At 34.7% G+C, this 121,896-nt stretch overlaps 2 protein-coding genes across 2 annotated transcripts; both read right to left on the bottom strand.

The window, feature by feature from the left end:
• Positions 1-478: 478 nt before the first annotated feature.
• On the bottom strand, positions 479-55,569 carry LOC145241338 (uncharacterized). Its single transcript, XM_080104183.1, has 7 exons — positions 55,020-55,569; positions 30,959-31,019; positions 25,618-25,746; positions 18,702-18,845; positions 13,095-13,226; positions 8,918-8,977; positions 479-6,066 (listed from the first exon to the last, which is right to left on the bottom strand). Exons 2-7 carry the CDS (start codon positions 31,014-31,016, stop codon positions 662-664), a joined length of 5,928 nt encoding a protein of 1,975 aa, XP_079960309.1. The 5' UTR covers positions 31,017-31,019; positions 55,020-55,569; the 3' UTR covers positions 479-661.
• A 59,538-nt stretch (positions 55,570-115,107) lies between these two features.
• LOC145241337 (A disintegrin and metalloproteinase with thrombospondin motifs 1-like) lies at positions 115,108-117,668 on the bottom strand. The gene has a single exon (XM_080104182.1). The coding sequence runs from the start codon at positions 117,592-117,594 to the stop codon at positions 115,639-115,641; it is 1,956 nt and encodes a 651-aa protein (XP_079960308.1). The 5' UTR covers positions 117,595-117,668; the 3' UTR covers positions 115,108-115,638.
• Positions 117,669-121,896: the final 4,228 nt, after the last annotated feature.

Raw genomic sequence — 121,896 nt, 5'->3', positions numbered from 1 at the left:
GTAGCCTTCCCAAGACGAGAACCATTCATTTCAATTAATGACAGCTGAGCATCAGAGCATTGATGATGTAAAGATAGAAGCTTGGTTTTAGATGCATTAAAAGTAACCAGCCACTTTTCAATATGATTGGATGTCCAGGGGCCTCTGCCCTATCATCCCTTTTTTCCATGCATGCCACTTTTCTTTTTAATTATTATTATTTTTTTTTTTTTTATTACAGAGGAGTCACCACTTATCAAGGCCCAGAGACCACTCAAGGATAAAAGTTAATGAGTCTAAGGTGATTGGTGATGGACAGCTCAGTGATTGTTTTTGGTAGAAACTTGGCAGAATTGGACTATTTACAGAGACGGGATAGCAAGAACTTGTTCTCATTGAACTTGAAGACGACCATGTTGTAGTCAGATGAGAAGCAGGTCACTAGAACAGAATCGCCCAAATAAAAAGATGGTGATACTAAAGACAAGCAACAAAGATGAATTTTTCAACCAATTTATTCGGACAAAGTTTCATGTACATCAGTGCTTTTTTTTTTTGTGAAAAATATCAAGGCTTATTATATTTTAAGAAACAGGATGTTTTATTTATTCATATAGAGACAAAGTAGTTACTCGATAAAGTAAATTGAATACTCTTTTTGTAGTTATTGTAGAAAAATTCATTAATGCTCCCCATTTTTAGTAAATAGTTTGTTTTTAAAGAGAGGCTTGGTGGTATGAGGTGGCACCGTGAGAGATTTTGGTGATCTAGCAGTGGGGATGACTTGATTCAAAAGAGAGTTTTCGCTTTTATTGGTCAAACTAAACACGTTCGATAATTCCGAAAAACCGTCAGTTTTGTTGGTCATGTCGGTACTCAACATTTTTTTTCTCAAATAATTTGTGTCGGAAGCATTTTTATTCGTTTGAGATTCTGCCGCATCTGTGATGTTCAGATTTTGACGGGTCAAATTTATAGAGTCTGCCTGGTTTATTCTGTTTTCTAACGGCAACTGGGCAGTAGTGACAGAGCGTTTCTCAGTTTTATTGTAATTTGGGGAATTTTGGTTTGAATACGCACTTCTATGTAATGAAAATATAAGACTTAATTGGTTTTGAAAATAATTTTGCTGTGAAACGGCATCATCTGAACGCGTTATTGGTTTTAGTTTAAATTGGTTCTTTATTTGAATATTAGAATTAGAATTTGGTTGTGTTTTTAAAGGTTTTTGCTGTCCATCTAAATCTTTTGTTCGGTTGAATACAAATGCATTTTTTAACCCTGCCAACCGGTAAATTACCGTAACTCCGACAACTTTGGATTCTGTGTCAGTTACTTTATTCATCATTAATTCTTCAAAAATATTACTCTTTGGTTTATTAGAATCCTTAGCAATTTCAGAAATGAACAATCGTGGAGAAGGACGAGGAACATGTGTATTTTGAGGTAAATTTGTCTGTAGATTTGCATTCTCTTGCTGTTTTGTGGCATTTTCTTCTGTTGTGTTTCCTGATGTTACAGGTTTTGCTGTAATGCAATCTTCACACGAGTTGGTTACATGTTTTACAACAGGTTGCACGATCACTTCCTGTCCTGTTAGAGCGTTTACTTGAGAACCGTCCCTAGAAATAGATCTTTTACTTACTTTCTTGATTCTTTCTTGTGTTATGCCAAACGTAGGTATAATGAAATCATTTTCACTAACGTAATTACCATCTATTTCCGTTGTCGTTTTCTTTGTTTCCCCAGGTTCTGCTATAACAGCGTCTCTCTTATTGTAACTAGTGTCTCGAGCTGTCACGGACTTTTGTGTGACATTATCACTATGACTGTAGATAATGAGCCTTTCAGATATTTCCTTAATTCTGCTCTGTTTTGTTACATTCACTTTTGCATCACCAACACGACTATTAAGAGTAACACGACTATTGGGAGTAACATCTCTTTTTGGGTGCTTATTAAACAATTGTTGTTCTGGTACAAGCTCGTTTAAAGTTTTGTTTACAATAGTGTCGGCAAAATGATTTTTAGAAAATTTATTTGCATCTTGTGGCGTGACACTATTGTTAATAGAATAAGTAACGTGGATTTTAGCAAGGTTTTTATATCTTTGTCCTCCACTCACTGCTTCAGATGTGATGCTGTTGCCGTTCGTGTAGTTAATGGTTCTTATATTTTCTTCCTTTAATTTTTGTGGTCCGATGAATCCAGCTGTTAAATTATCTTCTCTAAAATGTGATTCTGTTAAAGGTCCATCTAAAATAAAGTGTGTGACATGCCTGCTTGTTAGTTTGCCTGTTACATATCCAGCTGTAACATCATCCACAAGATCCGTGACATCTCGTTTGACTAATTGCTTTAGTGTTTCATTTTCTCCTAAAAGGCCTAACGTATCATTATTTAATGTAGAATGTGTAGCAGCTTGTCTTTTTGTATCGTTTGTTGTAACAGGTTCTGCTGTGACATAATACTGAGGATGAGTGACATCTCGTTTGACTAATTGCTTTAGTGTTCCATTTTCTCCTAAAAGGCCTAACGTATCATTATTTAATGTAGAATGTGTAGCGGGTTGTCTTTTTGTATCATTTGTTGTAACAGGTTCTGCTGTGACATAATACTGACGATGAGTGACATCTCGTTTGACTAATTGCTTTAGTGTTTCGTTTTCTCCTAAAAGGCTTAACGTATCATTATTTAATGTAGAATGTGTAGCGGCTTGTCTTTTTGTATCGTTTGTTGTAACAGGTTCTGCTGTGACATAATACTGAAGATGAGTGACATCCCGTTTGACTAATTGCTTTAGTGTTTCATTTTCTCCTAAAAGGCCTAACGTATCATTATTTAATGTAGAATGTGTAGCAGCTTGTCTTTTTGTATCGTTTGTTGTAACAGGTTCTGCTGTGACATAATACTGAGGATGAGTGACATCTCGTTTGACTAATTGCTTTAGTGTTTCGTTTTCTCCTAAAAGGCCTAACATATCATTATTTAATGTAGAATGTGTAGCGGCTTGTCTTTTTGTATCGTTTGTTGTAACAGGTTCTGCTGTGACATAATACTGAGGATGAGTGACATCTCGTTTGACTAATTGCTTTAGTGTTTCATTTTCTCCTAAAAGGCCTAACGTATCATTATTTAATGTAGAATGTGTAGCGGCTTGTCTTTTTGTATCGTTTGTTGTAACAGGTTCTGCTGTGACATAATACTGAGGATGAGTGACATCTCGTTTGACTAATTGCTTTAGTGTTTCATTTTCTCCTAAAAGGCCTAATGTATCATTATTTAATGTAGAATGTGTAGCGGGTTGTCTTTTTGTATCGTTTGTTGTAACAGGTTCTGCTGTGACATAATACTGAGGTTTAGTGACATCCCGTTTGACTAATTGCTTTAGTGTTTTGTTTTCTTCTAAAAGGCCTAATGTATCATTATTTAATGTAGAATGTGTAACGGCTTGACTTTTTGTATCGTTTGTTGTAACAGGTTCTGCTGTGACATAATACTGAGGATGAGTGACATCTCGTTTGACTAATTGCTTTAGTGTTTCGTTTTCTCCTAAAAGGCCTAATGTATCATTATTTAATGTAGAATGTGTAGCGGGTTGTCTTTTTGTATCGTTTGTTGTAACAGGTTCTGCTGTGACATAATATTGAGGATGAGTGACATCTCGTTTAACTAATTGCTTTAGTGTTTCATTTTCTCCTAAAAAGCCTAATGTATCATTATTTAATGTAGAATGTGTAACGGCTTGTCTTTTTGTATCGTTTGTTGTAACAGGTTCTGCTGTGACATAATACTGAGGATGAGTGACATCTCGTTTGACTAATTGCTTTAGTGTTTCGTTTTCTCCTAAAAAGCCTAATGTATCATTATTTAATGTAGAATGTGTAGCGGGTTGTCTTTTTGTATCGTTTGTTGTAACAGGTTCTGGTCTGACATAATACTGAGGATGAGTGACATCTCGTTTGACTAATTGCTTTAGTGTTTCATTTTCTCTAACAGATTCTAATGTCTCGTTATTTACACTAGACTGGGTCACTTGTCCCTTTGTTTGTCCAGATATTACAGTTCCATCTGTTACATCATTTTCCGGATTACTGACAGATCTTTTTATTAATTTCTCAAGTGCTTCTCTTTCCTCTATAGATTCCACTGTAGCATTATTTGTCCTAGATTGGATAACTTCTGTAATAATTTCTTTTATTTTTACAGGTTCTGCTGTGACATTATTCTCAGGATAATTAACATTTCTTTCTTGCAATTTCTTCAATGTTTCATTTCGTCCTGCAGATTCTACTCTATCATTATCTAAGCTTGTAACATTATTTTGAGAATAGATCGTATATCTTTCTACAAATTGCCTTAATGTTTCCTGCTCTCTTAAAAATTCTAATGTATCATTATTTACACTAGACTGAGCAACTTGGCCTCTGACTTGTTTTGCTCTTGCAGGTCCGGCTGTGACGTAATTCTCAGGTCGAGTAACATCTCGTTTGGCTAAGTTATTTAATGTTTTGTTTTCTCGTGCAATTTCTGATGAAAAATTACCGACACTAGACTTGGTAACTTGTGTGTTTGCTTCTTTTCCTGTTACAGGTCCTGCTGTGACATAATTCTCAGGTTGAGTGACATCTCGTTTGGCTAAGTTATTTAATGTTTTGTTTTCTCGTGCAGTTTCTGATGAAAAATTACCGACACTAGACTTGGTAACTTGTGTGTTTGCTTCTTTTCCTGTTACAGGTCCTGCTGTGACGTAATTCTCAGGTCGAGTAACATCTCGTTTGGCTAAGTTATTTAATGTTTTGTTTTCTCGTGCAGTTTCTGATGAAAAATTACCGACACTAGACTTGGTAACTTGTGTGTTTGCTTCTTTTCCTGTTACAGGTCCTGCTGTGACATAATTCTCAGGTTGAGTGACATCTCGTTTGACCAATTCATTTAGTGTTTCGTTTCCTTGCACAGGTTCTAATGCAGAATTATTTACACTAGGCTGAGTAACATGTCCCTCTGTTTCGTTTCCTGTTACAGATACTGTGGTGCGATCATTCCGAGAATGAGTGACGTATCTTTTTACTAATTTCCTTGATGTTTCTTTTTCTCCTAGAGATTCTATTGTTGCATTATTTACACCAGATTGGATAACGTCTGTAATTGTTTCTGTTGCTGTTACAGGTTTTGCTGTGACATTATTCTCCGGATAATTGACATCTCTCTCTAGCAATTTCTTTAGTGTTTCGTTTTCTCCTGCAGATTCTAATACATCATTTTCTAAGCTTAACTGGTTAACACGTATCCTTGTTTCATTTGCTGTTACAGGCCTTGGTGTGACATAATTCTGAGGATGTGTGACATCTCGTTTGCCCAATTCAGTTAATGTTTCGTTTCCTTCTACGGGTTCTAATATAGAATTACCCTTTGTTTCTTCTGCTGTTACAGGTTCCACTGTGACATTATTTGGAGGATTAGTGACAGCTCTTTTTACCAATTTCTTTAGTGTTTCGTTTTCTTGTACAAGTTTTAATGTATCATTATTTAAACCAGATTGGATAACCTGTATCTTATTTTGTTTTGCCGTGAAAGGTCCTACTGTGACATTATTCGCAAGATGAGTGACATCCCGTTTAGCCAATTTATTAAATGTTTCATTTTTTCCCACAGGTTCTAATGGAACCTTATTTAAACCAAATTGCGTAACCTGTCGCCCTGTTTCTTTTACTGTTATAGATCTGGCCGTGACATTATTCGCAAGATGAGTGATATCCTGTTTGACTAATTCATTTAGTTTTTCGTTTTGTGACGCGTTTTCAGTTATAACGCTATCTGTATTGTTATTAGATACGTTCTTGATTACACCCTGTGTTCTTTCAAGTTGTACTGCAGTGGAGTTCACTTTTATAAAGAGCATACTGAAGTCTTGAGGCTGATTTTCGGTAGCATTTGTCATGTTCTCTTTTCCAATGCTGTTAATGTTCGCCGTGTTGTGTGCACTTATCTGTTCAATGTAATCAATGTTTCTTTCTGAATTTCCTTCCTTTGATATTTCTGTTGGCAATTCAATGTCTTCAAAAGACGCTTCCGTGACTGGTGGAACTGAAAATAATCAAAGATGTTACTTTTTGTAAAAAAAGCTATTAAATATCTGCAGTTTTTAACAGGAGATAGAAAGAGCAATAGAAACAGACAGACAGACAGAGGTAATACTATATGCTTTCAAACCCTTAGGAAATAAACTTCCCAATTTAGAATTAAAATTTTTTTTAAAAAACAATGAAGAAATACGAGGTGCCTTCAATAAATTTCCAGACCTTTTTTGTACAGGCATTTAAAATTCAATATGTTACTGCTGTACATCTTATGAGATGACTGACCAATTTTTATGATTTCAGGTTCAAATAGCAGGAATTAGAATGCACCCTACTAAAGCCAGATTGTCACAGCTGGTGAATTTCAAAAACACAATCTGGTTGTAAGGACACACCCATCCCATTAACTTCGTTCCCGGAACCGACGACCACTCCCAGATCCCAACCACGACCTGCTCATCCACCTCGCCGGCAGGTATGCTAGCAGTTGACACGGATTCGGGATTGTACTATTGTAATGTAAAGAACACGCAGAAAGGGTTGCAATCAATTGAATTCCTTCTAGTACACTGACAAAAAAGCTTAAACAGATATAAATAAAAATAAAAAGGTTATGTAAATGTTTTTAAAAAGACACGTCATCACGTGAGCAGAATTTTTTCCTTCTTTTGACACGATAACAAGTAACGCTCTTATTTTTAATTAGTTATATATTCATCTATTTTCGAAAGAGTGCCACGTGCAAGTGGAGAAGGACAAAAACAGTTATGCAAAATTTGTGTCGAGAATTGTCTAAAGTTCCGACTTTTTTTGGGGGGGGGCTTTCACTTTAATAAGAATGTGAATTTATGAGGTGAATTTATTTGACACAATATGATTCAACTCAAAAAAATAAATAAAAGCTAACGTGAATTAAGATTAAAGTTAAGGTATTATTATGGACCCTCACCCCTTTTAAAAAATCTTGTTAAACTTTGTGACATATTTCCATTCTATGGAGGTCAGGTGCGAACGAACACTCCATAATTTTATTATACCATATTTCTTTAAACTGAAACATAATTATCAAAGTATACTTACGCAAATAGATATGAAAAGTCTTTGTTAAATTTGTGGCATATTTCCATGGAGTACAAGCGCGAACGCAGACCCCATAATTTTATTATACCATCCCTATTTAAGTTGAAACATACTTATCAAAGTATTTTTATGTACCTCTATATCAAAAACACTTGTAAACGTTTTTTCTTTTCATTTTTTATTTCCATACTTTCGGGGCCAGGCGCGAACGCAGACCCCACAATTTTTATGAACCACCGTTCTGTCAGATCAAACATACCCATTCCTGATCCTCGATACATCTTCTATCATTATATGTAATCAGTTTTTTTAAAGTAGTCAACCATATAGGAGTCTATTCGTGACCACACACACACACACACACACGCAGAGTTTTATATATATATATATATATACTAGCGGGGGTACCCGGCGTTGGCCGAGTGTTTGTTTCCGGGACGGGGGGGGGAGTTTTAAAAAATGTTATGGTAGGTAAGTAGGAAGGATCAAACCCGGAGTCATGAGTAAAAGTAGGAAAATAAAGTGTGAAAAAAAACAAAAAAAACATCTGCAACGTTAACAGTTCGGCCACCAAGAAAAGTCCATTCCAGTTGTTTAGGAAAAAAAAAACAAAAAAAAAAAACGACTACGGTAGGTCGGCGCGAACGTGAAAATATAATGTGAATTGTCCAGCACGCTAACCACTACGCCACAGAGCACTGCAGCTTAGTTTAGTGATTTTAAATAACTTCACGTGCAAGAACTACAAAGCCAAACCGGTGTTCTCTTCTCAACTGTTCCTTGTGAACGATCCCCAAACGGTGTTAAGTGGTGGCAGGGGGAGGAGGAATTTATTAGAGAGAAAATATTTTACCACTTCCATTGATCTTAACCGATTTTGGCCGTGAATTCTCAGCAGAAAAAGTATAGAAATCTAAGAGTATCGAGGAATTTGAGAAATAATAAGCCTATAACACACCTCAGATATTGTTCTGCCGTTTGTGCATATTATATTTGCATGAAATATCTTGATTTTTAATCCTATTAATGTCAAAATCAGACGGGAAAAAATGAGTTAATTTTATTTATATAGAGAAGAGATAATCAATACAGCGGAAATTAAATTTTTACCCAATATAATCAAAGATAATCTTCAGTGTAATATAAATATTAATATTTATATATTAATGAGTTAATCCCAACCAAATAAAAAAGTTGAGATAGAGAGTAGAGTTTATTATCATCATCCATGTCTTTTATTCATTTCCCATATTTTCCATTTTTTTTTCGTGTATATATATATCTTTTTTAACTGATATTTTTGCAATTTATGACTAAATATAATGAATTGTTGTTTCATCTAATGCATCAACCCGCAAATTCTAGCTTTGCTAAAATTATAATTTGCTAATTTTTTACTCTCCTCTGATGAGAAGAATAGCAAGAGTGACATTCTTTGAAACTCTGCGGAAAAAGGATTTTGAAAATTGTTTTTGGAGTATTCTGTCGAATAATAAATTAATCGTAAATTTTTATTTACAGTTTTAAATTCTTTTCTTTTCTCTTATATATTAGGTATACCATTTTCTTATATGAACATTATTTGGCTACACATTTGTAGATATGTTTCAGTCAAAGCTATAAAATAGCCAGATCTATTTGGGGCAAAAATATTTTATTACACTGCAAGGAATGATTAATCACTGGGTAATTCTAAAAGACAATTCATCTAAAATTCATCTGAAATACTACCGTTTTTTTTTTGTTTTGTTTTTTTTCTGATTAAGAATTTGCTTTACCTTTTATTGATTCCAGATATTCCAATGGTTTCTTCTCAAAATATGGCTGCTTCCCTAACTCTGAAAATCCAAAGGCAAATATATGAAATCTTTGTTAGGAAAAATATCACAATTTTGTTCAATTGTCAGATTGGGTCTAAAAATATTGGTTGCTAAGGTGTAACTAGGCCTGTGCACACCCATAATATTATCATTTAATTAATAAGTAACTTAAAAAAAAAGCCCGACTCTACATCTTTCCACTACCTTACTGTTTTTTTTTTATGGAAACCACTTAAGACAAAGCATATATTTAATGTGAAGAGCTAACAAGAAGAACAGATGATTATCGCAAAAACTTGAGATGCCTATTGACCTTAACTTTGAAAAAAAAAAAAAACAGTAGAAGGAAAACAGTCAACAGGGAGCGAGTTCCACAACCTTGCATTTCTTAGAAAGAAGCTACTGAAGCAAGAAGCTGAATTACAATGAAATATCAAAACAGTGAATTGATGTAGACCACTAAACCATTGAGTCAAACGAGCTGGAACAAAGGAAGCAGGGGAATAGATCAAATAATCCTGAAGAACACGTACCATAATAGTATTTATAAAACTAATGTCCCGTTGACCTGTCAAGGTATTGAACAAAGGACATGGCTAATAGATATAAAAAAGAAAGTAAGGCTTAATCACGTTGAAACACAGGTTCTTGCTAAATCATCAAAGTTAAGCAACGTTGAACCCGGTCAGATTATTTTTTTTCGTTTCTTTGTAATCGAAAATGAAAATAAAATCATCACTAAAACAACAAAGAAACAGATTCGTGCGCACTCATTGGCTACAATAAAAAGAGTGTGTGAGTAACTAAGAATCTGTATTGCTGACTAGCAAACACAATACCACGGGGATATATAAACGCACGTGGCAACATCAATTCCATGCAATAGCCTGACTAATCCTTGAAGTAAATACTGAAAATATTTACATAAAATTTTATGTAGATACATAAAATAATTATATATATATATATATATATATATATATATATATATATAATTATTTACTATAATAATTGTTAATTATTAAATACCTATAGGCACTAGTGTTTCATCTTTTTGGGAATCATCAGTGCAGGTTGACGCAATTATTGCCAGTCAGGAGATTCCAACCTGGCAACGAAGTCATCTCTGACTCCATTAACAAGAAAAAAATCGTCTCAGCCAAACCTTAACTGCGAGAAATATCGTTGAAATTTAAACATTTATTTTTAAATGTCTTAATGTCTGTCAATGATCTAATGATTAATAACATCATGATCTGCGCATGAAGTGACCGACTTTATTTCACTTTAAATAAATTCGAACCTGGCAACAGAAGCCATCTCTGGCTTCATTAACAAGGACCGTATCCATTCGGCTACCGTTAAGCGCGTGAAATAACATTGAAATTAAAACATTTTATTTTTAAATGTATTTTTTTACGTCATTCAGAGTGATCTAATCATTATGTGATGATCTGCGCATAAGAGCTAAATTGACCGATTTAGTTCAACTGAAAGTGCTGAATGATAAAAAACGAGTTTCTTAAAGGGGCTGACATAATTATTTACTATAATAATTATTAAATACCTACAGACACTAGTGTTTCATCTTTATATATATATATAGAATTGTTGAATTAAAAAAAATATTTTTTATTAGCGATTCCGTACTAATTTCTTTCTTTTTTCGCTCCCTGAGCGTTTATTATAAGAAAGGAGTTATTTGCCCTTTGTTTATATTTTTTTCGTCCACATTTTAGGAAGTATTACTTGTTTTATTTCTTTATTAAATATTATTTATTAATTTAAATGACTTACTTTTATGCACGTAGTAATTATTAATTAATAATTAATAAATAATATATATATATATATATATATATATATATACACACATCTCTTTTTCTCTCTCTCTCTCTCTCTTTCTCTCTCTCTCTCTATACACACACACACACACACACACACACACACACACACACACACACACACACACACACACACATATATATAATCAAGAAGGAAAAATTAATTTTACAAGCTAAAAGCTTCTGTAAACTTAAAGCGAATATAAATATAAATATTTATATAGTAATACCAACCAAATAAAAAAGCTCAATACAACCATACTAGGAAATAGAGTTTGTCATCTTAATTTGGATCTATTTGTCAGCGTTATAAATCCGACTACTTTATATGAGAACATTGACTTTTATGATCATTTCGCCCTTGGAAATGCCTAACCACTGCATATCCTTTCATCTGGATTTTTCTATTTTTAATTTTTAATTTACATTTTTCATTTTTTATGTCTTTTCTTCATTTCATAAACTTTTTGCACAAAAACTTTTTTTTTGCATATATTTATATATAATGCAGTTAAATTTATTCATAGTTTCGCTATAATATGCATTTGCTAATATCTTTCCTCTAATTAAAAGAATGCATTCTTTGAAACTCTGCGGATTACGGAAACTGTAATATTTCTTTTTTGAGTGGGTTATCGAATAATAAATTCCTGTAAATTATAATTTACAGTCCTTAATTGCTAATATATATATATAATAGGTCAGTTACTTAGAGATCTACTCTTCTCATGAAAAACACACACAAAGAAAGGGGTGAACCTAAGGTCAACTGCACCTTTGCCCTGAAAGTGCCCACCCATTGGCTGATTAGGATGGGCGTGGTGAAAACTAGGAAACTGATTGGCTAACTAAAAATTCAACGCGCATATATAAAAACACGAGGTAACCACAACTCTTTGCATAAGCCTGACAAATTCTTACGAGAATGAAACGCAAAATATTCTGTGTAGCTTAATTGCCATATATATTTTTATAACTTTCTACCTAGCTCTACCTATGTATTGAGCATTGTTGAAGTAAATATTGAAAATTTACGCATAAAATTATATTTTTGTATATTAATTTATGTGATTACATGAAGTAGTCACACACACACACACACACACACACACACACACACACACACATATATATATATATATATATATATATATATATATATACTAGCAAAAGTACCCGACGTTGACTGGGTTCAAAAACAGCCTACAGAAAATGGACTCTGGTTTATGAAAGTACGATAGGTTATGAAAAGGAAGGGTTGTAAAGAGATAGCTTTGAATTTGGAGGTATCAAAACCAAAGCAAAATATGATGACAGTAAAAATAAAATAGATAAACTCCATAATTTATTATACCATACTTGTTCACACTGAAACACTTATCACAATACTCTGTGGATCTATATTAAAAAACCTTGTTAAACTTTGTGACATATTTCCATTCTATGGAGGTCAGGTGCAAACGAACACCCCATAATTTTATTATACCATATTTCTTCAAACTGAAACATAATTATCAAAGTATACTTACGCAGATAGATATGAAAAGTCTTTATTAAAGTTTGTGCCTATTTCCATTCTATGGAGGTCAGGCGCGAACGCAGACCCCACAATTTTATTATAACCATCCCTATTTAAGTTGAAACATACTTATCAAAGTATTCTTATGTACATCTATATCAAAAACACTTGTAAACGTTTTTTTTTAATTTTTAAATTTTTTATTTCCATACTTTGTGGACCAGGCGCGAACGCAGACCCCACAATTTTAATGAACCACCGTTCTGCCAGATTAAACATACCCATTCCTGTGTCTCGATATATCTTCTATCATTATATGTAATCATTTTTTTTAAATAGTCAACCATATAGGAGCCTATTCGTGACCACAAACACACACACACACACACATTCAGCTTTATATTATAGATGTTAGAAAAAATTAAAACTTATATAAGTATTATTTTCGACCAATCTTCTACTGCTTAATTTTTTTCACACACTTATTTGTGTCCTAGTCTCTCTCTCTCTCTCTCTCTCTCTCTCTCTCTCTCTCTCTCTCTCTCTCTCTCTTTAAATTCATTTAATTACTAAAACAGATGTCTGTGTTTTTTCTTTATTGGATTTGGATTTGACATAAGTTTGATCCCTTGACTAGGGGTCTACTTGTCATGATTCCAAACCACAATTTAAAATCAACAATAAGTTTTAATCAAAAATGTGGGTGAAATATTCAAAGGAACCCTATGCTACGGTTGAACCAATTTTCATTTTTATCTTGAAAGCAACTTACGATAATTATGGTAGATATCCTGGCAGACGAGTTTTCTTTGAGTGCAGACGCAGGGTAAATAATGGTGTAGCGTCTCCACGTTGACCTTTTGACCTTCAGGTAAACACAATTTATTATAGAAACATCCATCACCTATAAGTAAAAAAAGGGCATTATTCAGCTTAGAGACTGCATAAGAAAAGCACTTCTAAATCAAGACCCCCCCCCAAAAAAAAAAAAATAATGAAGTGGCTTGTTAAGAAAAGGTACTTTGGAACTTTCTAGGCTGCAGCAATTTCGTTTCAGTTAATTTGGGTTAATTTAATTCATTATTATTTGTAGATCTGTTTTATGACATGTATCCTTCTTGAAGTTTACATTTTTTTGCTATCCACTTTAGAGTAGACTCTATTGTACGTTATGAGTTTTGATAAGTCTTCACCTGTAGACAAAGATCTTAGGGGAATGCTTTCATTGTCCTAATTACCGCCTCCCCACAAGGACAGGATCGATGTAATGTGGGGATATACTGTTTTCCCAAATGAACAATGAAAGAACAGATGCTATTATAGTTATCTGATATCGGATATGCGAGTTATTAATCAAGAAGACTGTTTCACTAGAAATTAAACTAACATGTTAAAAGAAAGTGACGTTATAAGAAGTCTCGAGTGAAACGTGACAAAGAAGTATGGCCACATGCCTTTTTGATTTACCGTGCGTTTACTCATACCGTACATATGCAGGCACACACACAGACACACAGACACACACACACACACACACACACACACCTTCAATATGCACCTGTTATCTGCCCTTGTCGTAATTTCTCGTTCCGGCCGACAGGTGGCATTGTATACTTCTTGTTACATCCTCTATTTCTCTTTCTCCTCTGACAGTTCATGCGAACGCTCGCTTATTTTTCATGCCTTGACCGGACGTCTACCTTTCTCAAGGTAAGGATGAACACATGCGTTAACTCTTGCATAGAGTATCAACTCTTGTGATCACGCATACAAACATCCAGAAACACGTATGCACAAAGAACATTCTAACTCCGAACGTATATACACGATGAACTTACAACGAACATTTTACAACATGCATGCTGGTTACATACACAAGAACTCTCATACACACACGCTCGCGCGTATACACAAACACATTTTGTAATGTCCAATACTTCTGTGTGTAAATAAATATTTTCTGTATATATATATGTATATATGTAAACCTGCTTTAGCGTACTTCATTCAATGTCTTCGTAAATGTTCTCATAACACGTTTTATAAAAACGATTTTATTTTCTCAAAAAAAAAAAAAAAAAACAGAACAAAAAGCCCTGTGAACTAAATCTGAAAAATGAACGAATAAAAAAAAAAAAGAAAAATATTGAATTCGAAAACACAACACAAAATAGTGACATAGTAGCGAGATTATATGGTGGGATAGTACATTTATTTTGTATTGAATTTTGTCGGGGCCGAACAAAAGTGGTATAATAGCGAGAGTTGCAAAGTAGCAAGATTTGACTGTATTCACAATACATGAAACTGTTATTTGCAGTTGGGGATATAGAGTACTGGGTGATAGCTCTGTGGTTAGAAGCAGTGGCGGCTCGTGCCTGAGATTAGTGGGGGTGCTGCTTCAAAAATTTTACGTATTTTTTTAATATCATGTAAAGGAATTCGAATATATAAATAAATATTTAATCAAATAATAAACAAACATTCAAATAAATATTCAAATATATAACAAAGACAAATAATCAATCAGAAATGGATAATACGCAAAAACTTTTTTATTAAAAAGATTTTTTAAAATTATGTACACTTTACAGAATAAAAATAATATATATTTATTCCTTTTAAACTTTTCAGATTAAATAAAGTTTGCGTTTTTTTTTGTTTTTGTTTTTTGCAAACAAACGAAAAACATGTTTAAAAATAACTTATTTTTTATAAAAACAAAAAAAAAAAACTTTGAAATTTACCTGCCTCCCTACGAGGGTTAATTTAGGAGTTTACTATTTGAAAATAGCGTTTTATTTAATAACAGTTTTATTTACAAAATTTATTTTTAAAGATGTATTTATAACAAAACGTATTTGTAAATAAAATGCAAAATAAAAAAGTTTACATTTTTATATAGTGAGCAAACAAACAAAAATATTTAAAGGTACAAAATTTTATTTACAAATCTTTTAACAACTTGCTTTTTATATAAAAAGAACAAACTTGGCTATTTACTGACCTTCCCATGCCGCTAAAGATCGACATAAAGTGGAGATTTATTATCAGAAAATAAGATGTCATATATAAGCGTTATAAAACATCGAATTTTAATGTAGCTTTCTTCCCCAAAAAACAAAAAATTAAAATTGTCTCAGTCCAGAAGGATTTCTAATTACTTTTTTAATGCGTATTATCTGACCCAAATACTAACAAATTCAATGTAAAGTTTAAAAATGCATAATTATAAAAAAAACTGTGTTTTTTTTTTACTTACAAACACATTTTAATTAAAAAATCTTGTGTAAAAAATCCATTTTTCAAAGTGTAAAACTTCTAACATTGTCCTTGTCGGAGGCAAATAAATGTTAATTTTTTTTATATTTAAAACATACACGTTAAAAAGATTTCTAACTAAAATGTATTTTCAACATAAACTGTTTCTTCGCTTTTTTGCTTCTAGGAAAAAATATAAACAGTTTTTTTTGTAAAGTTTAGTTGTTGCAAAATAAATAGCATTTAAAACTACTTTAAAGAAACAAACAAAAAGGCAGGTGGATTTATTGTATATTTGGTTTTTACCCTTGGCCGCGTGTTAGCTTCACTGCTAAATTCCCGAATACTTTTAATAAATAAAAATAAACAGTTTCTGCATATTATATATTTCCGTCTGCTACCGACTTAAATCGCAACGCTAAAAGTGTGCGTATTTAAAAAAAAATAGCACAATATTTTATATACAAGAACACGTTATGTGCAGATTTTAATAACAATTTTAAAAAATATAAGTAAACCTCCTTTTTTTTTTTTCAATAACAATGTTATCATATCTATACAGGCGCACACTCTAAGCAAACAATGAATTTCACGACACGGAGCTGCGCCAAGCGACAGTTCTTCACGAGGCTTTCATCGGCTGTCTAAAGCGTCCAATCCGCGCATGCGTACAAGAGAATTTCATTAAGAAAGTGTAACTGTGAATTTCACAGCTCCAAGCAAGTTTTATTTTTGTTATTATATGAATTTGGAGATACCGACATTAAAGTTAATGATTTTATAATGTACACATAAAAAAAAATAAAAATAATAATAATAATAATAATAATAATAATAATAATAATAAACAAACGTATTATTTTTAATTTTATCATTAATATTGTGTAGAAATAACTTGGGGGTGCTGCAGTCCCACAGCTCCATGCACGAGTCGCCACTGGTCAGAAGCTAAGAAAAACAGAAGTCTTACCGTGGGTGTGGAGTGAGATTCCAGATCTGGCAGGAGAGTAGGTGCAATGGGAGTGGAGATTCTCCTTCCGTAACCAGGCCGCATCTTCTGCAACCACTCCTCCAACTTCCAAGACGACCCCTGTTGTAATGCTGCTTGCATCACACCACACGACTCCATCTAATGTTCGCAGTACGTTCCAGGTTCCCCGGACTGGGTCTTGCCGTTCTGCTTCTTTCAGGACCTCTTCCATCATGGCGACCGTTCTTCCTTCGGCATGCCTCTTTATGTAGCTGCATGCTCGTCTAAGCCAGCCAGCAACGGGGTAATGTCCGATCAAAGATCAGGACTTCCGAGCCGAATTCGACAGAGAGCCGTGGACTGTGGAGTGGGCATGGAAACATCAAACTATTTCAGTGATGGTCAACGCTGGCTTTTAATGGCGACAGTGATGTGGTGGCGTGGCTTAAAAAAGTGGACCTTGTGGCAAAGATTCAAAAGTTGGACGATGTGGCCGCAGTAATACCACTGTTTCTAGAAGGGGACGTGCTGGCCCTCTATTTGGAGCTCAGCAAGCGAAATCAGGGTGACACAGACGCCATCGTCCAACTTTTGAATTCTTGCCACAAGGTCCACTTTTTTAAGCTACGCCACCACATCACCGTCGCCATTAAAAGGCTTAATCATGTTGCTTAAGCCAGCGTTGGCCATCACTGAAATAGCTTGAAAATACTATCTTAAAAAAAAAGGGGGCACGGTCCCAAAACTGCAGTGCGCCTCCCGAGGAGGGGGGGGATTCACCTCAAACACACAAAAGGGAATAAATCCGAGAAAGAAGAATCTCCACTCCCATTGCACCTACTCTCCTGCCAGATCTGGAATCTCGCTCCATACCCACGGTAAGACTTCAGTTTTTCTTAGCTTCTGACCGCAAGCTCAAACACACTCTATCATATAAAATAATTCTCCTGATACAGTTGTTATGCAAATTACTCTGGATGTAGAAGAGGGGAGACTATTAATGAAAATCCATGTTACCTACACCCTTGCAGTTGCACTGAATTTGCATCTAACATCTGCTCTCAGCGGCTGTTAAAAACATGAATTAACATTCAGCACCCTCGCCCCCCAAAAAACCCTGGTAAACCAGAATCAAACAATGATTCTTTAAGAAGAAAGCTGTTAACCACACAAATTTGAGAAACAGACTCGTTTTAATTTATATAATAGATAACTTGATAACTATGTTTGCATCTTCCACTTTAATAAATGACCATTTTTTTCTTTCTTCCTTTTGTATATCCAATGCGGAAATATTTTTAAAGGTGTCCTAAGCAAGAAAAATTACTGTATACTTACTCTGAATCCACTTCTGACACCATGTTATGCTATAATATTTATGCATATATAACAAAAACATAAATGAGTCATGAAACTGCATGCTGCCGCCTAACAATGCAAGCCTTGCCTGGGCTTTACTTCTCCATATTGTATGAAATATTCCTAAAGTTTTTCCATGGAAATATTGATAACTCGAAAACTATCGATATAATAAGGCTGAAATTTTGCAGTGTTTACTGTTATCAAACGGCAGCAGATCCATACACCAAATTCGGAAAAATCCAAAGTTGAAATTCCATAAAAAAGTCAGCAGAGAATGAACTTTACAAAATCAAGGTCGAAAGTCATTGAAGATTGGCTACAATACAGGCTAATTAGACGGTCTTTATGATGAACAGAACCAAAGTTATCACCAAAAGTGTTATTTTTATCTTTTCCTTGACAATGACGTTAACATTTGATCTATATATCCCAAAATTAAACCAATTCTGAATTAGACCAGGACCTATGTTTTTAACAAGTTTGATGACAGTTGGTCTAGCAATCTGAACTTTTGTCTGTAAATAAACATAATGATAAATTCGACTGAAAACACAATCTTCTTGGCTAAGATAATAAGTAATTATACTATACAACAAAATTAAAACATTTTCTGTGAGGTTCACTTACAAGAACATATATGCAGTAGTTGTCTCCTCCTCACCCTGAAAAGTATTTCCTCCCTATTGGGAATAAGCAGAATTATCCCAGAAGACATTACCATAGATATTCCAGAGATTAAATCTCTCTTGAAAAAAAAAAAAAAATGAATTAAAGAATTATACTTACATGTTTCTGTAACACTTGTAGTTTCACATTGGAACTGATTTAATAAGGAATTACAGGTGCATTGGTATCCTGTACCGAAGAATGTGTCCGTCACAGTTTCATCGTTTTGTAGACACGTGTCGTTATTATAAGTACAACCATTACCTGTGAATGGATCCAAGCCAAACTGTTTACTTCAAGTATCATAAAAAAAGTAGAGTCGCTTCAATTGAATTCAATTAAACATATTGAGTATTATTTTTATATTTAAGTCATTTCAGTTCTCTCCCAACCCCCAAGTGTCCAGAATTAGAAGGGAGGAGAAAAAGACGTATGACAAAAGAAAAGAGAATTGGGTTTATCAGCAGAACAATGGCAATAAAGTTGTTCACAAAGGCATACAAAGGAAAGCAAAAATAGTGGTGTTAATCAAGGTGTGGCAGTTTTTTTTGGGGGGGGAGGGGAACAAAAGATCTGTAACGTTACCCAACATGTTGTAGTCTCAGTCGTAAAGGAGACAAAGAATAAGAAAGAACTTCAGCTCACTTATTTTTTGGTTATACGACATTTATTTCCTCATTACTTTGTTATTGCTGTGACAACTTTCATGTGGTCGTCTTCGCAAATGTGCTCTCAAACGTCATCCACGCCTTTAACGTGATCTCGAACGTCATCCACGTCTCCAACGTGATCATCTTATCCAATGTGCTCTTTCTCCTTTTTATACTTTTTCTTTACCAGTGACGTCATTTCATATGCGTTTGCATCTGCATATCCACGCTCTGTTATAGATTGAACATAGGTAGATATATATTTAAAGTTAGTTTAGATTTTTTTAGGTGTGGCCATAGGTTTTTGCGACAGTTCACAACGGTTAAAGACGGTTGCAGACATTCCTGGGTTTGCTACACTTGACAGCAGTCAAGATCAGAACATGTTGCCAATTGGACATGAAGAGTTTTACAAGTTTGACGCAGTCAAAGGCAGGTTGTAGCTTGGAGCAGATGAGGAAATCAATTGATCAACTGACGGGCAAACAGCCTCAACAGTAGATATAGATATGGACCTTGGCATTCAGAAGGTCAATGGTGTCACACACACACCTAGAGTGCAATCGATATTTTCAGAATGTGTCAGGATTTGTATTTTTTGCATTTTGTTTTATTTTATTTTTATATTTGTGAGCCACTATTTTCCTCCTTCAGCAGCCGGCAATGTAAGAGACGACGACACGGCCAGAAGAGAAAATGAAGAAGAAGAAATCCACGTCACATAACGTTGGAGTCGGTGGTTGTCGAGCAAGAGGAAGACCATGTGGTCTTACATAATGATCAAATAGAACAAAAGATGATTAAGTTTCATAAGAAAAAAAAAAGCGAAAAAAGGTAGAATTACTTCAAAACAAGCTGACTTTTCTAACTGACGGTGATGCATTTAGAAGCAAAACAATCGAGTTTAAAGCATAGCAGTGATGGACCAACTCATCTACGCCAGAAATACCTCAAGGGATAAACTCCTATGCGCAGCATGGCACTTGAAAATATCCTAACATTTAACGAGTGCTGATAGAAATGTTTGCCTGTGAATTCGGGATAGCGTCGACAAGAAAAGCACTAGGAGTTTGCATTCTACCAAGGATACCTAACTACCTTTATTACCCTACAGTTTTATCCGGTAAACAAACCCTGAAAGACACCCCACCACCAGCGTTTAATTTCCTGGACTCCAATTATTAGGATAATGCAATGAATGTTCTTAATTTTTTTTTTTTTTTTTTTTACTAATATTAGATATTGATATTGATATTGGAAGAATACCCGTCCCAGGACGGATACAATCAATTCTCCACACTGAACAGTTTTGCACCATTTTTATGTCCCTTTATAATGATTAAAAATCAACATATAATGCTACTAAACCTTATGTCTAGAATACTTATGAACTTTTTATCAAAATCCATTACACGATTTTAATTCCAGAAAATGTTTAAAATTGAAGCTTAGGCTTAAGTGGTGTTAAGAAGAAATTGAAATTCAAAGAATCTTGCATAATTGATCAAATTCAATGTAAATTCAAAAATGATAAAATTGAAAAAAGACAAAAGTTCAAATGCAATTCTCTAGATCAAATTCCATGTACACCTGAGAGTACCCTGTACCTCTACAAGGCCACCATTATTCACTTGCTTGGAGTATTGGTGCCACATCTGGGCTGGCGCATACCATTAGTCTCTCCCTCTTGGATAAGGTACAAAAAAGATTCTTCACTCTAATAGAATTTGTCAACTAAGCTCTAACCCCTGTCCCATCGCCGTAATGTTGCATCTCTGTGCGTGTTTTACAAGTCAAAAAACGACATTATTTTTTCACCAACCTAATACAACAGTTTTATCGCCTCTCTCTTTTTTTCTCTCTCTATCTCTTTTCTCTCTCCTTCTGTATATATTCTTCCCAACTCTCCTTCTCTCTCATAAAAAAATTAATAATTATCTTTTATTTTAGTAAGAAAGATAACGAAATAGTAATTCGTTTTTACTAAAATATTAATAGGGATGCACGAGAGAAAAAAGTTCGTTTCGTTTTGTTTTCGATTTTCCGATTCGATTTTTAAGTTTTGAAGTTTGTTTATATTAGAAATGTTACACTACTTGGCCCTCCGGCCAAGATCAAAGTGTAGTATCTGTTCTATACATGATATACTTCAATTTACGTTCTCTATCGAATTTTAAGTTTTGAAGTTGGTTTATATTAGAAATGTTTCACAAACTTGAAATGGGTAAAATTTAATCACGCTATTATTTCACATGTGAGGGTGTGATTAAAAAAAATAATGCGAGATGAAGTTTTAAAATGAGTAAATGTGCTTTATTTTATAATTTAGAATTAAAAGCGTTGAACAATACAAAGTGCAATTTTGGTTACTTATATATTTTTGATACTGTGCTGAAATAATGTTGTTGCTTTTTTTTTTTCAAAGCCATTTTTAGCTTGGGAAGGGACAGTGTTTTGTAAATATTCTTCCACCTTACGATTGAATAAAAACAATAATTAGCGTGAAACTTGAATTTAACATGAAAACAATATTTACAATTGCGCGGTATCAAAAATGCATAAACAACAAATTTTAAAGTAGATATTGATCCCGGATGCATATGATGGTGGAGCGCGATACCATCTGCCATCATATGCATCTAAGAACTATATCTACTGTAATATTAAACCTAAACTTGATGCTAATGCATTTTTGGTATCGCGCTATTTGTAAATAGTATTCCTGTGTTAAATTCAAGTTTAACGATATCTTTTTTTTCTTACATTTTAAGGCTGAAGCACAGATTAGTTACAAAACACCCTCCCCATGTAAAGAACGGCTTTTAAAATAATAACATTATTATTGCAGCACGGAACAAAAAATATATAAGTACCCAACGATTAAAAATTTTGGATTCTTTCTTTTTTTTTTTTTTTTCGTGTATAGTTTACATTAAAATATAATCGCATTTTGTATTACAATATAGCCAACATTTTCCGACCAGCATTAAAATATAACCAACATTTTCAATAATAACGTGATTAAATTTAACTCATTTAAAGTTTACTAGGCAGATTCAATTAAACCAAAGTTTAGTGCTTATGTATTTTTGATATCGCGCTTTGTTCATTTTTTTTTATAGGTTATAATCGAGTTTCACGATATTTTTTTTTCCTATTCAATTGTAAAGTGGAAACACAGATTAATTACAACCCCCCCCCCACGTACACATCTACGATAGCGTGATGCATGTTTTGGGTTTAGCTACAGCGTGCATAATGTTTACACACACAGGCTGAGAGCCATTATTTATTCCTTTTCGATTAAACATTATTATACACTTATTAAAAAAAATAAACAACATTAGGTTATTTTTGCAGTCCAAACACGTTTCGACCTCAGTACATTTAATATTTAACACATTGATTATTAACAATAACGTACGTTTACTTTTAACATAGATATCGTTCTCGAAAACAAATATTGCAGCTGCTGTCTATTATAATTAATTTTTATAAACATTGTCCAACAAACTAAGCTGTTGGTTTAATTCTGCAGTATGTTGCGGATCTGGATATAATAATACCCTAACTCGCCACAAGAAAATAATGAAACGAATGGAATTGAAGGAAACAAAAACTCAATTGATGGATAAGATAAACGTCGTTTATTTACTGTTGAAAGGATGAATCTTTTAAGTATAACACGTGTTCATGTCCGCGCGGGTGTAACCATCGTTTGTTGCGGGATTGGTATTATAGAAGGAAAAAGGAAATGTGTTTTCATCTCACGTTCGGGTCACTATCGTTTGTTCGCGCGTGGGAAAAGAAGTGAGTAATGTAGTAGAAATGAGAATGATAATTCAGCGTGTAGACAAAGACAAAGGATAGAGGGTTGACATCAGTTAAACTGTGCGCCATATTAGCCGTCAGCTACGCGGTGGTGTTCTCTGGCACAAGTAGTAGATAGAGAGAGAAAGAGTGTACGTACTGTCTGTTGGCCTTTTGGCCCACATAGTAGTAAGTGGTGTGAGGTACGCGCGTGCGCGCGCCTGCCGAAACGGCGGTGGCTGGTGCGCAGACCAACCACCTCGAAAGGCAGGTTTGAAAAGGATTGGAAACAGCTTGTCTCTTCCTTTTATAGGTGTTTCCGGTGTGTCTTTTGCGCATATGTGGATTTCCTTTGAAAGGAAGTGACGTCGTCCATCTGTGTGCGTACGTGTGCGCGTGTGTGAGTACGTGTGTACGTTAGCGTGTGTGTATATACACGTGAATGTGAGTGTATGTACGCGAACGTGAATATATGTACATGTGTGGACGTGGCGCGTATGTTTGTGTGCGCGTATGTATATGACAAGTAATATAGCTTGAAATGTGAATGTGTGTTTTTGTGTGAGACTAGAAAAGGCTCGCGCAAGTAGATAAACTTCCGTTGATATTACGCGATTTATCGATCTCCCTCCCCCGAATGAGTCACTTTCAGTGATTGTTTATTTAAAGAAATCATGTCGTAGGTTAGTCGTGGAATTGTAGGTTAAAGCGTTTCCCTTCTTCGCTACTTCTTTTACAACTTTCGTTGTACGTTCGATCCTGACGTCTGCGGATTTTTTTCTTTTTTTTTCACATAAAAGGCTTGGATTACTTTTTTTTCCATGAGTTTTTTTGGGAACCGCAAAAAGGTCTAAAACAAAAAATATATTGTTCCTTCCTATTTCACATTGTTTGTTATTTAAATAAACCGTTTCTGTTTATAATGTTTACTTTTACAGCTTACATAAAATCGTCAACTTCTTAAATACCGTTTACATTTATACTTGGTAACGTACAGATAACTATAAGGGTTCGATAGTATTTTGTCTTGCCAAAAAAAATTATGTTGTCTCGAACTTCCCTCCGAACCATACCCCGACAAATACCCTGAACCTCCCAGCAAATTTTGTGACAACCCACCCCCAGGCAAAAAATGGGGTGTCTATTTCGAAAGCCATTTTTAACATGAGGAGGTTGGGAGTTAGCCAACAACAAAATCAACAACAGCTGTATTTTAAATTTTTCCGGAGGGATGCATGCTACCACCTGGCAACGCCGGTTAACGGGTCCTGCTGGTATAATAATAATAATAATAATAATAATAATAATAATAATAATAATAATAATAGAGAAAAGCATACCAATAAGAGTATAGAGAAACGTAACAACTGCAATAAGAGCATAGAAAGGTATAAATATAAGAATACATAGAAGCTTAACAATAAAGAAAAGCATAAAAAGAAAAGTAGTATAGAAAAAAGTTTGGACCCTATCTTTGTCACGTTGTATTTTTTTTATTCTAAAGTCAAGTGTATAGAAAAGCATTACATTAAGAGTAAAGAGAAACGTAACAATTACAGTATAGAAAAGCATAACAATTAAAGTAATACATAAAAGCATAGCAATAAGAGTAAAGAGAAAAGTAGCAATTACAGTATAGAAACGCATAACAATTAAAGTAATACATAAAAGCATAACAATAAGAGTAAAGAAAAACGTAACAATTACAGTATAGAAACGCTTAACAATTAAAGTAATATATAAAAGCATAACAATAAGAGTAAAGAGAAACGTAACAATTACAGTATAAAAACGCATAACAATAAAAGTAATATATAAAAGCATAACAATAAGAGTAAAGAGAAACGTAACAATTACAGTATAAAAACGCATAACAATTAAAGTAATATATAAAAGCATAACAATAAGAGTAACTATTACAATAAAAAAAGCATAACAATTGAAGTAGTATATAAAAGCATAACAATAAGAGTATAGAGAAATATAACAATTACAATAAAGAAAAGCATAACAATTAAAGTAGTACATAAAAGCATAATAATAAGAGTATAGAGAAATATAACAAGTGCAATAAAGAAAAGCATAACAATTAAAGTAATACATAAAAGCATAACAATAAGAGTATAGAGAAGCCTAACAATTACAATAAAGAAAAGCATAACAATTAAAGTAATACATAAAAGCATAACAATAAGAGTATAGAGAAATATAACAATTACAATAAAGAAAAGCATAACAATAAAAGTAGTACATAAAACCAAAACAATAAGAGTATAGAGAAATATAACAATTACAATAAAGAAAAGCATAACAATTAAAGTAGTACATGAAAGCATAACAATAAGAGTATAGAGAAATATAACAATTACAATAAAGAAAAGCATAACAATTAAAGTAGTACATAAAAGCATAACAATAAGAGTAAAGAGAAACGTAACAATTACAGTATAGAAACGCATAACAATTAAAGTAATACATAAAAGCATAACAATAAGAGTGCTAAGAAGCATAACAATAAAAGTATGAATAATAATAATAATAATAATAATAATAATAATAGAAAAACATTTACTCACAATCATTGGTGCAAATTATGTTTGGAGAAGCCGAACCATCCGCCAGACATTTACACGTATATGAAACATTTCCAAGTTTAAACGTCTTCACATCCAAATTGTTCAACTCTATCTCTTCATGCTTACAAACTAAACAAAAATGATTTGTTTTAAAATCAACATGAAAGAAACAAATGAATAAAACAAAAATGTTTCATGGCTGAAGAAAATGAAACATGAAACAATTAAATTTTGTTAATAAAACTTCATGTAATGTTGTGAGTGGAAATTTTTTTTAATGAAGCAAATATTTTTTTTTGATGAACGTGTTGGGATATTCCCTATTAGTGAGTCACACTGCAAAAGCGACTCTATCTCTGCTAACCCATCGCACAACCATAACAGTCACGACAAAACTCGTCTATCAGCAACCATTGTAAAGAAATTTCCTTCCTTCGTCTGTTATTGAATTGCAACCAACATCTACTGTGACTGTGCAAACCTATCCTGAATCGGCAGGCTCTGTTGCAGATGCCATAGATGTATGAGTATGTGGTGTCTGGTTGCAAGAGCCCTGTTGCAGGCCTCTGCCATCTGTGCTCTCTCTTCTTCCTCCACTGCTGTTCTCTCATCTCCTCACTTCTCTTGGAGCATGGTCCTGGATATGACCTTAAACTATATCCAGTGGTGAGACCCCAGCTTGTGGGCTTTGGGAAGTGTGGAGCCACCCTTTAATTACCATTGCTCCCAGGTCCACTCTGACCCGGAGTGGTAGTACCTGTTAGGGTCCCAACTATGGGTTAAATAGAAACTGACTTGAAAACAACAAATATATTCTATTAAAAATTTTTTCTTAAATCTTTGGATTCGGCATCGAAAAGGGTTGATATGCCGTAAAACATAAACAACCAACCAACCAATCTCTTGGAGCATGCCTTTACAGCGCTTCTCCAGGCAAACTATCATGAACAAATTTTTTTCTGTGGAATACGATATGGCAGAGCTGCTATCCTACTGAGTACAACATAGACGTTTTTAATGTATAATAAAAAAATGTTTAAAAAATTATTGTGAAGCTGAAATAATTAAATCTTAACCATTTAACCCATCATTCCTAATCCTCTCAAATCACCAACAGACAATATCTTTAACTTTTATCCTCGAATAGTCTTTGGACCTTAATAAACATTGGTTCGTTAGTATATAAAAAGAAGCATGACAATAAGAGTATAGATGGACCACATTAGGAGTATGAAAAATCATGCTAGACAATCACCCTCTCTTCATATTGTGACCGTAATTTTCACATTCTGTCGGCGATGTTTCTGACAAAGGAGGAAGAATTAGTATCTATTAGCTCGGTTGTAGATTTTAGTAGGTGACATGTAAACATTTTAAATTCTCTCATAGTATTCATCATCATTTAACTGCCAATTTATTCATCTCATAAACCACTATTCTCGAGTGTTTTTTAACCTTGATAAGCAGTGACTCATTAATCTATTCTCTCTATATATCTATACAAGTGAACGTGTCTGTGTGTCTGTCTGTCTGTGTGTCTGTGTACATTTTCCTTCGCAATAACTCTGTCAATTTTCAGTCTACAGACTCGAAATTTGATATACATGGTACTGAGATTTGGGAAAATCTATATGATCAGTTTTCGTTCAGAAATTTGGCTGTTAAGGGGTCAAAGTTCAACGATTTGACCTTTGAGAACTCTAACAAACTCTTCCGCCAATTTTGGGTCTAAACACTTGAAATTTTAGATATAGGTTCCTTGGACATGGATCTAACTTAATAACTTGATTTGAGCCCAAAACAATAAATGTTAAGGGGTCATAATAGGGTTCAAAGTTAAAAAAATTGACCCTTTTTTTTTTTTTTTGCTCAACATACACCTCCAAACACCCGGGCAACGCCGGGCTGAAATGCTAGTATATATATAAAATAAGGAGCTTCGCAAGAAGAATATAGCAGAACAACAATAGGAGTATAGAAAAGCATTCCAGCCAATCACCCAAAGGAACATCCAGCCAATCACCCAAAGGAACATCCAGCCAATCACCCAAAGGAACATCCAGCCAATCACCCAAAGGAACACTATTGAACAAAGATCAACAACCACAGAAGTTTACACTGTCATTGGAGTAGAAAATAAATCTCTCCATAAGAAAAGAATGAATGTTTATGTTTTCATCTCTGTCTCTTGAGCAACAAACCTCGGTAAAATTGTGGATTTGACGAAATTGTCTTTAGAATATTTACCGTCATTTTTGAAGGTGAAACTCAGAACTTACTTAAATGAGATCACTCTCATATTTTTGTCTAGGTGTAACGTTGTAAGAGGAACCAACATGTTGTAGCCTCAATCGCAAAGTGGACCAAGAACAGAAAAGACCATCAACTGGCTTCTTCTTTGTAACAACGACATTTATTTTCTCTTTGTGACGACCGTGACGTCACCTGCGTGTTTGTCTTCTCGAACGTCATCCACGTCTCTAACATGATCTTCCTTTTTAAAGTCTTTATATTTCCTTACCAGTGACGTCATTTCACATGCATTCGCACGCGTGCAGCTATGCTATGTAGCACAGGTTTGCTAGATTGCTTTTTAAAAGCCAAATTTCGCAAATTTGATCGTTTTTGAAGCAGTTTGACCTTTAAAATTTGTATTTGCTTTGCCAAATTACACGAATTTTATCCCCTTTTTTTTTAAGCAGTTTGGCCTTCAAAAATTGCATTTTGCCTTTTTTTTACAAGATATTTTCAACTGCTTCACATTTAGCGATTCTAATTAAACGTTTAACAATTTACTTTTTACCCTATAGTGTGGTTCCTGGAAACATTACCAGTTATTATCAATGAGTAATCTCTGATCTTAGCCTGTGAGAAAACTCCAAGTGAGTCCAAATAATAAATAAAAGTAAAAATAAATAAATTGTCTTACTATAACCAATTATTTAAGTATAAAACGCTATTGCTGGTTAGACCAGATTGCTAACAGACATGAATATTCTCATGACAGTTTTCTACGCCTCACTACTTTCGTGCTGGCTTATGACAAATTGCAAGTGGGTGTTTTGCCTTACAGTGCTAACTCTTTACTCTTTTTATCCAGTTTTCATTTTCTATCGAAGTTGCTTTCTCCTAGGTAGATTGCCTTCACTATAGCTGAGAAGCTTTATTTATCACCTATATGGTAACCCTCTGGAATATCAGAAGGAGGCCAACACATACCACACCTTGCCCAAGGAGGATGACCTGAATCTAAACAAGGCAGGAACGTTCAGCTTCCTGAAGTATTATACATACACACATACTTAAATACATACAACACTTAGTATTCCCAAATGGTCACTCATCTGGTACTGGCCAAAGTCAACGTTGCTTAACTTTGGTGACCTAGCGAGAACCTATGTGTCAACGTGATCATGCAATATTATATAGGTAAATACACGTCATTTTGAAAACATGTTATTCTCGTGTCAATTGGTGTACTGTGGCGGCCGAATCGTAAAATGTCCAACGAATGCTAAAATGCAAGTGACTTTAATTACTACCCTTTTTCTTTCTTCGCTGTATTGAGATTCACTCTCTTCAATAGGTCGGTTTTCACAGACATGTGTGAACTCAAAATATTGCCCAACTAATTAAAATCGTTTCAAACTCCAAGAAATTACAAGTCTGTGTGAAAATTAAGTCGACGACGTGAAGTTAAAACGCCTATAAAACAAATAGCCAAAAGGCGGACTTTGCCACTTGGCCGCTGGAAGGACTCCAGAACGTCCACTCAACACCCCCTTGTGCTTTTGGGCCGAGGGAGACAAATCACAAAAGAAAAGGTTTTAATAATTCAGGTACCAGTTTTCATCAACTTGTACACATCTACACAAGCACTAAAAAGAACAGGGCAAACCAACGAACAGACATACACAATGCCACGCTTCCAAATACTAATATACGTATATTATTTATATGCGAATATTCACACTGTCAATATATTGATTTACACATTTACTATTTACTGAACTTTTTCTACCAAACAAGTGTTGCACTATGAAAATTTACTAGCATGAAAATAACTTATATTCTTATCTCTTATATAAAAAATGCTTTGTTATAAAATAAATTTCGTTTTTCTCAATTCTTCATTCATAAAACTCTCTGGATGAGTTAGATAGCACTTGTCACCTGGTGACCTTTCCATAGTTCCATCTATTTCCATTATATGTATGTATGGCCATATATATATATATATATATATATATATATATATATATATATATATATATATATATATTCAGTGTAGCTTAATCACTATATATATTTTATAAATTACTATATATATATATATATATATATATATATATATATATATATATATATATATATATATATATATATATACATATATATAATGTAACCCTGATATAAGAAACCCGAATATAAGAAAAACGGATATAAAAGAGATTTTCTCTGGTCCCAAATTAGAGCGGGAGCATACTTGTGATGTACGCATAGCCGTGTTCGTCGCTCCCAGCTCGCAGGACCATAGATGCAACCCAGCAGGGCTACATTCTTAATTGTCTAGTGGTGGACCCCTCAGGGTGACCAGACTCTCACTGGTCACTGGAAAATACCGCTCTGCTGCTCAGGGCACGCGAAACATTAGCTTGAATTGAAACCGAAATAAAACTTATGAATATATATATAACTTGAGTTCCCTCAGTCATAATCGAAACCGAAACCAAAACTTATGAAGAATTCTTGATAACATTATTTATAAAAAATAAAATGGATGACTTAAGTGCCATCAGCTATAATCGTAATCGAAACCGAAACCAAGACTTATGAAGAATTCTTGGTAAAATTATTTATAACAAGAAATGGAAGTACATAACAATTAAACGACCCGGATGTAAGCGTGACACAGAAAATAAGACACACGCACACACACACACACACACACACACACACACACACACACACACACACACACACACACACACACACACACTATCGTATTGATATATAGATTATAAAGTGTAAAATTAATGTTTCCTGGCGCATTAATATTTAGAAATGTTTAATTATTGGTTGATGTTATAAATTCACATGGAACAATTTTATTTTTTATTTTTTTAAAGTTTCAAACACAAAATCGCGTCTGTTGTAACATATAGGCACCACTCATTAAGGCCCGGAGGCCACTCAAGCATAAGGGTTATGGGTATTGCGATAGTGGAAATAAGGGTTATGGGTATTGCGATGGTGGAAATTATTTTAGAGAACGGCTCATCAAGAACCTGTTCACGTTAAACTTGAATATTTGGGAAAGAAAAAAAAATACGAAACTTACCATCAGAACAAGCAAAGCCAATAAATAAAAGGAAGAAACCAACAATCAAATTCATCATATTCTGAAAAATAACGCAAATGTAATGTATTATCATCAACTTCGCAATGAAAACGTATTACTTAAAGGAATGAAACTAAGAGTAGTAGTAGTAGTAGTAGTAGTAGTAGTAGTAGTAGTAATAATAATAATAATAATAATAATAATAATAATAATAATAATAATACGTCCAAACTCTTTCTTGTCAACTCACGACTTCAACTGAAATCTTCACCGTCCGTTCTCATTCTTTTTTTTTTTTTAATTACATTTTCACCTCAAGCAAGGCACATTGCCACTTTGATGTAGGGGGCTACTAGCAGGGACATAAGCTACAGGGGTACTATGTAGGGAGTTGGGCAGCTAGATGTGGGTTCATGTTACACTTGAACTTCTGCATGTCAGTATCGTTGGGGAAGCAGGGACCGGGAAGGGAATTACAAAGTCTAGCGGTTCTGGGGAAGAAACTACTGGAGTAGAAGGCTTTCTTACACCTAGGGATCTACTGTGGGTGGGATTTAGCTGCTTGTCGGGTTTGCCGCGGGTATTTACGTCGAGGGGGTACAAGTGCTTGCAGTTCGTCGGAGCATTCTCTCTCTCTCTTTCTCTCTCTCTCTCTCTCTCTTAACTGTCCAAAAAAGAAGCATGCTCTGTGCTTTCCCCTTCCTTCCTTTTCACAGAATTGTCCTCAAATGCAAATTAATGCCATATGTATATCAATAAACCGTCTATAGACGAAAGTTTTTCTTTTCTCTTTCCTTTCTTGATTCCATCACCCGACAGGATAGACAGAGGCGCCGTCGCTTATGTAAGTCATGTTTTCCATTACTTTCGCCTCATATATATTCTATATAAAAATGTATATATAAGGGGCGTGCAATAAGTAATACCCCTGACCCATTTCCCATAGTAGTAGAGCAACGAAATTTGGAACAGTTATTTGTCTTTCTCTACATAGGAACCACCCAGAGTTATGCATTTTTCCCATCATTTGATGCAGCTCTGGAGACCGTTTTTGTAGAACACCCCAGGTTTGTCCTCCAACCATGACGTGACTTCAGAAATCAAGGCTGTATCATCTGGAAAACGCCTTCCTTTCAAAATCAATTTCATGGCTGGGAAGAGGTGAAAGTCAGAGGGTGAAAGGTCAAGAGAGTAGGGAGGATGGGAGAGAATTTCATAACCACACGCCCTTGCTTCTGATCTGGCGACATGCGAGCTGTGGACCGGAGCGTTGTCCTGCAGGAGGAGAGTACCTTTTCTGATCTTGCCCCACCTCTTGATTTTGATAGCTTCCCTTAATTTCCTCAAAAGTGAAGGATAATAGGCTCCTGTAATTGTTGTAGCCTTTGCCAGAAAATCTGTCATCACTACTCCGTCCTGGTCCCAGAATACTGTGAGCATGACCTTGCCAGCGGAGGGCTGCACCCTTGCCTTCTTTGGAGCTGGTGAGTCCAAGTGCTTCCACTGCATTGACTGGGCTTTGGTTTCTGGATCATAGTGATGGACCCAGGTTTCATCCTGTGCAATCAGTCTTTTGAAAAATTTTGACTCATCTTATTGGCACATCTTCAAATTCATCCTCGACCACTTGACATGTTCTCTCTTCTGGAATGGTGTGAGCAACCTGGGAATCCATCTGGTAGACACTTATACATATGCAAATGGTCATGAATGATAGTTTCCACAGACCCTGTACTAATCTTGACATCTTGGGCTATTTGACGAATAGTAATGCGCTGATCTTCCAAAATGGCAGCCTCAACTTGATGGACAGATGTCTCATCAATGGCAGAAGGGGGACGACCAGGTCTAGGAGCTGTTTCCCCAGACTTCCGGCCATATTTGAATTCACAATGCCAGCGTTTTACAAGGTCATATGATGGGGCATTATCACTATAAGTGTCTTTCATTTCATCAAAACTCTCCTGTGGTGTGCGTCCTTTCAAATACAAAAACCGGATCACTGTTTGACATTCAACAAGCTCCATTTCACACCTAACTCAGTTCAAACACCTGTAAAACAGAAACCACAATTAGTTCAGAGCTGTAATTTGCCACATAACCCGTAGAGATATAAATCATTGCACATGCAAAATTTCACCTAGATCAGACAACTGGAAGTGCGTCAGGGGCATTACTTATTGCACGCCCCTCGTAGATAAGATGAAATACGTATGTTATATGTTCATAAACCAAATTACAATGCAATAATTTTGTAAAATAAACAAACATTCATTTGTTTAAAATCAATATTTCGACATAATCCTCGGAACATATTTTGTCTTTTTCCTTTCTGTGCCATGATATTAAAACGAAAATAATTTAGCAATAAAATACGTGTTTTTCTTAAATTTTACACCAAAGGAAAAGTATTGTAAAACAATATATCTAGCAATTCAACAATTATCTGTTGTAATCAGCAGTGAAGCAGTCCCATGAAAGTCTGTTCTACAGACAGAAAGTCCTTGCAAAGAAACTTAGTCTATGAAAATGCCTTTTGGTTTGTTAAACCCACAAAGGAAGAAAGGAAAGTCTTTTTTCGATGAGGTAGAAAACAAGTTTTAAGAATGTCTTACGAGAAGGAACCAAAGATTGCAGCTCAGTCGAGCGCCTTCCATGTTAATAACGATATATATAAATCAAAAATCGTGTAAATGGCATAAAACACAATCGTAACTAATCTTCCATTATTTTTTGGATTTATGTGTTCATGCCACAATTCTTTTTATTTTCTTTTAAAGTTAAATTTTCTATTCTTCTGATGAGTCAGGGTGGAAAATATTAACAAATTAACACAATAATTAAATGATTGTTTCCGCACTACGAAACAGGTGCTATCAAGAATTGAACATTTTAACATACCGAAAGAAATAAACGGTAAGATGAACAACACCTTGGAATTTGGAACATAGACATTTTGTTATTAATTTGTACATGCTTTCTAATTATATTTAACGTACACCGTGTTCCATAAATAAAAGGATTGAAATACAATTGAATATGCATATTTTCCCCATATATATATATATATATATATATAGACATACATATATATATACATATATATATATATATATATATATATATATATATATATATATATATATTAAGGTAGTTGCATGTCTAGCCGCAAATAAAAAATTTCCGTTTTAGTCTTTAAATATTCCTATCTATCAAATATATCAATCTACCTACACATCCATATCCTGCATGTATATTTACTTATATTTTATTATATGCGTTTACTTACATACTTGCTTTATCCGGAATTTGCAGATACCGGCCATCCTCTCCCCTTAAAAAAACTTTTATTTTTTATTTTATATTTTATTTTTTATTTATTTATTAATTAATTAATTAATTAATTTTTTCCATATAGTGTCTTTTAATAAGTCTTGCTGACATTTTCTTAAGTAATAACCTGTACATTTCAGTTGACCTCTTTTTTGCCCCTATATTTTTCGCGCATTTAACATCATCTTGTCTGGGTCATTTTGACATTTGCTTTTCTATTCTATATTTAATTCTATCACCATTTAATATATATATATATATATATATATATATATATATATATATATATATATATATATATATATATATATATATTCCGCTTCTTCTTCACTGATTTTTCTTAATTACACTGTGTCTCGGCAGCCATGTTAAACGCATATCTTATTCTTCTCTTACTAATATTATTGGAATTTTTTCCCCTTTTCCTTGTACATATTTGTGAATTATTCCACGGATTTTGGCCTTTTGGATTATTTTGGACCATCTTCCAATTACACAATTTCCTTGGATTTTACTTGTGCGAATGGAAATTTAATTAACTTTCTTTGATTTACATTTTTGGATTTTACCGTCATTGGATTATTTACCTTTCACGAGACTATCCATTCACGTGAAATCACCTTTTTCTTCATCATATTCCCTCTGCTTCACTTTTTGTTGTCAAGTAAGATCTTTGACTTACTTGCAGTTTCATCAAATACTTTTGTATGCAAAATCCGATCCCGCATTTTGCTAATTCCTACCCTCTGATGAGAAGGAAAGTATTTCTTCGAAACTCCGCGGATTAAGGACTATCCACTTATTAAGTGTTTCCTTTACAGATTAAATATGTTTTTAACTCTTTTCCAAAGTGTTTTTTTTAACATGTTTTATTAACTATTTTCTCTGACATATATATATATTCTCTGACATATATATATATATATATATATATATATATATATATATATATATATATATATATATAATTATTTTTAAAATATAATTATCCACTGACACATGTTTTGTCATCTACGACTCATCTAGCGAGATTCGAAATCGGGACCCCACGGTAATGAACCTAAACCCCTTACCGCTGATCCATATTGCACGACTATCTGGATATATTGCGATTTACTTTTGTGGTTTGTTTTGGTTTTAGTGATATGTTTTGAATGAATTCAATTATTTATGAAAGTGCATTTTTACCTAAATGAGAGTTGGGAATAATTTTCCCTTTAACCAACTTGGTACCCCCACATGGGGAGTGGTATATATATTATTTTTAAAATATAATTATCCGCTGACACGTGTTTCGTCGTCTACGACTCATCAAAGTGGCTGAATCTAGAAAGAGAGAGAGAGAGAGAGAGAGAGAGAGAGAGAGAGAGAGAGAGAGAGAGAGAGAGAGAGTGACTACCAACAACAATAACAGGGTGTTCTGTGGAGTTCCTACTCAAATGATTTTTTTTATTCGTGTTTTTATGGAAATTGCTTCAGACAAGGCATGAAGCCACTTGATGTAAGTAGCTAACAAGAGCAAGAAATGATTATTGTAATGACAGGAGATGCCTATTGGTCTTAGTCTTGAAAAAATCAAGGCTATAGGTAGAAGAAAAACAGTCAGTAGGAAGGGGGGTTCATAAGTCTGCAATTCTTGGAGAGAAGTTACTGGAATAGGAAGCTGTATTATAACGAGGTATGAAAACAATAAACTGTACTCTTATTACTGCACACAGTGGTTAAATTTTTTAGAAAAAATCAATTATAAAAGTAATATTCTCCTGAAGGTTGAAGGTTGAAGGTTCAATTCTCAGTGTGGGCGACCGAAAAATACAATTGTGAATTACTTATGACCTCTATCCAGTCATGGCTGACAGAACGAGAGCATTCTACCTCCACAAAATAAATAAAGGGTTTCGTTCGAAATTTGGCTCAAATTCCCGAGTTCGACAGAAGGTTAGAGATTACATTGACCGAAACGTTGTGAAAGTGACATCAAGATGAGAACAATAGTCCGATGAATCCAAATAATATGAATAACCAATCCTCATCTCAAAAATTCAGAAATGCAACATCACGTGGGGAAGGGTGCAGGGAAAAAGACTATTTCATCGTGGGAAATGTCTAACTCTTATGTTGATAGAGCATCTCATCCTATTAGAGTTAGTTATTTTATGGAGCAGAGTAGGGTGATCCAACCTTTTCTAGTAACTTAAGGAACAGGATGGAAATACGTCTTCCATTTCAGATTTAGATTTTCCTGTAAGTATTTATGCGTTTGTTCATTCGTCGTAAGACAATACGTCCAAACATTATGTACTCCTTTCATGAGACCATCCTCCCAGGCATTATTTTCTTTTTTCCTTTGAGGTGGGTGGGTGGGGGTGGGGTAAGTCTTTGACTATTTAAGGTTAGGGATTAGAAGCAGTGTAGAAACAAATTTGTTTTATTACTGACAAGCATGAAACGAAAATATCCCACCTCTTTATTGAGAATTCCAGGGACGTTCTTCTTGTTAATTAACACTAAAGAAAGAAAATCGTAAAACTATAAAATTGCCATTCAACTGTCAAACGAATAAAACCTGTTACATTGGAAGGCAGTATTTATTCAAAGAGTATCGTACACTTTCAAACACTACAAAAAAAGTATGCTTCGCCAGTGTTCACATTCCTTAATCATCACCATCATCAATATATATATATATATATATATATATATATATATATATATATATATATATATATATATATAGTCTTGGAAGTTTGTAACCTTTAAAGCTATAAAAACAAACTATTTAATTTTTATTTCTTATCATTCGTTAGAAAATTATTTAGTCAGTAAGTCATTTAATAACGTGCAATCACTGCATCAATTTGCTCTCTCGAATTCACTATAGTTCTAATGGTAATTTAAGGGATCATCAGTTGTTTACCATAAAACACTGTTTCGGGGATATATATATATATATATATATATATATATATATATATATATATATATATATATATATATAGCTTATATATATGTATATATATATGTATATATAGCTTAATGTAAAAGGAAAAGAGAAAGATCAATTCCACAAAAGGAGACTTATCCGGATTAAGCCAAGCTCAATGGAGCTTATACAATAGGACAACAAGAGTATGAAATGAAGACACAAAACTATATATTGGTAAATATAGAATGGATCATTTATTGAATAATGGAATGCAGGCAAAATTTGAGGGATAGAAGGGACTCTTTATGCCAGGGCATTTCGAAACCTATTGCTTCTAATCAGAAGAGTAGAGAAGGTGCTAGGTAGCATGGGGGAGATGCGGCGTCTAGCGTAAGATTCATTAGGGATGAAAAAGATTAAGAGGAATTATAGAATGTTGGGGGAAGCTTTATTGAATTCTAAATAAATAAGGAGAAGCTTATTATATATAGTATGATATATAAGAATATATATGGTCTTTAACATAGTATTGAGATTAAGGGGTATATGTATTATGGTTAAATAGGGGGTGTATTGTTGCTGTATGGTAATTTATTTTAACGGTTTGTGGGGTGTCTATTTTCTATGGAGTGGGTAATTTTGATTAATTGGGGGGGGGTTATGTAAGGTTGTAAAACTGAAAGGTAATATGCGGCAATATATTTATAAGTTTCTACTGTTTTGATATAGATCATAAGGGGGCGGTCAGAGATTAGGGTGGCAATGACTATGAGTGCGTATAACTTGATGTAAAAGGTTAAGTATACATATTGATGTTAAAGTGGGGGAGTAAGAAAACCATAGCTACTTCTGAGAGTGGTAAAAATATACCAAATAATAGTAGGGTAATTATAATAGTACGAAAGATAATAGTAATGACAATTATAATAATAGTAGTAATAATAAAACTGAAAATAAATTAGATGTAAAATTGAATACAAATCTTTGTTGAAATTCAAAGACTTACATTTTTTTTCTTTTTTATAACTTTTGTTTATTTCATCTTGGATTTCTTCATTACAGCCGTTTCGTTAAGGGATGACAATTTTATGATTTTATGTTTTCATAAAAATCTCCTTTTCCTCATCAACTCGTCAGATGTTATTTCCATTCGATGTTACCAACGAGTTAGAGAGGAAAAGGAGATTTTTATGAACACATAAAATCAGTGGGAAGAACTGTGTTATAACTGAGGAGACACCGTTGAAGGAGCACGTGGTTAGAAGTGAGGAGTGTATGTTCAAGGTTATGGCCAATGAAGTGGAAGTATGTGAGACCAAGGCTGAGTATGTGAAACGTATGGACAAAGAAAGGGCAGAGGAATTGGCTGGGAAGAAAATGCACGGAAATTTCTTCCAGGATGTTACAGATGTGGCTGATAAAAGATCATGGATATCTGGCTAAGAGTACTGGAGCTGTTTAAAAAAGTGGTTCTAAGAGAGAATGTTGCTGCAGAATTCCAGATTTATAGAAAGTTTTCAGAGTCAATTGCGAACCTTGCAGCAGGGTGTAGCGGATTGGTTCAGAAAGAGAGTACCGCAAAAGACATAATCACATAGGGCTTGGGATATACTGGGAAATTTGTAAGAATTTTGGGGTGAAGCGTGCTAGAAAGTCGTTCGAGGAGGTGCCTCATGAAGTTAGAACAAGTGAGGATGGCAATGTAGAGGTATAGGGGGACAAAAGTGTCATGACGACCAAGCAATTAGAACATAATCGTCTGGAGTTAGAGAGGAAAAGGAGATTTTTATGAACACATAAAATCAGTGGGAAGGACTGTGTTATAGGTTTCAAAAAACTGGAACAGGAATGTGAGAGAGAAGGAGAGCAAGAAGTGGAGCAATTATGCTCCATTGGCCTTAGAGATCAAGTGTAAACGCGGGGTTAAAACGCAAATAATCTTGGTCATGGTTGGTACGCTGGGTGTAGTATCAAGTCGTTTGGGAGGACATTTAAAAAAACTACAAATCCCCAATGTTTTGGAGAGCCCTCAAACATCTGCTATTGTAGGTACCACCAACATCCTTCGGAAAACCCTTGATCTTTGAAGCTCCTGGTTTGAAGCCGGGATTGAAGGAAAGTCCTCTGAGAATGAATCCCATCTCTCTTCAGGGAGACGTTGGTAAACGAAATCAGAATTATTATTATTATTATTATTATTATTATTATTATTATTATGTTCGTGATTATTATGTTCAGTGTTGAGATGTTTAGCATCATTTTTTTTTTCACTCAACGCGGCCTTTTACACCAAAGCTAGTAAGCATAATGAAAGAACCAATTAGATGGAAAGCACCTGGCGTAGGATGTTTGCTGTGCCAAGCAGAACTGACTTCTGGGGTGCGTTGATGTTGTATCTGATTTCCAAGGAGTTCAACTGTTTTCTTGTTCCACAATCTAGCAATGCCAACCTCTTTTTCTGATAGTTTCATAGATTCTCATTTTATTTTTCTTGCTAAGTTGATGTCGTTTTGGCAAGTGACATCAATAATTTGGCATTCATTGGTCTTTTTGTTCACAACTACAATATCCGGTTTCCTGTGAGTTATCTCTCGATCACACTGAATCATGAAATCCCAGATGATGATGATGATGATGATGGTAATAATAATAATAATTATTATTATTATCATCATCATTATTATTATTTTACTTACTAGGAGTTTTCACACAGGCCATCATCAAAGATTTCTCTTTGAGAACAACCTATGATGCTCCCTGGAGTCTGAGTGACAACAAGTCTCCTCAGATTTCCAGTACTTTCCAACTCTTTTACTAACCTTTGCAAATCTATCTGTGTTATTGCGACAGCTGCCCAACATTGATATATCGTTTGCAGCAGCCATTAGTCTTCACTGGAATTAGGGTGGCAATAAGCCTCCCCAAGATCCCAGTCCTCCTAATACTCATCCAGTAGAAGTCTTTCCCTCCTTGATCTTTCCATCCTCCTTGACCCTCCTCAGTTATTTGGTGTGGCGTCAGTTTAAACGATGCTAGATTTTTTTTTTTTTTGGTGGGGTGGGGGTACAATTATATAGTTTCAGTTTTTATGATTTCATGTGTTTTTTTTTTGTGTTTTACCTCTGTGGCATTTTCTATATTTCCATCATCTGTGCTTTAGTCTCCACATTCAAGAGTTTTCCCTGATATATCAGCCATTTTCATTATTGTTATGTGTTGTAGCTTCCCAGCCATCCCTCTGATTCTAATCTTTCGCATTTTTTTTTCAAAATTTTTCGAGATTATTCCTAGTGCTCCAACTATTATTGGTATTATCTTGACTTTCTTCATCTTCCATATTATTATTATTATCATTGGCTTACAAGGAACTTTCACACAGGTCATCAAAGATCTCTCCTTGAAAACAACCTGTAGTGTTCCCTGGAAGCTGAGTGACAACAAGTCTCCCCAGATTTCCAGTACTCTCCACCTCTTTCGATAACATTCACAAATGAATTTCTGTTACTGCAACAGCCGCTTACCATTGATTTCTTGCTGGCAGCAGCCATTGGTCTCCACTGGAATTTGAGCGGCAATAAGCCTCCCCAAGGTCTAAGTTCTTTTTGCACTTGTCCAGCGGAGGTCTGGTCAGTGCTCTCTCCTCAGTCTTTCCATCCTCTTTGACCCTCCTCGAATATTTGGCATCACTCTTTTGGGAGGGCAGTGATGAGGAAATGGTGGGGATGAGGGAGAGGATAAAGAACTTAGATATGCAGCTTCAATGTTCTTGGTTCCATATAACACTTCTCCATGTTTTGCCTCTGCAGCAGTTTTGTCTGGCCCACACATGTGGTTCATGGGTATTAGTCTCTGCATTCAAGAGTTTGCCTTAATATTTCAGTTGTTTTCATTATTGTTATTCCTTGTATCTTTCCAGCCATTCCTCTGATTCCAATTTCTCCCATTCTTTTTTCAAAGTTTTTCGGAATTGTTTCTAGTGCTCCTAGTATTGTAGGTATTATCTTGATTTTCTTGATCATCCATAACCCTTTTAGCTCTCTGGTTAGCTCTGTGCATTTGCTCCGTTTCTCCGTTTCTTTAATATTCACCCTGTGGTCAGCTAGAACAGCAAAGTCTATGATTTGACAAAATCTTTCTTTCTTATTAATTATTACAACATCCGATTTTCTTGTTTGGATGGGTTTACCTATTTGTATGTCCATATCCCATAGGATTTTGTGATTCTCGTTTTCAAATACTGTTGCCGGCTTATGCTTGTACCATTTGTCTGTGTGTCTGAGATGCAGTTGTTTGCATAATTCCCAGTGTACTGACCTCAGATTTCCAGAGCTTTCCAACTCTCTCAACTCTTAGTCGTGCCTGTTCTTGTATTCCAGTTTGCTGCATTCGCTCACTATATGGTTTACCATTTCATCTCTTTGTCCACAGAGTCTGCATTTGCTGTTTTCTTGTATTTTGTCGATTTTTGCTTTTATGGGGTTCGTTCTTATCGAATGATCTTGTTCTGCAGATATTAAGGATTCAGTTTCTCGGTTTGCATGTCCTTTTCGCATCCATGTCCAAGTGTTTTCGTTATTCTCATATTTTGTCATCCTGATGAATCTTCCATGTAGTTGGTTCTCTTCCCATTTTTCTTTTCTCTGTTTCCTGTTTTGTTGATTTTTCAGTGTCTCTCGCTTTTCCTTTCAATGTTCGGCATTAAGTATTTTTCTTTTTTTGTGTCATTTACACACTCTTCCATACAAACCAGTCCTCTCCTGCCGTTTTTCCTTTTCATTTAGAGTCGGTCAACATCGTCCTTTGGATGTAGTGCATTGTGCATGGTCATGAGTTTCCTGGTCTTCTGATCGAATTGTCTCAGTTCTTCTTTACTCCACCCCCTATAAACGGTCCAGAGTATCTTACTAGTGATACTGCCCATATATTTATGCCTTTTATTAGGTTTCTGCTATTTAATTTAGTTTCCAGGAGTTTTCTTGTTCTCTTTCAAATTCTCTCTTTCATTTCTGTTGCTTTGATGGTGTTTGATTTCAGAACTCCCAGGTATTTATAAGCGTCTGATTCCCAAATGCTCTCATCTTCGTTTGGTTGGATAATTGAATGCCTTCTGTCGTGTCCAGTTTTCCCTTTCTTATAACTAATAGTGCGCACTTTTCCATACTAAATTCTATTTGGATATGCTGGCTGAAGATCCTGGAAGTGTTTATTAGTGTCTCTAGTTAATTTTCTATCCTTGCAATAGTTTCAGATCAACCATGATTATCAGGTGGTTCATTTTTTTCTCTGTATTCGAGAACTTGTATCCGTCTGAGCACTTTCTCAGTATATTGTTCAGGGGCAACATGGCTGTGATGAACAGTAATGGTGATAGTGAGTCTCTTTAGAAGATACCTCTTTGTATGCTAATTTCTGTTATGTGTTGTCCATCAGCTGTCAGTTCCAGTCTTTCTGTTTTCATTGCATTTTCAATCACGTTGATGATCCTGTTTGATATTTTATACATTTTTAGTCATTGTATTATCCATGCTTGGGGGATCCTGTCGTACGCTTTTTTGTAGTCTATCCATGCTATGGCTAAATTCTTCTCCTTTTTTTACCTCCTTCAGGATCTTTTGATCTATATATAGCAGATCATGTATTCCTTTTTTCCCCTTTTTGGCATCTTTTCTGTTCCTCGGGAAGAAGTCCACGATTATTCAGTGGTAGATTTGTTCCCTCAGTTGTGCTGTTAGTATTTTCCACATCGTGGGTAAGCAGGTGGTAAGCTTATAATTGCTGGGGCGGTTCCTTTCTCTGTGTCCTTCTGTATCAGTTATTATTATTATTATTATTATTATTATTATTATTATTATATTTTTTTAGCATTATTATCATCATCATCATCATCATCATCATCATCATCATCATCATCATCATCACCACCACCACCACCACCACCACCACCACCACCACCACCACCATCATCATCATCATCATCATCATCATCATCATCATTATTATTATGGATATAGCAGAAGTGGCTGAGAAAGATCATGGCAATGGCTTAGAGCTGGGTATATGGCTAATAGTACTGAAGCTTTTGTTTGTGCAGCACAAGAGCAGGCATTAGGAACACGATTGTTCAAAAAAGTGGTTATAGGAGAGGAAATTGCTGCAGAATGCCGGATTTGTGGTAAGACCTCAGAGTCAATTGCGCACCTTGCAGCAGGGTGTAGTGGACTGGCCCAGAGAGAGTACCGCAAAAGACACGATCGCATGCAACTCCGGATATATTGGGAGGTGTATAAGAGGGTTGGGGTGAAGTGTGCTGGAAAATGGTTGTAGGAGGTGCCTGATGAAGTGAGAACAAGTGAGGATGGCAAGGTAGAGGTATGGTGGGACAAAAGTGTCATAACGACCAAGCAATTGGAACATAATCGTCCGGATTTGGTCGCCATTGACAGGTCTCAAAAAAGTGGCAGATTGTAGACTTCTCAGTACCCTGGGACAGGAATGTGAGAGAGAAGGAGAATGAGAAGTGGAGCAATTATGCTCCATTGGCCTTGGAGATAAGGCGTATACACGGGGTTAAAATACAAATAATCCCGGTTGTAGTTGGTACACTAGGAGTAGTATCAAGTCGTTCGGAAGGAAAATTGAAAAAACTACAAATCCCCAATGTTTTAGGCGGCCTTCAAACCTCTGCCATTATAGGTGCCACCAACATCCTTAGGAAAACCTTTGATCTTTGAAGCTCCTGGTTTGAAGCCGGGATTAAGGGAAATCCTATGGACATGAATCCCATCCCTTTCCAGGGAGACATTCATAAGTGAAATCAGAATTATTATTATTATTATTATCTTTTTGTTTTCAGTATACATCTTCTCAGGTTTTGAATTAGTCTTTTGTGGAATTTTTAAACCAGTATGCATCGTATCCTGTCGTGCCCTGGTGCTCTCCAGTTTGCCATTTTTCCTATGGCTTGCTTTAGGGTCTCCTTGCTGATTTCATTCACTGTTCCTTTTTCAATTTGTTGTAACTCTTCTTTCATGTCTTTCAGCCATTCGGCATTTCTATTGTGATCCCGTCGTTCTTCCCATATCTTACTTCAGTAGAGTTTTGTTGCCGTCAGGTTTGGTCGTTCTATTTTTATTTTTCTTCCGTTCATACTTTGGTGCAATTGGTTTTCATTGTTTTCAAATGTCCTGTTTTGCTTGACCCGTTTAGACTTATATCTATATCGTCTCAATCTCACTTCTTTTGCTTCTATTTTTTTGGTCCAGTTTTTCATGTTTCTTGTTTAACCTGCCCCTGCTAGTCACATTTCCAATTTTCCATCTTCTCCACGTCGCTTTCTTCCTGTTTATCGTTTTGCCGTTCTGTAGATGTTCAGTGTAAATGGAGACGCTCTGATATTATTGTAGTTTTTTGTTAAAACTGCAAAAGTATTTATCTAAGCAAGCACAAACGCCCGGCAAAGCCCAGTCGTAAAGTATGCATACATATAATATTTTAATCCTTGCAGATTTCGTATATATTATTATAAAGTTAATGTTTTATCGATTTTTATATATTATGAAGTTGCGATTTCAAAAATAAAAGAATATATCCATATATGCGTTAGCTTGAATTGAAACCGAAATAAAAACTTCTGATTAGGGTTTGTGTGTTTCTGTCTGTGTGTACAGCTCTCCATCATCAACGAAATATAAAGGAGGTAAGAGGGTAGATCTCTCCTGGTAGAGAAACATTAGAACCCATTTTAGGATGTTTCTGTTATAGGAGACATAAGAATCTAGGCCTAATTTCTTTATATACTAGTCTACAAACCACCCCCATATCGAATGACTTATGCTCATTTGCATATCACATTATATTAAATCTCTTTAACTAATTACCTCGACCTTATTACATATTGGAAATATTCTAATCATTTCAACTGTACTATTTACAAAATGTATTTAACATTTAATTATTTAATATATTTTCATTTAATTTTATATTCGATTTATTTCACTTTACGTATATTATCAAAACAATTCATTGGCGAGCAAAGCTTTATGTTTTGGGATTGTATTGAAAATGTAATGGAAATTTCAATTTCGTTCCGTTTTAATCTTTTATATTTTACTTGCCAATATAATTGAAAGAATACAATTCAACTATCGTAATTTTATATAAATAAACAAAAACAAATATTTTAAAATAAAACTTTATTAAAAAATAAATAATTTTATTTTTAAATGAAAAAAATCAATTTAGTAAAATAATTGTATTAAACACCCCCAGCCTTGTCAGCAAACCTGTAAACCTATAAAAGTTAACATTTCGAATGTAAACAGTGATTTTTCGATTTTGTTAGCGCTTGCCGCAATTAAAGACAATTAAAACGGAACTAACTTTATTTCCATTCTATTTTTTAAACAACCCCCAAAACATAACGCTCTCTTCCAGTTATAGCCAATTTTTTTTAATTAAATAAAACAGGTCAAAATAAACAGATAAGCGCATTTTCTTTTACATTTTTCTTATAACCATTGTCATTTAACCAACTGCAGGATATCGTTACTTTTGTGGGGTTGTTTTGAAAATGGCACGGAGATTATAATTTCGTTCCAATTTAATCTTTCTGGTCGAGCCTATTTCGAAAGCCTGTTTATCATAGATTTGAACTACAAATAATTTATTACATTTTGATTATTACTATCTTAAGACTTAAAGCTTATATTTATTTCATTTTTCTATTTATATATTGAATTAGTTATTTCCAGTCTTATTTAAACTTAGTGCTTTCTTTAAACCGGATGAACCTTTTATAAAAATATGAGTTTAACGTAAAGAACACGAACAAGGTTTTATTCAACTGAATTTCTTCCAGTTTACTAACAAAATATATAAATTTAAAAGAGATATAAATAATAAAATAAAAAGGTTATGTAATTTAAAAGAAATACACGTACTCACAAAAGCAGAACTTTTTTTTACACATTTTTTTCTTTAAAACCATAACAATGAGACTAACAATTACCTAGATCTTAGTAATTATTTGTTTTAATAGAACTGTTTTAATTGTACTGTTTACTTAGTTAACCTAAGTTGGTATTACATTTATTTTACATTTACTTTTTTTTTTAATTATTACTTTTAGACTGTGACGTTTACACCCGGAAGTAATGAGTCACACGTAGGTCGCTTTTATTCATTCCTTTTGGTCAAGATCAAAGTGTATTATCTGTTCTTCAGATGCTGCACTTCATTTTCTTGTTCTCTTTCGGTGGAGGAGAAATCCTTCACGACTGAGACAATTTTTATTTTTGTACCTTTTCTCCACGTTAAAAAACGACCCTGGTGTCTAACTCTGTCCCGTGGGGAGGCATAGTAAATAGGTACAATATAATTGTTTATAATTGTACTATTCAGAAATATTATTTATAGTTCGTCCATTTCAGTTAGTATACATTTCCTTTACGCTTAATTAATTTACAATCATTAATATCGTTAAACAATTCCGTTTAAAACCGAAATTATGCCACCCAAACGAAGTAGAAACGAAAGTGAGGAAGAAAGAATTGAAAGATTGGAAGCTAATAGACTAAGAGTTGCTGCAATTCGCTCCAATGAAAACAATTCAGATAGAGAAAGACGTCTAGAACTTAACAGGATACGTCAAAGAGAAAGGAGAGCAAGACTGTCAGATTTGGAAAGAGAAACCCAACGTGAAGCTGACAGAACTAGACATGCTGTAAGGCGGTTAAATTCATCACAAGATGAAATTCAAGAAAGGCAAAGATATGCACTGGAAAGAGAAGCAATATTACGATCGAATGAATTATATGAGGTAAGTAGACGTACACAAGGTCAGTTGAGAGTGGCTCAACGACATCAGAATGAATCGGAAACCCAACGAAGCTTTCGCCTATACCAAGGGCAACAACGAGAGGCTGCATGGAGAGAGAGTATGACTTTGCCCCAGCAATTGACAGAAAACGAGGCAGCTAGACAACGAATGACTGCTTTGAGACACCATGAAATAGAACACTGCAATAGAAAAGGATTGCTCTACAACAAAAATGACTCTCTCACTACAGCTGATATAGGAAAAATGGACAAAGTATGTCAACATTGCTCAGCTGTAAAATTTAAAGGAGAAACCCCTGGTTGTTGTTGTTCTTCTGGAAAAGTTGTGCTTGATAGCTTTCCACCACTGCCTCAGTTGCTTCAAGATTTGCTCTCCGGCAATGGTCCCATCTCTAAAGATTTTCTGCAAAATCTACGCAGTTATAACAATTGTTTTGCAATGACATCATTTGGTCACAAAATTGCGGCAGTACATGGGTGGAATCCTTCTTTTAGAATTCGAGGCCAGGTTTGCCACCAGATTGGGAGTCTTTTACCACCTGAAGATGAAACAGCAAAGTTTATTCAAGTCTACTTCTTGGATAGTCTGGAAGAGGAACTACATAATCGGGGACGTGACAGTAGACTCAATAGAGACATTCTCCAAAGTCTGACTGAATTTTTACATGAGAACAATAGCTTCATTTGTCAGCTGAAAACAACAAAGGAGAGGATTGAAGAAGAACACTTGGTAGAACATAAAGTTGTCATAAGGGAAGACCGAAGGCCGCAAGAAGAGCATCCACGGCGATTCAATGCTCCAACAACAACGTATGAGATTGGAATATTAATGGAGAATGAACCAACAGCTAACCGGGATATTGTCTTGCGTTTTAGAAATGATACATTAAAATGGATCTCCGAACTACATCCCCTCTACGATACTTTAATGTACCCGTTAATGTACCCCTATGGTTCTCCATCTTACAACATCTACATGAAGGCATCCAATGGGCGAAAAGTTACCCAACAGCAATTTTATTCGTACCATTTAATGACTCGGCCTGGAAACTATTTTCTCTGGTACCGAAGGCTATTTCAACAATGGCTGGTGGATGTGTACTGCAAGATTGAAACAGAACGTTTACAGTTCCTGAGGCGTGAGCAACAGACCCTGAGAGCTGACAATTATAGCAACTTGAGAGATTCAATTCTTAGGGAGGATGGGAATCCAGAACAGTTTGGTCAACGAGTTGTACTTCCGGCAACTTATACAGGAGGCCCTCGATACATGTTTGAGCGTCAAAGTGATGCCATGGCATATGTTCGGCGAATGGGCCGAGCCGACCTCTTCATCATGTTCACAACAAATCCAAAGTGGACAGAAATTACAGAAAATTGTCTTCAAGGGCAAGACCCTCAGGATCGTCCAGATATTGTTGCCAGGGTTTTCAGGCAGAAGCTAAAAAAGTTACTTGAATTTATTAAAAAGGGAGGATTTGGCAGGTTAAGGGCTTTCCTGTACAGTATTGAATATCAAAAAAGAGGACTGCCGCATGCACACATCCTCACCTGGCAGGCCCCAGAGGACAAACTTCTACCAGAAAAAATGGATCTCTGCATATCTGCAGAGATCCCTGACAAAGAGGAAGATCCTGATCTTCATGCTAAAGTGATGGCACATATGGTGCATGGACCTTGTGGACCATTTAATCCAAATTGTCCATGTATGATTGACAACAAATGTTCCAAAAAATACCCAAAAGAATTTCTTCAGTGTACCAAGCAAGGCCAAGACTCTTACCCCAAGTACAGACGAAGAAAACCAGAAGATGGAGGCCAGACTGGTACAATAAGGATGAAGAGAAATGGTCGGTATGTTAATCAAGAAATAACAAACCAGTGGATTGTTCCGTACAACAAGGTCCTCCTTCAGCAGTTCAACGCTCACATTAACGTAGAAATTTGCAGCTCGATCCAAAGCATCAAATATGTCCTCAAATACGTGAATAAAGGATGTGATCAAGCAGTGTTTGAACTACAAAGAACTGATGGAGCAGCTAACCAACAAGGCCAAGTACAAAGTCACATTGTGGATGAGATCCAGCAGTTCCAGAATGCAAGGTATGTCGGCAGTTCAGAGGCAGCCTGGAGGATATTGGAACATCCCATCCATGAACATTTCCCCCCAATTGTACAACTTTCTGTTCATCTTGAAAATGGGCAGCGTGTCATGTTCTCAGCTGATACTGCTCTGGAACGAGCCCAAGGTCCACCGCCTGCCACAACTTTGACAGCATTTTTTCAACTCTGCCATGAGGATGTCTTTGCAAGGGGTCTCAAATACGTAGAAGTCCCTGAGTTTTACACTTGGAACAAATCGACAAAGAAATGGATGAGAAGAATGCGTGGGGTACAAGTTGAAGGTACTGAAAATGATGATGTATGGAAGGCACCATGCATTGGGAGAATCTACACGATTAGTCCAAAAGCAGGGGAGTGTTATTTCTTACGCCTGTTGCTCAATGAGGTTGCTGGTCCAACTTCATTTCAAAATTTGCGAGCATACAATGGTCAGGTGTTTGAAACATACAGAGCAGCGTGCCTTGCTCGAGGCCTTCTAGAAAATGACCATCACTTGCATCAAGCAGTAGGAGAGGCAAGTGCCACTCAATCACCTTCAAATTTGCGAAGCCTATTTGTGATAATTTTAACAGCCTGTGAGCCAAGAAATCCTCTTAAGATCTGGATGGCTTTTCGTGATGTAATATCTGAAGACATTCTTCACAGATACAGGCAAGAAGTTAACAATCCAGAAGCAGATTTTAATGAGGACATCTACAATAAAACTCTTTGTCTAATTGAAGAAAAAGTTCTCCTTATGTGCGGTCAACCATTGGCAAGCTATGGATTACCTGCACCAATGCAAGGGAGAGATGAAAGACTCGCGAGAGAGTATCAACGTGAAGTTACTTATAATCTTGAAGAACTTCCCTACAAGCAGAAAATATGCAAGAAAAACTGACCGATTCTCAAAGAGAAGTTTACAATTCATTCATGGCAATGTTGGAAGCACAAGGTGAAATGAACAAAAACATGATGTTTCTTGATGCTCCAGGTGGTACGGGCAAGACTTTTGTAATCAATTTGATCCTTGCAAAGATTAGATCCATGAGAAAGATTGTGCTTGCAACAGCATTCAGTGGCATTGCTGCTACTCTACTACAAGGTGGCCGCACTCTTCACATCACTTTTAAAGTACCCTTGGATACTCATCGAATGGATCAGCCAGTTTGCAAAATTACTGGTAACTCAGCCTTGGCAAATGTAATTAGAGACACCTCTGCAATCATTGTAGACGAAGCCCCAATGACGCACAAGAGTGCTTATGAAGCAATTGACCGAACACTGCAAGACATCACAGGAAACAAGAATCCCATGGGTGGCATTCCAACCTTATTTTGCGGTGATTTCCGTCAAATCCTCCCAGTGGTTAAAAATGGCACAAGGGCTAACATTGTCAATGCAAGTTTGAAACAATCCTATCTCTGGAGGCACGTTATAGTGAAGAGACTGACTACTAATATGAGAGCCTATATTACTGATAACACAGCTGCAGCAGACTTCTCAAAATTGCTTCTCCAAATCGGTAATGGTCAGTTTCCTATCACTTCTTCACCTGACACAATTAAGATTCCAACTGCGCTTGGTAAATGTGTCGGTAATCAGAAGCAACTGAAAGACAAAGTGTACCCAGACCTGCAAAACAATGGAAAATCACCGGATTGGCTTGCTGAGAGGGCTATTATTTCGCCATTAAACAGCAATGTGAATCATTTGAACAATTCAATAATGGATGAATTTCCAGGAGACACAAAGCAATACAAGTCAGTTGATTCAGCTACTAATGAATATGAAGCTGTTCACTACCCTGTGGAGTTTTTAAACTCTTTGGAGATATCTGGAATGCCTCCACACATTTTAAATCTCAAAATTGGATCGCCAATCATGATTCTTCGATCCTTGGAACTGCCAAAAATAACAAACGGAACCAGATGTGTTATCACCAGATTGCACACCAATGTACTTGAGGCCACCATTTCCTGTGGTCCCTACAAAGGCGAAACCGTTCTACTGCCAAGGATCCCCTTAGTTCCATCGGACTCAGTACTTCCATTTAAATTCCGGAGACTCCAATTTCCTGTGAAGGTGTGTTTTGCAATGAGCATAAACAAAAGTCAAGGTCAGACATTTAACACCATTGGCGTAGACTTGACATCAGACTGCTTCAGTCACGGTATGTTCTACGTCTCCATCAGCCGGACAGGAAGTTCAGAAAAACTCTACATTCTGGCTCCAAATCAAAGCAGCAGAAATGTAGTTTACCCTGAGGCTCTTTAGTGAAAAGTTCGAGAAATGGATATGAGGAAAAACTGACATGATCTGATTGTGGTAAGTTTTTAGTATTGAATGTGCAAGATAACATTTAAGCAAGAGTTGAAAATGACTTCAATGAAAAATTTACTATGTAACATCAAGTAACCTTCCTTTTTGATGAAAATGTTTTGTGAAGTTCCTGATTGAATTTCAGTCACTACAAGAGGTAGTTAAAATGTTAATCACCTTATGCAATCGTTGCTCTTACAACATCAACTTACTGGAAAGGTGCCCACAGATTTTGGTACCTGAGTGCGCAACAAAGCTCCGTGCGAAGCACGGGTATCTTTGCTAGTATATATATATAACTTAAGTTCCTTCAGCCATAATCGAAACCGAAACTTTTGAAGAATTCTTGATAAAATTATTTATAAAAAAAAATAGATGACTTAAGTGGCATCAGCTATAATCGAAACCGAAACCAAAACTTATGAAGAATTTTTGGTAAAATTATTTATGACAAGTAATGGAGTACAAAACAATTAAACGACCCGAATGTAAGCGTGACACAGAAAATAACACACGCGCTATCGTATTAATATATAGATCATAAAAGTACGTTAGTAATATAATTTTTCATATATAAAGTCATGGTCTCCGTTTAGTCTTTGATAACAATAGATATCCTATGTAAGAACAAAATACAATGTTAAAAGTATATAAAAAATTACATATATATTGGATTGATTGATTGAGTGAATCTGCATAGCTTGTTCCGTTGTTATGTTTTCATTTGTTATAATTTGTGTCAATCTGTAACGCTGCTGCATTTTACTGCATTCTGCAAACAAATTGTAATAATTGTTTTAGTTGTATTTTCCTTGTTTGTTGGATTTTGAAAAAACAAAAAACAAAAAAAAACAAAACAAAACAAAATAAAACCAAACAAACAAACAAACTAACAAACAAACAAACAAGGAAAACGGTGTTAAAATATATATATAAAAATGAGAAGCCTTTACTATCTTAAAGCACAAATAAAAAAAAATAAAAACAAATATTTGTTCCTGAATGTTTGATATAAGGATTAATAATTCGTACTTTTTGGATTCTCCGAACTAATGTTCTGTTTAAGGCAAAAAAAAAAAAAAAAAAAAAAAAAAATGCATATTAGCATTGTCCAAAAAGACCCGTAGCGTAGTGGATAATATACTTGCTAAAATTCAGTTGTAAATTATACTCTTCTGGAGGTTGAAGGTTCAACCCCAGTGCAGGCGGCACTCAAGATACAATTGCGAATTACTTAAAACGAGATTAAATAAAGGCTTATGTTAAACATTCCGTGCAGATTCCAGAGTTTGACAGAAAGATTCCAGAATGGAAAGAAAAAGCACTAAAGAATATCAGAGACTATTGGACGAAACTATGTGAAAATATTATGAGAACGGTAGTCCAAATAATGCAAAATTAATGTTTCGTTTTTTTCCTCTTCTTCAAGACTTTGACGTTGTGAGATGACCTTATAATGGATATGGCGTTGCCTCAAATCTAAAAAAAAAAAACTATTTTTTTCAACGTTTTCAATTCATCATCAGTCGTAAATCCAAACCTTTCTTCTCCTTTTTATTTTTCTCCTAAATAGATATTAGAAGACGATGGATGAGGATCGATGGTGTTGAGAACAATGATTACCAAAGTCAAAGATTAATTATGTTTCAATTCTCAGTGTATTAAAAATACAGTTGCAAATAACTTAGGACTTCTACCCAGTCATGGCTGACGGAACGAGAGATGCTACTGTGTGTCAATTAAATAAAGGGTTCTGTTTGAAATTCTGTGCAGATTCCAGAGTTCCACAAAAAGATTCCACGAAAGATTCCTAAGTTCGACAAGATACATTTGAAGAAGGCTGGACGCCACATCGACCGAAACGTTCTGAAAATTTTACTCAAGATGAGAGCAGTAGTCCGAATAATCCAAATAATTCGAAGAATTAAAAAGCAATTTCTCACTGTAAAATTTCCTTCTAAAAGTAATATATATTTTCTTTTCTCTTTTATTAATTCTTATTCACCTCCAAATAATGCATATTGCAACTAGGACGTAAGAGGTTACTATTTGGGACCATATCTACAATGACGCTATGTAGGGGGGGGGGTGAGAAACAAGATACTTGTTCATATTACATTTAAATTTCTACATGTTAGTACAGTAAGGGAAGCAGGAAGCAGAGATGGAATTCCAAAGTATAGCAGCTCGAGGGAATAAATTGTTAGGCTTTCCGGAATGTAGAGACCTACAAAATGAATGGGGTGGGATTTTGCTGCTTGTCATGTCAGTTTTCGGGAGTATTTACGTCGAGAGGGCAAAGTGATACTATAATAGTTCGTCAAAGTACATTTTATTTTCCAAGAGTAATTTTTGCTAAAATAATGTTCCCACTCTCAACATAAAATTTCCTTCTTAGAATAATTTTTTCCATGGATAATTTTTTTAGGAGTAATGTTCTCTAAGAGTAACGCTTTAAGAGTACTCACTATAGGATTTATTTCTAAGAGTAATTTTTTTTATTCTAGGAGTAATCTTTTCTTAGATCAATGTTTATAACAATGATTATGTAATCTTCTATTTTGAGAAAGAGTGGCAACCTTGATTGAAGTGAGTGTTCCTAATAATGGAGGTCTGCACAGAGCTGAAAGAGAGAAACAGACCAAATATCAAGGTCTTGTGTATGATATGAAAAGAAATTGGAATCTTAGGGAGATATCGATCATACTAGTTATTATAGGTGCTACAGGGCTTATGAAGAAGAACCTGAAGTCTTACCTGACTAATATTCCTGGTGAACCAAGTGCAAGAGAGATCCAAACGATTGCACTTGTGGGAACAACGAGGATACTAAAAAGAGCTCTCGGTTGGTTTTAATAAAAAGCAGGGGAATGCTTGCAGCTGGTTTGGCTGCCCCATAATCAGCATTACAATCTTCAAAGATAGGAAACGGGCAGGATTAGAATTTAGGTGGCAATTAACCTCGAACTCAAAACAACACGAACCAAAAACGAAAGGGACACAAGTCTTGAGTCACCGGTTTTTATCCATGGAAACAGTGACCATATCGTTCAGTTACAAATAAGCTGAACTTATTTTTCCAAATTAAACAATATAAGCATTGAATTAAAATTAATATTAATGCCTTTTAGCGATACATTTTCAATAAAGAAAAAACTAATATTAAAATAGGTCAATATTAAAAGAAAATTAGAATATTGTTTAAAATAAAAGAAATTCTGTTTATATTGTTTAATTTTGAAAAATAAGTTCAGTTTATTTGTAAACTGAACTATATGGGCACTGTTTCTATGGATACAAACCGGTGAATCGAGATTTGTGTCCTTTTCGTTTTTTGGTTTGGGTTGTTTTGGGTTCGAGGTTAATCGCCACCTAAACGCCAATCCTGCCCGCCGCCAAACAAAACAAAAGATTAACATTGAAAAATCGCGAAATAGGTGATATTTTTCGATTGTCTCTTTTCTACAAATGAACCAACATTTACTTGGTTAAAAGCAAAAAAAAAAAAAAAAAAAAAAAAAAAGAAGAAGATATACTAACCTTAGATCAATTACGCCTCTTTGTTTCCCTCGTCGCACGGCAATTGACCTGCTTGTCTCCAAATCCTTTATCTAATAAAGACTATTCTTTGACAGCATTGGGATATAGTAGGAAAACTTGAACACCCCTCCCCTTTCTTCTCCTTCTCCGACTTTCTTTATTTTTACCCCCCACCAGAGGTTTCTTCTTTTTCTTTTTTTTTTCCAAAATAAAAATCAATAATCAAATTCTTTAATCTCAAAAGCCAGAAAGGAAACGAGTTCCTTGCAATCACGTGTGCCAGCTGAACCTACCATCATTTCCCCGTCAATTATTCTGCTTAGCTGGGTGGACGTGAAACACTAGAAACAAGTGTTAAATCATAAACGCACCACACGTTGCCATATTTTTAATACTTTCTTGTTGACTCGAACTATTTGTAAAACTTATTTACTTTTTGCTTTTCTTCTCGGGAAGAACGTTATTAAATCGGTCCGCCATTTTATTTTTATTTCCTTTTACTTGTTTGCTTTTTTTTTCTTCTTTATCAATCTCATCTTCATAAAACAAATAAGAAACAGAATAACCAAGGTTCAATTTGGCAATTTCTATAGAGGTTTATGTTAAAAAAAAAGAAGAATTTATTAAATCGATAAAAATTAAATTGATATTGATTTAACAAAACTAAGATATTACTTATTTGTAAATGGAATAGAAATATGAAGCTATTGCTTACAAACAGATTCTTTTTCATTACTTTACTCATTGAACGGTGATTGGTGGATTTATGGCCTGGGTTTTTATGAAAAAAAAAAAGGGATTTAACAAAGGAGATGAATGTTCGTAAAATGTTTGTAGGTATGTATGAATGGACGAGGAATGAATGTTCGTAAAATGTTTCTAGGTATGTATGAATTGACGAGGAATGAATGTTCATAAAATGTAACTTATCTTTTGGACGATGGAGATGGTTAGGGTAGGGGTCGGTCATCCTGCTGTCGGTGATGCGTGTCCTGGCTTGTAACTGGAAAGCGAGTGACTTTTTCATCAGCAGCTAGTAGCCCGGCGTCTTCGTCTTCTTTTTCTTCCTCTTTTCTTTGGTTTGTGTGAATTAGGCATTGTTTAGAATTGAAGGCGTTTGGCCCATAACATGAGAGCGTAGTGCCCTATTTCTTTTTCTTCTTCATCTCTTTAGGTCGGGTGGGAGAATCTGCCCGTGCGTTCACTTTTGGTTTGTATATATTAGGCGTTGTTTAGAATTGAAGGCGTTTGGCCCATAACATGAGAGCGTAGTCGGCTTCAGTTCACTGGTGCCTTATTTCTTTTACATCTTCATCTCTTTAGGTCGGGTGGGAGAATCTGCCCGTGCGTTCACTGACGCAGCTAGGCGAATCTCCCCTTCCCACTTTTTGGTTCCCTCAAACACCCTCGTTTTATAGTGGCAAACCGGCTCCCAGTGACTGTGATATTTGAGGTGTTGCGTGTCCTGGCTTGGTCAATAATTATGTTGTGGTTATCTTATTTTTTTCTTCCCAAGCGGAAGCGATGCGTGGAGCCATGTGCAAACGACGATTTTTTATTTTGTCTCTCATGGTGGATGCGTTAACATCCGGTTCGCTGCTAATTCTCATCATGTTCCCACAGATTTTACGATATGTCACCAATCATTTTATAACGAAGGCATATTTTGCACAGGAATAGTTTGTAGATTCATTTGTTTTGCACTACCAAGTCATGTTGTTTATAGATATTGGCTTCTTGACTGAAATACACAAAACATTAATATTACTTTTTACTTTCACTTCACAAAACAAAATCATATTGTGAAAAGTAAAAGAAAAACAAAAACAACACTTTTCCTCTACAAAACCATCAAACCAAACTCCATGAATAAATATTTGAAGATATAAAAAAAAACTTTGAGCATAAAAACTAGGTACGTGCAAAATGAATGGCGATGCTCAAAATGTATAAACATTTTGACTCCTCCCTTTACTTAAAAAAAATTCATTAAAAAATCAGGAAATTAACCAATTTTAATGACATTTTCAGTATTTATCAAATAATGATCACAGAATATAATGAATGCATTTATTTTTTTTACTTAAATCTTAGTGGAAATCTATTATTTTGTTTAAACAAAAAATACCATTACTAAAGTTATGGTTTTCAGTAGTAAAAAAAATGCATTAATTTATTTTTGCATTCATGAAAATAAAGCATCGTAAATTGTAACAATTAAAAAAATTAATTTCTTGAACTACCGATATTATCATTGAATCAAGCATTGTTTATTTAATATTTTCACACAAAAAATATGATAATGATAAAAAATATTTCTACTTTTTTTTAATTACACGTTTCGCATAATTTTTATATGCACGATTCTAATATTTTCCTTGCTTGAATGAATGTGAAACTTTCACCGTAACATATTTTTATATAATCTTGAAAAATAAACCTTTTTTTTTAATTTAAAAGCAGGAACATAGCAAAATAATTAAATTAAAAAAAGGTGAAAATTAGACAAACGTTCGCGATAGGAATGTACGGAGGCATGTAAAATTATTTGAGTGACCTTCCATAAAGTGCCATTAAGTTTTTCAACTTGTCCGTTATTTTCTGGGTGGTATCTACTTGTTTTAGACGTAGCAATACCTTTTTCATGTAAGAAGTCTCTGATTTCTCCCGCTAGGAAGTCAGTAACTCGGTCCGTATGTATCATATCAGCCATACTAAAAAAAGTTGGTTAAAACAGTGGATGACGGTTTTGCTCGTCATGTCCCTACAGGGAAAAGCAAAGAGAAAGCGAGAATACTCATCAATTATGGTAAGTAGGTATTTGTTGCCATCTAAGGAAGTTGATAATGGGCCTTTAAAATCGATCTTCAATCGCTGGAAAGGTAGTATGGCCTTTACGAGTGTCCCCATGTAACTACTGATAAATTTGGGTTTCAGATACTGGCAGGAGGAGCAGGAGTTGGTTGTGTTTTTATTTGGTCTAAAGAGAACAGGAAATACCTCGTCTGATAATTTGGCAGATCCGTGTAACACCAGGATGGCATAATCGAATATGCAAATCACGAAGGTATTGGAAAGTGTGAGTGAGAGCTGAGATGCAAGAGAACATGTCAGCGGCGGCATTTTCCGTTCCAGGATGGTAGACTATACTTAATTTGAACTGCAGCAGTTCAACGCGTCAACGACATATTTTGTCATTGTTAATTTTAGATTGTCTAAACATAAAACTGATGTTCTTTTGGTCTGTAATGACTTTGAAATATCTGCCGAGTAGGAAGTGGCACCACTTTCAAAGTGCTTCAGCATTTTTTTTTACATGGTAGTTACCACTTATCAAGGCCCGGAAGCCACTCAGGGATAAGGGTTATTGCGTGTACAGTAATCAATGGGATAGTATCGCAGTAATCGTTAGTAATGGAGATTTGATAAAGTGTCTTACTGAAGGGGGCGGTTTATCAGAAATTTGTTTATGTTGGACTTAAAGACATCCAAGTTGTAGTCCGGTGGGAAACAGGCAAACGGAAGAGAGTTCCACAGGCGTGCACTTCTAAGAAAGAAGCTTTGTTTATGGAATCTACGTTTTGATTTAGACACAGATGAGTGGGAAAAATTACTGACAGTGGTTTCAGCTAGACGGGTGTTTTTCGTGAAGGACACCCGCCTAGCTGAAACCACTGTCAATAATTTCCCCCACTCTTTATCTGTGCCTAAATCAAAACGTAGATTCCATGAGCAAAGCTTCTTTCTTAGAAGTGCGGCCGCTTCTTTTTCGACCGTTTGGTATTTGATTTTACCCAGGTTCAGTGTCAGTGAAATAGAATGCAACTGGTCGATGTGTTGGTTTACAGTAGCAGCTATGCAGTAATTACTTGCATCTGTCTCTAGTTCAAATTCTTTATCAGGGTAAACCGTTATATTAAGGTAGCATTTTTTAAGTCATTCTTCAATGTCTGAAAGGGTTTCAGGCAGATGGGGATAGTGGAAATTTCTTATTGTTGTTGAGCAATAGTATTTTGTCAGAGAAGTTTTGAATAAAGTTGCTATAGTACGAAAACATTCCGACTACTCGTTTTTGAGATGCCAGATTTAGAGTGGGTGGCAGTTCGAGAAGTGTTTTCAGTCTTTGATAGTCGGGGGCAATTTGGTTGTTTTGTATAACGTATCCAAGTAGAGTGATTCTAGTAGCTGAAATAATGCTCTTTCTTTCATTCAGGGTAATGTTATATCTTTTCGCTACATCATAGAATCTTTGAAGAATGTGGTCATGCTCTTTTTGCTTTCTTCCACATATTGTGACGTTGTCTACGTCCACGAAAGTATCTGTTAGATTTTCATTATCTATGATGTCATCGATACATCTTTGGAACGCACTTACTCCATTAATAATACCAAAAGGGAGACGAGTGAATTGGTAAAGTTTACCACTTACTTCGAATGCTGTATAATTTCGATCAACGTAACTTATCAATATTTGGTGATAGGCTACTTCCGGTCGAGTATTGTAGATATACTCTGCTGGACTATGTCGTCAATCATTTTATTGATGTTAGGCATAGGATAAGCATCTAGTTCCGTAAGTCTAATTATGTTATAATTGTAGTCAACGACTATTCCTTTTTTTGTGATTTTCATTAGAGGTCACCAGAACTTAATCTCGCCAAGAAGACAAAGAGGGTTCTATTATGCCTTCTCTCAACATCCTAGCAATCTCCTCTGTAATGAAAAATAAAGACCTTTTAGGATATTAGAAAGGTTTTATTCAACAGAAAATTCAGCAGGTACAACAACATGGTCGGTAACGAACGACTAAGCTGGGAAAAGGCGCCAATTTCGTTCTATTTGTAAACATCTGGTGCGCATGCGCACTAGCGCTCTAAACTCACAACACTCTCCACAACATTTTATTTATATTTCGGGTTGCAGGTGATCTTCCTTCCCCTTTTTGTAGCTTCTGGAAGAAATTTGAAAACGCCCTTCTTCGAGTCAAACTGTTGCTGCTGCTCTTCTATTTCTAAACACTTTGTTTTGTCGACTGAGGAGAAAGACTCTCCATTTGGTGAGGTATTATTCTTTGGGATTTCCTGTTGATCAATCAACTCTGGTTCGCGGATGTTTGATGGGGTAGTAGAATCTGGTGATGTACCATGATCAGGGGAGACAGGAGATTCCAAGTTTGTAGAGGAGGGGTCAGTGACAGGAGTGGGGGCTAGGTCTTCTGTTGAGACTGTTGACTGACGGCCGTCAGGGAAACGAATTCTGGCAAAGTTGGGAGTTGCAGATATTATATCTACTGGTTCCACTAGGGGATCTGACTTGTGTTGGCGGACAAACTTCCTAAGGAGGGCCGGTCCTCTTTGCAGCCACTCGGGTAAGGTATATCCGGTGCCCGACCTTCTGGAAAAGTTAAACATTCTCTCGTGTGGGGTTGAGTTAGTTGCTGTACAAAGTAGCGATCGAATAGAGTGCAAAGCTATGTCGAGTACTTCATGCCAGTGACGTTCGTCCAATTGCCTGGTTTTGAGTGCAAGTTTGATCGTTTTCCAGATTGTGCCATTTACGCTCTCGCATTGTCCATTGCCGATTGGATGGTATGGAGTTGAGTGGGTAATCACAACTCCATGTTGCCAGAGAAACTCTTTTAGTTCACATGAAATAAACTGACTTCCTCGATCACTATGGATGGAATCCGGGCAGCCAAAAAAGGTAAATAAATTCTGGAGACAATTTATAACAGTTTTTGTTGATATGTCCTGACATGGATAGACAAAAGGATAGCGTGAATATTCATCTACAATCACGAGTAGGTATTTGAGATTATTCGTAGATGGTTTCGGTCCCATGAAATCTATTGAAAGACGTTCAAAGGGGGATCGGGAATGGATTAATCGACCTGATGGAGGTTTGAAGAACCTTGGTTTTAGTTCAGCACATATTTGACATTCAGCGCAGGTGCGCTTAGCATCTTCCATGGAGAATGGTAGATTCTTCTGCCTCACAAAGTGATAGAGTCTCGCTACTCCAGGATGACAAAGTGCTGCGTGCAGGTCCTTTAGTGATAATGAGCGCGAAGCAGAGCATGATCGAGAAAAGGTATCTGCAGAGTTATTAAGAGAACCTGGTCTATATACTATCTCATAAGAATAGTTTGAAAGTTCAAGTCTCCACCGAAGCAGCTTATCGTTTTTAATACGATTTGGTGTCTGCGTGTTGAACATATGCATCCTGTTGGTCAGTAATAATGGTAAAGTGTCGACCGAGTAAGAGGTCACGCCATTTACGCACAGATTCTACAATGGCTGCCGATTCACGTTCCACTGCTGAATGTCGACGCTCTGACTGCGTTAGGGTTCTGGAAAAATATGCTACTGGACGTCCATTCTGGGAAAGGCAGGCTGCTAATGCTGTCGCAGATGCATCAGTTTCTATCGTAAAAGGAACTTCATCCTCAATGGCTGCAACCGAAGCCTTGCAAATTTCATCTTTCATGGCTTGAAATTGATTTTTGAGTTTCTCAGTGATAGGAAAGGACGTAATGTTTAATAAAGGTGAAATCCGATCTGAGAAATTCTCTATCCATGGTGAATAGTATGAGAAGAGACCTAGAGCCCGCCTGAGTGACTTACTGCAGTTCGGAATCGGTAATTCTTTTAGTGGTGTAAGTCTGTCTGGATCAGGACTGATTGTTCCATTTTCCAATAAGTGCCCTAGAAACTTTAGTTTGGTTATACCATATTCACATTTTACAGGGTTTAGTAGCAAGTTAAGACGGTTGATAACCTTTCTAAAAGCTTCCATATTTTCGTTTAATTCTTTATTAGTTTTTCCTCCGATGACAATGTCATCAATGTAGGCAAATGTACCTTGGAATTCATGTTCTTGAATCAGATTATGTATAATACGTTGAAACACAGCTACTGAGTTCGTTAGCCCAAAAGGTAACCTAGAAAACTCGTATAGTCCTCCGTCAGCTTCAAATGCTGTGTAAATTCTCTCGTCTCTACGTATAGGGCATTGATAATATGCAGACTTCAGGTCCAACTTATTGAAAATTTTTTACTGTGATAGTTGGCGTATGATATTCGAAATTTTGGGAAGCGGAAAAGCATCCAAAAGTGTAAACCGATTTATAGTTGCAGAATAGTCAACGACCATGCGACGCTTATGTCTTTCATTTCTAGTTACTAGTACTTGGGCTCTCCATGGGGAATTCGATTTGATTATGATACCTTCTTTTAATAATTTTTGTATCTCATTCCGGATAAATTCGCAGTCCAATGCTGAGTAGTTTCTGCTTTTTGTTGCGATGGGTTTACAATTCTTTGCTAAATTAGCAAAAAGAGACGGTGGCTCGATTTTCATCTGAGTGACGTTACAAATCTGTAAAGATGGTATCTTTCCGTTATAACGGAATTCCATCCGGTTATGCAATTGCATGAACTCTTGTCCTAGTATAATTGGAGCACACAAGTTGGGAAGGATAGATAGACGCATATTAGTGTAAATTTGTCCATTAACAGCGATGGACGCAACACAGAGTCCTAAGGTTTTGCTCGTGAGATTCGAGGAAGCCATGCTTACCGTATCATTAGAAGGTAATATACTAAGGCCGAGTGATCTCACGATGTTCATTCGTATAAAGTTATGAGTGCTTCCACTGTCTACCATAGCTTTCAAACAGGTACTATTAATTGTTGCATTTACTACAGAATATTGTGTGCATGGAGTGCATTGGGATGACGCAGTGGGGGCAATATATGCAGAACTAGTCCTGGTATTATAAGTTGTTTGTTTTATTTTAGATCGGCAGACTTTAGAGAAGTGGCCCCTCTTTCCGCATTTAAGGCAGTCAGCATTCCGAGCTGGGCAAATATTTTGAGAATGATTTTCTCGTCCACAGAATTGGCATCTGGCGAAGTGAGTCGCCTGATTATTTCTGGAAACAGCAGCACATTCATTAGTTAGTTCCAAACTAGAGTTATTTTCAGATTCATCTGCATGAATAAATGCCTTTGCTACAATTGATGTGTCATAAGCTGCTGCATTATGTTGGGCCATTTCTAGACTTCGTGCAGTTGCTACGGCATTATCTAGGTTAATTTCAAAACTTTCAAGTAATCTCTGCCTAATAGTTGAGGAAGTGAGACCTGTGATAAATGCGTCACGTATCGCTAGCTCCGCATGTTGAGAGGCAGTAACATCTTCAAATTTACAATCCTTAGAAAGATTCTTTAGTTTTAGGAGAAACTGATCAATAGATTCACCTTGATTTTGTTTCCTAGTGGCGAGAAGGTGACGAGCAAACACAGAATTTACCGGTTTTACATAGGTTGCTTGAAGGATGCTAATAGCCCTCTCGAATGTTGAACAGTGAGATATAAGAGAATAGACCTTCGGTGAGATGAAATTAATCAGAATACTTAACTTATTCGGAGGATTTTGAGGATGAGCGACTGTGAGAGAGTCGATGCAGTTGATGAGGGTTTGATACCAATGATTCCATTCGTCAGCGGTTGTATCTGACGATCCTTCGAATTTACCAGGTCTCAGTATAGCATCCATTGTTGCTGTTAATTTTTAATTTTATGTTGAATAAATTGTAATGAAAAATAAAGACCTTTTAAGATATTAGAAAGGTTTTATTCAACATAAAATTCAGCAGGTACAACAACATGGTCGGTAACGAACGACTAAGCTGGGAAAAGGCGCCAATTTCGTTCTATTTGTAAACATCTGGTGCGCATGCGCACTAGCGCTCTAAACTCACAACATCCTCTATTATGAATTTATTGTCAGCAATGGTATGACGGCGTGATTTGGTGGCAATAAGAATTGTATGTGGGGAAAGATGAGAAAATAGAGGAAGCAAAGGAACGTTTATAGATGGAAAATTCTTAATAATAGTTTGAATAATGAGGTCATCTCCAGGACCGTCAAATTTCAGAATCACATTTTTGTACTTTTTATGATGTCTTCTCTGATAAATATGCCCAAAAAGAGATCCGTAATCACTTCTACTGTCATGTCAGGATTTGTTTTATATTTTAGTGTAATGTCTACAATTGTTTTGCCAATAATTTGGGCGTGTTGGTTAGGGTCTGCCAGAGCTAAAGTTTTTTTTTTGTTTAGCTATAGCAAAGAGTTCCAGTTTTTCTGGTGGTATTTTTGCTGATAAATGCTCCTACACTACCCAAATCTACCATCACGTTTATCATATGTCTGCTTATTTCACATTTAGTGAATGTAATATCTTTAGCTTCTGTTCCGAGTCTGGTGATATTAGGCGACAGAGTCAGGGTCGAATAATACACCAGCATTAGAAGAGGAAGATTTACATACTTTAGCTCAATGTCCATTTTTTTTTTTACATTTTCTACACTCGGCATCGCGAGCCGGGCATAACAGTCGTGGATGCCGCGCATTTCTACAGAAGAAGCAAACTCTTTTAGGTTGGTCCTTTTCCTTTATAGGTGCTAAATAGGTGCCTTTCAAAGGAATTGCAGCAGCGGCAGTTAAGGTTGTTTTCATAGCTTTCCGAATGTTTTTCCGCCTGTTTCAGTGATCTGGCAATCGTGTAAGTTTCTTAGAGTGTTAGGAAGGGTTTCTCGAGCAAGCGTTATCCAATTGAGGAGAAGTAAATGTCAGTGATAAAAGCGTCTTGATTGTACAGTCATTTGTTTTCTTTGGCGGTTACGGATTGAAAACCTTACGACTTGCGAGTCCTTGCAACTGTTGCATGAAAGCGTCAATAGTTTGTGCCGGTTGCTGTTTGTTTGTGAGTAATAGGTGTCTATTGTACACAGCGTTGGTCGGTTTAATGTAAGTAGCGCTGAGAGCCTCTATCATGCTATTGTAGTCCATAGCATCGCTCATTATCTCGTAGACTGCGTCCGAAATGATATTAATTAAGGCGAAGAAGTTTTGGGGGTTGTTTTCAGTTTCGCCGTTGTTTATAGCCGATAAATAGTTTCTGAAAGTCAGTTTCCAGTGCTTATATAATTTCCCCAAGTGCGAAGCAGTAGGTTCGACGTCGAATCTTTCCGGGTGCAGAAGTCTGTCCATTTCTGTTTTTTTTTTTCTTTTAGTTAATAAAATTGAAGGAGTGAAAGAGTATTTGAAAAATATAGGTTTTATTAACTAAAAGAATAAACGTGCCATGTTCTTGACGAGAGTCATAATTGCGGAATCACATCTCCCGGCCAAGGGGAATAATCTGCGGTATTTTATTACTGCTGGGGGTCGCTGAAAGTGATAATACTAAATGGGCAGGGGGGGCGAATAATTTAAAACCATAACAAAATAGAAGACCAATCTCTTTCTTAGTCATGATATATGATGAAGCTGTCATACTCAGAATACCGACCCCAAGGAACAAGAAAAAGCTCCAGGAATTTCAACTGGAAAATTGTCTCTGCTAGGTGATTTGGCCACACACCGAAAAATCAACTTGCAGGGCTTATTGATTTGATTTGTCCGCTAAAGAACTACTTCAGCGCCTTTGGGAATAATCACGATCAGTCAGCAGAGAGAACCTCGAAGTTATAAGGAAGACGTCCTTTCTTATTCTCTCTCTCTCTCTCTCTCTCTCTCTCTCTCTCTCTCTCTCTCTCTATATATATATATATATATATATATATATATATATATATATATATATATATATCTTTCTCTCTCCCTTTTGTTTTTGTCCACTGAACACACAACGATTTTCACCTGAAGATAATTTTCCATCTGTCCCCTGAAGAATTACTTCAGCCCCTTTGGGAATAATAACGGTCACTCAGCAGAAAGAACCCTGGAAGTAACAAGGAAAGACGGCCCTTCCTTCTCTTTCTCCCCCTCCCTCTCTCTCTTTCTCTCTCTCTCTCTCACTCTTCTATTTCTCCTATCCTTATTCACTGAATACTCAAGCATCGAGGATCTTCTTCTGACTATAACGACGGCAAACCTTCGACAGTCCAAAGAACATTATTTTCCCCATTTAGACATTGTTCAATTTTCTTCTACTTAAATCCTTTTGTTGTTGTGTTAAAAGAGGTCTTGTGTTTTCCTTTGTGCAACAGTTTTCTTTTGCTGCTAATATATAGAAGGGCATCACATTTCTTATAGGGTAACTGAAACACTTCACAGTGTACAGCAACGTTTCTCATGTTTTATTTTATCATTCTGCACAACGAAATAAAACGTGAAAAAAATACGAAGAACTTGTCGAGTTGCGTCACTGAAACGACTGGAAAGAGTATGACACTGAATTGAAATAAGTTTGAAAGCGTTCGCGGGCCAGTGCGTATGCAAAGCTCTAACGAAGATAAGAATAACGGGAACAGCAATGTAGGCGGGAATGGAACAGATTACTAAAATAATAAAAAGTTTCTACGTGGATTTAGTCTTTTTTTAAAAGCCGATTAACAGAAGAAGGCAATATTAGAAATATGTTAAAATGAAGCTGACGTTCATCTCTACCCAGTTCATATTCTCGTGGAAATAAGCAAGTCTATCTGAGTTTATTTAGATTTATACTTAGAAACTTTCTAGTTTCTGGATTCGAACTTCGTACACCTAGGTCGTCAATCCGTATCCTTAATCAGATGACCACCATCACCTTCCAGGCCGGTAATAATCAAGACAACCACAGTGGTATATTTAACAAAATAATGTATTAGAAAAAAATAATTTTCACTTAGGATGTTGGCAACCTTCATGTAATCTTACCCGATGTCTTTCTAGAAAGAATTTCTCACTAGATATATATATCATGGAAACCAATGCCAACAATAGAATTTTCGGATTCATACGATATGATGAGATTATCGGGTTGTAATGCTGCTACAACAATGGGATACAATAGTGACTACCCTATCTCCTATGTGCAGGAAAATAACGGTTCATTTTTATTTTTTTGATGATCATGCTATAAAAATGGTAATCGGTAATCAACGATACTGTTAAAATATCAATATATTTCTTGGTTTCTATTTATACTGCAAGGGGAAACTTTGTGATCGATTTTTCATATATACACTTCCTGTTTGACTCATCAAGCCACTCTCCTTGCAATGGCACACGCAGAAATAAAGCACGAAGGTTTAAGGAATGTGAATGGTGTTATAAAGTAGATAATTTGATATCGAATATATAAAGTAGATGGAATTAAGATTATTCTATTCACGCATACGTTACAACAAACTTTGTGTGTCTTATTGTGTCAGAAATATGACATACGTAGCCAGAAACGAATAATATAACGGAGCACCCGTTACCAAAACATTTCACGTTTATTAGAAATACCTGAGTTATATTAATAACGCCGACTAGGCATAAAAAGACGTTAAAGAACCAAAAAACATAAAAATGGATAAAGTGCGTAATATAGAAATATGAATGCGGAATTAGAAATGTATTGTAACGTATTGTAACGTAGTCGTTACATGTCAACACTCGGGACCAACACGTTGTAAGCAGACAGTCACAATGGCAAAACAAAGACAGGGAAAGAAGACTTTTTTCAGTTGAGGCAACAGGATTTATTTACAGGTATTTCATAGAAAGACACGTCTTTCCCTGTCTTTCTTTTACACGTTTTTCGCATGTCTTCCTATGGCACGTCTTTCCTTGTCTGTCTATAACACGTCTTTCTCGTGTCTCGAATACATTTCGAATACCGCTCCCATCTCTCTGAACGCGTGTTCCTTTTATCTCTGCTGCCACATCATGCAGTCAGCCCGGTCATTTGCATTTGCTGCTTCTGCTGTTGCTAACAAATGCGCACCCACGTTCTGTTACAACATGTAGTCAGAAACGAAGGATATAGTAATTAGCCTGGGTGTCCGGTCTTGCCTGGTTGTTTGTAGGTGTGTGTTGAGAAAATTTTTTTTTTTAAAATTGTAGTAGGCAGGCAGGCTCGAACCCGAGGCGCGAAGGCCGAAAAAAAAAAATGAAGGTGTTTGTAAGAGTGTTGGTTGAGCAAAAAAAAAAAAAAAAAAGGCAAATTGAGAGCGCAAAAACAAACAAAAAATGTGGTAGTAGGCAGGTAGGCTCGAAAGAAGGAAGTAAGAAAAAGAAAAAAAACATGACGTGTTAGCTGTTGCGCCCATCGCCAAACCGGAAGTAACGTAGGTTTAAATCAAGGCTAGACAATCGAAAAGAAACAATGACTTCTGAAAATATTGGCGAAAAAAGCGATCCCTCCTTGTAGAAAAGAGCTCAGTTGAGGGTGAAGGAATTAATGTTTTTGGTCAATTTTTCGATATTTGTCGTCCGAAGGACCGAGCTTCAAAATGATACCAATCTCGTAAAAATCCGTCGCCTCCGTCGAAAGTTTTTTCCAAGATATACATACATACATATATACATTTAAACAGACAGGTGAGATTTATATTATAGATGCCAACCAAGTATAAAATACCTTAAAGTGGCAAATATACAAAGAATGGATAAAGAGTGCTATATAGAAATATGAATGTGAATTAGAAATGTATTCGAACATATTCTTCAATTGGATAGATAACAGAGTTTCTTTTTGATTTTTGAATACATGATGACTTGTTGTTTTTTTTACTTGGGAGTTACCACTTATCAAGTTCCGAAAACCACCTGAGTATAAGGGTTAATGAGTGTAAGGTGGTAGTGTAGTAATCGTTAATGTTCTTTTTTGTTCCTTTTGTGCTGTGTTCTTAATTAAATATACTTTATTGAGAATAAAACCTTACCCTTTAAAAATGGTGACCCCGACGTGATATGAACACGCAACCTTTTGATATGGAGTCAGTAAAACCTTATCCTTTTAAGTGTAAATTGGGTAGAATTTAATGGGGATGGCTCAACATGAACTTGTTTACAAAGGACTCTATAACGGACCAATCGTCTGATCACTCCTTCTCGTTGTCAAGGAAGATAACTGTGGCATACATTGTACTTCGATCCATTGTTTTATAATTATATCAATAAATGATGTGAATAGTTACTGTACTTGACTCACTGTTTTTAGTTTTGGTTTCAATCTCAGCTCGCATATTTATGTGGGGTGGGGGGAATATGAACTGTTAAGAAAAAAACATAATACTCGCATACACATATTTCAGTTTCTATATGAATTGAAATATAATATTTATGCGTATTTTACGACCGAGCAATGTCGGGGGACCTGCTAGTATTTCTATAAAACTGAGAATGTGCGTGTGTGAGGACACTTCTCAAGCTATATACTCAACGAATTCTAATTCTACAGACTTCATATTTGGTATATAGAGTATTCAAACATGGAAAACTTTTTAATCGGTTTAATCCGGAAAAAAGGCCTGGTAAGGGGTAAAAATTGAAAAATTGGTACTGGGATTTTTATCTGATGTTCAACTGTTTCACGATTGCGCATGCGTATATAGTCTACACTACAGATTACTTATGTTATAAATAAGTAGTGTGAAAACATCTTTTAAAGATCGTGTCATGCTGGTCTAATAGTCATCATATTTGATTCACTGTCATTGGATTTTGGCAGCACAATAAACTTGTCGCCATAGAAAAAAACGATATGATTCCATTTCCGTTTGATGAAAACAGAGCTTCTTTTTTTGTTGCAAACCATCTACTACTTGGACAGTTGTGTACAAATCCCAAAGGCGATAAGAGCCTTCTATCATGTCTGAAAGTTATACAATGTTCAATAAATGAGATCGGAGATGCGCTGCTGTACAATTTATGCTTTTTACCGATCCAAGTTACGACAACAGGACCATTGTGAGCACCCTAAAAATGCATCGATCGATTGCCATGAATAACAGGAACGTGCCCAGAGTGATGAAAACAAAGTTTCCAGCCACTGTTATTGTCTTTGGTGTCGTTTCAAGTGAGGGCCACATCATGCCAGCTCACATCTTTGAAGTTGACTTGAAAGTCAATGCCAAAATATACCTGGATGTGCCGATGAGTGTGGTAATCCCCTGGTGCAATCAGGTGGTTGCTAGCAGACCCTGAGTATGGCAGCAGGACTCTGCATTGGCCCACAAGTTTAAAGAGATCCAGGCTATGTTTCAGAAGGAGTGCTGAGACTTTGTACCCTTCACTCATTGGCCATGCCTCCTCCACTGACCTGAACCCACAGACTACTTCGTTTGGTCATACGTCGAGAACGTCACAAACATGACCTCCCACAACACCAAAGCCCACCTGATCACTGCCATTCACCGAGTATTCATCAAGCCCCCGCCGGCGCTTATGGAAAAGGCATGCTCCCGATTTCCGACCAGCATCAAGACGGCGATTGAAGCTGAAGGCGGCTACATTGAATAGCTGTCAGCTCTACTACATAATCAAGTTATCTGAATTGATTTCTTTAAAATAAAAGTTTAAAATAAAGCTGTAGTGTTGTTTTCTTTAGGGCGACAACTTTATCATTCCACCGTATACATCACTTCTGTAGTTCTGTAAATACATATTCGTGTTAACTCTACCTAGATATTGTTCTATTTCTTTTTCACCTTTCAAGATCATAACATTATTATGAATGTTAAAGCTATGTTAACAAATTCAAAGATCCATTCAACAAAGCAAACAAAAGTTGCTTCATGATCAAATTGCCCTTCTCGGGTATACGGAGGGTCATGTGGCTTAAGCAGTAGATATATGGTAGATGAGGAATCGACGTACGAGACGAACAAGCGTGATAAAACATATCTTTTCTTCTTTGTTTGGTTGGTTTACGCGTCCTTCTTTCCTTTTCACTTCTTTTATTGTCGAATTTTTGCATCGTAATGCGATTCGGATGCATGCTAAAATGCAAATGGTATTGAGTGTTTACTTTCTTTCTTTCTCCAGTCCGTTTCGATATGCCCTCTTCGTCACTTTCTTACAGCTATTAACTTTAAACATGAAGGTGTCAAATCAAATAATTTCTAATTAATGTAAATATTTCTAAACCTAAAAAAATAACACCTATACATGAATGTAGTAATCCAGTGTGAAATTATATAGGATTATAAAACAGAGACTTGATGAATATAAATTCAGAGTTCTTCCTGGCTTTTGCGGCGCCTGCCTCTACTCTCCAAACGCTCATCAAAGAAGACCCAATGAGGAATGGTAAAATCCCTTTAAGCCTAATGCTCGATCTCCAGTAAACACACGCCTATTCATAAACTTTAAAACTCCTGAAAAAAACTTTGGTTTTTCAAAGTATATTTGATATTTCTATAAAATTGTTGATATGTAAATATATTTTATTCGTTAATACTTGTTTTCTCATCTCATTCCTAAAATCATGTTGTTGAGTTAGCACTTGCTAACTGGTGACCCATTCATGTACTTATTAATCTTTTCATTTGTCAATTTAACTACATATTTATTAATTGTTAACGCTGTTCTTGGCACTTTCCAAAAACTTTAGCCAAATACACTACATGTATCCAGGCCACTGGTCATTGTTTATGCGTGACCCCTCCCCCCAAATGTTGATATTCAAAACACATTAATTGACTGAAAATTGGTCTCAGCAATGTGAGTCACCTGACATCCAGCTGGAGGGGTCTACTGAGAGACGGCTACTATACAAGATGGAACGATAAAATTGTCACCCTAAAAAAGACGACATGACTCCATTTCCGGTTTTCTTTCTTTTGTTGCAGACAAGAGTTATAAGAGCCCTCTATCATGTCTGAAAGTGACACAATATTCAACAAGCGAGATCAAAGATGCGTTGCTGTACAACTCATGCTCTCTGCCGATCCACCTTATGATAACAGGACCATTGCCAACCCCACTAGCATGCATTACGAATTGTCACAAATAACAGAAACGTGCCCAGAGTAATGAAAACAAAGATTATGGTCTTTGGTGTGGTTTCAAGTGAGAGCCGCATCATGCCATCTCACATCTTCGAAGTCGGCTTGAAACTAAACACCAAAGTATACCAAGGTGTGCTGTCTTATAAGATATGAAATATATAAGATAGATAGAATGTCTGACATCCGGTCGGATGCCCCATCTCCAGCTAGAACAAACTGATAAGAAAATTGAGTAAATTTTTAATTACTAGTTATAAATTATCTCGAGTTTGAGCCGATGAAACATCTTTATTGGTATGAGTGGAACAGCTGGGAAATGTCTCATTTAATTTTACTCGTAAAAATGTTCGAATCAAATCAAGCTAAACTTTTGTTACAATTGATTTTTCTAAGTGTCAAATTCGCAACTCTGACATGTTTATAGTCACAGAAACGTATTTATTTTACTTATATTGCTGCTTTTGTCACCTAGCACCAATACACAGCTTTCACCGGGTACTATACAAAAATGATAAATGAGGCTAGTGATATATATATATATATATATATATATATATATATATATATATATATATATATATATATATATATATATATATATATATATAAAAGTGAACGTGTCTGTCTGTCTGTCTGTCTGTCTGTGTGTCTGTGTACATTTCCCTACGCAATAACTCTGTCAATTTTTAGTCTATAGACTCGAAATTTGAAACGCCGGGTACTGAGATTTGGGAAAATCGATGTGACGGGTGTCAGCCAGAAATTTGGCTGTTAAGGGGTCAAATTTCAACGATTTGACCTTTAAGAACTCTACCAAACTCCTCCGACAATTTTGGGTCTAGACACTTGAAATTTTAGATATAGGTTCCTTGAACCTGGATCTAACTTAATAAAGTGATTTGAGCCCGAAACTATAAATTTTAAGGGGTCATAATAGGGGTCAAATTAAAAAAAAAATTTACTCTTTTTTTTGCTCAGCATACACCTCCAAACACCCGGGCAACGCCGGGCTGAAATGCTAGTATATATATATATATATATATATATATATATATATATATATATATATATATATATATATGTTTTTCACATAACATATATTTGTTTTCCACATAAGAAACCAGTTCTCAATATCTATATCTACATTTTTTTTTTTTTTTTTTTTATTACATTTTCACCCCAAACAAGGCAAATTGCCACTTTGGTGTAGGGGGCTACTATCAGGGGCAACAACTACTGGAGTACTATGTAGGGATTTGGGCAGCAAGGTGTCGGTTAATTATCCACTGACACGTGTTTCGTCGTCTATGACTCATCAGAGTGCTGAATCTAGCGAGACTCGCAATCGGAACCCCATGATAAGAAGCCTAAACCTCTACCACGCGACTGCCTCGCCTGACTACTAAATGTATCGCGTTTTTATGTAGATGTTTTTATTTGTTTTTGTTAGTTATACTTTTTGAATGCATTCAATTATGACTAATTATCATTATTATAGTGGATAATTATGAATTATAATTATGAATTATAATTATGAATAATTGAATTCAATCAAAAAGTATCGCTAACAAAAACAAATAAAAAACATCTACATAAAAATGCGATACATTTAGTAGCCAGGCGAGGTTATCATGGCGTCCCGCTTTTGAGTCTCGCTAAATTCAGCCACTCTGATGAGTCGTAGATGACGAAACACGTGTCAGTGGATAATTATATTTAAAAAAATAATATATATGCCGCTCCCCATTTAAGGAGGTACCAAATTGGTCAAAGGGAAAATTATTCCCAACTCGCATTTAGGTAAAAATGCAGTTTCCTATGAATAATTGAATTCATTCAAAAAGTATCGCTAACAAAAACAAATAAAAACATATATATATATATAGTAAGTTATAAAAATATATTTGGCAATTAAGCTACACAGAATATTCCGCGTTTGATTCTCGTGAGAATTCATGCATACGCCTGACGAAATCTCACAAGATTGAAACGCGGAATATTCTGTGTAGCTTAATTGCCATATATATTTTTATAACCTACTACCTAGCTCTACCTATGTATTGAGCATTGTTGAAGTAAATGCTTAAAGTTCACGCATAAATTATACATTTCGTATATTAATTTATGTGATTAAACGAAGTAGTCATATATATACATATATATGCATATATATATATATATATATATATATATATATATATATATATATATATATATATATATATATATATTGAGAACTGATTTCTTCTGTAGAAAACAACCATTTATTAAATCGCCTGACGAAGACTCCTGTTTTTAACGGACTATTTGTATGAAACATTAGCATTTCCAGTGTCGCCGCGACCATGTGAATTTGTTTATATTATTAAAAAATATATCTTGCTCTTCTTTTATTGAGCACTCTTAATAACCTTGTTAAATGCATTAGTTATCACTCTTGAATGCATTTAACATTTATATATTTACTATCCATTTTTACCGGTGCCATTTTTGGCTAAATTCATATAAATATATATGTGTGTGTGTGTGTGTGTGTGTGTGTGTGTGTGTGTGTGTGTGTGTGTGTGAGGGAAATATATACACGTATTATATTATAAGATAATATAATATATTGCGTTTTTTTCAGTATTTACTTCAATAGTGCTCAATACGAAAGTAAAGATTAATAAGAGTATATACATATACTATACTAAGTAAGCTACGCAGAAAAGTTCGTGTTTCATTCCTGAAGAAAATCGTTTATGTGTAATTTAGTTGCCATAAATATATTTTACTACTACTACTACTACTACTACTACTACTACTACTACTATTAGACCCCCACTGGATGAGTGAGAAGAGGACTGGGACTTTGGGAAGGCTTGTCACCATTCCAGTGAAGACCAATGATCATTCTCATCAAGATGTCAATGGTAAATGGCTGTTGCGATAATGCAAATTCATTTGTAAAGGTTATCGGAAGAAGTGAAGAGTACTGTAAATCTGGGGAGACATGTTGTCACTCAGGTTCCAGAGAACACCACCGGTTGTTGTCAGTGAGTAATCTCTGTTGATGAATTGAGTGAGAACTCCTAGTGAGTACAAATTATAATAATAATAATAATAATAATAATAATAATAATAATAATAATAATAATAATAATATGGGTTAGTTTAATCAGCACCTTTTAGATTAACTACAAATTGGAATGCTGTGCTAATTAAAAGTTTAATTGGTGAAGTTTATCGATCAAGGTTGAAACATGGTTGCTCTTAAAGAGTGCTTAGCTGCGGGGCTTGTTCAAAATAATGACAGAGTGAAGAAAGCATGCAATTTTGGTATATAGCAATTAAACAATTAAAAAAATAAGTAGCTTATATGCATGGCGTTTCCGTTATTGTTACAAAAGCTTTTGGAAGAAGACTCTGCAAGAAGCAAGCCATAACAAGTATAAAACTCAGTTGGAAGCAAAACTCAAGGAAATCTAGAACTCTCTAGTCAAAAGAGGTTGCTTAAAATATAAAATATTGAAGAATGATTTGTGAGAAGTAAACCAATGAATGGATTCCATTTGAGGGAACGTTCACTGAATGACACCTTCACATACAAAATCTATTAAAGAATAGCTCGTTAAAAATTACCTCTTCCCCCAAAACAAGATGGTGGATAATCAAAGAAATGAGAAAGGAAAAAAACGATCAAAATAAAAATGTCCGAAAGAGCACTAAATTAAATTCAAATATATGAAGAGAAACTGTCTTCCGCCTCTTAACAAAACTAAAAATAATGATAAAATAGACTTTACAAATATTAAACAAACAAATGCACACGTGTGTTGCGTTGTTTAAATAATGCTTATCAGAATTGAAAGTACTTGGTCTTGTAAATTATTGTGATCGTTTTCTTAATAATTTTGACCCTGATATTAAAATAAAAACAAATCGGCAGAACTGAAAAATTGGATGGCAAAGATTTATAGGGAAACTTTTTCTATTTTGTTTAAATGAGAAGATGATAACGATATATATAATCTGATGAATCAAATATATATGTAGCTCACGTGCTATAAACCAAAGAAATGAGAAACGAAGAAAAGATAAATACGAAAATAACTGAAGGAGAATGACAAAATAATGTATATCCATTATATTATAGAATTCAAATCGTCTTGCTTGGGCGTTGAAACCGTCCATCCGGTCCCGCTTTACGATGTGCATACATACATAACAGTGGCGGCTCGTGCCTAAGATTAGTGGGGGTGCTGCTTTAAAGAAAATACCTATTGTTTTAATATTGTGTAAAAATAAAACAAACATAAAAAATATAATTTATACCTATGCACACGTATAAAAATACAATAACTTAAAGGAATCCTAAATAGATGTTAATATTTTAAACTAGCGGGGTACCCGGCGTTGCCCGGGGGGGGAGAGGTTTAAAAAATGTTATGGTAGGTAAGTAGGAAGGATCAAACCCGGAGTCATGAGTAAAAGTAGGAAAATAAAGTGTGAAAAAAAAACAAAAAAACATCTGCAACGTTAACAGTTCGGCCACGAAGAAAAGTCCATTCCAGTTGTTTAGGAAAAAAAAAAAAAAAAAAAAACACTATGGTAGGTCGGCGCGAACGTGGAAATATAATGTGAATTGTCCAGCACCCTAACCACTACGCCACAGAGCGCTGCAGCTTAGTTTAGTGATTTTAAATAACTTCACATGGAAGAACTACGAAGCCAAACCGGTGTTCTCTTCTCAACTGTTCCTTGTGAACGATCTCCAAACGGTGTTAAGTGGTGGCAGGGGGAGGAGGAATTTATTAGAGAGAAAATATTTTACCACTTCCATTGATCTTAACCGATTTTGGCCGTGACTTCTCAGCAGAAAAAGTATAGAAATCTAAGATTATCGAGGAATTTGAGAACTAATAAGCCTATAACAAACCTCAGATATTGTTCTGCCGTTTGTGCATAATGTATTTGCATGAAATATCTTGATTTTTTATCCTATTAAGGTCAAAATCCCATGGGAGAAAATGAGTTCATTTTATTTATATAGAAGAATAGAAGAAGATAGATAGAAGATAGAAGATAGATAGAATAGATAGATAGATAGAAGAAGAAGAAAGAAAGAAGAGAAGAAGATAGATAGAAGAAGATAGATAGAAGAAGAATAGAAGAAGATAGATAGATAGATAGATAGATAGATAGATAGATAGAAATTAGAATAAGAGAAGATAGATAGATAGATAGAAGAAGAAGAAAGAAAGAAGGAAGAAGAAGACTAGCGGGGTACCCGGCGTTGCCCGGGGGGGAGAGGTTTAAAAAATGTTATGGTAGGTAAGTAGGAAGGATCAAACCCGGAGTCATGAGTAAAAGTAGGAAAATAAAGTGTGAAAAAAAAACAAAAAAACATCTGCAACGTTAACAGTTCGGCCACGAAGAAAAGTCCATTCCAGTTGTTTAGGAAAAAAAAAAACAAAAAAAAAACACTATGGTAGGTCGGCGCGAACGTGGAAATATAATGTGAATTGTCCAGCACCCTAACCACTACGCCACAGAGCACTGCAGCTTAGTTTAGTGATTTTAAATAACTTCACATGGAAGAACTACGAAGCCAAACCGGTGTTCTCTTCTCAACTGTTCCTTGTGAACGATCTCCAAACGGTGTTAAGTGGTGGCAGGGGGAGGAGGAATTTATTAGAGAGAAAATATTTTACCACTTCCATTGATCTTAACCGATTTTGGCCGTGACTTCTCAGCAGAAAAAGTATAGAAATCTAAGATTATCGAGGAATTTGAGAACTAATAAGCCTATAACAAACCTCAGATATTGTTCTGCCGTTTGTGCATAATGTATTTGCATGAAATATCTTGATTTTTTATCCTATTAAGGTCAAAATCCCATGGGAGAAAATGAGTTCATTTTATTTATATAGATAGAATAGAAGAAGATAGATAGAAGATAGAAGATAGATAGAATAGATAGATAGATAGAAGAAGAAGAAAGAAAGAAGAGAAGAAGATAGATAGAAGAAGATAGATAGAAGAAGAATAGAAGAAGATAGATAGATAGATAGATAGATAGATAGATAGAAATTAGAATAAGAGAAGATAGATAGATAGATAGAAGAAGAAGAAAGAAAGAAGGAAGAAGAAGACTAGCGGGGTACCCGGCGTTGCCCGGGGGGGAGAGGTTTAAAAAATGTTATGGTAGGTAAGTAGGAAGGATCAAACCCGGAGTCATGAGTAAAAGTAGGAAAATAAAGTGTGAAAAAAAAACAAAAAAACATCTGCAACGTTAACAGTTCGGCCACGAAGAAAAGTCCATTCCAGTTGTTTAGGAAAAAAAAAAAAAAAAAAAAAAAACACTATGGTAGGTCGGCGCGAACGTGGAAATATAATGTGAATTGTCCAGCACCCTAACCACTACGCCACAGAGCGCTGCAGCTTAGTTTAGTGATTTTAAATAACTTCACATGGAAGAACTACGAAGCCAAACCGGTGTTCTCTTCTCAACTGTTCCTTGTGAACGATCTCCAAACGGTGTTAAGTGGTGGCAGGGGGAGGAGGAATTTATTAGAGAGAAAATATTTTACCACTTCCATTGATCTTAACCGATTTTGGCCGTGACTTCTCAGCAGAAAAAGTATAGAAATCTAAGATTATCGAGGAATTTGAGAACTAATAAGCCTATAACAAACCTCAGATATTGTTCTGCCGTTTGTGCATAATGTATTTGCATGAAATATCTTGATTTTTTATCCTATAAAGGTCAAAATCCCATGGGAAAAAATGAGTTCATTTTATTTATATAGATATAGAAGAATAGAAGAAGATAGATAGAAGATAGAAGATAGATAGAATAGATAGATAGATAGAAGAAGAAGAAAGAAAGAAGAGAAGAAGATAGATAGAAGAAGATAGATAGAAGAAGAATAGAAGAAGATAGATAGATAGATAGATAGATAGATAGAAATTAGAATAAGAGAAGATAGATAGATAGAAGAAGAAGAAAGAAAGAAAGAAGAAGAAGACTAGCGGGGTACCCGGCGTTGCCCAGGGGGGAGAGGTTTAAAAAATGTTATGGTAGGTAAGTAGGAAGGATCAAACCCGGAGTCATGAGTAAAAGTAGGAAAATAAAGTGTGAAAAAAAAAACAAAAAAACATCTGCAACGTTAACAGTTCGGCCACGAAGAAAAGTCCATTCCAGTTGTTTAGGAAAAAAAAAAAAAAAACCCACTATGGTAGGTCGGCGCGAACGTGGAAATATAATGTGAATTGTCCAGCACCCTAACCACTACGCCACAGAGCGCTGCAGCTTAGTTTAGTGATTTTAAATAACTTCACATGGAAGAACTACGAAGCCAAACCGGTGTTCTCTTCTCAACTGTTCCTTGTGAACGATCTCCAAACGGTGTTAAGTGGTGGCAGGGGGAGGAGGAATTTATTAGAGAGAAAATATTTTACCACTTCCATTGATCTTAACCGATTTTGGCCGTGACTTCTCAGCAGAAAAAGTATAGAAATCTAAGATTATCGAGGAATTTGAGAACTAATAAGCCTATAACAAACCTCAGATATTGTTCTGCCGTTTGTGCATAATGTATTTGCATGAAATATCTTGATTTTTAATCCTATTAAGGTCAAAATCCCATGGGAAAAAATGAGTTCATTTTATTTATATAGAAAGATAGATAGATAGAAGATAGAAGATAGATAGAATAGATAGATAGATAGAAGAAGAAGAAAGAAAGAAGAGAAGAAGATAGATAGAAGAAGATAGATAGAAGAAGAATAGAAGAAGATAGATAGATAGATAGATAGATAGATAGAAATTAGAATAAGAGAAGATAGATAGATAGAAGAAGAAGAAAGAAAGAAAGAAGAAGAAGACTAGCGGGGTACCCGGCGTTGCCCAGGGGGGAGAGGTTTAAAAAATGTTATGGTAGGTAAGTAGGAAGGATCAAACCCGGAGTCATGAGTAAAAGTAGGAAAATAAAGTGTGAAAAAAAAAACAAAAAAACATCTGCAACGTTAACAGTTCGGCCACGAAGAAAAGTCCATTCCAGTTGTTTAGGAAAAAAAAAAAAAAAAACCCACTATGGTAGGTCGGCGCGAACGTGGAAATATAATGTGAATTGTCCAGCACCCTAACCACTACGCCACAGAGCGCTGCAGCTTAGTTTAGTGATTTTAAATAACTTCACATGGAAGAACTACGAAGCCAAACCGGTGTTCTCTTCTCAACTGTTCCTTGTGAACGATCTCCAAACGGTGTTAAGTGGTGGCAGGGGGAGGAGGAATTTATTAGAGAGAAAATATTTTACCACTTCCATTGATCTTAACCGATTTTGGCCGTGACTTCTCAGCAGAAAAAGTATAGAAATCTAAGATTATCGAGGAATTTGAGAACTAATAAGCCTATAACAAACCTCAGATATTGTTCTGCCGTTTGTGCATAATGTATTTGCATGAAATATCTTGATTTTTAATCCTATTAAGGTCAAAATCCCATGGGAAAAAATGAGTTCATTTTATTTATATAGAAAGATAGATAGATAGAAGATAGAAGATAGATAGAATAGATAGATAGATAGAAGAAGAAGAAAGAAAGAAGAGAAGAAGATAGATAGAAGAAGATAGATAGAAGAAGAATAGAAGAAGATAGATAGATAGATAGATAGATAGATAGAAATTAGAATAAGAGAAGATAGATAGATAGAAGAAGAAGAAAGAAAGAAAGAAGAAGAAGACTAGCGGGGTACCCGGCGTTGCCCAGGGGGGGGAGGTTTAAAAAATGTTATGGTAGGTAAGTAGGAAGGATCAAACCCGGAGTCATGAGTAAAAGTAGGAAAATAAAGTGTGAAAAAAAAAACAAAAAAACATCTGCAACGTTAACAGTTCGGCCACGAAGAAAAGTCCATTCCAGTTGTTTAGGAAAAAAAAAAAAAAAAAACCCACTATGGTAGGTCGGCGCGAACGTGGAAATATAATGTGAATTGTCCAGCACCCTAACCACTACGCCACAGAGCGCTGCAGCTTAGTTTAGTGATTTTAAATAACTTCACATGGAAGAACTACGAAGCCAAACCGGTGTTCTCTTCTCAACTGTTCCTTGTGAACGATCTCCAAACGGTGTTAAGTGGTGGCAGGGGGAGGAGGAATTTATTAGAGAGAAAATATTTTACCACTTCCATTGATCTTAACCGATTTTGGCCGTGACTTCTCAGCAGAAAAAGTATAGAAATCTAAGATTATCGAGGAATTTGAGAACTAATAAGCCTATAACAAACCTCAGATATTGTTCTGCCGTTTGTGCATAATGTATTTGCATGAAATATCTTGATTTTTAATCCTATTAAGGTCAAAATCCCATGGGAAAAAATGAGTTCATTTTATTTATATAGAAGAAAGATAGATAGATAGAAGATAGAAGATAGATAGAATAGATAGATAGATAGAAGAAGAAGAAAGAAAGAAGAGAAGAAGATAGATAGAAGAAGATAGATAGAAGAAGAATAGAAGAAGATAGATAGATAGAAATTAGAATAAGAGAAGATAGATAGATAGAAGAAGAAGAAAGAAAGAAAGAAGAAGAAGACTAGCGGGGTACCCGGCGTTGCCCAGGGGGGAGAGGTTTAAAAAATGTTATGGTAGGTAAGTAGGAAGGATCAAACCCGGAGTCATGAGTAAAAGTAGGAAAATAAAGTGTGAAAAAAAAAACAAAAAAACATCTGCAACGTTAACAGTTCGGCCACGAAGAAAAGTCCATTCCAGTTGTTTAGGAAAAAAAAAAAAAAAAACCCACTATGGTAGGTCGGCGCGAACGTGGAAATATAATGTGAATTGTCCAGCACCCTAACCACTACGCCACAGAGCGCTGCAGCTTAGTTTAGTGATTTTAAATAACTTCACATGGAAGAACTACGAAGCCAAACCGGTGTTCTCTTCTCAACTGTTCCTTGTGAACGATCTCCAAACGGTGTTAAGTGGTGGCAGGGGGAGGAGGAATTTATTAGAGAGAAAATATTTTACCACTTCCATTGATCTTAACCGATTTTGGCCGTGACTTCTCAGCAGAAAAAGTATAGAAATCTAAGATTATCGAGGAATTTGAGAACTAATAAGCCTATAACAAACCTCAGATATTGTTCTGCCGTTTGTGCATAATGTATTTGCATGAAATATCTTGATTTTTAATCCTATTAAGGTCAATATCCCATGGGAAAAAATGAGTTCATTTTATTTATATAGAAGAAAGATAGATAGATAGAAGATAGAAGATAGATAGAATAGATAGATAGATAGAAGAAGAAGAAAGAAAGAAGAGAAGAAGATAGATAGAAGAAGATAGATAGAAGAAGAATAGAAGAAGATAGATAGATAGATAGATAGATAGATAGATAGAAATTAGAATAAGAGAAGATAGATAGATAGAAGAAGAAGAAAGAAAGAAAGAAGAAGAAGACTAGCGGGGTACCCGGCGTTGCCCAGGGGGGAGAGGTTTAAAAAATGTTATGGTAGGTAAGTAGGAAGGATCAAACCCGGAGTCATGAGTAAAAGTAGGAAAATAAAGTGTGAAAAAAAAAACAAAAAAACATCTGCAACGTTAACAGTTCGGCCACGAAGAAAAGTCCATTCCAGTTGTTTAGGAAAAAAAAAAAAAAAAAACCACTATGGTAGGTCGGCGCGAACGTGGAAATATAATGTGAATTGTCCAGCACCCTAACCACTACGCCACAGAGCGCTGCAGCTTAGTTTAGTGATTTTAAATAACTTCACATGGAAGAACTACGAAGCCAAACCGGTGTTCTCTTCTCAACTGTTCCTTGTGAACGATCTCCAAACGGTGTTAAGTGGTGGCAGGGGGAGGAGGAATTTATTAGAGAGAAAATATTTTACCACTTCCATTGATCTTAACCGATTTTGGCCGTGACTTCTCAGCAGAAAAAGTATAGAAATCTAAGATTATCGAGGAATTTGAGAACTAATAAGCCTATAACAAACCTCAGATATTGTTCTGCCGTTTGTGCATAATGTATTTGCATGAAATATCTTGATTTTTAATCCTATTAAGGTCAAAATCCCATGGGAAAAAATGAGTTCATTTTATTTATATAGATAAGAGAAGATAGATAGATAGAAGAAGAAGAAAGAAAGAAAGAAGAAGAAGACTAGCGGGGTACCCGGCGTTGCCCAGGGGGGAGAGGTTTAAAAAATGTTATGGTAGGTAAGTAGGAAGGATCAAACCCGGAGTCATGAGTAAAAGTAGGAAAATAAAGTGTGAAAAAAAAAACAAAAAAACATCTGCAACGTTAACAGTTCGGCCACGAAGAAAAGTCCATTCCAGTTGTTTAGGAAAAAAAAAAAAAAAACCCACTATGGTAGGTCGGCGCGAACGTGGAAATATAATGTGAATTGTCCAGCACCCTAACCACTACGCCACAGAGCGCTGCAGCTTAGTTTAGTGATTTTAAATAACTTCACATGGAAGAACTACGAAGCCAAACCGGTGTTCTCTTCTCAACTGTTCCTTGTGAACGATCTCCAAACGGTGTTAAGTGGTGGCAGGGGGAGGAGGAATTTATTAGAGAGAAAATATTTTACCACTTCCATTGATCTTAACCGATTTTGGCCGTGACTTCTCAGCAGAAAAAGTATAGAAATCTAAGATTATCGAGGAATTTGAGAACTAATAAGCCTATAACAAACCTCAGATATTGTTCTGCCGTTTGTGCATAATGTATTTGCATGAAATATCTTGATTTTTAATCCTATTAAGGTCAAAATCCCATGGGAAAAAATGAGTTCATTTTATTTATATAGATAAGAGAAGATAGATAGATAGAAGAAGAAGAAAGAAAGAAAGAAGAAGAAGACTAGCGGGGTACCCGGCGTTGCCCAGGGGGGAGAGGTTTAAAAAATGTTATGGTAGGTAAGTAGGAAGGATCAAACCCGGAGTCATGAGTAAAAGTAGGAAAATAAAGTGTGAAAAAAAAAACAAAAAAACATCTGCAACGTTAACAGTTCGGCCACGAAGAAAAGTCCATTCCAGTTGTTTAGGAAAAAAAAAAAAAAACCCACTATGGTAGGTCGGCGCGAACGTGGAAATATAATGTGAATTGTCCAGCACCCTAACCACTACGCCACAGAGCGCTGCAGCTTAGTTTAGTGATTTTAAATAACTTCACATGGAAGAACTACGAAGCCAAACCGGTGTTCTCTTCTCAACTGTTCCTTGTGAACGATCTCCAAACGGTGTTAAGTGGTGGCAGGGGGAGGAGGAATTTATTAGAGAGAAAATATTTTACCACTTCCATTGATCTTAACCGATTTTGGCCGTGACTTCTCAGCAGAAAAAGTATAGAAATCTAAGATTATCGAGGAATTTGAGAACTAATAAGCCTATAACAAACCTCAGATATTGTTCTGCCGTTTGTGCATAATGTATTTGCATGAAATATCTTGATTTTTAATCCTATTAAGGTCAAAATCCCATGGGAAAAAATGAGTTCATTTTATTTATATAGAAGATAGAAGAAGAAGATAGAAGATAGATAGAATAGATAGATAGATAGAAGAAGAAGAAAGAAAGAAGAGAAGAAGATAGATAGAAGAAGATAGATAGAAGAAGAATAGAAGAAGATAGATAGATAGATAGATAGAAATTAGAATAAGAGAAGATAGATAGATAGAAGAAGAAGAAAGAAAGAAAGAAGAAGAAGACTAGCGGGGTACCCGGCGTTGCCCAGGGGGGAGAGGTTTAAAAAATGTTATGGTAGGTAAGTAGGAAGGATCAAACCCGGAGTCATGAGTAAAAGTAGGAAAATAAAGTGTGAAAAAAAAAACAAAAAAACATCTGCAACGTTAACAGTTCGGCCACGAAGAAAAGTCCATTCCAGTTGTTTAGGAAAAAAAAAAAAAAAACCCACTATGGTAGGTCGGCGCGAACGTGGAAATATAATGTGAATTGTCCAGCACCCTAACCACTACGCCACAGAGCGCTGCAGCTTAGTTTAGTGATTTTAAATAACTTCACATGGAAGAACTACGAAGCCAAACCGGTGTTCTCTTCTCAACTGTTCCTTGTGAACGATCTCCAAACGGTGTTAAGTGGTGGCAGGGGGAGGAGGAATTTATTAGAGAGAAAATATTTTACCACTTCCATTGATCTTAACCGATTTTGGCCGTGACTTCTCAGCAGAAAAAGTATAGAAATCTAAGATTATCGAGGAATTTGAGAACTAATAAGCCTATAACAAACCTCAGATATTGTTCTGCCGTTTGTGCATAATGTATTTGCATGAAATATCTTGATTTTTAATCCTATTAAGGTCAAAATCCCATGGGAAAAAATGAGTTCATTTTATTTATATAGATAGATAGAAGAAAGAAGATAGATAGATAGAAGATAGAAGATAGATAGAATAGATAGATAGATAGAAGAAGAAGAAAGAAAGAAGAGAAGAAGATAGATAGAAGAAGATAGATAGAAGAAGAATAGAAGAAGATAGATAGATAGATAGATAGATAGATAGATAGAAATTAGAATAAGAGAAGATAGATAGATAGAAGAAGAAGAAAGAAAGAAAGAAGAAGAAGACTAGCGGGGTACCCGGCGTTGCCCAGGGGGGAGAGGTTTAAAAAATGTTATGGTAGGTAAGTAGGAAGGATCAAACCCGGAGTCATGAGTAAAAGTAGGAAAATAAAGTGTGAAAAAAAAAACAAAAAAACATCTGCAACGTTAACAGTTCGGCCACGAAGAAAAGTCCATTCCAGTTGTTTAGGAAAAAAAAAAAAAAAACCCACTATGGTAGGTCGGCGCGAACGTGGAAATATAATGTGAATTGTCCAGCACCCTAACCACTACGCCACAGAGCGCTGCAGCTTAGTTTAGTGATTTTAAATAACTTCACATGGAAGAACTACGAAGCCAAACCGGTGTTCTCTTCTCAACTGTTCCTTGTGAACGATCTCCAAACGGTGTTAAGTGGTGGCAGGGGGAGGAGGAATTTATTAGAGAGAAAATATTTTACCACTTCCATTGATCTTAACCGATTTTGGCCGTGACTTCTCAGCAGAAAAAGTATAGAAATCTAAGATTATCGAGGAATTTGAGAACTAATAAGCCTATAACAAACCTCAGATATTGTTCTGCCGTTTGTGCATAATGTATTTGCATGAAATATCTTGATTTTTAATCCTATTAAGGTCAAAATCCCATGGGAAAAAATGAGTTCATTTTATTTATATAGAAGAAGAATAGAAGAAGAAGATAGAAGATAGATAGAATAGATAGATAGATAGAAGAAGAAGAAAGAAAGAAGAGAAGAAGATAGATAGAAGAAGATAGATAGAAGAAGAATAGAAGAAGATAGATAGATAGATAGATAGAAATTAGAATAAGAGAAGATAGATAGATAGAAGAAGAAGAAAGAAAGAAAGAAGAAGAAGACTAGCGGGGTACCCGGCGTTGCCCAGGGGGGAGAGGTTTAAAAAATGTTATGGTAGGTAAGTAGGAAGGATCAAACCCGGAGTCATGAGTAAAAGTAGGAAAATAAAGTGTGAAAAAAAAAACAAAAAAACATCTGCAACGTTAACAGTTCGGCCACGAAGAAAAGTCCATTCCAGTTGTTTAGGGAAAAAAAAAAAAAAAAAACCACTATGGTAGGTCGGCGCGAACGTGGAAATATAATGTGAATTGTCCAGCACCCTAACCACTACGCCACAGAGCGCTGCAGCTTAGTTTAGTGATTTTAAATAACTTCACATGGAAGAACTACGAAGCCAAACCGGTGTTCTCTTCTCAACTGTTCCTTGTGAACGATCTCCAAACGGTGTTAAGTGGTGGCAGGGGGAGGAGGAATTTATTAGAGAGAAAATATTTTACCACTTCCATTGATCTTAACCGATTTTGGCCGTGACTTCTCAGCAGAAAAAGTATAGAAATCTAAGATTATCGAGGAATTTGAGAACTAATAAGCCTATAACAAACCTCAGATATTGTTCTGCCGTTTGTGCATAATGTATTTGCATGAAATATCTTGATTTTTAATCCTATTAAGGTCAAAATCCCACGGGAAAAAATGAGTTCATTTTATTTATATAGATAGAAGAAGATAGAAGATAGAATAGAAAGATAGAAGAAGATATTTTACTTATTACATTCATTTGAAAGTAAACTTCATTCTTCTTGTTTTAATTTGTGAGAAAAGATTGATAATTTTCTCCTTAACTTCTGAATGACTGCTGAAGAACGTTTTTTTTTCAATAGAAAGCACTGCAAGTGCATTTAGTCTTTCGCAACCCATGGTGTTCCTTAGAAAAGTTTTTATTTTTTCAGAGTTGAAAAACAACGTTCTATCTCCTATGTAGTCATGGGAATTGTCAAGATAATTTTTATGAGTTTTGTGATTTCACTAAGAACATCGTTTAAATTGTTTTCCAAAATAAATTTCAGAAGATCAATTACTTTTCAATATTCATGGATATCTGACCTACTATAAAATATTTCTAGCTCAGTTTCAAACTTTTCTTTGTCAATCATGGGATATGCTTCAGTTGTCAAGGATATCTCTTCTGTAGGTAGTTTTTTTTCTTAAAACTAGCAAAGCTTATCTTGTAAAACAATTTAGCAAGTATTAAATGTTTAGTTGAAGAATATCTGTCCGTTATATCAACAGATATATAGTCACACAGTTCTTTAGCTTCGCCCTTGAGTGTTTGTGAAGGATTTTCACAGTATTTGGTGTTTCTTATCTCTAAAATAGCAGTTTTGAAATTTGTTATGTATTCATTGACTTTATATATGCTAATTTCCCGAGAATTAATTTCAACATGAGACATAATTTTATGAAATAGCTCAAACCAAAATAGGAAATTTTCATCGTTCAAATATTTCAGAATTCCTGTCGCTTCTGCAACGGTTTCATCTACATATGATGTTGACTGAATTTCAGTGACAGTTTTTTTATGCTTGAACATTTTCATGAACTCTATTTATGTATGTTAAAGTTCCACCTTGTGGCGGATACACGTAGAATACTTACATCTAGATGCTTCTTGAAAAATGGACAAACGCTGTGGTGATCTAGAAAAGAAAGTCGGAATAGCCAAAATGTTAGAGATAAATATTCTAGCATTTCGTGTAATGCTTGCTGCATTTCTCATTATTAAATTAAGTTGATGCGCATAACAGTGAAATGCGCATTACTATAAACTGCTTTAATTTTTGCCTGAGCACCAGCTTTTTTGCCTTTTATGACATTTGCATCATCAAATGTCTGAGCTATCAGTTTTTGGCGATTCCCTTGAAGGATTATATCTAATTGTTGTAGAATACATTTTGATATCCCATCAGCGGTTTGGTTTTTTGGAATAAGAATCCCCAAATGCGTTCAAGTATTTTTTCATCCAAGACGTACCGTAAAACAATGATCATTTGTTTATGTTCAGACATATCTGTTGTATCATCAGCCATGACAGCTACAAAGGAAGCTTTGCTAATTTCTGCCCTTATTTATTTCATCACGGTATATTTGTAAAAGACAATCAAGTATGTCATTCTGAATAGTCTTGGAAACACCTTTGAAGACATTACTGGTTTCTAAGTGGTTCTTTAAATCTGGATCTAATTAAGATGCAAAATTTTAAAATCCTCTAAATACACTTGGATTTACTGAATCATCTTTTTCATCATGTCCTTGTAAGGGAGTTTCAAAGTTCCCACAAAATAAAATACAATATTATTTTAGATAAAATTTCACGGTTCTTCTTAGCATTCGTGTTATGATGATTGATTGAAAGACTGCAGGCCTCACTAAGTTTTTCTTTAATATTTATGGTCCCCAAAATTGATAGGGAAACTACATTGTCAACGTGCTTCTCATGCTTTTCAATTCTATCTTTCATTTTGCTAATAGTTCTGAAACTATCTTTTGTCCATGTTACATCACCCCCTAACAACAAACAAGGAAAGCAGAACAATGCCTTTTTTAGTTCACAGCCGCAAAGCCAACTTTTCCGTTGGTACCATTAAAGCTACGAATATACACTTTGCTGTTGCTAATGCCTGGCTGAGATATTTGAATATCAGGCGTTGAACGGCTTCTTTTCTTAATTTCAACTTTATCATGGAGAGACAGCTGTGAAAACTCAATCTGTTGAAGTTCATTTACCGTCGCAGAAGTTATTTCTTGGGGATGCAAGGAGACCGTGGTTACATTCTTTTTATATCAATTGTATTGGGGAAGGTAAGTACTAGGTAGTCTATTAGTAAAATATCAATTAGGGTAGAAGGAATACAATGTTTACGTGATCCTCTTGCGATTCAACTGAGCCAGAAGTTCTAACTGAGTTGAATCATACTTTTATAACTTTTAGGTCACAGATTTTTATTAACGAAAAAAGTTTTACTATTTAACAACGGTTTTATTTATAAAAAGCTTGTTGTTAATTAAAAATAAGCGTATAACAAAATAAGCTTGTCATTAAAATTGCTTTTTTAATACAAATATTTTTAACTTTGCCGTTATAAGCCGTCGAAAAAGGGGGTAATAAGCAAAAATATTTTAATTAAAAAACACTATTTTAAATTGTGTACACTTTACAGTACACTTTACTTTAATTAAAAAAATATACAAATGCATTTCTTTTAAACTTTACAGATTAAATAAAATTTTACGGGCTTTTTCTACAGGCAAACAAACGAAAAACATTTTTTAAATAGATTTTATTTACAATTTTTTAATAATTTATTTTTTCATAAAAACAAAATCTTTGAAATTTACTTGCCTGCAAACGATGGTAAAGTTAGGAGTTTACCATTTAAAATTGGTTTTATTGGATAACAGTTTAATTTAAAATTTAAAAATGTGTGTTTATAACAAAACTTTGTAAATAAAATATAGAATAAAAGCTTACATATTTGTACTATGAGCAAACAAAAAAAATTTAAAGATACATAATTTTATTTACAAATCTTTTTACAATTTTTTATACAAAAATAAAAACAAACTTTGCTATTTACTAAGCTTATTATAAAAACGGTTTTACATACTCGTCTTGTTATTGCACATCTTAATTAAAAAAACTTTGTTCAAAGTGGAAACCTTCTTGCTTTGTCCTCGTGGGAGGTAAATAAATGCTAAATCTTATATATATATATATATATATATATATATATATATATATATATAAATATATATATATATAATGTGTGTATATATATATATATATAATGTGTGTGTATATATATGTGTGTGTGTATATATATATATGTGTATATATATGTGTATATATATGTGTGTATATATATGTGTGTATATATATATATGTGTGTATATGTATGTATATATGTGTGTGTATATATGTGTATATATATGTGTGTGTGTATATATATGTGTGTATATATATATGTGTGTATATATATGTATATATATATATATATTTATATATACATATGTATATATATATATATATATATATAAGGTAAAAACATTTCTAACTAAAATGTATTTTAAAAATAAAATTTTCTTCGCTTTTCTATAGAAAAAACTTAAATCTTTTTTATTCTGTAAAGTTTAACTACTACAAAATAAATAGATTTCAAACTACTTAAAAACTCAAACAAAATAAGCCATATAGGTAAAAAAAAAAATAACATTGGTCGCGTTGGTAGCTTCAAGGCTAAAAACTCAAACACTTTTAATTAAAAAAAAAAGTTTGGCATATTGTATATTTTTGTCTGCTTAAATAGCATTTTAAAGTGTGGGATTTTTTTAAAGGTGGGATTTTATTTACAAGAACAAGTTACACTTTTTAATAATAATAATAATAAGAAAATATTTGTAAACAAGCCTCTTAAAAAAAAAAAAAATCAGCGAAAACGCGCAAACACCGCGTTCGGAACTGCGAAAACTACAGTTCCAAACTGGCTCATATCGACCGTTTAGATCGCTTTTATATATATAAAAAAAAATGTAAATATGTTTTATTCTGTAAAGTTTAACTACTACAAAATAAATAGATTTCAAACTACTTAAAAACTCAAACAAAATAAGCCATATAGGTAAAAAAAAAAAAAATAACATTAGTCGCGTTGGTAACTTCAAGGCTAAAAGCCCGAACACTTTTAATTAAAAAAAAAAGTTTGGCATATTGTATATTTTTGTCTGCTTAAATTGCATTTAAAAGCGTGGGAATTTTTATTAAGGTGGATATTTTATTTACAAGAACAAGTTACACTTTTTAATAATAATAAAAAGAAAACACTTGTAAACAAGCCTCTTAAAAAAAATATAAGCGAAAACGCGCAAACACCGCGTTTGGAACTGCGAAAACTACAGTTCCAAACTGGCTCATATCGGCCGTTCTAGATCGGGCATGCGCACAAGCGAACTTCACTAAGAATGTGTAACTGCTTTTATGCTTATATGAGTATGGGGACAATTATCGATATTAAGCTTCAGGATTTATATATATATATATATATATATATATATATATATATATATATATATATATATATATATATATATATATATATATATATATATATATATATATATATATATATATATAAATCCTGAAGCTTAATATCGATAATTGTCTTTCTGAAGCTTAATATCGATAATTGTCTTATATATATATATATATATATATATATATATATATATATATATATATATATATATATATATATATATATATATATATATTAGGCACCGCCAAAACTGGGGGGGCAGGTCAGTACTTTTTGACGGACCGTCTTTTTAAAAATCTACTAAAAATAAGGTTATTATCCGATCAATACGAAATTTTCAGCGATTATTAGGAGAAGAATGAGCTTTATAACAGTGTACTTATTTTTCATAAACGATATTTATATATATATATATTTTTGCTTACAACCCCCCCTTGTTTTGAAGTGGGAACAAATATGCTTAAAATAATCATCTGAAACTGAACAAAACATATTGTGTTGTTGTAAGGGACAGAATTATAGATTTAAAAAAAAAAAAAAAAATTGTTTGCATACCTTATTTTGACGTCTGAATATCAGAACGTCGATTGTGTTTAATTATCCCGCTTTTGAGTTTTGAAGTGTGAAATTCGGTGAATATGTTAAGTAAAATAATTAATTTAAGTTAAGCAAAACAAAAAAAAATTTTTTTAATATTTATACGAAAAAAGCCATTTTAAAATTTTTGATAAATAAATTAACAATTTTTTTTTAGCGAGCCGAATAATGCATGACCATTATTAAACAGGGCATGCTTTGAATAATCGATGCAAAAAAAAAAAATTCGATAAATATTGTGCCCTTTGGGTTAAAAATAGCATCATTTTTTTCGATCTCGTTTGAAAACGTTTGCCGCCTTTCGACTACGGTGGACCAAACGCGCTGAAATAATTTTTTTTATTCTGCTTTAAATTGCCCCCCCCCCATTTTGGGGAGCCTGGCCCCCACACACATACACATTAAAAACCAAACTCATACAAATGGTCACCCATCTGGTACTGGCCAGCCTCAGCTTAATAATACATTGAAATTTTCGTCACTGAAAAAAAAGTTTTTTTGGCCTGTTTGGTCTTCCATAGTTTTCTTATCATCAAAAGAAAACGTAAACAGAGTCGATCTGAACTCTACGCCGACGCGAAATATTTGGTTACCTATATGAATAAGTGGAATTATTTGAAATTCAGGTACTTATATTATAATATTTTTGAATATTCTCTTAGAAAATCATCCTAAATCTTAGTTAGACAATAAATAAATAAATTATTTCAAAAACCCTTTTTTTTTTTTAAATATTTAAGTACGTTTTTTGTGCAAGACAAAAAATGTCAATTGTTAACTTTTTGGGAAAATTTAACATTTAAAATTGAATTAAAAATAGTAGAAAAAGTTTTACATTATTCTGTTTTCTATATGATAAAATTCAGGGTTTTATCTTTCTGGAAAAAAAAAAAGTTACTCAGAAATAATGGATTTTAATAAATGTAATTTAGTTTTAAAAAACAACAACAACTTGATTTTGCGGCCATTTTTGGCGGTGCCTAATATGTATATATATATACTAGCTGTACCCGGCCACGCGTTGCTGTGGCTCAGTTTGTTAAAATGGAACACATGTGAAAGTAGAGAAAAGTTTTATTCTTTTTTTTCAAGAGAATGTACAAATTATTTTTTTAACAGATGTTAAGAAAATAAACAGAAAAATACTTCCATCATTAATTATGCAAAAAAATAAATAAAATGTTGATTTAGTGTTTCAAGATGCTTATAAATTACGATAAAACTTGCTGAGTATGCACTGTTTTACGGTTGTTGTAAAAATGGAACGGAAACTTAAATTTCGCTTCGTTTTAATCTTTCTTAATTTTTTAATTGTGCCCCCCTCCCTCAAACGAATATAATCAAAACAGTAACATTCAACAATTGTACTTTATGTATATAAAACACAAAATATTTATTAAAAAAAAAAATTTTTTTTTAAAAAGTTAATAACGAAAGGGAAATAATTCCATTTGTAAACGAAAAAGTCAGTTTGGTATATCTTTTTGTTATTTTTTACATAAGTCCAGCTTACCATTCACATTGGAAATGTCGCCATTTATAGGTTGTCGGGTACGTTTACAATGAATAAACACTCCAATCTAGTAGATGTATCAGAATTTTTGTAGGAATTTTTTTACACCCCTATCACGAAACTGCGAATAAAATATAAAAATCTCGTAATTTCTCTTTTAAAAGTGGGTTGTTTATTTTCTTTATGGATTATACTTCCAAAATAAACTATTAAAGTTGTTTTAAAAGTAATAGAAATATTTTTCTTTATTTTTTAAAAAACAGTAATGAATTTTACGAACTCAATATTTTTCAATTTTTAAACTTTAAAAATCTATCAAAATTTTTCTATTGATTCTATTTTTACGATATTTTCAGGGTCAATGTGAAATTTTATGCTCTTTCCAATAAGCAGAATATAATATTTTAGACAAACGTTTTTTTTTAATTCACGCCCCCCCCATTTTCAAGTGTCTAGTAAAAAGTAAATAATTAATTTACACACCAAAGTTTTATATATCACAAATTGAAGAGAAAAGGTCAATAAATAATATATTCAAATTTAAAACAAAAAAAGTAGTGTTTTTTAGAAATTTACCTGTAAAGTTCGAAGTTTAAAACCTGTTTTATTAAACCGCGTTGTTTGTTTTTTCTTTTGTTTTTTTTTATGAAACCTTGGTCCTTGCTCCTTTAATTGAAAAAAAAATTAGGGCTTGAATTACATTTTTTTAGTAATTATAAGCTTGGAAAACAGGGGGTAGAATAATTCACGCCTCCCATGTTGAAATGTCTATTAAAAAGTAAATAATTTATTCACCAAAGTGTTATATATCACAAATTGAAGAGAAAAGGTCAATAAATAATATATTCAAATTTAAAACAAAAAAAGTAGTGTTTTTTAGAAATTTACCTGTAAAGTCCGAAGTTAAAACATTTTTTTTTTAAACATGTTTTTTTTTTGTTTTTTTTTTAATGAAACCTTGGTCCTTGCTCCTTTAATTGGAAAAAAAAATTAGGGCTTGAATTACATTTTTCGAGGAGTTATAAGCTTGGAAAGACGGGGTGGAATTATTCACTATTTTTCACGAAATTTCTTACACACCTACCAATCTACCCATGTTAAGAACGGCTTTCGGAATAGACACCCTTAACCTTGCCAGAATACCCGAAAAGCTATAAAGTTGACGTGTCGAATGTGAACGATGAGTTGGACGTAATGTAAAAATGTACCGAATTTAAAAGGGAACGAAATTCAAATTTCCGTTCCATTTTTACAACCGTAAAGCAGAGCATTCTATGCAAATTTTACCTAACTTACTGTATTAATGCTATTTTTTTAAGCAAGAAAAAAAAAGGTAAATATCCAGATACGCTACTACAGAACACCGACCACTCTAATTTGTTTTTTTTATAGGTAATTGAGGTCGCTGACAACGAATCTGATAGTCAAACTTGGGGCAAATTTACCGTTTGCATGGTATTTACCCTTGAACCCACGAACTTCTTTCCACCATTTTGCAGCTTCCGTTTATGCTACGCGCATGCACGCTGTAGCATAAACGACGGTTTCACCAAGTAAACTACGTTGGGGGGGGATTTTTTTTTTCCAGGACATAGAATTTTCTAATTTTCATTATAGCGCTTTTTGGGTGGAAAATTTAAAATTAGCTGAAAAAGAAATAAAATAAGAAAAGGAAAGCACACCAAGTTGGAGTAGGGGGGGGTAATTTATCTGGTTTTTTTTTTTTTGGTTTTTTTTACCTGGAACATAGAATTTTCAAATTTTCCGTAAGTAACGCACCGACATTTACCAATTAGAACACCATTTAACATTTTCCGAAGATTTTACTTTGTACATTGGGGGCGTGAGCGGGGGGGGGGCGGATGTGATGTTGGGGCGCGCGCGCGCCCCAACATCACATCCCCCCAAACAAATTAGAGTGGTCGGTGTTCTGTAGTAGCGTATCTGGATATTTACCAAAAAAATATTTAGGTTTGGCTATAAATTCCTAAACTCATTTCACCCTAAATAATTTAGGTGACTGAAATAGGAATCTAATTGAATCTTTAATTTCCTTAATAGTATGCGAGAATTCATTTTTCTTCGAGTTATATCGAATTCATTAATACGGACTTTAGGGGCTTTTTTCGTAATGTTACTGTAAAAATTATTTTTTATTGTTACAAATTACGATGCTTTAAAAAAAGCAAAAATAAATTCTTGCGTTTTTTATTTACTACTGAAAACCATAACTTTAGTAAAGGTATTTTTTGATTAAACAAAATAAAACATTTTCACTAAGAGTTAAGTAAAAATAATTAGTTCATTATATTCTGCGATCATTATTTGAAAAATACTGCAATTTTCATTAAAATTCGTTAATTTCCTCATTTTTGGTGAATTTTTAAGTAAAGGGAGGAGTCAAAATGTGTATACACTTTGAGTGTCGGCATTCATTTTCTGTGTACCTACCAAGCGACCACGTGTGGTTAATTTAAATTAAATCTCAATCACATGGTTATATTATCAATAATCATGTAATTAAACCCATTGAAAATTTACCGATATTGTAAACACGTTCTGTTTACATTAAGCCTGTAGTGTTTTTTTTTAGTGATGCAATGTTGTCAACTGAGATTTAAAAAAACCCCGCGAGATCAGGAGAATCCTACAATAAAAAAATTATAAATATAGTATATTCAATATATAAAATGTTCCGTGTTTTCTCACTATATGTTTCTGGAATTATATTGAAGCGGTTAGCTCCCCAGAAGGCTTACATATTTTATCAGCTAGTTTTGCCTGTTTTTTTTCAGAGAGGGTATTTTTTTTTTTGCAGGAAACAAATCATAAACTCAAACTTTTTATAATAAAAGTTAAATTGAAATATACTGCAAATTAAACATCACAAATAATGGTGCAACATATTTTGAAATTAAAAAAATAAAAACAAAAAACTTTGTTTTAGCATAGCAAGCGACAAACATTTTTGGGGGGCCTTATATAATAAAGAAAAGATGTGTAAATTAAAAAATTTGGAAGATAAACAAATGAATTATGTTTTTTTTTGTTTGTTTTTTTTACTTATCGAGTTAACAGAAAATGAAATCTTTCGTCAATTCGTGGCTGTGAAATGAATCGAACCGGAAGTTCAGTTTTATCAACAGAACAGATTCGCAGTAACAGTTAAAAAATATATTTATTTTATTTAATATTTTAATAATTCGCGAGGTAAATTTATTTTAATAACATAAAAATATACCTCGACTCTAAAGATGGGTTGTCTGAAAATTTCAAATAAATTGGTAACGTAGAAATATGGTTTTATTCTTTTGTAACGAACCAAATTTACATTTATATATATATATATATATATATATATATATATATATATATATATATATATATATATATATATATATAATATGATATATTATCACATAGAAAGAAAAAAAATAAACGTATTCTTTTTAACGTGTATCGATAATAATGAGTAGAAATGACTTGGGGTGCTGCAGTTCCACAGCACAAGGCACGAGCAGCCACTGATACATAAATAAAAATAAAGCCACAAAAGCTTCTTCGACAATTTTTAGGGATCATTTTTTTTCTTATTTTATTTTTTTAAAAAGTAGATTGATACTTTTTATTTTTCTACACACCTAACAAAAACAAAACGAATATAAATAAATAAATAAATAAATAAAGCCGAAAATAATTTTTTTAAAACTTGATTTGCGTTACAAATAAATAAAATCATTTGACTTTTTTTTTCATTTACAATAATAAAATACACGAATATTTTTTTCATAATTTGGCGGTGGCTCGTCCCAAATCGTTCTTCTCACAAAACAAGATGGCGGATAATCAAAGAAATGAAAAAAAGAAAAGAAAAAAGAAACGATCAAACTGAAAATGGCTCAAAGAGCACATAAATTAAATTCAAATATGTAAACCTCTTAAATAAAAAAGTAAGAAATGATAAAGTAGACTTTACACATATTAAACAAACAAATGCACGCGTGTATTGCGTTGTTTAAATAATTCTTATCAGAATTGAAAGTACTTGGTTTTGTAAATTATTGTGATCTTTTTCTTAATAATTTTGACTGATATTAAAATAAAAACAAATCGACAGAACTGAAAAATTGGATGGCAAAGATTTATAGGCAAAATATTTCTATTTTGTTTAATCGAAATTCTTTGTATGCGAACATGGTGACGATATATAAATCTGATGAATTAAATATATATAGCTCACTTGTCATAAACCAAAGAAATGAGATAGAAAGAAACGATCAAAATGAAAATGAGTGAAGGAAAATAAGAAAATAATATATGACATTATAATAATTATATTTTATAGCTACAGACACTACTGCTTCATACTTATGAAATCATCAGTGTAGGGAAGATAATTCCTGACGGTCATGAGATTCGAACCCAGCCACAAAGCTTTTGTTCCATTAGCTAAGCCTCTAGCTCATGGCCACAAGACAATTGCCACGGGAATAAAGGGAATTAAGAACTATTAAACGCCAAATTAAGGCGAATACAATGATAATCTAGAGTGTTCGCACAAAGGAAAGTCGTGAAAATTGCATAGACGCTAGTTGACTGCCTTAGTCATAATTCTGCAGACAGTGCACATTCTTAAGTATTCTTAAAGTGGCTTGATAATTATATATATATATATATATATATATATATATATATATATATATATATATATATGTGTGTGTGTGTGTGTGTGTGTGTGTGTGTGTGTGTGTGTGTGTGTGTGTAAAATCAAGTTGGATATTCAAAGTCAGACCCAAATAGCAATCCATTAGACCTACCTAATTCAGGCTAGCCTATTTTTTCATTAGTTTGTCCCCACTATGTAATTAGGATGTAATATAATTCGCTTCGATTGGGTTATTTTTCTGGTAATACTTAGGCGAGATAGGAATAATTTTAACGTGCATACATATGACCTTACTGATCACAGAAAGGGGAGGGGAGTCGAGAGAAGTCTTAAGACATATTACACAAAGCTTAGCGAACTTAAAAGATAATCTAAACTGTCACTCTCTATCTTTCTTTTCGGTTGTAAGGATCGAAACTGATGCTCGTCATCATTTGTGATGCATTCTTTTAGTCTATTTGTTCTGTCTTTCTCCAATTTCCATGACAGCTCTTGCGTTATATCTATCTTTTATTTTTCCCCATTGTTTTTCGCCTGTAAGAGGCTATTCTTCAGTCACTGGCACTCGTTGTGAGACCATGGTGCCAACTCTCGACAACAATCACTATATACATGGCCGTCTTCTCTTTTATCTTCTATTCTGGGCGTGTCATTATCTCTCACATTGGCAACTGCCAAGGAGACGAGCACATTGGCTCACAAATATAAGAACACAAAATAATAGAAAATTCTCAGGAAACATAAACTCCAGCACATTCCGTATATATTAGTTAGGCTCTGGGTGCTAAGTCATCTGTTGCGCCATGTTCTTTAGTTTGTTAAGATATTGGCCGGGGTAACCCCAAGTTAGTTGGACGATTATTATTATGATCGTTATTGAGTACGCCATAATCACGTTGACACACCGGTTCTCGCTGGATCACCGAAGTTAAGCAACGTTGAGCCTGGTCAATACTAAATAGGTGACCATTTGGGACTTCCAGGTGCTGTATGTGCTCTCCGCCTATCTCGGCATTGTTTCCAGTCGTCCTGGACTTTTCCTTGCCACTGAACTCAAACAGTGCCGATTCAGGTGAGGTGTGGTTGGGATTGCGCAACCCTTGCCTCACAATTACACGCGCAACTGCCCCTACAGGGGGTATCCTTTGTCTTTCGAGACTGAACGGAGGCATAAAAAAAATCATTGATATTTGTAAAAGTAGAATGTCAGAAAGAATGTTATAAAAACGAAATAAATATTTACAGATGAAATTATTTATGTTATAATTGTTCTCAAAAACGTTAACTTGGTGATAAAGAATGTTAGAATATAAACAAAATATGTGACGAAGGTAGATCATCCGATTTGTGTCTTGGTCATGTAAAGTTAATGACGTAACGAGATAGCTTGGTATACACGTAATGAGTTTAGTTTTCGAATTTGGAGAAAAGCTGTCCTAAACTGGAAGCTGTCCTCAACTGTCAAGCAGTCAAGACTGTCCGTTGCATATTCCTAACTGCCGTAAACTATCGTAACTCTCATTCCTAAAACTGTCTGTAAGCTAACTAAATGTACTGACCTCTATGTCCGATCTTTTATCCTAGTTAACGCCACGGTCCTGGATATGACCTAAAACTATATCCGATGGTGAGGCCCCAGCTTGCGGGCCTTGGGGAGTGTGGAGCCACCCTTTAATTGCTATTGCTCACAGGTCCACTCTGACCCGGAGTGGTAGTACCTGTTAGGGTCCCAACTATGGGTTAAATAGAATCCGACTTAAAAAACAAATATACTCAATTAAAAACCGTTCCTCAAAATAACTATATTCGGCATTAAATAACCTGAAAAAGGTTGATATGCCGTAAAACAAAATAACCAACCAACTAGTTAATGCCACATCTTGATTAAAAGTCCTATTTCAGATGGCCTTGGTGTACCTTGGTGAACTTCTTCCATATTGTCTTTCTACTAATCTCAATTCATATAGTTTTGTTCTGCTGATCAACTGTTTCGTATTTTTGTTATAGTTTTCTTCTTTTATTTATTTATTTATTTTTCACTTCCTAACACATTTTTCAGGGAGGGTGGGGTTCATAGCACGGCCACCGAGAGTAAGAAGAAGGCCTGTTAACTGAAAAATGTCAGCAGGCAATGTAGATAAGATTTGTCAGACTGTCAGTACTCTATCAGGGCCATTTGAAAAAGAGCAATAAAACATTTTTCAAAAGAAAAAGGAAACACAGTTCGATTAATACTTAAACTGAACTTTATTCAATATAAAATATAAATATTATCTATGTAAAATTAAGTAATTTTAAAGCAATATACAATTTAATACTGATAAAACTGAATTATGAATTTAGGGAACAAACAATTAAAGAAACATTAAACACAAATGTTTTTTGGCCTTCGGAACAAGATCACAGTGTAGTATCTGTTTTGATGCTACACTTTACCCTTTCTGTCCTCGGTCGGTGGAGGAGAAATCTTTCATGACTGAGATTATTTTTGTTCCTATCCAGAGTGCCCCTTATTGGGAAGCTGGATTTTGGCCACAAGATTATATGTTGAAATATTTAAATAACTATTAATTAAATACAGAAATTATATTTAAAGTTTTGGTTTTCTGTTCTTCTATGTCCATTTTCCCCCATGTTTTTCACAAAATGTGTAGCATATTAGTTGTCTCACAGGCCATCATCAGTGATCGCTCACTGGCAGTAACCTGTGGTGTTCTCTGGAGACCAAGTGACAACAAGTCTCCCCAGATTTCTCTTGACCACTTCTGCAGATGATTACATGTTAGCACAACAGCTGTTGTCACTGATTTCTCGTTGGCATCGGAAATTGGTGTTTCCTGGGGTTTGGGTGACAAAATGCCTCCCCAAGGTACCAGATTTGAATTGCACACTTCCAGTGGAGATTTGGTTAGTACTCTCCCACCTCGGTTTTTCCATCCTCCCTGACCCATCACAACTAGTTGGTGTGATGTGGCGCCAGTCTGCTTAGAAGAATAATGTTTAATATAATATAGGATTGGAATGTTTGGTTTTAATAAACAAAGAGACGTGACAAAAGACCAGGCAAGGATTTTTGGTTAAGTAAAATACATGACGTAAAATACATGATGTAAAGAGTGTAGAGACACCTTAGAAAGCTAGTATGTAGTCTGTAACGGGCGGCCGACAGAGACTATTGACAGACAGGATGCCACCCAGCAAGGGCAAGATCGACAATTAAGATGTTAACAGGATTTTATCAGCGTTCAACCTTTCCAGGATGAGAACAACATTCTGGAATAAAGGTTGCCGAAATAAACCTGAGGCCTGTTGTTCGCGGTGGCATTTTCGTTGCAGTTTTCCGTCCAGTATAATCAAAGATGGACAAAGTGTGTTCCCTAATTGAGCAAATGTAGTAACCCCATTGAAAATTATTCGCCCGTTTTGTTGAAGCTATGTCTTTCTTTGTCTGGCAAGAAACAAAATTGTTCATTCTATCCCTTATTTGTCGTTATATGTGAACATATACCAGATAAGTTATAGGCGATCGCATGTAAATGTATGAAGAACAGACGCACATTGAATAAGACACTCGTTACGTACACGTGTATATATTTGCAGAATGCACACACACCGTCACTAGAATACAACACATTAAAAGATAACAGAAGCGAACGGAACGATAAAGGGGCTGACGTGCGAGTTAGCAAAAAATCTAAAGACAGTAAAACATACGTGCCTTATACGTACATGCCTCTTGAATGTATGAATCACTGCACATATGTACATAGATAAGTGCATGTGTTTGCAACTCTTTGTACTCGTATGTATGGGTATATGTGTTTTTTTTTTGTGCGGATTGTTGGAGTATAATTTTCAATAACAGTTTCAAACATACACGTCACAATTTCATCCATTTCACTTCAGCTGATTTTATTCACTTTGAAGTATTTAAACTTTACTTGAGGAATACAGTTTTTTTTAGATGTTTTTTCTTTAATTTTAATTTTTCTTTTGTTTTTCTGTGTGCTCAATATTCATTTTCTATTATGATTTAAAATATTTGGATTGACACGGATCTACACATGTAAGTTTCTTTCATTTTTCTTTGATGACCTTCATCCGGCCAAAAACCCTTTATTATAACATGATAGGTAGAATAAGTTGTCGACCCCTGATCTAGGGTGTTCAAACGAGCGGAGCAACGATACAACAATTATATATATATACTTCATTTAATCACATAAATTAATATACGGAAGTATAAATTTATGCGTAAACTTTAAGTATTTACTTCAACAGTGCTCAATACATAGGTAGAGCTGGGTAGTAAGTTATAAAATATATATGTCGATTATCTACATATATATTTTATAATATACATATATATATAATTTTATTATATATATATATATATATATATATATATATATATATATATATATATATATATATATATATCTTTGGCCCATTTAGCAAAACTTAATTTTTGAAAATTATCTTTGAAAAACATTTTTATTAATAATTAATTTTCTACCTTATCGCTTTTCGTAATTTTTTGATATTTTCATTGTTGCGACAATAGAGTTAAGTAGATATTATTGGTTTTACTCGAAATTCAATATTCCGATTTTCAAATTTCGCTATTATAACGAAGAAAAACCATATATATATATATATATATAATATATATATATATATATATATATATATATATATATATATATATAAAGTATATACAATATATACATAATATATATACAACAGATATGTATAATATATATACAATATATGTGTATAATATATATACAATATATATACAATAAATATATATACAATATATATTTAGAATAAAAACACGAATAAACCTAGAACCCCATCCTCCAACGTAGATCCCTACTACTATGTGTCCTTCTCCAATATCAGGGGTTTATGTTCCAACCTTCCAGAGATTGAAACACAATTACAGGAGACAAAACCGGACATATTCTTTCTAAGCGAAACTGGCATAGGGCCGACCACTTTCCTAGATGAGTTCATAATTAAAGGATACTCCAACCTAACATCTAAATCTGACCCCCAAGATCGCCATGAGCATGGAATATGTGCCTACATTAAAGATGGCTTTCCATGTGGTAGGGATATCTCCAGAGAAGACTCTAATTTACCTTATATGTGCTTCCGTGTCGCACTTGCCTACACCACCGCATTTATATTTGCTCTCTATCATCCCTACAACAGTGGGGTTACTATCTTTAAGAATATATCTGAGAAAGTTGACCACTTCATGTCTGTTCATCCTTCGGCTAACATTCATATTTGCGGTGACTTCAATGTCCATAATGTGGAATGGCTGACCCACTCAAATAAGACAGATGACGAGGGGAGGTTCTGTCATAATTTTGCCATTGCCTATGACCTCACTCAGATTGTTCACGAACCCACCCATATGCCCGATACTACTCGTCAGTATGTAAGCCTTCTAGATCTTTTTCTCACAACTTCCTCTGAGCTATGTTCATGTTCCGTTCTATCTCTTCTGGGATCCTCCGATCACTCCGTTGTATCAGTTAAGATAAAAATGAAATGTAATAAGACTTCAGACGTACCTCTCCCCCGTACTGTATATCGGTACTCTATGCCTGACTAAGATAGCTACTGTACATTAATATCCGATCTACTTCTGCATTTCATGTTTAAAAAGGATGTGTCCTCTATAGTATCAGACCAGACCGAATGGATAATTGTAGTTATAGACCGATTCATACCATCCAAAAAATTCCAACAAAAACCTAACGGCCAGCCATGGTTCTCCCCAAAAAGTGCTGCTGCCATCACACACAGAAATCACTTTTTCCATAGCTACCAACGTAATAGATGTACTGAGACTAAAGCTGCTTTCAGGACTGCCAGCAACCACTGTAAAAGAGTAATTAAAAATGCAAGAGAGCTATTTGCTAAGTCCGTTAAATCCAAAGTAGCTGAGCAGTGGCTTGGTTCCCACCAATTTTGGCAAATAGCAAACAGGATTCTGAACAGAAGCGTGCGTTCTATCCCAACCATCATCAATGGACCTGAGGTCATCTCGTCAGCATCAGACAAGGCCAAACTATTTGCCAAGAACTTTGCAGCTTATTCTACTCTATGCGACGAAGGTCATCAGCTGCCCGTATTTCCTCCTATAACAGACAACCCACTATGCAACATACAAATATTTGTGCGTGAGGTCGCCAAGCTAATCAGGAACCTTGATTCCATTAAGCAACTGACCCTGACGGCATTCCAATTATAGTGCTGAAAAAGCTCCAACTAGAACTTGTCTCCATACTTACAAAACTGTTCAAGCGTTGCCTTAAGGAGAAGTGCTTTCCAACACCCTGGAAAGCCTCATCAGTATGCCCTGTATTTAATTCAGGTGATAAGTCATCTCCCTCTCAGTACAGACCAATAAGTGAGAAAGCTGCTGGAATCCATATTAAGTAGAGAAATAGTCAACCACCTCAGCAGAAATAACCTTAGTGGCATGCAATATGGTTTCCGTTCTGCTAGATCTACAGCAGATGTGCTAAAGGTTATATCTCATAGGATTAGTGAATCTCTCGACAAAGGCTTCCTTTCTAGGGCAATTGCTCTTGACATATCAAAGACCTTCAATAAGTTATGGCATAAGGGCCTACTTCAAAAGATTTCCAGCTACGGGATAACTGGAAATGTTTTCTCAATTATAAAATCATTTCTCTCTGATAGGCTCATAAGAGTAGTGGTTGGTAGGCAGAAATCAGAGGCCCACAGTATTAACGCTGGAGTCCCTCAGGGGTCCATCCTGGGCCCAACTCTCTTCCTGCTCTACATCAATGATCTCCCAAAACACATACTTAAATCATTCATTGACATCTATGCTGATGAACCGACCATCTATGGCAACACTTCAAAGGCTGTAAATGACAAAGTTCTCTCTGATTCTCTCTCCTCTGATCTTGAACGCATGGTAGTGGGGGAAGAGGTGACTGGTTACTTTTAATGCATCTAAAACCAAGCTCCTATCTTTACATCATCAACGCTCTGATCCCCATCTGGCATCAATTGAAATGGATGGCTCTCGTCTTGGGGAGGCTCCATGTTTTGACAAGCTTCTGGGTTTGACCTTTACTCCTGATCTGAAATGGAACAAGTACATCAGGTCTGTTTTCAAGGTCGCTAGGAGGATGGTAGGATCCTTCTACCGCCCAGAAGATATCTCACTTCTGATGCAATTCTCTATCTGTGTAAAAACCAAGTATGTCCAAGGATGGAGTACTGCTGCCACATCTGGGCAGGAGCTGCTAAAAACAGCCTTTCCTGCCTTGACAGAGTACAAAATAGACTTTGTGGCTTAGTGGGGGGGTGCCCTTTTCTCTTCCCTGCAGCCTCTCTCCCAGAGAAGAGACTTGTGAGTCTGTCTTTGTTTTATCATTATTTTCATGGCAAGTGCTCATCTGAGCTCCAATCTCTGGTCCCCCCTCTCCAATCTTTCACGAAAAACACCCGTCTGGCTGAAACCACTGTCATTAATTTTCCCCACTCTTTATCTGTGCCTAAATCCAAGCGTAGATTCCATAAGCAGAGCACGACTGTGGAACTCTCTTCCATTTGCCTGTTTCCCACCTGACTACAACTTGGATGTCTTCAAGTCCAACATAAACAAATTCCTGACAAACCGCCCCCTTAAGTAAGACACTTTATCAAATCTCCAATACTAACAATTACTACAATACTATCCCATTGATTACTGTACACGCAATAATCCTTACCCAGAGTGGCTTCCAGGCCTTGATAAGTGGTGACCTCCATGTAAAGCAAAAATATAATATTCTTCAGAATAAAATTATCTAACAATCAACTGGTATGGAAACCTGTGATTATAGGTCTTACAAAATATTATTGGCAGTAATAGTCTATAAGGATTATCTCATCTAAATAAAAATTGCTCAATATACAAAATAGAGCAAATAAATAAAAATTTTAGTCATTCAATAAATTTAAAAATTTATGTATGATGTAAAATGGACAAATTTCAAATCTAAAGAGTTTTATTATTCTATGTAAGACAAAGAATACATTTGAAATATTACAACTCCTTATCCTATCGGATTTCGATGTCTACCATCTCTTCAGAGGAGAAAATATTAGCAAATAATTATAATGGCTTACAGCTTATTTGCTAAAGTCAGTGAGACATGGAACATCACAATCAAAAGTTTTTTTTAAGTATTTAAATATCATAGAGCAAGGAATGAAAAAGATATAGAAATTCACATCCAAATTGCATGGTAAAATTTGAAGTGAATGTTTTTGGTAATGGGATCCAATCTGTATTTTGAGTAATCCACATCCTAAGGTAACTGTCTGAAGTAGGCATTTTCCTGGATTTTTCTTTGTTTATATAATGAGTCTGGTAAATAACTCATTACATAGGTCCGGTGGATCTGTTTATTAATAAACATATAATTTTATATATTTAATATTTTTATATAATTATAAAAAAATGAGCTTCAAATTCCACTCCAAAATAACTTCAATAAAATAAAATAAAACTAAAAAATAAAATAAAACTGCTTTCTGTGGACAAGCCAAGCAAATGAAATAAAGAGAAACTGAACCGATAAGAAAAATGAAAAATGAAAATGAAATGGATAAATAAATAAATAAATAAATAAAAGAAAAGAGAAGAAAATGCTCATGCATAATAAATTAGCGAATAGAAGAGAAGATAAAAAATATTGTCTATTTGTTTTCAAATGTTTCTTTCTTTAGATGGACGAATTTACTTTTCACCGAGTTGCGATTTATTTCTTTATTGCAAGGGAAAAGGCAAATCGATTTCTTCTTTCATTTCCTTTCTTTACGTTCACATTTAAAAAATAAATAAATCCGTATCGAAATTACCAAAATGTTCGTCTATCTATAAGAAGAATTGAAAAAAAAAATTGTTTTAGGCTTACAACAAAAATATGCTCTAGATGAGAACCCATCGCGCTGCACCGGAAGGAAGCTTCACATACCTCACTGCAGTGACTTTGTCCAAAATATATTGTAGTTTACATTGCACTGTACAGAACTTACGGATGATTTTATTAAATTATTTTTTTATATATAACAGCTCCAATAAAAGTTTAAAATGCTAAAGTTAAGTATCATAGTCCCATTGAGCGCTAAAAAGAAACATTCATTTCGAATGTGCCCCTGTTATATCAAAGAATCTACTGTTAATTTTTGATGCCTGACATTTCGGCATTTTTACTCAAATGAACTTGTGTTGTTAGGCTGTATAAAGGTGTTAACTGGGTACGGGCAATAATGGCGAAAAAATAAGAGGGCATAGTTTTGAAAGCCGGGTTATCATAATTTCTTGTAAGTTTCTAACTACTTTGTGATTGTATTTGAAAGATTAAAGCCTAAAGTTAATTTCCAAAAAGAAAAAATATCTGTATATGTGAAAAAAAAAAGTTATAATGAAAAATGTTTTCATAGTGACATTCGGAAGCTGACAAATTCAGGTAAATTTTGAAGTTAAATAAATTCATTGTAAAAATCCCTTGAAAGATAAATATTAGTTTTCTGAGTTTATTTTAAAGATAATTAGTCAAGTCCTAAGATATTGAATTAAAAAAAAATAAAAAAACACTCTGTTTATACAAAAAAATAGCTTAATTAGCTCCCAAAAGCGAAAGATTCTGTTTTTGCACAAACCAAAACAAAATGGAATTATCTAAGAATGGATTGTACAGAAGCCCAAAATGTCAGAAAGTCAAAAGGCTGTCTGAAATTTACGTCAGGTAGTTGGAGGGAGATAGGGAGTGCTAGTTTTTTTTTTTTTTCAGCTGAGCATCTGTACATTCCTATCGTGAACGTTTGTATAATTTTTACCATTTTTTAATTTAATCATTTTTCTGTGTTTCTGCTTTTAAATTAATTTTTTTCAAGATTATATAAAAATTATGTTATGCCGAAAGTGACACCTTCATTAAAGCAAGAAAAATAGAATCTTACATATAAAAAATTATGCGAAACATGTAATCTAAAAAATAAAAGTAGAAATATTTTTTGCAATTATAATTTTTGCGTGTGAAAAGATTAAATAAACAATGCTTAATTCAATGATAATATCGGTAGTTCGAGAAATTAATTTTTCATTGAGTTATATTGAATTTATTAATACAGACTTTAGAAGCTTTTTTTATAATGTTCCTGAAAAAAAAATTTATTGTTACAATTTACTATGCTTCATTTTCATAAAAAAGTAAAAATAAATTTATTCATTTTTTTTTTTTTTTTACCACTGAAAACCATAATTTTAGTAAAGGTATATCTTGTTTAAACAAAATAATAGATTTCCACTAAGATTCAAATAAAAAAAATGTGCTCATTATATTCAGTGATCATTATTTGATAAATACTGAAAATTTAATTAAAATTGGTTCATTTCCTGATTTTTGGTGAATTTTTAAGTAAAGGGAGGGATAAAAATGTTTATACATTTTGAGCATCGGCATTCATTTTGCACGTACCTAGTTTTAACTTTGGTCAAAATCGTCTGTGCCTTCTTTCATCATATTTTTTTGATTATCGATCATTGATACTTATCAAAGACATTCCGATACAAAACCTATTTAAGAGCACTGGCAGATACATAATCTACATTTGTCTGAAATTTCATAAAAATCGACCCAGCCGTTTTGGAGTCTATAGGGAACGAATCACAGGCACACAGACAAAGTTCGTTTTATATAACAGTAGAGAAGAGATAAGCATTAACAAAAACAACAACAACAAAAGCTTTCCGTGATTCAATCGCCATAAAATCCCATTTCGATAATAAATAATAAACAAGAATTTTTTAATTAAATTTTTACCTGCTGCATAACATTGCGGGCACCTGACAGGTCGGTCCGCACCTCATAAACTAAAGCCGAGGAAAGCAACAGTCACTATGTAAACATTTAGATGTTTCGTTAACCTATTTTCATCGCTTTTTCATGGACAGAACGCGGCGAAAAATAAGTTTTAAAAACATTATATTATTATTAGTGATGGGACGATTCCAATATTTTCCTGATTCCAATACAATTACGGATTCTGTTCTAAATTCCCGATTCCAATACAATTACGGATTCTGTTCTAAATTCCCGATTCCGATACAATTACGGATTCTGTTCTAAATTTCCAATTCCAATACAATTATGGATTCTGTTCTAAATTCCCAATTCTGATACAATTACCAATTCTGCTCTACATTCCTGATTCCGATACAATTACCGATTCCGATTCCAATTCTATTTAAATTTCTAAATATAGAGTTGTTTTTGTTGGAAGCAGGGGTAGGATTACCGCAAAAAAATAAAAAATAAAAAAATGTGCCCATATTTTCGCAAACATAAAACATACACTTGTGGGTATAATTTATAGATGATAGTTTTATTGGTAGTTTAAAATTAATAAATATTTATTATTTCATCATTAATACGACTGTTGAAGATAAGTTTCAAACGAAAACAATAAAAACGATAAAAAGAATTGTTTTGGGTATCGGAAAATAGGCGATTCCAATACTCCGAAAAGTTCCGATTTTTGAATTCCCGATTCTGATTACCATATATTGATAGGGTTACCTGGTGTTGTCCGGTGTACTAATTCAATTTAACAGTAGGAGATGATAATGCAGTGGTTCACAGCACAAACTGACGACCTGGATGTTCTCAGTTTGAATCCAGTTCGCTCCAATAAAATCACTTTCCCTTAAGATGTTGGCAACCTTCATGTGGTCTTTCCCATAAGTACCTAATGTCTTTCTAAAAATAATTCTGGCTAGAAAAATATCGGGGAAACCAATGCCAACAATAGAATCTTCAGATTCATACAATATGATGATGATTTGTAACACTATCTATTTGCGGATGGAGAGGGTATCTTGGTGTACCTCTGCCATGTGTGCGTTTCTGGAAGGGTTCTTATCATAGAAACACTCGTCTAGCGTAAACCCCTATTAATAATCTCCCCCACTCTTTATCTGTGCTTAAACCTAAACATAGATTCCATGAACAAAGCTTCTTTCTTAGAACTGCACGCCTATCGAACTGTTTTCCCTTTTTCTTGCTTTCCAGCTAACTATAATATGGTTGTCTTCAAGTCTAACGTAAACAAGTTCTTGATGAGTCGTTCCACTTAAGTTAACAAATTTACCAAATTTCCATTACTAACGATTACTATATTGTCCAATTGACTACTGTACATTCTTTACCCCTTATCCTCGAGTGGCCTCTGGGCCTTGATAAGTAGTGATGCCTATGTAAAAAAAAAAAAAAAACACGCATCAGCACCCCCCCCTCGGAGGAGGAGGTACAATTTGAACCTAATGATCATCTTCGCATACTAGGATGAAAATAACACAAAAAAGTTGTTAATATAAGTCATTTGTGCCCTAATTTTGGTAGATAAAGGATTGCCAAACGTTGTTTGTTGATAGCTATCTGTGAGGCATCTTTGACGGTCAGTTCATCTCCTCATCTGCTAAAGCTCTCCGCGGTCTGCCCCGAGCAGTGAACTGTCGTCAACTGCAGTAAACAAAATAACTGTTATAAATTAACTGAAAACTTATAAATATATAAACTTCAGGATCGGAAATCCTATGTCCGGTTTTTTGTCTTAGGCACCGCTACCCTTGATTAATAGAAACTGACAACCTTTGTGCTCACCCTATCAGCTATTCCCAGCTGACTACTTCCAAGTATTCATCCCAGTGCTTTTACGTTTCTAAATTTTTGAGATGATGCTTGGTTATATATATATTATTTAACTGGAATTCATTATTGAGATGAGTATTATTTATTAATTTTTTTTTTTTATTACGGACTATTATCCTTATCTTTTGTTAGTTGTTTTTACAACGTTTCGACCAACTATTCCTCTGGTCTTTGTCAGGTGATAACTGCGACGGGATAGGAACTCTGAATCCCTGACTGCATCCACTGCTTTCCATACGTGGTGAGACGACAACAACTACAGAAGGCAGTAATTGATGTGGATGCAGTCAGGAGATTGAGAGTTCCTATCCCATCGCGGTTACCACCTGATGAAGGCCAGAGGATTGGCCGAAACGTCGTGAAACAACAACTAAGAAAGATGAGGATAATAGTCCACAATAAAATAAACAATTAACGATTGGTTATTCGTATTATTTTGAATTTTCCGACTACTGTTCTCATCTTGAGTGTTATTTTCACAACGTTTCGGTCTACGTAACCTCCGACTTTCTTCAGGTGTACAGACTGGAAAGATAAAATTGTCGTCCTAGAAAAGACGACATGATTCCATTTCCATCTGATGAAAACCGGTTTTCTTTTTTGTTGTAGACCAACTACTAGTTGGTCAGCTGTGTACAAATCCCAAGAACACCAATTTTCAGGAATCTAAAACAATTTTGAATCCATGTACAAAAAAAAAGTCTGGAAACTTATTGAAGGCACCTTATATATTATTGGGCTGGAAATTAATTGACTACAACTTTAAATTCGAATCCATAGCAAGGAGTAGTATACGTTCACTTTAACTGACTGCCTCATGTGCAAAGAAAAAGATCTAACTTACAATATCAAAAAAGAAAATCTCAACTTCTCATCTTCTCAAACTCCACTCCCGCATCTCAAACTATGCACATGAACAAATTCTGTATAATTTTATTGTAATATCATTACTTAATGGCTCGGTCCATATGTTATCAAATTTTGCCATTTGTTTATTATATCCATAGGCTCTGCTGAGCTAAAAGTCTCTCTCTCCCTCATTCTCACAAACAAACAAATATACACATGCATTTTATTTTTACATAGGCATAACCACGTATCAAGGCCCAGAACCCACTAGAGGATAAGCGTTAAGAGTGTACAGTAGTCAATTGGACAATATAGCAATCGAATTTAATTTAATGCAATTTAAAAATGAGATACTGAAATAAAGAGGAGGAGTGAAACATAAAACAAGCGGCTATGATAAAAACAATTGAAATCTTAGGAAAATCCTTGAATGCGGAAACCAGCATTAACCAGTCACATAAAAAAATGCAGCAGAATTTAAAAAAATATCAGCCTCGACTGATACCCCACAAAAAAGTCGTGAAAAATCAAGGAGGATGGAAGGACCACAGACGGATGGCACAAACTAACCAAACCTCTACTGATATCTTGAGGAGGTTATTTCCACCACCCAAATTCTTGTGTGGACCGATGATCGTTGCTAGAAAATAATGGTAAGTGGATGTTGTGATAACGGAAAACCATTTCCAGAGGTTATCAAAAGTGATGCGTAACATAGCAGTTACAAACAAACAAAAGAAATAAATAAATAAAAATCCGGGTCAGTATTTTTATTTTATTTTTATTTTTTATTATTTTTATTTTTTATTTTATTTTATTTTTTTTTATTATTTTTTTCTTTAAACAAAAGTTTTATTACCTTTACTTTCCCGTTTCGACACCGCTTAAAAAGTTGCTCGCCATCGTCCATCTCCCCTGGTGTATACTTTTCTTCTCCAATCTTGCGCTAGCCTTAGCCATCCATTTCTCGCCTGCAATTTTATATCTCTATTTTTTCGATGCCTTTTTTTCTTCTCGAGCACACTTCCAAATTTGCATATGCACGTTTTTCGGCTACTGTTGCTGCTAATCTCTTTGCAAGCCAGCCATCCTTTGCTGCTGTTGATATTTTCCCACGCGCTCGTATGCACTATCTTACAGATGGAGAGCACTGAAAATCCGGGCAGACTTACTGTCGCCCAGACGCCAGGAAATAAGTGAATAATCTCTGATGATGACCTGTAATGAAAACTCCTAGTGAATACAAATAATAATAGGAGAAATTGGAATAAAAGGGAATACTGAGACCATACAATGGGTGGCAATGATAAAACGGCTGAAATCTTGGGGGAAAATCCTTGAATGCGGAAACGAAATTTCATAAACTACAAACAGTAAGCAGACACCTGAAAAATGTAACAGAAGTCTTAAAAAAAAAAAAAATTCAACCTCGGCTGAATACCAGCTGTTGCGATAACGCAAAAATTATTTGCAAGGTTATTGAAAGAAATGGAGAGTACTGGAAATCGGGAGAGACTTGCTGTAACCCAGACTCCAGGAAACACTGCCGATTATTATCAGTGAATAATAATAATAATAATAATAATAATAATAATAATAATAATAATAATGTAGACTTTGCTGTCACAACTGACCACAGGATAAATATCAAAGGAAAGGAGAAGCGGAGCAAATACACAGAGCTAGCCAGAGAGCTGAAAGGGATTTGGATGATGAAAAAAATCAAAATAATACCCATAATAGTAGGAGCACTAAGAACAATTACGAAAAACTTTGAGAAGAGAGTGGGAGAAATTGGAATCAGAGGAATGGCTGGAAAAATGCAACGAATAACAATAATGAAAACAGCTGAAATATTAAGAAAAACCTTGAATGTGAGGACTAATACACATGAGCCACATATGCGGGCCAGACGAACTGCTGCAGAGATAAAAGATAAAGCATTACATGGAACAAAGCACATTGAAGCTGCACATCTATAAGCTCGCTATTATCCAATCACCCTCCTCCCCCACAATTAATGCCAAATAGTCGAAAATGCTGAAGAGAAAGCACTAACCATACCTCCGCTGGACAAATGCCAAGAGAACTGGTACCTTTGGGAGGCTTATTGCCACTCACTCCAGTAGTGACAAATGGCCGCTGCTAGTGAGAAATCAATGGTAAGCGGTCGTTGCGATAATGCAAATTCATTTGCGAATGTTATCGAAAGAGGTGGAGAGTACTGGAAATCTGGGGAGACTTGTTGTCATTCAGCTTCCAGGGAACTCCACAGGTTGTTTTCAAGGAAACATCTTTGATGACCTTTGTGAAAGCTCCTTGTGAGCCAATAATAATAATAATAATAATAATAATAATAATAATAATAATAATAATAATAACAACAACAATAATAAAATAATAATAATAATAATAATAATAATCATAGTCATAATCGTAATAATAATAATAATAAATAATAATAATCATAGTCATAGTTATAATAATAACAACAACAACAAAAACAATAATAACAACAATAGCAATAATAATAATCATAATAATAACAATAATAATAACAACAAAAACAATAATAACAACAATAGCAATAATAATAATCATAATAATAACAATAATAATAACAACAACAAAAACAATAATAACAACAATAGCAATAATAATAATCATAATAATAACAATAATAATAACAACAACAATAACAATAATCGTAATAATGATAATAATAATAATAATGATAATAATAATAGCAAGACATGCATAACTTTTAAATCAACAAATATTTATTTACAGACAGATAATGTACATGAATGCGTGCGCATAAAGGTATGTAAGTGCGTACATCGAGTTTAGCTGTCATATGTTCAGTATATCATATGTTCAGTATATCATATGTTCAGTATATCATATGTTTATCGTATATCGTATGTCTTACAGCAAAAGTGTTTATGCAAGAGAAAAGTTTCCGTTACTGTTAATACGAAAGTGTGCATTTCAAATAGATGTTGTTGGAATCCATTTTTTTTTTCAAGGTGACATGTGGAGATAAAGTTCTCGTTGGAGGATGAAGTTTAGTCGGGAAATCTGAAATATTTTGATGTGAAGTCGTCAATCAGGGAGTGAGTACTGTGTCCCTGATTGACGACTCCACGTTAAAATATTTCAGATTTCCTGACTGTGTGTGTGTGTGTGTGTGTGTGTGTGTGTGTGTGTGTGCGTGCTTGTGAGAGAGAAAAAATATGCTTTTTCAATCATATTTCACTATTTATTTATACAAATCCTTTTATTTATGAAGCTCGATATGTATTAAATTTAATAACAGAGCATATGAAAATGGATGACAAAACAGCTATATTCAAAATTCCAAGATTTCATTCACCTTACCATTTATTTCAACATATATAGCTATTTTGTCATCCATATATATATATATATATATATATATATATATATATATATATATATAAGTGTGCCGTCAATAGCAGTGTAGAAACTTTAAGATTTTGCGCGCTATGCTCCGATTGGTTAAAAAGAAAAGATTCGTGAGCCTTCGTCTAGGCCTGCGTACTTCATTATACAACTTGTCATCGCCAAGTAAGTATCTAAGAAAGCAGTAATATTATTAACAGCAGCAGCAACGACGATAGCAGTACTAGTAACCATATGTAGTCGTATCGAAATAATAAAATTTATTTGTTAGGTTTCTGCTGATTATCCAGGTTCTTTTTTGAACAAAAGAGATAAATTTTATAACAATTTCTCCGTTCTGTACCGGTGTTGCATTTGGGAAATATTTAATATGGTAGGACCAGCTTCAATGGTTTAAAAGTTCTAATTGTCAATTTTCTTTGCTTTGCTGTCATCTCAGATCTTGTCCTTTATACGTTACGCGGCCACACCGTGCATTAGCAAATTGGCCGGTTCTGCGCATGCGCAATGAACTGATAATAGAACACAACTGGAATACAATTCCAGGGGAGTGTACGTCTATTTGTCCAAAATGTGTTAGTATCGGGTATGAAATATTAGTTGGAGAAGAAGCAAAACTAGTGGGCGGCAAATTTCGAACGGTTCGCGATTAGCTGAAGAGGGTTTGGGCATCAAATAGCAGGTTCCGCAACAGTCATGTGTGACCTGCTTTTTGCTGTAATAGAAGCAATCTCTTTCCCAACAGTCGTCCTTTCTGTCGCCATACTCGCAGTCAGGAATACCAGTACGGAAATATGCACAACTCCAACAGCATTGCTTACGGATTTCGTCGTTGTAACAAAGATGGCCGATACTATATGAGATATCCTTACAGAAATAAATCTTATCAGCCAACCTCACTGATAGATTTCTATTGCCTAACCAACAGTCTCGACTTATATCTGGAGCTTCTGAGTGACTTCGACAGCGTCCGTTGTGGCACCACATTTTCGTGCCACATGAAGTGCCTTCCAACGCAGCAATACCCTTGCACGTACCGTTGTCTGGGCATAGCATGTTGGTGCAGATGTCCGTGCGGCCCCGAAATAATTCTTTTTCACATTGGTATATGTTTGATGTGCTGCCAAATTTGGCTAAGCATTGTTCGTTAGCTATAAATCTCTGGCCCGGTTGCATCAGACGGGCGTCATTAGGAGATGGCAGAGTGGACGAGCTACTCATACATGTTCTTAACAGTATTTTACTTCTCAGGATATTTTGCAGTTGATTCTTCGAGCAAGATGAAAACTTAAAGACATTATTTAAATTGCCATTTTTCAAATTTCGAATATCAGTCGACATAATAAATCGGTCTTTGGGGTTGCATGCGTTGTCAAAGCCATCAAAGTTGATTCCAATATTGTATGCTATGAGTTGAGTAGCCGTTAAACTGAAAGTCGCATCGAACTTTTCTTGGATAACACTGAGGCGCTTGTCTGTACAAATTCCTGCCTTCCAAGTGTAACCATTTAAAAATGGCGGTCGTGTATTTACGAGGTAACGAGTAACCAGTATTATATGATCAGCAGTAAGAAGGGAACTATGAGATTTATCCAGCCATTTCTTAAATTCTTCCAGTGCTATCGTTGGATTTGTAACACTACCATTTCGCGGTCTGGCCCAGTTTGACACATTGCTATTGTTGGAATAAATTAATAAAGAATATTTGATTTTGATGTCGAAATCTTTCGTAAATGTATTCTGAAATATACGGTTTATGATGAGCAAGATATAGGAATAATATTCTTTTATGATAAAGTTGATCTTTGGGAAACCCAACTTCCACTTGGTAGGCATGATTCTTAGAAAAAAGTCTATGACTGTTGAATCAAGCATAATTCCAACATCGATGACATATTTATATTTCGGTATCGTGCGCTTCGATCGAATATACTTCCGTTTTGAAAAGTTGAGAGAAGGCGCTGACGATAATTTTAAAATCCGATGTGGATAGCATGACTTTTTATTACGAGATAAAACACTTCCGTTTTTGTTCCACTCACCCTGTGTCGGCAGTGGCAAAATCGCCCATAAAGTATCATTCAGTTGTAGAATACCGGAAAGTTGGTACTTATGCTTGGAATCGGCTGCCAAGTAGTACGTACAGACAACTGCGCTGTTTTGGCTTCTGTATTCGCCCTGAGATACAAAATCGCTTTCTTCTTTGACCTCATCGATGCGAGTCGCGTGTAGTTCCCCTTCTTTCATATAAAACACGGGAATGTCAAGGTAACCCGGTTCGCGAGTCACTCTTTTTAATTGATATCGAATAATTTCGCTGTTTAAACGAAACGTGAAATGTAGAGACGTTTCGTGTGAACAAAGCTTTTCTGTTTCGATTGCGTCTCTATCATTTCGCCATTCGATGCAGACCTTCACGTCTTCCGTCCGAAGCCATTTACTGACCGAATGTGTGAAATAGTTTGACAGGAAGCAAAAGAAAAACAAACAACTATAAAGATTATAAGACGACGGTTTCACCCAAAAAGACATAATTCACAGGGAATTTAATATGCAAATGAATAATTTATCAACGTTTATGTTTACTCCAAAGTACACTCATTAAACAGATTGACGTCACAATTCAACTTAATGGCGTCATTTTAGCAAATCCGTTGACGTAACTCACACGCAAAAAAGTAAATAAATAAATAATATATAAATAATTCCAAGCAACCATTATTTAAAAGTTTCTACGTCTTGCCATGTAGATATGGTGAACTTTTATTCAGCCATTGGGCTCCTCTTCCGGAACGAGACGACATAACAAGTAAATGTTGACGGGTTTGACCAGGTAATTGTCATTATAGATAATTGTTACCGGTCATCAGTGCCGCTTTGGCGTTCAAAAATAATTTTACTTTGTGTTGTATGCAACCCTCGTAGGGGGGGGGCAGATAAATAAATAAATAAATAAATAAAATCATGGAAAATTGTTTTCCACCTGGTATAGCGCGTTAGCACATCATCCAGTTCTCCCGAAGGACTAATTGAATTTTGCTTTGAAAAAAAAAAAAAAAAAAAAAAAATCTTTTAACAAACAAATCATAAAAGAAAAGAAAATACAAATATATCTGCACCCTTGCAGCAAGGAACAGTATAAAAGATATATATATATATATATATATATATTCGCATGCCATAATTAAACTTGCGAGATCAGCCTTGTAATGCCTACTACGATATCCCATTAATCGCTTTAACTCGTTTAAAAATGATTTTCTGGCGGAGTTGTACACCCCCCCCCCTGCGTAATTTCTATACTGATAGGGTTTTCGGAATTTTTTCACTGGATTATTATTGATTGGACACTAATTAACCAGATTATGAAAAGAAAATTGAAAAAAAAAATCATTATTTCGGCATTTGAAAGGGGTGCTCACTTTGTAGTTACAACGTTCTGGTCAATCAGTCATCCATTTTGTAACCAATACAAACGCGGGTATATCAAAACCATAGAAAGTAAAAATGACATGAGTCTACCGCATTTGTAAGTCAGAAATATTTTTGTTTCTCAAAGAAAAAAAAAGATAGAATGAACATGATTCTTTTTTATTTTTTTTTTTTATGAAAATAAAGTTTCGAGTTTTATTTTATTATTTATTCTTTTTTTATACTTAGTTTTTGGGTTTGTATTAATGTACACATAGATTCGAAAAAGTTGGCAATATATATATATATATATATATATATATATATATATATATATATAACAAATAAATGTTATCACATGCAATATAAGTTACTTTTCTACCTAACTGGATATGTTTTTAGTGTTTTTATTTAATGTAGCAGGGTTTTTTTTTTATTTTTAAGTTAAAGTATTATAAATTTCACTAACATGCTGAAGAAATGTTTCATAATTTTCCATCGCGTTGTCAATTTTCATATCGTACGCCTCCCGATACATTGCTTCGTCAACATGGGACCATTTCATATCTCCCGAAGACACTTCCGTATTTAGCAAAAAGAAAAAAAAAGAAAGAAAAAAAATGGGTGACCGATTTACCAGAACGTTGTAACTAAAAAGTGAGCACTCTTTTCAAATGTCGAAATGATTTTTTTTTTTTTCATAATCTGATTAATTAGTGTCCAATCAATAATAATCCAGTGAAAAAATTTCGAAAAGCCTATCAGTATAGAAATTACGCATGGGGGTGATGGTTGTACAACTCGGCCGATTTTCTTTATAAAAATAAAACGACTTGATCAAATTACGCGATTTTTATGGAATATGTTTCGTTCTGTCACGGGTACGTACATCATCCAGATTTTTTTGTATTTTTTTTTTTTTTAAATATAGGTAGAATTCTGGACGAGAACTGAACTTTCTTGAATAAAAGATAAGTATTCGTCTGAATGCAGAAACAAGATATACGAAGAGAGACTTTTTCTTTTTAAGTCTAACTGTAGGCTGTGTAGTAAGTACCCAGTTGGCAAACAGTCACTCAGTACACAGGCTGTGTACTGAGTGACTGTTTGCCAACGACTGGAACCCTTTCAAACAATACCCTCTCAAACAATTGTGTTGGAAATAAAATTGTTATCTGCAGTTAAAATTGACCCCCCTAACTGTTACTGAGCATGCTCAGTGGCCACTTTTTACCATCATAAACGAAGTTTGAAAAAAAAAAAAAAAAAAAAAAATGGCGGCCAGAGAAAACTGTTAGAGAAAACATCGGAATAGTGAAAGTGTTAATATTGTCAATAGTTCTTGTCAACGAGAATTTTACATGTGAGATTCGTTCGCAACAAACCGGATTACACCTGAAACCAACTCAATAAATCCTAATAAGCAACTTTTTAAAGATAATTCTTCCGCGCACTTCAACCAGCGCACTTTCACCAAATAAATAAATAAAGTAAAATAAAATAGAAGGAAACACAAGACGGGAGTTTATTTAAATGACTAAAATAATTTTTTGAAAAAGAAAAACAAAATAGAAACGTTACTTCAATATATACCTTCGCCTGAAATGAATTTTTCTCCACAAAGAAAAAAATTATTTATTATTTTTTTTTAATTTATTTTAATTTTGACTGTTTGACGAGTCTTAATCTTTGTAGAATGGGGTCTTTAATAATATTGGGTTTGTATTACTGTACACATAGATTCGAAAAAGTTGTCAAAAAACAAATATATAACAAATAAATGTTATCAAAGGCAAGATAAATTACTTTTCTACCAAACTGGATATAATTTGCGTGTTTTTATTCAATTTAACATGTTTATTCAGCTAAAAAAGCATACAGTGTTTACCGATGTATTGGAAAATTTAAAATGGCGGCCGACTCTCTCTTTAACACGGTAAGTTCGGGAAAAGGTGTTATAAATAATAAACTAGACAAAATACTATTAAAAAAACACCGAAAATATGTCAGCATATGTCACGGTAACATATATTGAGCGAATTTCTAACAGTATGATTTTTCATTTCCATTAATTAACAAGTTTATTTAATTTTTTTTTGTTGATTAATTAACATCATTTCATTGTAACAGGTTGTTTACTTTTGTTTTGTGTAATACGTTAATTGATAAGTTTATTTTGTTACTTAACATTGTTATATTTTAAGTTCGTTGATTAACTTGTTTTTTGTTTGTTTTTTTTTTGTTGAAATTTTCGGGACTAACTTCAACTTTTATTTGAGGGGGAGTATACAAAGTTCATTTAAGAGAAGATAAATAAAACACATTTACCTTTCAGTTGGTGAATGACGACACGAAGACAAACAGTTACAAAATATTACATGATTTCTTTATTCCTCAGCCGGCCGATTGATGATGTCAGGAATTCAAGCTTGTATAGCTACATGGTCTCTCTTCCACCCTTCGCTTCTAAGGGCATCAGCTCCTGCTAAATCGCTGCCTGACTCTCGTCTGTAACTGACTCTATCACTGTCACTGTGATCTCCTCTCCCTAACTTAGAACCCCGCCTCAATATATCGAGAATATCTTTTGTTTATGACGTCAGACTGTAGCTCTTCCACGTGAATAAATTTCACACTTTTGGCAAAGAAAGAATTCTCAATTTTAATTGTTCAATATCTAACCTATTTTTAATCATTATCTATAAACTCTCATTGTCCATTCTTTTTACTGACATATTTAATATCCAATTATTTCTAAAAGAAAGGACAACCACCTTTTCTGACACAAATAATATTCAGTTATTTCTAAAAAAAAAACAATTAACAACCGACTGCATTCCTAGGATTTCAAGTTGCCGACAGGGTTCGATTCTAGCCTTTTCCTAATATTATTTTCATTTATCTAGTCTGCCTTTTTACATGAGAAGGGGACAGCCCTTCTTATGTAACAGCAGGAACTCGGCAAATACTCAGAGATGGCGGTAACCATGCTGGCTTTGGTGTTGTGGGAGGTCATGTTGATGATGTTCTCGACGTATGACCAAACGAAGTAGTCCAGCGGGTTCAGGTCATGGGAGGAAGGGTACAAAGTTGTAGCACTCCTTCTGAAGCCAAGACTTGCGGACCGGCGCCGAATCCAGCTGCCATACTCAGGGTCTGCCAGCAGTCACCTGATTGCACAAAGGATCCCCACACCCTTCAGTACATCCAGGTACACTTTAGTGTTGACTTTCAAACAGACTTCGAAGATGTGAAGTGGCATTATGTGGCCCGCACTTGAAACTACATCAAATACCATAACCGTGGCCAGAAACTTTTTTTTATCACTCTGGGTACATGCCTGCTATTTGTGACAATTCAAATTGAGGGTGCTGGCAATGCTTCTGTTGTCATAACTTGGATCGGTAGAGAGCATGAGTTTTA

This window comes from Euprymna scolopes, chromosome 20 (assembly GCF_053919585.1).
Source record: "Euprymna scolopes isolate OS-2025 chromosome 20, ASM5391958v1, whole genome shotgun sequence".
Taxonomy (NCBI): Eukaryota; Metazoa; Mollusca; class Cephalopoda; order Sepiida; family Sepiolidae; genus Euprymna; species Euprymna scolopes.
Note: the sequence above shows the minus strand (reverse complement) of the source record. Positions and strands in the feature narration are given on the sequence as shown.

Bases quoted from the DNA above. Each gene is read 5' to 3' on its own strand.
- LOC145241338 (XM_080104183.1), bottom strand. From the start codon at position 31,016: ATGATGAATTTGATTGTTGGTTTCTTCCTTTTATTTATTGGCTTTGCT. The intron at 25,747-30,958 runs GTAAGTTTCGTA...ATTTTTGTTTAG, and splicing joins TGGCTTTGCTTGTTCTGATG to TTTGTAAGCATGAAGAGATA. The intron at 6,067-8,917 runs GTAAAGCAAATT...GATTATTTTCAG, and splicing joins ATATCTGGAATCAATAAAAG to TTCCACCAGTCACGGAAGCG.
- LOC145241337 (XM_080104182.1), bottom strand. From the start codon at position 117,594: ATGTCTTTTTGGGTGAAACCGTCGTCTTATAATCTTTATAGTTGTTTG.